Source organism: Oncorhynchus tshawytscha, linkage group LG16 (assembly GCF_018296145.1).
Source record: "Oncorhynchus tshawytscha isolate Ot180627B linkage group LG16, Otsh_v2.0, whole genome shotgun sequence".
Classification (NCBI taxonomy): domain Eukaryota; kingdom Metazoa; phylum Chordata; class Actinopteri; order Salmoniformes; family Salmonidae; genus Oncorhynchus; species Oncorhynchus tshawytscha.
In genome coordinates, this window is record NC_056444.1 from 64974354 (window position 1) to 65092188 (window position 117835).

At 42.2% G+C, this 117835-nt stretch overlaps 3 protein-coding genes and 1 pseudogene across 3 annotated transcripts; 3 read left to right on the forward strand and 1 right to left on the reverse strand.

Moving 5' to 3' along the window:
• The first annotated feature begins 17249 nt into the window (after window positions 1-17249).
• LOC112244986 (beta-catenin-like protein 1) lies at window positions 17250-58200 on the forward strand. Its single transcript, XM_024412908.2, has 16 exons — window positions 17250-17452; window positions 17997-18179; window positions 18320-18426; window positions 18608-18747; window positions 18880-18977; window positions 19384-19477; window positions 19962-20053; window positions 20232-20304; window positions 20826-20884; window positions 24905-25053; window positions 27017-27198; window positions 44598-44695; window positions 45087-45167; window positions 53000-53137; window positions 53320-53392; window positions 57838-58200. The coding sequence occupies exons 1-16, from the start codon at window positions 17423-17425 to the stop codon at window positions 57924-57926; spliced, it is 1686 nt and encodes a 561-aa protein (XP_024268676.1). The 5' UTR covers window positions 17250-17422; the 3' UTR covers window positions 57927-58200.
• A 2644-nt stretch (window positions 58201-60844) lies between these two features.
• Window positions 60845-93928, forward strand: LOC112244989 (V-set and transmembrane domain-containing protein 2-like protein). The gene is made up of 4 exons (XM_024412911.2): window positions 60845-61390; window positions 85722-85888; window positions 87439-87483; window positions 92142-93928. Exons 1-4 carry the CDS (start codon window positions 61273-61275, stop codon window positions 92535-92537), a joined length of 726 nt encoding a protein of 241 aa, XP_024268679.1. The 5' UTR covers window positions 60845-61272; the 3' UTR covers window positions 92538-93928.
• A 4399-nt stretch (window positions 93929-98327) lies between these two features.
• Window positions 98328-101870, reverse strand: LOC112244987 (annotated as a pseudogene).
• A 548-nt stretch (window positions 101871-102418) lies between these two features.
• Window positions 102419-108729, forward strand: LOC112244988 (regulation of nuclear pre-mRNA domain-containing protein 1B). Its single transcript, XM_024412910.2, has 8 exons — window positions 102419-102726; window positions 103055-103266; window positions 103401-103530; window positions 105046-105185; window positions 105356-105477; window positions 105769-105895; window positions 106085-106260; window positions 107057-108729. Exons 2-8 carry the CDS (start codon window positions 103116-103118, stop codon window positions 107204-107206), a joined length of 996 nt encoding a protein of 331 aa, XP_024268678.1. The 5' UTR covers window positions 102419-102726; window positions 103055-103115; the 3' UTR covers window positions 107207-108729.
• The last annotated feature ends 9106 nt before the right edge of the window (window positions 108730-117835 follow it).

The following is a 117835-nucleotide window of genomic DNA, read 5'->3' on the forward strand; positions in this document are numbered from 1 at the left end:
GACTTGAGGATTCTTCCTTTCTATTTTGCTTGCTTTATTTTGCTGCAGTGTCAGCTAAGCAATGTCAGTGACCTACACGCACTCTTGGTTTGTTCCTCATATTTACAGTTGGCAAATATATTGTATTGGGTTGTGCCATGCCTGCGTGGGAGCATCTACAGTAGAGGTCACTCCTGTGACCTTGGGGCCCTTACAACCTCTCTCCTGTTTGCTGGTTGGTGAGGAGGTTTTCAGCCATGTTTCTGCTTTATTCTCCTCCCATCTCTATTTTTCCCACATCAATCCCTAACTGTTCAGGGGCACAGCCTTTTCACAGGTCAATTAATTTTAATCATAGTGTGTCAATTTAATCTTGGTTCAAACCGCTAGACGGACACTTAGTGAAAATCTCATTAACCTTCCAATTTCCAATATCCTCACTTCATTAGTATTGCAAAGCAATGACTCAGTCATTTCAGGTGGTAAACAAACTCTGGAATTTTTAAATGTAGAAGCTTCGAAATGCAGTCAACAGTTTTACAATATTTCATATTTAAATTCTCTACCCACATAGGACATAACCATACCTGAATGCAGAGTCAGAGACGCTGACCGTGTTAACAAACCATGTAATATAATTAACATATTTGATACATGCTTTTGCTATATTGTGGAAAAGAAGAGGACATCAGCATATTGAGTTAAGATCACATCTAGGCTCCTTTTCTCCTCCCTGCCTGTTGGTTTGAGATGGCTTAGGCAGCCATAGATGGGGATCTCATCTCACCTTCTGCCCTTGCCCCTCTCCTTAGTCCCTTCCTGGGTTCAGAGCATGTTCACCTGTACAGTGTAAATATAAGGACATACGTGCTAGATAAGACAACCTAGGTTTTGTTTGTTGTAACATGTATTGTATGTCCTAAGAACACATGCTCTCCCTCCCTCCATATGCCTGTGGAGAGCTAATGAGATGCAGGCGCATTTGCATTCGGGCCATGCACTCTTCAATGCCCCATGGCGGCAGGCAGCAAACCACAGTGGTCTGGTTACCATGGTCCTTACCTCCTCAGCATTCTGATAGGGTCTGCAATTCTCAACATTTGATTTCATGCCGCCAGGATCATGCTCTCAGAGGAGGGGAGATCTCTCCGTGGCTCGCATCAACAAAGACGACACCTTGCAGGAATAATGTTGACTTTGTCAGAGAGAGAACAGGATGTGACTCTTTGTAGCTGTGTTTAGATTCACCAGAGACTAATTTAAAATAATATAAAATGTCACTAATGCCTTAAAAAGCCATTAAAAAACGAAGTGAAAATGTATTTAATACTTTTTGACGTTTTTGTCTTATCAGCCTCCATAAGAGTTTATTTTAATTACATTTTCATCCTGGCTCTTATTGCAGTTTACCACCTGACTTGCCCAGCTCTGCTCACATGTGAGTCCCATCATGTATCCAGACCTGGCCCTCCTCAAACCTGCTCCCTGGGCCCCTGCAGCTGATGGCTCTGTGTTCCTCCCTGATCCCTCACATCTGTTTCAATTAGCTTCCTTACTATATAGGTGAGGCCTTTCACAGCTTAATCATAAAAAAATAAAAGTTGTGTATTTTGTGTGGCGCCGTGGTCTAAAGCACTGCATTGTGCTAGAGGTGTTACTACAGACCCAGGTTCATTCCCGAGCTGTGCCACAACCGGCCGTGGCCAGGAATCACATAGGACAGCACACAATTGGCCCAGCGTTGTCCAGGTTAGGGGAGGGTTTGACCGAGGGGGCTTTACTTGGCTCCTCGTGCCCTAGCGACTCCTTGTGGCAGGCCAGGTGCCTGCAGGGTGACCCCGGTCGCCAGTTGAACAGTGTTTGCTCCGAGAAATTGGTGCGGCTGGCTTCTGGGTTAAGCTGGCGCGTGTTAAGGAGCGTGGTTAGACGGGTCATGTTTTTGAGGATGCATGACTCCACCTTCGCCTCTTTCGAGCCCGTTGGGGAGTTGCAGCAATGAGACAAGATCGAAATTGGGGGAAAAAAGGGCAGGTCATTTTTTGAAATGGTCATGTGAAATATGATAACTAGGCCTATAGTATCCTTAATTAGCATTCAAAGAGTGAATCCATTCTTCTCTAGCCAATCTTCTGAATCGTGCTTCTAACGTCAGTACAGTGGGGCAGTGGGGGAGGGGCAGGTACCTTAAACACATACACATGCTGGCAAGTTTTTTTGTTGGACTAGAAAGAAATAGCCTGGAATGTAAAATAACATTAATAACCAGTTCCCATGCTTTTAAAATAACGGTTCTGTATGGATCACTTTCTGTATGGAATATGGATCACTTTCTGTATGGAATATGGATCACTTTCTGTATGGAATATGGATCACTTTCTGTATGGAATATGGATCACTTTCTGTATGGAATATGGATCACTTTCTGTATGGAATATGGATCACTTTCTGAATGGAATATGGATCACTTTCTGTATGGAATATGGATCACTTTCTGTATGGAATATGGAACACTTTCTGTATGGAATATGGATCACTTTCTGTATGGAATATGGATCACTTTCATTACCGGTCCCGTTTCTGTTCCTTGAAAATGTTTATTATTTTCCGGTTTTATTCCCTGAACCGGATCCAACCCCTGATTTAGAAGTGAAGGTTCAGCTTTTTAACAGCATGTTACAGTACGTATATGTACAGTGGCAAGAAAAAGTATGTGAACCCTTTGGAATTACCTGAATTTATGCATAAATTGGTCATAAAATTTGATCTGATCTTCATCTAAGTCACAACAGTAGACCAACAGTCTGCTTAAACTAACAATACACAAAACATTATGCGTTTTCATGTCTTTATTGAACACAATGTGTAAACATTCACATTGCAGGGTGGGGAAAGTATGTGAACTCTTGGATTTAATAACTGGTTGACCCTCCTTTAGCAGCAATAACCTCAACCAAACATTTTCTGTAGTTTTCTGCGCAACGGCCGGGAGGAATTTTGGACCATTCGTCTTTACAAAACTATTTCAGTTCAGCAATATTCTTGGGATGTCTGGTGTGAACCGCTCTCTTGAGGCTATGTCACAGCATCTCAATCAGGTTGAGGTCAGGACTCTGACTGGGCCACTCCAGAAGGCATATTTTCTTCTGTTGAAGCCATTCCGTTGTTGATTTACTTCTGTGTTTTGGGTCGTTGTCATGTTGCATCACCCAACTTCTAATGAGTTTCAATTGACAGACAGCCTAATATTCTCCTGCAAAATGTCTTGATAAACTTGGGAATGCACTTTTCTGTCGACGATAGCAAGCTGTCCAGGCCCCGAGGCAGCAAAGCAGCTCCAAACCATGATGCTTCCTTCACCATACTTTACAGTGGGGATGAGGTTTTGATGTTGGTGGGCTGTGCATTTTTTTCTCCACACATAGTGTTGTGTGTTCCTTCCAAACACCTCAACTTTAGTTTCATCTGTCCACAGAATATTTTGGCAGTAGTGCTGTGGAACAATCAGGTACTCTTTAGTTAACTTCAAACGTGCAGCAAGGATTGTTTTGGACAGCAGTGGTGTCCTCCCATGAACACCATTCTTGTTTAGTGTTTTGCGTATCGTAGACTCGCCAACAGAGATGTTAGCATGTTCCAGAGATTTCTGCAAGTCTTTAGCTGACACTCTAGGATTCTTCTTAACCACATTGAGCATTCTGCGCTGTGCTCTTGAAGTCATCTTCACAGGACGGACATTCCTAGGGAGAGTAGCAACAGTGCTGAACTTTCACCATTTATAGACAATTTGTCTTACCGTGAACCGATGAACATCAAGGCTTTTAGAGATACTTTTGTAACCCTTTCCAGCTTTATGCAAGTCAACAATTCTTAATCTTAGGTCTTCTGAGATCTCTTTTGTTCGAGGCATGATTCACATCAGGCAATACTTCTTGTGAATGGCAAATTCACATTTTGTGAGTGTTTTTTTATAGGGCAAGGCAGCTCTAACCAACATCTTCAATCTGGTCTCATTGATTGGACTCCAGGTTAGCTGACTCCTGACTCCAATTAACTTTTTCCAACCTACACTGTGAATGTTTAAATGATGTATTCAATATAGATAAGAAAAATACAATAATTTGTGTGTTGTTAGTTTAAGCACACTATGTTTGTCTGTTGTTGTCACTTTTATGACCTATTTATGCAGAAATCCAGGTAATTCCAAAGGCTTCACATACTTTTTCTTGCCACTGTATCTGTCTATCAAATGCTATTGCGAGGTATGCATGTTCTTGTTTTTATGGGCAGTAATGGATTCAGAGACCACCTCTCATGTCTGGCCACATCTCATGTCTGGCACTGGTTTGGATTCTTCAAGTGTAAATTATTCATAGAAAATATAGAAGCTTATGGAAATTAGATTTATCAGCATCACTTGTGGCTGAAATTACCCCACAGCAAGAGTGGAGGTGATAGACACAGCAAGGATTTGCCAGAAACTGAAGTGTTTGTGTGTGTCTGTGCAAAACGATCTGAGATTGTTTTATCCTCTGGTTTTTCTAAACTGTAGGAAATGCATCTCAGTGCTATTGGCTTCACTACAGACCCTGGTTCGATTCCAGGCTGTGATTCACAACTGGCCGTGATTGGGGGTCCCATAGGGCGGCGCACAATTGGCCCAGCATCGTCCGGGTTAGGGTTTGGCCGGGGTAGGCTGTCATTTTAAATAAGAATTTGTTCTTAACTGACTTGACTAGTTAAATTAAGGATAAATAAAAACAAATAAAAGTCTGTGCATGTCTCTGTGTCTGTGACTTTGTGTGTGTGTGTGTGTGTGTGTGTGTGTGTGTGTGTGTATGCAGATTTGTTGCCCCAAGCACAGCACCTGGTCCTCTAGCCATCCTCCAAAGCACAGTCTCTCTCTCTCTCTTAACCTAAATCCAATGACATGGTGAAATATTTTGTTGATTTCACATTAGTTGACAACTCAACCAAATGTAAGTCAAAACTAAACATTGAACTGATGCCTGTGCCCAGTGGGTTCTTATTCATCCATGTTCTTGAAAAACAAATGGCCTGTATGTATGGAAAGTTTAACTTATTTAAATTAGCTGAGCTAATTTGTTTTCAAAATTGTCAACGATGTACAGTAAATGGGTTTAAAATGTAGGTTTATTTCAACCTTTCTGTAACAATCGAGTTAAGTGATTGCTACATTCATAGCCTCCAGAATACAATTGTTTATATTCAGACAAACCCTCTATCCCTAAACACCCCACTCAACCATTCCTCCTCCGTATGTTTACAGTCAGTGGTGGAAAGCACTCAGCTATCATACTTGAATAAAAGTAAAGATACATAATAGAAAAAGACTCAAGTAAAAGTGAAAGTATTGTTGCTCCAAGACGTTTCCACTCTACAATAACAGCACTTACAGTTGAAAGGGGCAGCTCTAGCAGGGCAGAAACTATAATAACTGACCTGTTAGAAAGGTGGTATCCTATGACGGTGCCATGTTGAAAGTCACTGAGCTCTTCAGTAAGGCCATTCTACTGCTAATGTTTGTCTATGGAGATTGCATGGCGGTGTGCTCGATGTGATACGAAGACAGGTGTGGCTGAAATAGCCAAATCCACTTTTTTGAAGGGGTTTCCACCTACTTTTGTATATATATTGTATATATCGGTCGTCAGTAGTTAACACAGCCATAAAGTCATAAACCCTGCTTATTTCTAAAATGTCTTGTTTTAAAATCTGATTTTAAACCTAACCTTAACCCTATCCTGAAACATACTGATAACCTTAGGCCTAATCGTATCCTTAAATTACAGGATTAAAAGGTACATTTTTTCCCCCCATATTTTTTTTAACGATTATTACCCATTTTGACTTTGTGTTTGTGTTATCTAGTGGGAACCATTTGACTCCTCAATTGACACACCCTGACTGCTGTCACACACTTACAGGTATAGGCCTGAAACAATTGAACGTAAATTGTTTTGGGGAGGGATAGCATGCAAGAGGAAGGTGGACATACATTGTATTTGGAAGGTATTCAGACCCTTTGACTTTTTTCCACATTTTGTTACGTTACAGCGTTATTCTAAAATTGACTAAAACGTTTTTTTCCCTCGTCAACCTACTCATAATAACCCATAATGGCATTTTTTTAAACATAAGTATTTAGACCCTTTAGTCAGTACTTTGTTGAAGCACCTTTGGAAGCGATTAAAAACCTGGACTATTCTTGGATATGACACTACAAGCTTGGCACACCTGTACTTGGGAAGTTTCTCCCATTCTTCTCTGCAGATCCTCTCAAGCTCTGTCAGGTTGGATGGGGAGCATCGCTGCAAAGTTATTTTCAAGTCTCTCAAAAGATGTTTGATTGGGTTCAAGTCCGGGCTCTGGCTGGGCCACTCAAGGACATTCAGAGACTTGTCCCGAAGCCACTCCTGCGTTGTCTTGGCTGTGTGTTTAGGGTCATTGTCCTGTTGGAAGGTGAACCTTTGCCCCAGTCGGAGGTCCTGAGTGCTCTGGAGCAAGTTTTCATCAAGAATCTCTCTGTACTTTGTTCCTTTCATCTTTGCCTCGATCTTGGCAAGACTCTCAGTCCCTGCCTCTGATAAACATTCCCATAGAATGATGCTGCCACCACCATGCTTCACTGTAGGGATGGTGCCAGATTTCCTCCAGACATGACGCTTGGCATTCAGGCCAAATAGTTAAATCTTGGTTTCATTAGACCAGAGAATTTTGTTTCTCATGGTCTGAGAGTTTTTAGGTGAAAATAATCATGGCCTCTAAACCTTCAAGCTGCATACTGGACCCTATTCCAACTAAACTACTGAAAGAGCTGCTTCCTGTGCTTGGCCCTCCTATGTTGAACATAATAAACGGCTCTCTATCCACCGGATGTGTACCAAACTCACTAAAAGTGGCAGTAATAAAGCCTCTCTTGAAAAAGCCGAACCTTGACCCAGAAAATATGAAAAACTATCGGCCTACATCGAATCTTCCATTCCTCTCAAAAATCTTTGAAAAGGCTGTTGCGCAGCAACTCACTGCCTTCCTGAAGACAAATAATGTATACAAAATGCTTCAGTCTGGTTTTAGACCCCATCATAGCACTGAGACTGCACTTGTGAAGGTGGTAAATTACCTTTTAATGGCATCAGACCGAGGCTCTGCTTCTGTCCTCGTGCTCCTAGACCTTAGTGCTGCTTTTGATACCATCGATCACCACATTCTTTTGGAGAGATTGGAAACCCAAATTGGTCTACACGGACAAGTTATGGCCTGGTTTAGATCTTATCTGTCGGAAAGATATCAGTTTGTCTCTGTGAATGGTTTGTCCTCTGACAAATCAACTGTAAATTTCGGTGTTCCTCAAGGTTCCGTTTTAGGACCACTATTGTTTTCACTATATATTTTACCTCTTGGGGATGTCATTCAAAAACATAATGTTAACTTTCACTGCTATGCGGATGCCACACAGCTGTACATTTCAATGAAACATGGTGAATCCCCAAAATTGCCCATGCTAGAAGCATGTGTTTCAGACATAAGGAAGTGGATGGCTGCAAACTTTCTACTTTTAAACTCGGACAAAACAGAGATGCTTGTTCTAGGTCCCAAGAAACAAATAGATCTTCTGTTGAATCTGACAATTAATCTTAATGGTTGTACAGTCGTCTCAAATAAAACTGTGAAGGACCTCGGCGTTACTCTGGACCCTGATCTCTCTTTTGAAGAACATATCAAGACCATTTCAAGGACAGCTTTTTTCCATCTACGTAACATTGCAAAAATCAGAAACTTTCTGTCCAAAAATGATGCAGAAAAATGAATCCATGCTTTTGACACTTCTAGGTTAGACTACTGCAATGCTCTACTTTCCGGCTACCCGGATAAAGCACTAAATAAATTTCAGTTAGTGCTAAATACGGCTGCTAGAATCCTGACTAGAACCAAAAAATGTGATCATATTACCCCAGTGCTAGCCTCCCTACACTGGCTTCCTGTCAAAGCAAGGGCTGATTTCAAGGTTTTACTGCTAACCTACAAAGCATTACATGGGCTTGCTCCTACCTATCTCTCTGATTTGATCCTGCCGTACATACCTACACGTACGCTACGGTCACAAGACGCAGGCCTCCTAATTGTCCCTAGAATTTCTAAGCAAACAGCTGGAGGCAGGGCTTTCTCCTATAGAGCTCCATTTTTATGGAACGGTCTGCCTACCCATGCCAGAGACGCAAACTCGGTCTCAACCTTTAAGTCTTTACTGAAGACTCATCTCTTCAATGGGTCATATGATTGAGTGTAGTCTGGCCCAGGAGTGGGAAGGTGAACGGAAAGGCTCTGGAGCAACGAACCGCCCTTGCTGTCTCTGCCTGGCCGGTTCCCCTCTTTCCACTGGGATTCTCTGCCTCTAACCCTATTACAGGGGCTGAGTCACTGGCTTACTGAGGCTCCCTCATACAGTCCCTGGGAGGGGTGCGTCACCTGAGTGGGTTGAGTCACTGATGTGATCATCCTGTCTGGGCTGGGTTGGCCCCCCCCCCATGGGTTGTGCCGTGGCGGAGATCTTTGTGGGCTATACTCAGCCTTGTCTCAGGATGGTAAGTTGGTGGTTGAAGATATCCCTCTAGTGGTGTGGGGCTGTGCTTTGGCAAGGTGGGTGGGGTTATATCCTTCCTGTTTGGCCCTGTCCGGGGGTGTCCTCGGATGGGGCCACAGTGTCTCCTGACCCCTCCTGTCTCAGCCTCCAGTATTTATGCTGCAGTAGTTTATGTGTCGGGGGGCTAGGGTCAGTTTGTTATATCTGGAGTACTTCTCCTGTCCTATTGGTGTCCTGTGTGAATTTAAGTGTGCTCTCTCTAATTCTCTCTTTCTCTCTTTCTTTCTCTCTCTCGGAGGACCTGAGCCATAGGACCATGCCCCAGGACTACCTGACATGATGACTCCTTGCTGTCCCCAGTCCACCTGGCCGTGCTGCTGCTCCAGTTTCAACTGTTCTGCCTTATTATTATTGGACCATGCTGGTCATTTATGAACATTTGAACATCTTGGCCATGTTCTGTTATAATCTCCACCTGGCACAGCCAGAAGAGGACTGGCCACCCCACATAGCCTGGTTCCTCTCTAGGTTTCTTCCTAGGTTTTGGCCTTTCTAGGGAGATTTTCCTAGCCACCGTGCTTCTACACATGCATTGCTTGCTGTTTGGGGTTTTAGGCTGGGTTTCTGTACAGCACTTTGAGATATCAGCTGATGTACGAAGGGCTATATAAAAATACATTTGATTTGATTTGATTTGATTTAGGGGCCTTTTGGCAAACTTCCAGCAGGCTGTGATGTGCCTTTTACTGAGGAGTGGCTTCCGTCTGGCCACTCTACCATAAAAGCCTGATTGGTGGAGTGCTGCAGAGATGGTTGTCCTTCTGGAAGGTGCTCCCATATCCACAGAGAAACTCTGGAGCTCTGTCAGAGTGACCAACAGGTTTTTGTTCACCTCCCTGACCAAGGCCCTTCTCCCCCAATTGCTCAGTTTGGCCAGGTGGCCAGCTCTAGGAAGATTCTTGGTGGTTCCAAACTTCTCCCATTTAAGAATGATGGATGCCACTGTGTTCTTGGGGGACCTTCAATGCTGCAGACATTTTTTGGTACCCTTCCCAAGATCTGTGCCTCAACACATTCCTGTCTAGGACCTCTACGGACAATTCCTTCAACCTCATGGCTTGGTTTTTGCTCTGACATGCACTTTCGACTGTGGGACCTTAGACAGGCGTGTGCATTTCCAAATAATGTCCAATCAATTGAATTTACCACATGTGAACTCCAATCAAGTTGTAGAAACATCACAAGGATAATCAATGGAAACGGGATGCACCTGAGCTCAATTTGAGTCTCGTGGCACAAGGTCTGAATACTTATTGAAATAAGGTATTTACTAAAAATATTTTTTCCTTTGTCATTATGGAGTATTGTGTGTAGATGAGGATTTTTTAAATTGACATTTAAGACATTTTAGAATAAGGCTGTAACGTAATAAAATGTGGAAAAAGTTAAGGGGTCTTAATACTTTCTGAATGCAATGTATCTCAGGGTGAAATGTGCAATTTGTGGTTGCACCATTTGACTGTGGAGTCAAACAATGCTTTGTAGTTGACTAATTCAGGCCACCAGATCACCCTGATGTTAAATAATGGAGTCACAGTGTGGATTCGGGTGCACTCAGTGTAGCTGCTCTGCTGTGATGCAATCACTGGTGACCTCCGCGGATTAGGTTAATCAGCTCTCACAGCTTGTGTGAAATTATATTGTTCCGTTTGGAAGGATGGATCATTCAGTGGAACTTATTCTATGGAAATGATCCAGCGGCACCACCAAAATACATTGGGGGGGAAGAGATGTTATTATCACAGCCAGAAGACTCCGCATAAAAAGGCCCAACATCTTCAGGGATCATGGTACAAGTTAATCATTCTGTTGAACAGGGGATATTAATGGTGGCTTTGTGGTTCCGCAGGAGGAAACAAGAGTGGATTGATTTCAAGGTTTTCTTTTTTATTTGTTTTTGTCAAATTGTCCTTGAAATTCATTGCTCACATGATGACTGTACTGCAGCTGTAGATACAGGAAAAAACAGTACCTGACTTTCACTGACTCTGTCTCCTCAGGCATGCATGCCTAATGGCACTGACAAGGTTCTACCGTTAGTATAATATCCCTACGTGTTTTTCACGTTTTGAGATCAATGTGTGTCATGTCTTTCTGCAGGACGATTTAGTGTGGGCACCTGAGGAGCTGAATATAAACTCATTTTGAAGCAAACTACATAAAGTTCTGGCTTTCTTTCTGTCAGGGGACCCCTTTACAGTTGGTTGTTGATTAACATTGTTGTCAGAGCCGAGCCACTTTTCGGAATATGCTCCTGCATGTTGATGTGAATGCCATAAGGACAGAATGGAGGAAACGGTAATCAGTAACCACATCACATGTTTATTAATATAATTAGAGTGCAGTTGTAGGCTTATACGGTTCCCTTGACCATCTTTAAGTTAAGGACCAGGTAAACTTCTTTAAAACAATAGTTGATGTTGTATCTGTGTATTAAAGATTAAACAAAGTTTTACCTTCAGTTAATCAAGTTAAACATCTGGAGGTCGCTAGAGAGGAAATAATAGCACTGTTTCAGGCCTTGTTTTATTGCTTTAGGGGGGTGGTAATAGAAAAGCATAACAGTTTTTTTTTTCAGAGAACCATAACAGTTTTTGCTAATTAGGTCTCTGGATAATGTATTTTAAGCCAAAGATTCATTTGACATATTTAATAGATGTCCCAATGGTTTCATTCAAAATATGTCTTGGGCCTGGTTTGTAATGCTGTACCATTCATCAACTGGGTTCTTTCTATAACTTCAAACCTTCACAGTAGATCTACAGTTCATCTCTCATGTCTTCGCAGGGAACTTTTACTCAAGCAAAGAATCCAGACAGACTAAAGTAATATAGACATGAAGCACGTTAAAATAACAATTGTGCACTCCATGAAATAGAAATAGCTACATTTAATTTAGAATTACCACACACACTGCTTACAGCAAAAAGGAGTAATTCTCAGTAGCCAATCATTTACAGTTGCCATGGTTATGAGAGATGTCACCTCCAGCAGTGTTTCTTAGAGACCTTATGGTATATTTTCCATGTGGAGTGTGAGTTAAGACAGATTTTAATTACATATATAGCAGGGAGACATTGCTGACCAGTTACGAGAGCCATTCACACTTTTCTCCTTTTCGACAAATGTTTATCAATACCCTGCTTTTATACATTAGGGTTATCTTCACTGGATTGGTAAGAACAAACATATTTTTCATCAATTACAGCACCATGAAGTGTGCACATTTCGCTTTGCCAAACTGCTTGTGCTTTCAATGTACAGTATATTAGGATTTTACTACCCCCCGTCTCCTTCTCTTTTTCCCCGTGTTGCTGCAGCCTGGCCTCAGAGCCATACGAAATACACTTTACATATTTCTGAGCACCTCAAAGACGTACGATACCTACAGTACTAATGGTCTATTTAAATGAGACAGAAACGAAAGTAGGGAGATTGGTCGAGGAGGATGGGTGGGCATAATCTGTGACAGTCTAGCAATCCAAATGTTGCATGTTCGAGTCGCGTCGGGGACAACTGTAGCATTGTAGTTAACCCTTCCCGTAACCCTTACTCTAAACTTAACCCAATTCACCTAACCTGCTACATAAATTCACATAACCAAGGTAAATTCTCCTCTAATTATCATTTGGTGTCTTAGATAAAGACGTGCAATACTATCCTCCAAGACGTATGATAAGTTACATTATCCAATTCGTATGCTATTGTACAACCGGGTAAGAGGTATGATACTATACGTCCTCTAATTCGTATGATATTGTACGACCGCTATTCCATTTATAATCTAACATATACTAAATGGAGTGTCACACATTTACTTACAAACAAATATAAATTGCCCTGAGATCACGTTGGCAGTTGATGGGATCTCAAGCTTGACTGGTTTACAATGGCCTCCTGTTTGGATGTTGTTGCTATTGCACTACTGTCACAGATCGCTGGTCACAGTGAAGGGCGACAAGATGGAGGCCCCTGCCAGACAACACTCATAAATCCTGAATGACGCAGATTGAAAAGGTGATTTTCTGCTTGTCTCACATGCGGCCCTGCTCTGAATCTTTATTTTGAATATGTTATAAACAGACACTGGTGGAGCATCTATAGAGGACTGTCAAGGCTGCACAGTGTGTATGTGTATTTGTGTAAGTGTGTGTGTGTCGCATCATGCCATAATTGCTCTGTAATTATTTTATAATTAATAACCGTATTATGATTATGTAATTACAATGCTGTAAATTGCAGATACGGGCAGGAAACAAATAATGAAAATCAAATGAATAAATCCTGTAAAAGTGATCACCTGTATAATTACCATATAACATCTAAATTCAATGTCACTCTATGGTATCTGTGCAAACTTGTTGCCTCAATTTATGGAGACCTACAGCTAAGGCCATTAGAATCGATGGAAGAACTGGGAACACGGACACAGAGTCATGTTAACGCAATCTCCCAGAGAGGGTGCAAGATGGCCGATGGCGAGATGACGTGAGGCAGAAAGAAGGGCTAGATGTTCAAACTCTCACTGACATCTGTGAAATACAAGCCGAGTTCACTAGATGAATGTGTACTGTGTCTTCCTGTCCTTCTTGGGTCCACACACATCGCAGCGCTTCTTCTTGTTGCTACCGGCTGCAATCCAGAATGATTAAAACACTTAGTTCAGGAATTTTACTAACATCTCACTCACATATATGGTTTACAGCAGGCCAAGGTAGGAGAGTCTGACACACATGCAACAACATCACTCACACTTACTTCTGGTATTGGAGTTGTTGGTTCTGTGGGTCGGGTGGATGGGGCACCAGTATCCTCCTCCTGAATCCTCCTCACGATGGCTGCAGAAGCTGGTGTCCTTGGGATATGTTGCCTCCCCTGGATTTGAGGTCTTACCAATGCCTTGCCCAGCTCCTCGAGAAAGAGACGTTTCCTCTGGAGCTTCCCTCTGTTCTAAACTGGGTTCAACGCCTTCCAGATGACAAATGCGTTGTACAGTGAGATGTCCAAGAAGTTGAAGAATATCACAAGTGGCCAGTGCAGGATTTTCCTTCTTTTGCAGCAGTAGACAGTCACCAGCTTGTCTAAATTGTCCACTGCTCCTATTGTGGCATTGTAATCTATTATGATTTCTGGTTTTTGATGTTCCTGGCCACAGATTCTCCCATCCCTATGCAGTGTACTCACGAGTACCACATTTTTTCCTTTCTTTGGCACGTAGGACACTAGGGACGTGTCGGCCGAGAACACAAACTTAGAGGAATTGATAAGCCTGTTCCGTGTAATTTAATAGCTGAGGTGGGAGCTCTGGCTTGTTTTTTCGTACTCTTCCTACCATCATCAGCTTCCTCTTGAGGAGCTCCTGTCCCAGCTTGTGCAAAGTAAAAAAGTTATTGGATGTGATGTTGTGGCCATGGAGTCCCTGTGTCACATCCAGGACAACCTGCATCCTTTCGCTCTTCTCAGGGGCTCCTCCATCTGGCTTTCCCATATACAATTGCAAGTTCCACGCATATGATGAAGCAGCATCACAGGCAGCCCAGATCTTGATTCCATATTTTGCTGGTTTAGACAGTACGTACTGCCTGAAGGGGCAGCGCACCCTAAATGGCATAAGCTGCTCCTTCAACAGTAACGTTGGGCCCAGGGTTGTAAAAAAGGGGAAGGCGGTCCGCCTACTTGTCCCACACTGACCTGATTGCAGCTAGCTGGTCTCTCTGCTGCCGAGCTGGTCTGGTGTCTCGGTTATCGAAGAGGATAATCCTGGAAATAATGTGGAGGTTTTCCAGAGACATTGTTGCACTGAAAAGTTATCTGCCAGCTTCTGCATCCCACAGGGATTCTGTAGATTCCCCATTGGATCTGAAAACATCTGCAAGGACAAGAACCCCAAAGTATGCATGTAAATGAGTTTGGCCCATCACTCTCCAAAAACACACCTTCCCACCAAATTAGTGCAGCGCAGAATGATTTTTGGGATGGTGTCTGGGATGAACAGTTCAAAAGAAGACATTATGTTCTGCACATGAGTAACCACCATCCACGTTGACCCTGGTTGCATCCTTATCACATCGCATGCCTGGTAGCTCATTCCTCTGCAAGAAGACCATTACATTTCTTTCTTTTTTTTCCCATCCATATTTCTCCTCCTGCAGGCTACTGATGAGCAAGCTGCTGACGGGCTGGTCTTGGGGCTGGCTGAGGGTCAATCTCATCCTCTTCTTCCATCTCACTGTCAAACTCCGAACTGACAGAGACATGATCCTCATATTTGGAAAATTCTTCATCTTCCAAAGTGAACTCCTTCCACACCAGCTTCTCTCTCTGCAGAAATGATTTCTAAGGCCCTCTGAGCAGTGATTATTTTTTCCATATTGATTGATTGTGGTAAGGAGCCACACACGCAAAGCTATTTATTTGTTGTCTCTCCCTCAATTTGCACCTAGCTGGAGTATGGGAAAATGTTACCTGTTTTCACCTACAGACACACTTTTCCACATTTTTATTACCCTCGGGTCCAGTGGACCTGAACACCACAGTTGTAATATAAATGTGTAGGGGAATGTACAGTGTGCACTCAGTGAAAATGTGTTATTTTACATGTTCTACATAGAACATTTGCAAGGCCAATGAGTCTCAGTTTGAAAACATTATTAATTGTCAAATTTTTATTTTAGTAAACATTGAAAATGGGTCCCACAGGCCCGAACACCACACAAGGGTTAACGCCCATGATTTTGGAATGAGATGTTCGACGAGCAGGTGTCCACATACTTTTGGTCATGTAGTGTAGTTTAGCAAGCTGGCTAGTTAGTTAGATGAGTTGATAATGTTAGCTAACAGTCGCTAACCACAAACAGGACTCTTGGTGATGATAACTACACTGAACAAAAATATAAACAATATATAATGTGTTGGTCCCATGTTTCATGAACTGACATAAAAGATCCCAGAAATGTTCCAAATGCACAAAAAGCTTATTTCTCTCAAATGTTGTGCACAATCCATCCAACTGACAGGTGTGGCAGATCAAGAAGTTGATTAAAAAGCATGATCATTACACAGGTGCACATTGTGCTGGGGATATTAAAAGGCCACTCTAAAATGTGCAGTTTTGTCACACAACACAATGCCACAGATGTCTCAAGTTGAGGGAGTGTGCAATTGGCATGCCGACTGCATGAATGTCCACCAGAGCTGTTGCCAGAGATTTGAATGTTCATTTCTCTACCATAAGCCACCTCCAACATCATCACAACCGTAGACCATGTGTAACCACACCACTCTAGGACCTCCACATCCAGCTTCTTCACCTGCGGGATCATCTGAGACCAGCCACCCGGACAGCTGATGAAATTGTGGGTTTGCACAACCGAAGAATTTCTGCACAAACTGTCTGAAACAGTCTCAGATCTGCGTGCACGTCGTCCTCACCAGGGTCTTGACCTGACTGCAGTTCTATATCGTAACCAACATCAGTGGGCATATACTCACCTTCTATGGCCAATGGCACGCTGGAGAAGTGTGATTTTCATGGATTAATTCCGGTTTCAACTGTACTGGCATATGGCAGACAGTGTGTAATGTGTCGTGAGGGCGAGCGGGTTTGCTGATGTCAACGTTGTGAACTGAGTGCCCCATGGTGGCAGTGGGGTTGTGGTATGGGCAGGCATAAGCTACGAACAACAAACACAAAGATACCGTGACGAGATCCTGCGGCCCAGTGTCGAGCACTTCATCCGCCGCCATCACCTCACGTTTCAGCATGATAGTGTACGGCCCCATGTCACAAGGATCTGTACACTATTCCTGGAAGCTGAACATGTCCCAGTTCATCCATGGCCTGCATACTCACCAGACATGTTACCCATTGAGCATGTTTGGGATGCACTGGATCGAAGTGTACGACAGCTTGTTCCAGTTCCCGCCAATATCCAGCAACTTCGCACAGCCATTGAAGAGGAACAATATTCCACAGGTTACAATCAACAGCCTGATCAACTCTATGAGAAGGAGATGTGTGGTGCTGTATGAGGCAAATGGTGGTCACACCAGATACTGACTGGTTTTCTGATCCACGCCCCTACTTTTTAGGTATCTGTGAACAGCTGATGCATAACTGTATTCCCAATCACCTGAAATACATACATTTGGGCCTAATGAATTTATTTCAATTGACTGATTTCCTTATATGAATTGTAACTCAGTAATATCTTTGAAATTGTTGCATGTTGCGTTCATATTTTTGTTCAGTGTACTTTAACAGGCTAGGTTGGTAGATTATAGTCACATTAATGTTATGCAGCAATAAAAAGCTAGCTTGTATACATCTACAAAGAACTTAGGCAGCTACACCAAAGACACAGCTCAAAGTGCATGGCAAAATATTAGCCTAACTGACATTTCTTACTATCATTTCTGTCCACCAAGACCACACTCCGAAAGCTTGAAAACACACAGCAGCCACTCAAAACGGTTTTGAGTGGCAACAAATCTGTCCAATTAGCTGATTCGCTTTCCATACACCAACTTCTGTTCAGCCTCCCACTTCTGTTCACACACCCACTTCCAGACACTCATGTTTGCAGTTTCCCATGACTCCTCAGAATATCACGACAACGAAGTTCTTTACGACAGATTTTTCTGTTTTGAGTTGATAGCGGAAAATTGCAAGACTAGCAAGTTAGCCTGTATTCATTGTGGATAGCTGGAGCTTGCTAACTGTTGCCGATATAACTTAACATTTAATGGTTTATTTGTCCACGTTTTGGATAACCTTTTATCATGGATGTAGGCGAGCTACTGAATTATCAGGTAACGTTCATTAGTGAGACATAGCCTTAGTGTTTGCTGCAATTGTTGACTAGCTAGCAAAATAAATGTTTAAGCCACCGCCATTGTCTTTGACCATAGCCACATTGGCTAGCGAACAGGCTAACATGATTGCTAGTTAGCTAATAAACCAAGTTCACTAGCTAAGTTAGTTAAGGATGTGACAGATGAAAGAGATGGCAAGTTAGTCTTGCTACTTTGCTAGTTAGTTAACTAACGTTAGCTAGCCAACTCTTCTGTTGTAACTAGTTTGATAAACTCTTGCCTAGTTCAGCTGTATTAGCTAGCTAGCTAGCTAGCTAGGTAAAGCAGTGTCCCTCTCATGGAATATAATTTGAGCATCAAATATAAAAACTAACATTATGTTATAGGAATCAAGTACTATTTACATTTGACGATGAATGCATTTTAATTTTCTCCATTCTTTACTTTTTGGTTGGCCAACTCTTCGCTTGGATACATTGCAAAGCCATATGACCTTCCTGTTTTGATGTACCTGCTTAACATGTGTTAATGTTCATTGTAGCCTGACAGGGGGGCAAAACGTCTACGGGCTGGTGATGATGATGATGATGACCCCAGAAACAAAAAGGCCGGCAGAGAACTGGCCAGACACCTGGAGGGAGATGACAGTGAAGACCCGAGTGGTGATAGGAAGAGAATACTGGAGAAACTCATGGATGATGATGAGGACGCAGATGACCAAGAAGTGGGAAAAGCTTAAGTGACATGATAACACATGCATACATAGCTTAATGTGCTGATCTTGTTCCTAAAATACTTGTTTTGTTGTCTTGGTAACACTTTTTACTAAAGGGCACTCTTTTTTTTTTTTTTGCAATTATACAGGGTGAACCAGTGGATGAGAGTTCAGTGAAGAAAATGATCTTGACCTTTGAAAAACGGTCCTACAAGAACCAAGAGCTGAGGATAAAGTTCCCAGACACCCCAGGAAGGTAAGTTAATGAGAGGGAAGCGTTCCTTCTGAGTTCAGCTATACATTAAATATTATTGCTTAAGAAGTTATCAATCTATAGTAAGGGTAAATTGACTTGCTGCTTCAATAACATGACATTGCATTCAACAAGACAGGACTTATTTTCCATGTACGACATATTTTATTATTCCGCTGTCCAGGTTCATGGAAACAGAGCTGGATTTGAATGACATCATCCAGGAGATGCATGTGATAGCCACCATGCCTGATCTCTACCACCTGTTGGTAGAGCTCAATGCTGTCCATTCCCTGCTGGGTTTACTCAGCCATGAGAACACAGATATCCTTTCCTTCAAAGATGGCTTACTAAGCATCCTTCACTCTTTAATTCAGTTAATGTACCTGTATTTATGTTATTCTATGCATTTGACTGAACCCAGGATAAACTGAAAAAATCCTTAGCCTTTCCTACATATAGCCATTGCAGTGGTTGATTTGTTACAAGAGCTGACAGACATCGACACACTTCATGAAAGTGAGGAGGGGGCTGAAGTACTCATAGACTCTTTGGTGAGTCCAGTTTGTTTGTATACAATCAATGCATGCATTTTGGTTCTGGCATGTTCTTATTTCTCATGCATCCACAACCATATTGATGCTGATTATAATGATCTCAATAGAAAAAGCACATTCAATCCCAGCTAATGGTCATAGTTAAAATGGTCTATTTTAGCCCTCCCTTTGCACTCACTTTAACAGCAGCAAAGTCATTGGCCATTTTCTGGGAAAGGTTGAGTGCCCCGTCATAAAGTCTGCTGACATTTAAAAAGTCCATGGAGGCAAAGGTGAAATCGCTCTGGTCTTACACGACTTATAAATTAGCAGCGGAAATGAGGCATGAGCCTTTAATGTTGTCACACACTACACAGTATCCCATAATCGTGTGATGACAACCTGTCTCTTTTTCTAACTGTAGCTGGAGGGACAGGTTGTGGCCCTTCTGGTGCAGAACATGGAGAGGCTGGATGAGCAGGTGAAGGAGGAAGCTGATGGAGTCTACAACACGTTAGGTAAGCCGCACTGCACAATATGTACATGATTGGACAAAATATGGGGATTATTTATCTTTGTAAAATGTCATTTGGGCTCAGTACTTCTTGTGTTTTTATGGCGTATATCAAGGCAGCTCTCCACGCTTGAATAAGTATTTTGTCTGCCTCTTGGTTGGGACCTACAGGCTCATGTCCTCAGGATGGTGTCTGTTCAGTTGGAATTAGTGATAAAGGCTTCCTTCTCCTCCAGCAGGTCTCTCTTTCTGTGTGTGTCTCACTCATTGACTCACTCTCTCTCTCCATCTCTCCCACTACTTGTCTCTCCCCTCTCTCTCGCTCTTTTTTCCATTGGGGTTTTGCTGCCTTTCTGCTGAATGAGTGAGGTGTCTCAGGTGGCTTTATAATGCAAATATTAGCAAAGGTATCTGAGACCTCTATACTTCTCAGGAGGTGCTGTCATAATTTGATAGTCCCATATTCACCTCTCTCTTCTCTCCATCAGCCATCATTGAGAACATGGCAGAGTTCAGGCCTGGCCTGTGCACAGAAGCAGCTCAGCAAGGACTCATGCAGTGGTTGCTAAAAAGAATCAAGGTCAGGCTATAACTGAAGATGACACATTCCATTGGTTATTGATGCCGTATGTAGTCTGCGTCAATATGTCTGGTTGAAATGTCTGTTATAGAACTATACCTACAGTATGGTGTATATTGCTCATGCTGTCACAGATTTCGTCATGTTATCACTGATTTTGCCCCTCTCTCTCTTTCAGGCAAAGATTCCTTTTGATGCTAACAAGCTGTACTGCAGTGAAGTCTTGGCTATCTTGCTTCAAAACAATGACAGTACGTTTCCAGCCCTTTTCTCTGTAGTTGCTGTACAATGTGATGAAAAGGGTTTTCAGCTAATGTAGTCAGCCGTAGAGGTGATTGTTGTGGCTGTGGACCAAAATAGTAGAGTATCATGACCGGTTAAAGTATACTATTTGTCTGAGTGGCTGGGTCTAGAAGACCTTGGAGTGCTGCAGGATGACAGACATGCACCATGTCCAGATCAGTAATGGACTGGGATACATTGACACTCTTTTTGAGTTCTATCTCATTTTCCTCTCTGTTCCCCTCTGAGTGAGTTAAGCTACCTGGGTTGGTTGTGCTGTGTTGCATATAGCAGCTCAAGAGCTGGATCGATTCATCTTCTCCCTTGGTTTTTATCACCATGTTTTTCAATGTTTATGCGCCATACTCCTTCAACAGTTCGTCTCTCTCTCTCCTTCCATTTCTCTCTCTCTCTCTCCTTTCTACTCCCTGCATCCTCCCCTTCAATTTTTTCCTCTCCTCCCACCTCTTCTCTCTCACTCTACTTCCAGGCACCAGGGAGCTCTTGGGGGAGCTGGATGGAATTGACGTGTTACTGCAGCAGCTCTCTGTAAGCCTGTCTTATCACATGTTCTACTGCTTCTCCTAGGCTTGTGCAATATACCCTATACTGGAGTATTTTGAAGTACTGACTGTATGATTTTCAATACCTTGTCCCCCCAAAAAAGTATTATTATTTATAAAAATGGTATTAACAAAAATTAATATGAGCATGTCACATGGTATGTTTGTTTTTCAAAGAGCACATGGAGCAAACGTAATGTGACAATCCAATGTTGAGCAGCACAAAAGAGATCAAAGTTCACTACTGTTTGCCAGCTAAACATATAACTCTATAAGTTAACGATCTAAGATGTGCCAAATACATTTTCTCCAGCTCAGTGTTCCAGCTATGCATTTGGTTTACTAACTTCAAATCAAAGTTAATTTGTCACGTGTGCCGAATACAACCGGTGTAGACGTTACTGTGAAATGCTTACTTACAGGCTCTAACCAATAGTGCTAGCTATAGGTGGCTTGCTTGCAAGATTAAGCTTCTTGGTTACAGCAGAGACAATCAAACTCCTCCTGGATTAAGTGTGAGTAGCCTTTTGAGATAGCTAGTTGTATAATTTCATGAGCTGTGTTGTCTGACTTTGCATTTAGTTTATGTTCGCTTGTTAGCATTTAGCTAGCATCCGCATTATCTTGATACCGCCCAACCCTAGATCCTCCTCTCTCTCTGATTCATCCATGTCTCAAACTCACCTCACACTGTTGAAGTTTCAGCAGATCATAAGAACTGTACAGTCGTGGCCAAAAGTTTTGAGAATGACACAAATATTAATTTCCACAAAGTTTGCTGCTTCAATGTCTTTTTAGATATTTTTGTCAGATGTTACTATGGAATGATGAAGTATAATTACAAGCATTTCATAAGTGTCAAAGGCTTTCAATGACAATTACATGAAGTTGATGCAGAGAGTCAATATTTGCAGTGTTGACCCTTCTTTTTCAAGACCTCTGCAATCTGCCCTGGCATGCTATTAAATAACTTCTGGGCCACATCCTGACTGATGGCAGCCCATACTTGCATAATCAATGCTTGGAATTTGTCAGAATTTGTGGGTTTTTGTTTGTCCACCCGCCTCTTGAGGATAGACTACAAGTTCTCAATGGGATTAAGGTCTGGGGAGTTTCCTGGCCATGGACTCAAAATATCAATGTTTTTTCCCCGAGCCACTTAGTTATCACTTTTCCCTTATGGCAAGGTGCGCCATCGTGCTGGAAAAGGCATTGTTCAGCACCAAACTGTTCCTGGATGGTTGAGAGAAGTTGTTCTCAGAGGATTTGTTGGTGCTGTTCTTTATTCATGGCTGTGTTCTTAGGCAAAAAATCCCTTGGCTGAGCAGCAACCCCAAACATTAATGGTCTCAGGATGCTTTACTGTTAGCATGACACAGGACTGATGGTAGCGCTCACCTTGTCTTCTCCGGACAAGCTTTTTTCTGGATGCCCCAAACAATTGGAAAGGGGATTCGTCAGAGAAAATGACTTTACCCCAGTCCTCAGCAGTCCAATCCCTGTACCCTTTGCACAATATCAGTCTGTCCCTGATGTTTTTCCTGGACAGAAGTGGCTTCTTTGCTGCCCTTCTTGATACCAGGCCATCCTCAAAGTCTTTGCCTCACTCTGTGTGCAGATGCACTCACACCTGCTTGCTGACATTCCTGAGCAAGCTCTGTACTGGTGGTGCCCCGATCCCGCAGCTGAATAAACTTTAGGAGACGGTCCTGGCACTTGCTGGACTTTCTTGGGCGTCCTGAAGCCTTCTTCACAACAATTAAACTGCTCTCCTTGAAGTTCTTGATGATCTGATAAATGGTTGATTTAGGTGAAATCTTACTGGCAACAATATCCTTGCCTGTGAATCCCTTTTTATGCAAAGCAATGATGACGGCATGTGTTTCCTTGCAGGTAACCATGGTTGACAGAGGAAGATCAATGATTCCAAGCACCACCCTCCTTTTGAAGCTTCCAGTCTGTTATTCAAACTCAATCAGCATGACAAAGTGATCTCCAGCCTTGTCCTCGTCAACACTCACACCTGTGTTAAAGAGAGAGTCACTGACATGATGTCAGCTGGTCCTTTTGTGGCAGGGCTGAAATGCAGCGGAAATGTTTTTGGGGGATTCAGTTCATTTGCATGGCAAAGAGGGACATTGCAATTAATTGCAATTCATCTGATCACTCTTCATAACATTCTGGAGTATATGCAAATTGCCATCATACAAACAGAGGCAGCAGATGTTGAAAATTAATATGTGTGTCATTCTCAACTTTGGGCCACGACTGTATGTCGTCCTCCTTCACATCGTGCTGAGCGATTAGTGTTTTTTGAGGTCGCTTCGGGATTGGTTTGATTATTTAAAATATAATTGCAGTAAATGTATTATGAAATAATGACAAAAAATATATATTTTAGAGCTTTTTAATGGAAAAATAGTGAACATCCAATTGCCAAAACATTGGGGGAAAAATCCACATTGAGAGGACATCAATAGAAATACAGGAAATTCTTATGAAATAATGCACTATTTCAGTTGTGTATATTACTTAGTTTTTAATTGATGAGTTCATTTTTCATTCCTTAAAGGCGTCATCTTATCTCTGCTCAGGCAGTAGCGGCCAGCCAGACAACGTTATCTCTGTTCTCCCCATACTGTACTGTCTTTAGTCATCCTATCTAGCTAAACTAGCCTGTCTAGAGGCGTCCGTTTGTGCACATATTATGGCTATTTTGTGACGTTTTGGACATCGGTAAGGGTGTTTTTGGCTGTTCGGGGACACATTTTTTCCCCCCTTGAGGCAAGCTGAAGTCGGTTGCCGAAGTCTACACCCCTTTTGTCGGTGATTGGTCAGTACGGATTCTTAATTATATTATAATTATTATCTAACTGCTTTGCTTTATTTTGGCCAGGTGGCAATTGTAAATGAGAACTTGTTCTCAACTTGCCTACCTGGTGAAATCAAATAAGTAAAAAATAGTCGAAATATTGAACTAAAATCTTTGTTAGACGTAAAATTGCGCAACTAAGATTTCCTCAGCAAACCACGTTAACATTTTTCTTGCGTTATTTGAGATTAATTCTGACTTTTGAGGAAGTGTATACTGGCTATGGCAACTCAAAATGGACAAACAGCACTATTGCCGCTTTTTCCATTTCAAAATCTTCAAGCGAAGAGGATTGTAAGGGAGGATGCGAGCACACTCGTTCTGTTCGCAACTCAGCAAGGCGCCAGCCGAACTAAAGCGGTCCTAAAGCATGCTGACCGCTTAAGTATTCTGCAGAGCTGTCTGGTAAAATCATTTGACTAGTTCATCAAAGTACATACTTTCATGAACAGTCTCTATCCGTCTCTTTCGTTGTGTACATTCCTCTCTCATGCAGTCTATGTGGTCTGTGTTTATCTAACCTAACGTAGAAGGTGTAAAAGTATATCCATCTCTGTCCTAGCCGGAAAGAACAGGCGCAATGGATTTTGGTCATAGTGGTTAATTGTAACATTTATGCCCTGAACTTCTAGGAATATTTGCTTGATGAAAACTACAACTCCCTTCAGCCCAGCATCCCACAGTTCTTGACTTAATTTCTCTCTAGAGACACGGTGTGTTGTGCTCACAAAAACCCCAACTAAATGTAGTTGAAAAGACGTCGGCCAATTAGCCTTTTGGCTAATTATTATACTATTTGATATATTCAAGGCCTGTAGTAATAATGATGTCTGACGCAAATGAATAAGACTTAGAAGTGTAACTTGATTTTAGACAGATTTTCTGCTGTGCTTTGTAAGTCTCTTCACTCTGTTGGCGATGCTGGTTGCAAGCTTTTAGTGTGTCCTTAGTTCTCAGGGCACTACACAGCATTGCACCTAAAATGCATTTGCTTGAATACTGGTCTATGTGAGGTGTTTCATACACACCCCAAAATGATTTCCAGTTACACTGTTGAAACTCTCATCATTTAAACTGAATTTACCAGCATCACAGTTGATAGACAGTAGAAGTGTTGGTGTCATTCTCCTTCAGGTGTTCAAACGCCACAACCCAGCCACAGCAGAGGAGCAGGAGATGATGGAGAACCTGTTTGATGCCATGTGCTCCTGTCTGATGCTGGCTGCCAACCGGGATCGCTTCCTCAGGGGAGAGGGTCTGCAGCTCATGAACCTCATGCTTAGGTAAAGACCCAGATGTTTAACACCTCCTGAAGAAATGAGTCTCCACACACAGCTGAGTTTTAATGTTTCAATAAGTTAATGTCCTAAGCTTTTCAGGTAAAACAAATCTTCATCCAAGTACCTCAATGGAGGCCTAATGTAGAGATGGACAGTTCCTCGGCTTGGCTGTAGTCCTTTTCTAATTTCAACCCTCCTTTCAATTCACACAGGTCACTGGTGATCTGATATCATTTCGCAGTAGGGATACATGTAAATTGACATCTTTGAACTCAACTTTTGTTTGCTAATAAGGCTGTCAGAGGGCGCACCATGAACCCCAGTGAGTAGCAGGGTTGAGTGATGTCTTTGTTTTTGCACAGCATGTCTCGGGCTCTGCTCAGCTGCCAGTCCAATCAATCAGCCGACAGAATGCTGCAGCACCACGACGGGACCTTAAAGAGCAATAAAGAGACATGACATGTATTTATGAAACCCTCCATGCCCAAGCTCTAATCATCACGACGACGATCGATATCTAATTCTAGTGATGCAAAACCCGCTTTTAAATCATCCACAGAAGGCTCTCAGAATAGGTTATCTAGAGAGCAACACGTAACTCTCTCTTTTTACTTCTCTTGAGATTCACGGAATCATAAGTTCTGCACCTCTGCTTCAATAGTTTTCTCTATTTTTGTAGAGGTTAGGATTTATCAAGGGGTTTGCAATATGAGCTTAGGAACACGGTTGAAGGCATCTTTTTAATTGCCTCTATCTAAATTCTTAACTTTAACTTTGTCGAAAAAATTACTTCCTCATACGCTTCTTAAAGGACTGCAAGTTGCAAGGGACTCCTTGTCGCTAGGTTACATACCTTTGGTAATGTAGTGTACTGTATGTGGACACCTGCTTGTCAAACATCTCATTTCAAAATCATGGGAATTAATATGGAGTTGGTCCCCCCCATTGCTGCTATAACAGCCTCCATTCTTCTGGGAAGGCTTTCCACTAAATGTTGGAACATTGTTGCGGGAACCTGCTTCCATTCAGCAATGAGTATTACTGAGGTTGGGCGATTAGGCCTGGCCCACAGTCGGCATTCCAATTCATCCTAAAGGTGTTCAATGTGGTTGAGGTCAGGGCTCTGTGCAACCATGAAAAACAGCCCTAGATCATTATTCCTCCTCCACCAAACTTTACAGTTTGCTCTATGCGTTAAGACAGTTAGCGTTCTCCTTGCATCCACCAAACCAAGATTAGTCTGTCTGACTGCCAGATGGTGAATCGTGATTCATCACTCCAGAGAATGCGTTTCCACTGCTCCAGAGTCCAATGGCGGCGAGCTTTACGCACTCCAGCCGACACTTGGCATTGCTCATGGTGATCTTAGGCTTGTGTGTGCCTGCTCCGCCATGGAAATCCATTTCATGAAGCCCCTGACGAACAGATCTTGTGCTGGCGTTACTTCCAGGAGCAGTTTGGAACTCTGTAGTGAGTGTTGCAACCGAGGACAGACGATTTATACGCGCTTCAGCATTCTGTGGTCCCATTCTGTGAGCTTGTGTGACCTACCACTTCGCGGCTGAGCCGATGTTGCTCCTCAACTTGTCTACTTCACAATAACAGTACTTACACTTGACCGGGGCAGCTCTAGCAGGGCAGAAGTTTGACGAACTGACTTTTTTGAAAGGTGGCATCCTATGGCAGAACCACGTTGAAAGTCACTGAGCTCTTCAGTAAGTCCATTCTACAACCAATGTTTGTCTGTGGAGATTGCATGGTGGTGTGCTTGATTTTCTACACGTCAGCAACGGATGTGGCTGAAGTAGCCGAATCCACTAATTTGAAGGGGTGTCCACATACTTTTGTGTATATAGTGGAGTCTGTGTGCCTGGCAAAAGACAATCATGACCGTGCTGCTGTTGTGCCTGAGATAATTGAGCCCTTATAGTTATTATAATTTTATTTTTGCACTGCCTCTTCCCAGGGAAAAGAAAATGTCTCGGACCAGCGCTCTGAGGGTCTTAGACCACGGCATGATTGGCCCAGAGGGTTCTGATAACTGCCACAAGTTTGTGGACATCCTGGGCTTGAGGACCATTTTCCCCCTGTTCATGAAGACCCCCAAGAAGATGAGGAAAGCTGGGGCCGCAGACAAAGAACATGAAGGTTTGCAAATGTTTACACTCTCCAAATTTCCTTTTATAAAAAATGAAATATTTTTGCTTGTCTGAGTTTAGGGCAATTGCTTACAGTTGTCCAATGTCTGTACCCAAAACACAATTTAACAAGGCAGGAGATCTAATCAGGTTTGTCTAATGGCTTTTTCGTCTGTCGATTTAAGTTACCAATCTAACCTTGATTGATTTTTCTCCTGTTCCTCTCAGAATCCACTCTTAAGTTGTGAAATAAGAAAATGAAAGCATTGGCGCTTATCAGCCACCCCTCCCTTCCCCCCTTTTGGTTTTTGCAGTGGCTGCCTCGATTTAGCAGCGGCGCCACTGCTAAATGAATATAGGGGAAACACTGCCTTCTCTGTCTTTTAATTATATCTCATACGTCCGGACGGCCCACCCTTGGTGAACAAATTGGCTTCCTTTGTCTGTCTCCTTCATCTGGGGGACAGAATGAATTAACCTGAGACCTGCCTGAACCTCCGAGTAGGAAGCCAGACATAACGGCCCGCTAAAGCTTATCCCCCTGGTGCTCCCACTGATGGACCTCCTACTAGTCACAGCCAAGCCAAACTGCCATTAAGTGTGGTTACGCTGCTGTGCTGTTTTGAATGCTCACTATAATTGTGGGCTGATGCTGGAGGGCATCTAGGCTATAGAGCAGTGGACTACAGCTCGTAACATACCTTTGGACTATAATATTCCTAGGCATGTCCCTAATGCATTGCATAATTTCTTGACTGAGATAGGCCTATTTACTAAATGACGATGATACTAAGCATTAGTTATGTTTGTCCTTACATCGTTTGTATTGTATTTATTATTGTGAGTGATGACCAATTATTTAGTGTAAGCTTTATTTGCCACTTTTTCAACTTTTTGAAAGTCACAGCTTTTTTCATAGCAGCAATGTTTTACAATTAATTTGATATTGTTTTGAGGATGCATGATTGATTTGTCATAGTTTTTGACAGTAATTAGTGTCTCCTCTGCTGTAGTGATTTTTTTTTAAACAGAAGAAAGTGGTTCTCAAAAATAACACAATGCAGTCATTATTAATTAATCTATCAGGGGCTACACAAATGAGAGTTTAAGTAATTAATAGGTAAAGCACTCCAAACCCCTCTCCATCATAAAAAGAGATTGATCTCCATTAAATTGCCTCTGAAAATATACTGAGGCCCAGTGGCTGTGAATTGTCGGAACACATTTGCATACAGTGGTTTTGAGAAAAAATATTGCAGAGGATCTTTGCAGAATGTGATGACTCACAATAGAGTACCTTTTTAAGGTCTGTATTCATTTCCATGTCCTAATGTTTTGCATAGATAGAATGAGATTCTGGCAGACTATATTTAGCAGGCTAATGATGCACACACAGTGTGATGGAACAGAAGTAAACACCCCATTTACATTAGTTCTGACTGCACTGCAACGCTTTGTAGTTTGTTTTGTTTTCCTTGGATGTCGATCTAACGCTGCTTGGTGCTTTAATATCTCTATCTTCTTGTTTTCACATGATACTAAAACTACATTAGAAGAATAGGAGCTGTAGTGGAATTTGATTTTTATAACTTTGTTTCAGATAATAGGCCTAATTAACAGATATTGTGATCAGTGCAAAATACTGCTCTAATTTGAGACTTTTTTACCACGAAAGTTGACTTGAGAACACATTCTCAGTTACAGCAATGACCTGAGGAATAGTTACAGGGGAGATGAATGAGCCAATTGGAAGCTGGGGATGATTAGGTGGCCAGATTGGGAATTTAGCATGGACACTGGGGTAAACACCTCTACTCTTACAATAAGTGCCTTGTGATCTTTAGTGCCCACAGAGAGTCAGGACATCTGTTTAATGTCCCATCCGAAAGAAGGCACCTTACGCTGGGATATTTTTTTTGACCAGAGGAGAGAGTGCCTCCTATTGTCCCTCCAACACCACTTCCAGCAGTATAGGGTCTCACATCTAGGGACAGACCAGGACCAACCCTGTTTAGCTTCAGAGGCAAGCCAGCTGCTGGCCAATCTACCAGTAGTCTCTTTCCTTTTAACTCAAACTGTTCATAGTCTCCGGTGTTGTCAATGAGGGAATTTGATAATGGGAACTCATCCATACCTGCATACATATATCTTTGAATTGGTTTGGAACTTGGTCAGTCCATTTTGATGTTGCTGATACCCATCAATGACAGGAGCCATAATGAAGCCATCACATGATTGTCAACCATCAAAAAAGTTTATGAAACGCAGCCCAGCCTTGTCAGTGATTTATTCCACTGGACTATTCTAGTCAGGTATGGTGGAAGTTTGCCTCAAACAGTGTAGACGAGAGCTCGTACCCTGCAGGGGTGCCTTTGGTCTGGCCGGGCTCGGTTGATTGCTTTCCTCAGGACACGGCTGGTTCAGGTTCAATCTGTCCCCAGCAGAGAACTGTCAGGACCTGCCACTGTCAACCTCCTCTACTGCTCCTCCTCCTCCAAGCTCAATTGCGTGCCTCGTGGCCCTCTTTGCATGTTAACCTGATGGCTGCTCCAGGTTATTACAAACAGAAATATTCCTCAGCACCCCCTCATATGATCCCGCAGATGAAGAAGCCGGATGTGGAGTTTCTGGGTTGGCGTGGTTTATACATGGTCTGCGGTTGTGAGGACATTTGGATGTACTGGTAAATTCTCTAAAATGACGGAGGCCGTTTATGGTAGAGAAATGAACATTCAATTATCTGTCAACAGCTTTGGTGGACATTCCTGCAGTCAGCATGTCAATTGCATGCTCCCTCAACTTGAGACATCTGTGTGTAACAAAACTGCACATTCTTTGTGGCTTTTTTATTGTCTCCAGCACAAGGTGCACCTGTGTAGTGAGCATGCCGTTTAATCAGTTTAATGATATGCCACACCTGTCGGGTGGATGGATTATCTTGGCAAAGGTGAAATAGGGGTGTAAAAAAATTAGGGCTGACCCTAATTAGTCAACTGGTCGATTGTTTGGTTGTTAGGCTGTTTGTCAACCGAGATTTGTTTTAGTCGAACAGTAATAAATACATTTCATTTATAGGTATGTATGTATATATATTTGTGTGTGTGCGTGCGTGCATGCATATATATACAGTTGAAGTCAGAAGTTTACATACACCTTAGAAAATACAATAAAACTCAGTTTTTCAGACTTTTAATCCTAGAAAAATCCCCTGTTTTAGTTCAGTTAGTATCACCACTTTATTTTAAGAATGTGAAATGTCAGAATAAAAGTTGAGAGAATTATTTATTTCAGCTTTTATTTCTTTCATCACATTCCCAGTGGGTCAGAAGTTTACATACACTCAATTAGTATTTGGTTGCATTACCTTTAATTTGTTTAACTTGGGTCAAACATTTTGGGTAGCCTTCCACAAGCTTCCCACAATAAGTTGGGTGAATTTTGGCCCATTCCTCCTGATAGAGCTGGTGTAACTGAGTCAGGTTTGTAGGCCTCTTTCCTCTCACACGCTTTTTTCAGTTCTGCCCACACATTTTCTATAGGATTGAGGTCAGGGATTTGTGATGGTCACTCCAATACCTTGACTTTGTTGTCCTTAAGCCATTTTGCCACAACTTTGGAAGTATGCTTGGGGTCATTGTCCATTTGGAAGACCCATTTGTGACCAAGCTTTAACTTCCTGACTGATGTCTTGAGATGTTGCTTCAATATATCCATATAATTCCCCCCCCTCATGATGCCATCTCTTTTGTGAAGTGCACCAGTTCCTCCTGCAGCAAAGCACCCCCACAACATGATGCTGCCACCCCCATGCTTCACGGTTGGGATGGTGTTCTTCGACATGTAAGCCTCCCCCTTTTTCCCTCCAAACATAACAGTGGTCATTATGGCCAAACAGTTCTATTTTTGTTTCATCAGACCAGAGGACATTTCTCCAAAAAGTACGATCTTTGTCCTTATGTGCAGTTGCAAACCCGGTTTTGGAGCAGTGGCTTCTTCCTTGCTGAGCGGCCTTTCAGGTTATGTTGATATAGGACTTGTTTTACTGTGGATATAGATACTTTTGTACCTGTTTCCTCCAGCATCTTCACAAGGTCCTTTGCTGTTGTTCTGGGATTCATTTGCACTTTTCGCAACAAAGTATGTTTGTCTCTAGGAGACAGAACGTGTCTCCTTCCTCAGCGGTATGACGGCTGTGTGGTCCCATGGTGTTTATGCTTGCGTACTACTGTTTGTACAGATGAATGCGGTATCTTCAGGCGTTTGGGAATTGCTCCCAAAGATGAACCAGACTTGTGGAGGTCTACAATTTTTTTTCTGAGGGTCTTGGCTGATTTCTTTGGATTTTCCCATGTTTTCAAGCACTGAGTTTGACGGTAGGCCTTGAAGTACATCTACAGGTACACCTCCAATTGACACAAATTATGTCAATTAGCCTATCAGAAGCTTCTAAAGCTATGACATCATTTTCTGGAATTTTCCAAGCTTTTTAAAGGCACTTACACTAAGTGTATTATATGTAAACTTCTGACCCACTGGAATTGTGATACAGTGAATTATAAGTGAAATAATCTGTCTGTAAACAATTGTTGGAAGAATGACTTGTGTCCCACACAAAGTAGATGTCCTAACTGACATGCCAAAACTATAGTTTGTTAACAAGACGTTTGTGGAGTGGTGGAAAAATTAGTTTTAATGACTCCAACCTAAGTGTATGTAAACTTCCGACTTCAACTGTACATACATACAGTTGAAGTCGGAAGTTATATTAAAACTTGTTTTTCAACCACTCCACAAATTTGTTTTTAATCCGGGGAGGTTAGAAAAAGTGTCTAGATCCTCTAAGGCTGTGGAGGGATTCTGATTGTGTTTTTTTTTTTACATGAATCATCAGCGTACAATTACATCTTTGTTTGTAAACCATGGATTTCTAATTCCTTAATATTATTGTTGGGGATCTAATTTTAACAGCTAACATTTCGATGGCAATAATAAATAGATATGCCGATAGTGGACAACCTTGTTTTACTCCTCGTGACAGTTTAAAACGTTCTCAGATGTAGCCATTATTTACTATTTTACACCTAGGGTTACTATACATAACTTTAACCCATTTTATAAGAGATTCTCCAAAATTGAAATATTCCAGGCAATTATATATAAACTCCAGTTGTACTTTATCAAAAGCCTTTTCAAAATCAGCTATGAAAACCAGGCCTGGTTTCCCCGATATGTCGTAGTATTCTATTGTTTCCAGTACTTGTCTTATATTATCTCCAATGTATCTTCCATTTTCAAATAAAGCCTGCCTGATTAGGATGAATAATATCTGACAAAACCTTTTTTAGCATCACAACTATACCGGTATTGGTTTTTACTTTACCTTCTATACCGGTATTTGAATGTTTGGTTTGTTAAATGTGATACGCCATGTGCAATGTCAATTGTTATAGTTTACTTCACTTCTTGAGTCATCTCTCTCCGCTCTTTCTCACCGTGCCACTTTCTACACAGATTTAGCCACACCCCCTGTCACTCAAGGAGCGCATTTTTTTAATGTATTTTTTTATTAACAAATATCATCAAACAAAAGAGGAATAGTCACATGCATACAAACAAACTATTTACATTGCCAGGAATCCTAAACAAATCATATTAATTAATAATACAACAAGTTCTAATTGCCTTTTTTGTTTATTATTTTAGGTAAAGTAGAGATTTGAGTTTGATTTTGAATTAGACCATTTGCTTTTGTGAATATGAAATTTACCTAGTATTATTAGCAGTTTAATTAAATATACTACATCTTTATGTCAGAATTTAAATAAAACATATCAAAACCATTATAGTAAAACTGGTCCTATTTTTTTGTAACAAAATTCTGTATGTCAAACCCAAAAATTAGTGAGAATCTCTTTTCGTAGATAGTGAGGCTTGTTCCTCCAAATAAAATTATGGATCTTATCTAAGTCCTTTACAATTTTAGGGGATAAGTCAAGTGATAACGAGACATAAACCGATCTGGATAACCCTTCAGCTTTGGAGAATAAAACCCAACTGTACAACGAAATATCTCTCATCAACCAGAGGTTCAATTTCTTCTTTGTTTTCTCAATAATGGGGTTAAAGTTCAATTCACTCCTTTGTTTTTCATCCTTGCATATAACAATTCCAAGATGAGTAACCTTATCTTTAATTGGGATACCATATACTTCCTGTAAAACACAATCCTTGAGTGGAAATAAGACTGACTTACTGATATTCATTTTCAAAACCGAAACTAAGGAAAGGTCTTCAATACAGAAAACTGCTTTAGAAACCTCATTCCTGTCTCTTAAAAATATGGTGGTATCATCAGCCTTCAAGGAGCGCATTTGATGTTCCTCAATCACGAGTAATTTGTGTTCAGTCTGCATGGTCAATGCAACAATGTTGATGACAACAATGCTATTTTCACTTTGCTTCTTAATATAAATCCATTAGCGTTCTATAATGACACTTCGTTTCTGCTTCTTACATCAGCAAACAGTTTGTCTTTCATTAGCAAGTTGCCCTAAATCTTGTGAGATGCTAATTGTTAGCCACTAATAGCTAGCTAGCAAATAAATGTAATGGGTAAGAGCAAACGTAGCTAGCTAATATAGCTTGATAATACCAGTGATGGTATAGACTTAAATCAGCATGTTTGTGCAACAGTATCATCAAAGAGGAATATGCAAAGCAAGAATATGTTTGCTACATGAAGTAGCTAAGAGAAAACAACATGCAATGTAGCCAAAGCTTATAGGGTCCCCTAGGAAACACATACCAACACTTTAGTTCCTAACCTGTCACAATAACTCCTCCCTGGCATTTTAATTTGTTGTCATCTCAAACAACACTCTATTCAAAGTGCCCACCATTATATTCTAACTATATAATAGTCATTATATATCCATGATTCCAACAGTTTTGCTCAGATTTGCGAGTCAAATCGCAATCGCAACATTTGGTCAAGAATAAGTCCATGTACTACTTGTTGTTTTTTTGGTATCTGTACTTTACTATTTATTTATTTTTTGACCACTTTTACTTCACTACATTTCCGAAAGAAAATACTGTACTTTTTATTATAATAATAATAATTTATTATTTATTGCCTCTGATCTGGAGGACTCACTAAACACAATTGCTTGGTTTGTAAATTATGTCTGAGTGTTGGAGTGTGCCCCTGGCTATCTGTAAATTAAAAAAAAACAAGAAAATGGTGCCATCTGGTTTGCTTAATATAAGGAATTTGAAATGATTTATACTTTTAATACTTTAGTATATTTAAAACCAAATACTTTTAGACTTTTACTCAAGTCCTATTTTACTGGGTGACTTTCATGTTTACTTGAGTAATTTTCTATTAACGTATCTTTACTTTTACTCAAGTATGACAATTGGATACTTTTTCCACCACTGCAATTGAGTGCAGGAAATGCAGAAATGATTTAAAGTGTTGAAATTTGAATTGAACAGTATAAAACCATCAGAATTGAGAAAGACTCATTAAAATCACTCAATGTATGTTTTGCCACCCTAGGATCACTCACTACTCATAAAGCAAATGTAGAACTTGTATTTTTCAAAAACTAAAAATACCGTCATACCGTCTAACTTTTTAAACCCCGTGATTTGGTGCATTGGCCATATCGCCCAGCCCTAATCACTAAACTGAAGTGTAAAAGGCCTCCAATTTTTTTTAAATGGACTGGATCTTTATATATACCACTTGGATCATGTTTCAGGAATAATGAAATCAGACCTTGTTGCGTGTCCAATAATCTACCGTTTATATAGGAGGGGTTAAAACATGCTAATAATGGTCCTCTTGAGTATATAAAAAAAAGTGTTGTATACGGGTATGCCATCCAGCCGTGGAGTTTTCCTGGACTTAAAGGCTTTAATTGCATCAAGAAGTTCCTCCTCTGTAATTTGCCCTTCACATGAGTCTTTTTGTATAGATGCTAATTTTACATTATTAATAGTAAAAAAATCCATACAATTAGCTTCGGTTAGTGGAGAAGGAGGCGACTGAAAAGAAAACATATTCTTAAAGTACTTCCTCTTTCGGTGAATCATGAGTGACTCCCTTAATTTGTAACAAGGTTCAATACATGTTTGGTAGCATTTCTATGTTGAAGATTGAAAAATAATTTGGTGCATTTTCCCCCATATTCCATCCACTTTGCTTTATTTTTATAATATATTACACTGGATCTTTCTTGATAAGTTCCACCATTTATTTTAGTTTTTCCTCCAACTTATTCTGTGCCTTTATGGTACAGTGTTTATTGCTATCTATCTGTACTGTTAGTCCTTCAATTTAATATGGACTATTTTGCCCTAAGTTGCTTTTGTTTTATAGATGAGTACTGAATTGCAAGACCCCTAAATTTTAACATTTTAAAAGTGTCCCATACAATAAGGGGATCTGCTGTACCTATGTTATGTCGGAAAAAGTCAGTTATAAATTATTCTGTCCTAGTTAAAAACAAGTTCATCCAGTATGCTTTGATTCAATTTCCAATTGTCGAATATATATATATATATATATATATATATATATATACTGCTCAAAAAAATAAAGGGAACACTAAAATAACACATCCTAGATCTGAATGAATGAAATATTCTTATTAAATACTTTTTTCTTTACATAGTTGAATGTGCTGACAACAAAATCACACAAATTATCAATGGAAATCAAACTTATCAACCCATGGAGGTCTTGATTTGGAGTCACACTCAAAATTAAGGTGGAAAACCACACTACAGGCTGATCCAACTTTGATGTAATGTCCTTAAAAGAAGTCAAAATGAGGCTCAGTAGTGTGTGTGGCCTCCACGTGCCTGTATGACCTCCCTACAACACCTGGGCATGCTCCTGATGAGGTGGCGGATGGTCTCCTGAGGGATCTCCTCCCAGGCCTGGACTAAAGCATCTGTCAAGCATGGACAGTCTGTGGTGCAACGTGGTGTTGGTGGATGGAGCGAGACATGATGTCCCAGATGTGCTCAATTGGATTCAGATCTGGGGAACGGGCGGGCCAGTCCATAGCATCAATGCCTTCCTCTTGCAGGAACTGCTGACACACTCCAGCCACATGAGGTCTAGCATTGTCTTGCATTAGGAGGAACCCAGGGCCAACCGCACCAGCATATGGTCTCACAGGGGTTCTGAGGATTTCATCTCGGTACCTAATGGCAGTCAGACAACCTCTGGCGAGCACATGGAGGGCTGTGCGGCCCCTCAAATGTCACCCCGCACCATGACTGACCCACCGCCAAACTGGTCATGCTGGAGGATGTTGCAGGCAGCAGAACGTTCTCCACGGCGTCTCCAGACTCTGTCACGTGCTCAGTGTGAACCTGCTTTCATCTGTGAAGAGCACAGGGCGCCAGTGGCGATTTGCCAATCTTGGTGTTCTCTGGCAAATGCCAAACGTCCTGCACGGTGTTGGGTGGTAAGCACAACCCCCACCTGTGGACGTCGGGCCCTCATACCACCCTCATGGAGTCTGTTTCTGACCATTTGAGCAGACACATGCACATTAGGTCATCTTGCAGGGCTCTGGCAGTGCTCCTCCTTGCACAAAGGCAGAGGTAGCGGTCCTGCTGCTGGGTTGTTGCCCTCCTACGGCCTCCTCCACGTCTCCTGATGTACTGGCCTGTCTCTAGGTAGCGCCTCCATGCTCTGGACGCTACACTGACAGACACAGCAAACCTTCTTGCCACAGCTCGCATTGATGTGCCATCCTGGATGAGCTGCACTACCTGAGCCACTTGTGTGGGTTGTAGACTCCGTCTCATGCTACCACTAGAGTGAAGCACCGCCAGCATTCAAAAGTGACCAAAACATCAGCCAGGAAGCATAGGAACTGAGAAGTGGTCTGTGGTTCCACCTGCAGAACCACTCCTTTATTGGGGGTGTCTTGCTAATTGCCTATATTTTCCACCTGTTGTCTATTTCATTTGCACAACAGCATGTTAAATTTATTGTCAATCAGTGTTGCTACCTAAGTGGACAGTTTGATTTCACAGAAGTGTGATTGACTTGGAGTTACATTGTGTTGTTTAAGTGTTCCATTTATTTTTATATATATATATATATATATATATATATATATATATGAGAGATAGAGAGAGAGATATATATATATATAGAGAGAGATATAGATAGATTCCAATTATGTGATGGTCTGACGGCATTCTGTCCCCTTTCAACACTTTTTAAACTTTTGGTGCCAGAGATAATGATATAAGGTAATCAAGACTACTGGCTTGATTAAGCCTCCACCATTTATATCTCACTAGGTCAGGGTATTTAAGCCTCCATATATCCACTAATTCCAATATATCCATGACATTCATGATTGGGGATGATCGTTTGTATTTTGATTTCTTTACGGTCCATAGAGGTATTTAAAACCGTATTAAAATCTCCCACCATAATAATAGTCTAGTGTTGCTTGTAGAGTTGATCAATACTTATATATATTTTCAAGGAAGCTTGAATCATCATTATTTGGACTATATAAGTTAATAAGCCATATCTGTTTATGGTCCAAAACATTTCAAATCATCCATTTTCCTTGAGGATCTGTTTGGACAATTTGCACATTTGGATCAAAATTACTGTTAATTAATATCATCACCCCTTTTGAATTTCTTTGCCCCCCACCCCCCAGACACCTGTCCACAACCTCAAACAGTCACACTCCAAACTCCACTATGGCCAAGACCAAAGAGCTGTCATAGGACACCAGAAACAAAATTGTAGACCTGCACCAGGCTGGGAAGACTGAATCTGCAATAGGTAAGCAGCTTGGTTTGAAGAAATCAACTGTGGGAGCAATTATTAGGAAATGGAAGACATACAAGACCACTGATAATCTCCCTCGATCTGGGGCTCCACGCAAGATCTCACCCCGTGGGGTTAAAATGATCACAAGAACGGTGAGCAAAAATCCCAGAACCACACGGGGGGACCTAGTGAATGACCTGCAGAGAGCTGGGACCAAAGTAACAAAGCCTACCATCAGTAACACACTACGCCGCCAGGGACTCAAATCCTGCAGTGCCAGACGTGTCCCCCTGCTTAAGCCAGTACATGTCCAGGCCCGTCTGAAGTTTGCTAGAGAGCATTTGTATGATCCAGAAGAAGATTGGGAGAATATCATATGGTCAGATGAAACCAAAATATAACTTTTTGGTAAAAACTCAAGTCGTTGCGTTTGGAGGACAAAGAATGCTGAGTTGCATCCAAAGAACACCATACCTACTGTGAAGTATGGGGGTGGAAACATCATGCTTTGGGGCTGTTTTTCTGCAAAGAGACCAGGACGACTGATCCGTGTAAAGGAAAGAATGAATGGGGCCATGTATCGTGAGATTTTGAGTGAAAACCTCCTTCCATCAGCAAGGGCATTGAAGATGAAACGTGGCTGGGTCTTTCAGCATGACAATGATCCCAAACACACCGCCCGGGCAACGAAGGAGTGGCTTCGTAAGAAGCATTTCAAGGTCCTGGAGTGGCCTAGCCAGTCTCCAGATCTCAACCCCATAGAAAGTCTTTGGAGGGGGTTGAAAGTCCGTGTTGCCCAGCAACAGACCCAAAACATCACTGCTCTAGAGGAGATCTGCATGGAGGAATGGGCCAAAATACCAGCAACAGTGTGTGAAAACCTTGTGAAGACTTACAGAAAACGTTTGACCTCTGTCATTGCCAACAAAGGGTATATAACAATGTATTGAGATCAACTTTTGTTATTGACCAAATACTATATTACTATATTTTCCACCATAATTTGCAAATAAATTAATTAAAAATCCTACAATGTGATTTTCTGGATTTTTTTTCTTCTCATTTTGTCTGTCATAGTTGAAGTGTACCTATGATGAAAATTACAGGCCTCTCTTATCTTTTTAAGTGGGACAACTTGCACAATTGGTGGCTGACTAAATACTTTTTTTGCCCCACTGTATATATATATTTTTAATCCTGTTTATCTTTTTATCCCCCCATAATTAGTTTTCACATTTGTAATAATGTAGGCAGTTTATGCAAAGGATATTTACCTCTCGCTATTAACAAAATTACATTATGGCAAGCAATTATTATGTTCGCAAAAGATTATTGTGATTCATCCTATATTGTCCCTAACATTTTTTACTCCCTCGCAACAGTTGTGGGATACACACTCCACCCCTTTCCCCCACAACAACCATATACTCAGATTCTCAGCAGTTGCACCATCCCAGAACCCAAGGTACAAGGTCGTCAAGGATCTCAATAGCAGCATTGAGAATTTCCTGGTATATTATGCTCTCCCATCAGGGGGCCATGGCTTTGCAGGACCACCCCTGCCAGACAGGCTCAGAACCTTGAGGGGGCGCTGCTGCTCTGGAAGTTCTCTGATAGTATTTCTGATTGGCTTAACGCACCACCACCTGTCGAGCTTCTCAAAGTAATGTTTTCTTCGTCTCAAACATCAAGCAAATTTAAGTCTTTTTTTACATCCATTGAAAATTACAATAGTTCCTCAATGTATTTAAAAAACCTTTCCAGCTCTCTCCCTTTTGATAATCACTCAGCGTGAAAGAGAAAAATGTCATACTCTGATCCAGTGAAAACACCATAAAATAGGCTTTTTAGCAGTGCTCGACTAGGATTTAAATAGAGTCCGGTACTCAATTTGGGGGCTCGTACTGTTTATATTTAGGTGCAGGAGTGCCACAATACTTTTGAGCTAATATTCTACACGAGGAACAAGGGGCTCAAGCTGTAGAACATTTGAGGTGCAGGTACTCAGTTCTGGTGAACTCCTGCCCAAGTCAAGCACTGCTTTTTATCCCTTTTGCAAATAGCCAACAGCTGTGTCTGTCCGGAGCTCACTGGTGCAGGAAACTCTGAGGGCCTAGAATATTTAATACAATATTGCAAGTTCGCTAGCTCTAGCTTCTGGCCTGACCCAAGTTAATAGTTGATACAATGTTTCAAGTTCGTTGCAGACAGGCCATGTGTAGACAATGTGATTCATAGGAAATACGCTGCAATGCTTTTATTTGTTGGCTTTGTGGGCTGTTTTTACGTAGTTTGCAATAAAAGTAACTTTAGGTTGGTATCATTTTCATTTAGATTTGGATAGAATTTTCATTAACCACATGACAATGAGTTTGCGATATGAAGATGTTATTGTAAATTAAATTAAACTTTCATGAAAATGTGCATATGAAAACCGTAACTGGTGCGCTGATCAGTAGAAATGGTAAGATAAATTGGCATTCCACATGAGAAAGGTTGTTGACTCCTCATGTAGCCTATTACTGGCAACTTCAGGAGAGTAATAGCAGAATCTGAGAACGGTTTGGTCAGGTTAAGTTTTTTTAAAAATTTTGGTTATCTAGATCTCTGAAACCATCTTGATGCATCAAACTGTAAGATTAAAGCATCAGACAAGCTCAATGCATATAGTTGATTTGATTAATGTCTCTATATATATGTATATGAGAGACATTTTAATCAAATCAACTATATGCATTGAGCTTGTATACATGCATATATATATATGACATTTAAACCAAATATTTATGCATATATATATATATATATATATATATATATATATAAACATGTAATTAAAAAAAAGGCAATCGATTGGTCGAAAGAACAGATGACTTTCGGTCTACCAACATTTTTTCTTAGACTGGGACAGCGCTAAAACAAAATTGTTTACACAATTTGAGAGAAATAAGCTTTTTGTGCATATGGAACATTTCTGGGATTTTTTATTTCAGCACATGAAACACTTTACATCTTGCGTTTATATTTTTGTTCAGTGTAGTATTTGTTCTGGTTTTCATGCAGATGAGATTTTCAACAGATGTTGATGATGGTAATACAGTAAGTAGTAGCATGTGTAACAGCATAGCTTCCTTCCCTCTCCTCGCCCCTACCTGGGTTCGAACCAGGGACCCTCTGCACACATCAACAACTGCCTCCCACGAAGCATCGTTACCCATCGCTCCACAAGAGTCGTGGCCCTTGCAGAGCAAGAGGAAGAACTACTTCAAGGTCTCAGAGCGAGTGACGTCACCAATCGAAACGCTATTAGTGCGCACTCCTCTAACTAGCTAGCCATTTCACATCGGTTACACATGGACCATTTTTTGTCAAATTGGGTCACCTGGTTGTGGTTCCATTAGACTGGAACAGAAAGTTTCTAGTGCTGATGACTATGATCACCACTATAGACTGAGAATGTTCACAGGCGCTACCCTAGCTCTCCCAGAGACGGGTATTATTTCTTCATGAATGTTTTTCACTTGTCCCCCACTCTGTGCTGCAGTGGCTGTGATTACGGGAAGCGTTGTTTTCTCACTCTCTGCTGCTGCTGACTTATGGAAGAGGGGGAACTAGGGATTGTGGTAGAGGGAGCAGGGTGGTGGCATAGCCTATGTGTTGTCTAAGCTCATGATGAGTTCTACCAGCAATGTGCAACATGCATATCCTCCCATCATTCACCAAGGAGGGGAGGATGCCGTTGAAGCTTGTAAAAGTACACTGCAGCATTGAGCTACTCTCTGAGAAACCGGCAGCATCAACCATGCTGGTCCTCTATCAGTTGGGAGACCTAAGACTAATTTTGCAGTCTATGCTATATCTTATTGTGATGTGCCTTTGATAAGGGTAATAGAGCTGCATCATTTTTCTAGGCCACATCTAATGAACAGTTGGTCAATGCAACCTTCCTGTATTGAGCGAATAGGGTTAAACCGTCGTTATTATGTGTGCCTTTGGTATGTACCGCTCCTGTATTTGATATACCATTCTGTTTTTGCTGATCTTTGTTCTTGGTGGTTTGCTTGTTGTTGGTTGTGTAAAAGCGAGGGTAATGGGGTAATATACTTACATTTTCCGCGCTGGTGCCATCAATCTTGTCAGCCATTTTCTTTACCAGTTGCATGATTCCATTAACACAAATTAATCTGTATTTAAGTGAACTGACAGCCATTTTGTTTGCCTAATGGTTTGTTAGTGAGCACAGGGAGCTGTATTTTACTCACTGATTGAAATGGCATTTATCTGCCTTATGTTTTATAGATTTGTGATAAGGAGAGAATTGGATAAATCATTGACGATACATTTAATCAACCATATTTCACTAATTTAGCACATTCACCTATTCCTACAATGACTACATTGGAGCTTTATCATCTTTGTGACCACATTTAACCAAACATAAAGTTGGACCAATCATGTTGAACCAACCAAGTTTGGGTATAGAAATGACTTTAACAGGAACATGTCTCAACCTCAACCCTTCAAACCAAACAGGTCACACATGGTATTAAATGTGGTATGTAGGCCAACAACCTGCAACAGGCAGCAATTCATAATATTGTGACTGAGATACATACATACATACATGTAATGGAGCCATGATTACTGCACTAAGGTGTTGAAGCTGAAGCCTTCTATCACACTTGGGATGTAATCATCAGGCTGTGGAAAGTCACACTGCAACCATGACCCTGTTGCTAATGGCTTTTCTCATTGAGGGGCTCTGGAGCGTGCCATGGTCTGGTGGCACTTTAATGAGCTAACTCATTCACACACCCTATCCTTTTACCCTCGTAACAGAGATGAGCAGGCCTGGCCTACAGTGAAGCCCAGGGCATAGTCTACTACAGTATGTAAGACAGAATCTATCTCAGAGATGAGCTGCCACTCTCCAGTCCAGTTCATCTCCCACAGCATGCTCCAGCCCAGGGAGAGTTTTAGCAGCGCTCCCAATCCTTCAGCAGAAACACTATTCAGCTTCTAATAATGTCCTAATTTATCCACCACACCCCCACTGTGCCCATGTGACACTGGTCCTCTGGAGGGCAGGTGAGCAAGAGCTGAGACGGCAATTCCTCTCTGTGGTGCTGTTTGATGAACATACTGTTGTTCTGTTTGTGTACTTCCTGAATTAGAAATCCCTCTGATTGTACAGGCTTATCACTGTGACTGTCAAAAGATGGGTTTATAATTAGTAAGAGGATGGCTGATTTTTTTCCTTTGAAATATATTTGTTTGGTCCTGTATACTTGTCTTGCTCAATTATTTGGCTGTTTGTTTTCATAGAAAAGCTATATGTTTCTTCTCATTTCTTGTCAGCATAGTTGAGCCCCTAAAGCTTGAGGTGACGGCAGCTCCTCTCATGCCATCGGTAGTCTAACTCCACCCTCACCAGATGACAAGTGTCTTAATCAGCATCAATCATCGATCTTGAGCAACAAACGCCAGACGCCCCCAAATTTTCTGGAAACCGTGTTCTGTATGTGGAGGGTGCCCTGTAGCGATCAGTAACTTCCCACTGTGGTGTCAAGGTGCTGACTGTAATTGCTACTCGGGTTATGTTGACAAATTAGTGTCCCCGGAAGTTGCATTCCTCTCATTATGTGCACACAGTAGAGGGGCTGTCCACTTGGTGACATTACAATGGTAGTTAACTCTCATAATGAACACAAACAGTAAATGATAACACTAATGAATAGAGGTGTGAGCTTGCTTTGTGTGGCACTTATCTCTCTTCAAAATGTGTTTAATGAATGGCACATGGAAGAGCAGTATTGGGCACCTTGCTGAAGACAAGTTTTAACATCAAGAATCAAGTCTTTTGCTTGTTGCTTAGCAACTTCCAAGATGAGTTGAACTTAAAAATTGACCTCTAATTAATACCAACATGTGACTGTTATTACTCCATATTTTCTTTATTTATTATTTAGTCAGATTTAGCCCTAAATGTCAGATGCAAGTTTAAGCTATAACAACATGGATGTGTCTCTGGGGTAAATGTTCTGTGATGCGTGTATTAGGTTAACAAGAGTAGTTCTAGGACCAACTGCCTCTTTGTTAGTCATTTTGTCTGTTAACCAGATGTTTTGGAGCCCAAGCTCATTAAATGGCCACACACCCTCTACAGAAGGCTTTTTTATCACCACCAGAAATTCAATTCGATGACAAGAATAACAGTTGTGGAGCATTACAGCCTTTTAATGGAAATATATTTTTACTTGTCATAACTTTTTAAAATGTTTTCCCTGTTACTATTCTCCATGCTTTGCTCTGCAGAGAATTAGCAAATTATCAGTTGTAATCATATTTTTCCATTCCTGCCACTGTTAGGCGATAACCTGATCTTGGAATATACGTTTTTACAATAGTCTATTACTCCTATGAATTCTGAAAATGCATAATATGTTCACATACAGTATAATATTGGCTCCCAGCACTGTGGGTTCAGTAACACTAGGCTACTTCTAACCCCCCATGAAGATGAAGCTGAGCTACCTTGATGAAGCCTCAGTGGCACTGATATTGTTCTCCTCCCTTTGCAGAACACGTGTGTTCCATCATATCTTCCTGCCTGCGGAACCTGAAAGCCCAGCAGAGGACGAGGCTCCTTAGCAAGTTCACTGAGAACGACTGTGAGAAGGTGAGCTCTTCACTGATCCACCACTGTTGGCAGATCATTTTCACAGCAATATTTCTTAAAAAGCAAATCAGGAAAAATCAGGTTTTACCTATTCACTTCCCTGATAGAGATCCCCTTGTACAGGTGTGAGTATGTATTGATCAGCCTGTGACTGGTCACTGTTAATGACTAAAATATTGATTCTGTGGTGGAAAGAGTTATTAACTTCACCACCAGTGATAGAGACAACAGTCTCTCTGCTACTTGAGTGGTGCTACAGACACACATACACGGTTATAGACATACTACATGCTAGCCTCTGGCTGTCTGAATCCTATTTTCTCCCTCCATGGGGTTTTGTATGCATAGCGCCTTGCATTGGTGTCTGATGTCTTCTCCCTCTGTCCTACAGGTTGATAGACTGATGGAGCTGCATTTTAAGTACCTGGAAGCTGTTCAGTTGGCAGACAAGAGGATAGAAGGAGAGAAACACGTAGGAGTCCTACACCTCCCCCTGCTATCAACAGCTTGCATTCTAACCTTGACTGGCAATATCTCTGAAACAAGAGCAGCTCCAAGTGTCTAGATAAGAAGTCCTTTTAGAGAGGCTTGTAATTGTCACAACTTCAGGACTAGAGGCTAGATTGGAGAGGGGCTGGAATCCTTGATTCAAATCTAGTGCCTTAAGTCATTGTCTACATTAAGAAGCTCTCCACCTCCTACTGCATGGACCCACTCAGAATATGCTGCGGTGTGAGTGGGTGATGTCTCTTTGTTGTTGCTAGAATCCCTCTCCATTGTTACGGACAGAGATTGCCAATAAGATCCGATCAGCCTCAGCTAAACAAGGCAGTGTTTCAGTTTGATGCCCCGTGGTCCTAGAGAATGTGTGAGGTCCAGATTAGTCTGTAGGCTGTGCTCACTCAGACAGGTGGAAGGAGCGAGATAAGAGATGAGGAGTCTCTTCTCCAGCAGGAGAGAGAGAGAGGGCAGGAGAAGGTAGTAGAGTTTTAAGAGAGAGATGGCTTTCAGATTCATATCTGATGAGAGATTAATTCTTTGCAAAAAAAGCGGGACAGCTTGACACGGCTTGACATTCATTTGAGGCCAAGTATAACCAAGTAATAACCAAAGAGCCGATTTTCTGTCTTCACTATCTTGATGCACATGGATACCCCTATTTCATTGTTCAAATGTTTAGTTATAGGTTGAAGAAACTGGTAACAATTTCTTTGAGTATCTTGTTTCAGTCCTGGCTAGGATGTTGTCTTGTACGCTACATGACTACAAGTATGTGGACACCTGCTTGTCAAACATCCTCTCATTCCAAAATCATTGGCATTAATGGAGTTGGTCACGGAGTGGAGTTGGTCTTGCCTTTGCTGCTATAACAGCCTCCACTCCTCTAGAAAGGCTTTCCAATAGAGATTGGAACATTTCTGTGGGGACTTGCTTCCATTCAGCCATGAGCATTAGTGAGGTCGGGCACTGATGTTGGCTGATTAGGCCTGGCTCGCAGTCAGCATTCTAATTCATCCCCAAGGTGTTCAATGGGGTTGAGGTCAGGGCTCTGTGCAGGCCAGTCAAGTTCTCCCACACTGATCTCGACAAACCAATTCTGTATGGACCTCGCTTTGTGCATGGGGGCATTGTCATGCTGAAACAGGAAAGGGCCTTCCCCAAACTGTTGCCAGAAAGTTGGAAGCACACCATTATTCCTCCTCCAAACTTTACAGTTTGCACTATTCATTGGGACAGGTGCGTTCTCCTGGCATCCGCCAAACCCAGATTCGTCCATCGGACTGCCAGATGGTGAAGCGTGATTCATCACTCCAGAGAACGCCTTTCCACTCTTCCAGAGTCCAATGGTGGCGAGCTTTACACCACTCCAGCCGACGCTTGGCATTGCGCATGGTGATCTTAGGCTTGTGTGCGGCTGCTCATCCATGGAAACCCATTTCATGAAGCTCCCGACAGTTACTGTTCTAACGCTGCTTTCAGGTACAGTTTGGAACTCGTAGTGAGCTGTTGCTTCAGTACTCGGCTGTCCCGTTCGGCCTACCAAATTGCGGCTGAGCCGTTGTTGCTCCTAGACGTTTCCACTCCACAATAACAGCACTTACAGTTGACCGGGGCAGCTTGAGCAGGGCCGAAATTTGATGAACTGATTTGTTGGAAAAGTGGCATCCTATGACAGTGCCACGTTGAAAGTCTCTGAGATCTTCAGTATGGCCATTCTACTGCCAATATTTGTCTATGGAGATTGCATGACTGTGTGCTCGATTTATACACCTGTCAGCTACGGGTATGGCTGCAATAGCCCAATCCACTAATTTGAAGGGGTGTCCACATACATTTGTATATTTGGTGTATCTGTAAAGATGACATTTCCTGCTGTATCCTGATCTCCCTCCTCCACTTTGTTTGTTTTGTACAACTTGCTGCCATCAGCAGTTCTGTTTTTATCACTCCACTTTCGTTAGGATGTTATTTTGGGGTGGTAAGCTAAATCTTTTCCTCTCTGCAACATATTATGAGCAGATATTCCACAGGAGTATACTTCTCAGCATCTGAGGACTGGATTTAATAAGCTCCTTGTTCCGCCGGGCTCGCTTTTTCTTGGTGGTGGGAATAGTAAGGATGCTATTTGAGAGCGATTTAAAACTAGAGTCCCTAATTCAAACAATAACAAAGTTGACACCCCGCCTCTGTTTTGGCAAAAACCTGAAGGATGGAATCTGGAGAAATGTGACCACTCTTAAATTTATAGACCGAGCTATGGATGCAATGGCTGACCGTCCATGCTATCAAAATTATAGTTTTAACCATGTTTTACAGCTATACAGCGTTTGTTTACATTAACATTGTTTTTAATATTTTGGGTTCTGATGGGGTATTGCAGTTGAATGAGGCACTTTAAGTTCTATTCTTCAAGAATCAATTGGTTAACTTTGAGTGTACAAAACATTGGGAACACCTTCCTACTATTGAGTTGCTACCCCCCCCCTCCTTTGGGTGGTGGACCAGTCTTAATACACACGGGAAACTGTTGAGCGTGAAAAACCCAGCAGCATTGCAGTTCTTGACACTCAAACTGGTGTGCCTGGCACCTATTACCATACCCTGTTCATAGGCACTTTAAATCTTTTGTCCATTCATCCTCTGAATGGCACACATTCACAATCCGTGTCTCAAGGCTTAAAAATCCTTCTTTAACCTGTCTCCTTGTCTTCATCTACACTGATTTGAAGTGGATTTAACAAGTGATGTCAAAAAGGGATCATAGTTTTCACCAGGATTTACCTGGTCAATCTGTCATGCATAGAGCAAAATTCCTTAGTGCGGTATTGAGAACCCAGAAAGGTCTGTCTGTTTGCAACAAATGAAACTCATCTCATCTTCTATTTAATGGTTGTGTTAAGAAAGGCACTGTGAATTGGAATTAGTCCCCACGTTGTCGTCCGCCCCCCTCTCTCTCATGTCTTATTGCAAGGCAGGTAGGCAGAGGGAGGCAGATAGAAAGTGCTAAGTTGCTGTGCAATTGATTGGCTCTGACAAGTAATTACTGCTGCAGCCCAGGGTTTCTGTTAGCCAGTAATAGCTAGCTTTTGGCTGTTTTTTTATTTATTAGAAAAGCCAATAAATAAAATAGGCGCAGGCCAATTGTCCTGGAGTTGAAGAAAAAAATCCTCTTTCGAAATAATGCTTTTTATCCTCTTCATTGATGGAAATACCAGTGGATGGAAATACATTTGACTGGTCATGCTAATCGGTCCATAGGTTAATTTAGTGTAATTTAATTGGCGTGTGTGTACAGTATATTTTGTTCAGTATCTCAATCACACGCGTACAACATACAGATACGGAACCTTTTGAGCGGAAAATCTGTCAGACAGCGCGAGAGCTGCTGCTACAGCATCTCAAACAGTAAATGCATAGACGACAGAAGGCAGGCTTCATCAGCATCTCAAACAGCAAATGCGTAGGCAACAGAAGGCAGGCTTCATCAGCATCTCACACAGCAAATGCGTAGGCAACAGAAGGCAGGCTTCATCAGCATCTCAAACAGCAAATGCGTAGGCAACAGAAGGCAGGCTTCATCAGCATCTCAAACAGCAAATGCGTAGGCAACAGACAGGCAGGCTTCATCAGGCAGGCTTCATCAGCATCTCAAACAGCAAATGCGTAGGCAACAGAAGGCAGGCTTCATCAGCATCTCACACAGCAAATGCGTAGGCAACAGAAGGCAGGCTTCATCAGCATCTCAAACAGCAAATGCGTAGGCAACAGAAGGCAGGCTTCATCAGCATCTCAAACAGCAAATGCGTTCATCAGCATCTCAAACAGCAAATGCTTAGGCAACAGAAGGCAGGCTTCATCAGCATCTCAAACAGCAAATGCGTAGGCAACAGAAGGCAGGCTTCATCAGCATCTCAAACAGCAAATACGTAGGCAACAGAAGGCAGGCTTCATCAGCATCTCAAACAGCAAATGCGTAGTCAACAGAAGGCAGGCTTCATCAGCGTGTTACACACCACTTTGCAATGAGCTGGAGACAGTATGCATTTTGAAAACATATATTTGTTTGAAACCTGAACGCTTTACTAGATATGATGTGTATCTTACCTTGCTTCAAAGTAGCCTAGCCAAAATCATACCATACAAAATCATATCCGTGGAATTATTTTATATAAACGTTCTTTCATTGTCCAGTAGCCAAAGGCACAATCCTAGTGATATTAGCAGCTCAGGTTAGTTGTTGCATATTAGAACTCCACTCTTTCTAAATATCTAATGGATATTTTCATCCCTGTCACATGAAACCGCTCCTGTGTGCGGTGTGCTTTTGACAATGTGGTTTTCCAGCTAATTGCATTATGGAACAAGCTTTCATGCGTAGCCTACTGCGTTAGGACACTTGCTGTTTCCATGAGACTGACCAGGTGAAAGCTATGATCCCTTATTGGTGTCAATTGTTAAATCCACTTCAGTCCATGTATATGAAGGGGAGGAGGCAGGTTAAAGAAGGATTTTTAAGCCTTGAGACAATTGAGACATGGATTGTGTATGTGTGCCGTTCAGAGGGTGAATATGCAAGGCAAAAGATTGAAGTGCCTATGAATGGGGTATGGTCGTAGGTGCCCGGTGTATCGGTTTGAGTGTGTCAAGAAATGCAACACTTCAGGGTTTTTCACACTCAACATTTTCCTGTGTGTATCTTCAAGAATGGTCTCCCATCCAAAGGACATCCATCCAACTTGACAAAACTGTGGGAAGCATTGGCGTCAACATGGGCCAGCATCCCTGTGGAACGCTTTCGACACCTTGTAGAGTCCATGCCTCGACGAATTCAGGCTGTTCTGTGGGGGTGGAACTCAATATTAGGAACGTGTCCCTAATGTTTTATATACTTAGTGTATAATCTGTCCAAGTGTCTGTTTGGAATAGGCTATTTATTTCTTGAAAAACTGACCAATAGAATAGGTCAAATGTTCAACTATGGGGGATAGTAGATTGAAATAGGATAGTGATGTTGCTGTTCGTCTTGTTGGCTGAGGAAAAGTAAATGTGATCAGTTGTTCTAACATCTTTAAAGTGCACAAGAAGGACCACATTGTTGCATCCTCGACTTGCATATTAATATGAATTAAAATAACCCAAATGTGGTTTCTGTCATTCTGAGCACCGTGGGTGAACGGCATAATTAGGTTACACACGCAATGCTTATAGATCCGGTAAATTTCTCTAATGTCCAATAAATTAGAACGCTGCCGGTCAAATGTCTGGCGACACATTTTCCTAACAGAAACCCTGCTGCAGCCACTGTCAGGTTAGTCAGGTCTCTACTGACTGCAGGCAGGGACCTAGGAGGAGTCGTAACTACCACTAACTCTAGTAGTCAGCCACACTATCCTAATGATCATGCTATGGATGTAGACATGCACACCCTGCACATTCGGCTTGCAAACTACATTCATAACTGGGCGTTTCAATGCTGAAAGGATTTCAAAGGAGAAAGGATTTCAAAGGATCCAGAAATGCAACTTGCTTTCGCCTTCCCCCACCTTGCCTGTAGCCTACCATACCTTTCTTCCAATGTAAGTGTACGTGGTTGGTTTTCAATGCATTGGCTATTTTTGCTCTTCTCTCTCCCTGCTTCCTGTCTTCCTCCCCTGACCTGCTCCTGCCTCATTAAGGGAATGGAGCTGTAGCTCAGACATCCATTACCTCAGCCTCTGTGTGCAGGAGGGCTCTGGCTGTGTGCTGAGGGATTGATGGGAGCTGGGTAGGGATCAGGCCTGGAAAGGTCCTATAGCTCTGACTCATCTCCCAGCCAACTGCTGGTCTTATTGAGCCTTGTGATTGCTTAAAGTGTGTTTGTGTGTGTGTGCGCGTGTGTGTAGACAGCTATGTTTGTGTGTGGGTGGTTGCCTGTATTTCTGGGACTCTATTACCTAGGTTAGATCAAATTAGAGGAAAATGCCATTTGATTTCTGAAAAGCCTAAACCGGGGTTCCCCAACTGGCGATGCAGGCCCGTGACTTTATTTTACAAATCTAAGCAAGATTTAAAATAATTGTTTTAGTCAAATATGATATCTGTTTGGGCTTCTTGCGGTCAATTTGCAGTCTACAAATGTATTTGTAATTATGTTCCGGCCTCCTGACCATCCTCTCCAGAAAGAAATCTAGTTGATGATCCCTGACCTACATGGTCACCTGTGCGATTATCAAAAGGGAAAATCAGCATCTCTCTCCTTCTTAGCATGTTTTTCTCCCTTTACCTCAGCTACTCTTACACAACACAAGTGAAAGGATTCAGTAAGCCCTACAGATGGCTACAGTAAGCTCAAAGGAGGTGCTGACAAGGAAGTCACATTAATTCAGTCTTTGCATCCCACCAGAGGAAAAGCATGGAGCTAGCGTTCGTTCCATTTTGCTGTTGTCATATTAACACCTGCGCCGGAATAGGATGTGGAGAGGGAAAAGAATAAGAATCTGTCCTTATTACTTTCTCCTTGGCAGTCGGTTGTCAGACCTTTATGCCTTTTAATTGAGTCATCCAGGCTTCCTTTGAAAATGTTTTTCTTCACTCCAATAATTTACTGTGTAATGAGGACGGACTAACTGGTATGTGTGCTAGTCCCCTTGTCCCTAGGGTTTGCTATACATTAGCATATACAGCCATTTTTATCCACTGGATCTGATGCAGTAGCAAGCCTGTGTGAGAGGACCGCCTTGGAACAAGCAGCCGTTTTGTTCTGAAAGCTGCACCAGCCTTCTCCCCAGAGGAAAAGTTTTCCTCCATTTTAATGTTTTTTTTAAAGATAGGCCTGCCCATGATTTAAAAAACTATTGTTTTACATCTAAACAGGCTAGAGTTGCTAATTCTTGCAAGTTCCCAAAATAGTTATCTGAATTTATACTGTGAAACAGACTTAAGATATTTTAAGATTAACGTCGTACATTTTTCTAGCGTGAATGTGTCTTGATATGATTTATTTGAATTGATGAAGCCCTTAAATGTTGTAATGCTTTCAAATTCAAACCAACAGACAGACCAGCTTCAGTATTTGAATCTAAATGTCAAGCACACAGTATTACCCTTTGGCTCCTCATTTTGAAGAGCAATTTGTTTTCATCACAAACCCCTTTAAAGGATCCTCTATTTGTTTGCGCATATATAGAGTGTCGATTTCATTTTCCTGTTAGATGCCCTTTGTTCGTCTACTAAAGCACACTTTTGCTGCTGTGTGCATGCCAGAAATATGACTCCCTCTCCAAGGGGTTCTGATGCCAGAATATCCCTTGAAAGGAGATTTAGTCCTGAGGGAGGAGGCCAATGTCCAGCAGTGTGATTATATCCATTAAAGAATGCCGACTGTCATGTTCCCCACCTGGGCTGGAAGCAGGGTAATGGCTAACATGCACATCAGAGTTCTGTTGAAGTTCTTCACTGTCAAGTCGTCATTGTTAGGAGTTAGGCACCACATACTAGAAGCCCCTTCTCAGTCTGTTTCAATGGCTCAGAATGATGATTAATGTGGCCGTCGTGCATTGACAGCCATACATTATTGGCATACGGACCGATTTGTTAAGATTGATAACTATGTAGGTGTGTATGCCAACAGAGCAGATCCTCTAGCCACTTAACTCTTTAATCAATTGATTTGCGGGTTGACATGATCAATAAAGAAATTGAATGTGCAAAGGTTGAGAAACAACACTTGAATGAATGATTCCTTCAATTTTTATCCCTCCCTTTTTGTGTGTGTTTTGTGTGTGTGTGTGTGTGTGTGTGTGTGTGTGTGTGTGTGTGTGACAGGACATGGTTAAACGTGGTGAGATTCTGGATGATGTGATGGAGGATGAGTTCTACCTACGGAGGCTGGATGCTGGACTGTTTGTCCTCCAGCTCCTCTGTTATATCATGGTGGAGATCAGCAACTCTGGGATATCCCAGGTAGGATGTCTGTATGCACAATGTATATGGAGATTCAGCTCCTGCTTCTGGTACCTTCTAGTTATCTTCTTAGCGAAACCTCTGAGTGAAATAGTGTAACTGTATGTCACAGTGTACAGTCTGCTACCGTTATCAGGGATTCGGTGAAAGTCATGACCCTGTCTTTCCTTTTTTCCTCTCAGCTGCAGCAGAGGGTGCATCAGATCCTCAACCTGAGGGGAGGCTCTGTCAAGGTGGTGCGGCACATCATGAGAGGTGAGAGTCCACTTCCCACCCTGCTAGAGGCAGAGAGACTAGCACTGACATGGATTTACTCCGAAGCCATACAACACTAGTATATTTAACAGCCTCACTCTTTCCTTCTTCACCTAAAGGTCATAAATACATCTGTCCTCTCTGGTTTTAGTTGATATATTCATGTTATTGTATTTTCAGTTATTTATTGACTTGTATGTCATTGTCAACTAATACTGGGAAGCTGTGGACTGCATGGCTCTTTCAGCCCTGGTGACATGTAGTGGTGTAAATGGAGCCATCCGTCATGTGTCACAGCCTGGACAGGGTAGCGAATGTCATGTTGATCTGCAGCACGAGCCCCTCATCCCCGGTCTCCTGTCCCTCGAGTCACTTTATATTCATGCTCAGATGTGTGTGTGTGTGTGTGCGCCCACAGAGTGGGACGCTCACCCCTGACCTCTCCAATTAAAAGGCTGACTCCTGCATTGGAAATGGCAGTATGAAAAGGTTAAATAGATGCAGCGAGGATGTCAATGGCTCTTTAATTAATACTTATGTAATCACTTTTATTCCATTATACACTAGGCCAGCGTTTGCCAAACTCGGTCCTCAGGATCCCAAGAGGTGCACGTTTTGGTTTTTTCTAACACTGCACAGATGATTCAAATGTTCAAAGCTTTAGGATCAATTGATTGTTTGAATCTGCTGTGTAGTGCTTGGGGGAAGAAAAAAAACATGCACCCATTGGGGTCCCCGGGACCAAGTTTGGGAAACCCTAGGCATATTACATTCTGTCTGCTCCAGATGGTGCAGGATATACAGTGCCTTCGGATTGTATTCAGACCCCTTGACTTTTCCACGTTTTGTTAGGTTATTATTATTCTAAAATTATTAAAATGGAATAAATAGTTTTTTTCCCTCATAAATCTACACACAATACCCCATAATGACAAAGCAAAAACAGTATATATATTTTTTGGTGCCAATGTATTCAAAAAATAAGTGAAATATCACATTTACAATATTACATTTAGTCCGGGCTCTGGCTTGGCCACTCAAGGACATTGAGACTCCTGCGTTGTCTTGGCTGTGTGTTTCGGGTCGTTGTCCTGTTGGAAGGTGAAGCTTCGCCCCAGTCTGAGGTCCTGAGCACTCTGGAGCAGGTTTTCATCAAAGTTCTCTCTACTTTACTCCGTTCATCTTTGCCTCGATCCTGACTAGTCTCCCAGTCCCTGCCGCTGAAAACATCCCCACAGCATGATGCTGCCACCACCATGCTTCACTGTAGGGATGGTGCCAAGTTTCCTCCAGGTGTGATGCTTGGCATTCAGGCCAAATAGTTAAATCTTGGTTTCATCAGACCAGATAATCTTGTTTCTCATGGTCTGAGAGTCTTTAGGGGCCTTTTGGTAAACTCCAAGTGGCCACTCTACCATAAATGCCTGATTAGTGGAGTGCTGCAGAGAAGGTTGTCCTTCTGGAATGTTCTCCACAGATGAACTCCACAGAGGAACTCTAGAGCTCTGTCAGTGACCATCGGGTTCTTGGTCACATCCCTGACCAAGGCCCTTCTCCCCCGATTGCTCAATTTGGCCGGGCGGCCAGCTCTAGGAAGGGTCTTGGTGGTTCCAAACTTCTTCCATTTAAGAATGATGGAGGCCACTGTGTTTTTGAGGACCTTCAATGCTGCAGACATTTTTTGGTAACCTTCCCCAAATTTGTGTCTCAACACAATTCTGTCTCAGAGCTCTAAAGACAATTCCTTCAACTCCATGGCTTGGTTTTTGCTGTGACATGCACTGTCAACTAAGGGACCTTTTATATAGGCAGGTGTGTACCTTTTCAAATCATGTCCAACCAGTTGAATTTGCCATAGGTGGACTCCAATTTGTGGAAACATCTCAAGGGTGATCAATGGAAACAGGATGCACCTGTTGTTGAGTCTCAAAAGCAAAGGGTCTGAATACTTAAGGTATTCCTGTTTGCTTTCTCATTGTGGAGTATTGTGTATAGATTTCTGAAGATAACATTTTTTTAATCAATTTTAGATTAAGGCTGTAACGTAATTTTGAGGGGGGAATAGTCTATGAATACTTTCCGAAGGCACTGTATGTCCAGGCCTCTATTGTCCAGCAGCCCCAGTGTCCATGCCGGGTCAAATGACCTTATTGTCTGACTCGCTCCCACCGGATGGGGCTTTTTGGCCCTCAGCTCAGTCTGGGAGGTTCTGTGAAAGCAAGGTATCAATGAAACTGTGTTGGGGAATTAAGAATGTAGCTTTCTCAAATTACCCAGCACCAGCTGTGGCCTAATAGACTAACTCAGATCGACAGCAAGCTCAGTAAAAGGGCCCAACCTGTGAAGTCTGTGTGGTGGACGGTGCCATCCAGAATCATAATGATCCCATGGTCATGTTGTGTGTGACTGTCATGTCCTCTGTCTTCCAGACTACTAACTACAGATTTAAACGTGTTGTTCTTGGTGGAAATGTAGCATTGCAGTTCTTCAGTGTCTTGACAAGCACTGCAGCAGTCTGCACTCCCTGTTATCTTCAGTTTGTAAGCTCATCAGTGACACATCAGAGGTGACAGTTGAAAGTGTCAGGAGTCAGATGAAATTGTCAGGAGTCATTCATTTTCAAAGGTTTCTCCATTCTGCAAGATATCCTTGGATGATTAACCTACTTGTCAACAGTGAGACTTGTACGAAAATTAAGTTTGACATTTGTGACCGAGCAGGAAGCCCTAGTTGGTGACCCGGCAAATGGTGGCAGCGTTTGTCACGCCATATTCCCCTCAGCCTGGTTGCCGCGGTGACAGGAGGAGTGCCTCAGAATGCCAGCCAGTGGTTCTGGATAGTGAGTCTGTCTGTCTTGAAGCTAATTCCAGGGGATGTTGGGATTGTGTGGGTTACTTAGGGAACCCTGCTAGCTCACACACACACATTTGGGCTGAATGAGCAAGGTACGATGTAGACTGTTGGACTTCAAGAAACAATTTGGAATCCTTTTTTTTGTTACTGCTTGATACCACTGTGTCTAGTGTTGAATTTCTGCTCATGGTCGTGGCTGTGGACAGTGAAATTCATGAGGAGATTAGTCTTCTCTGTGCAGGCTTTTTGTGATTCACCCTAGAATTTTATTGGAGGCATGTTTTTCCTCTTGCCCCAGGCCATTGTCAGAAAAACGAATGTATTATTTATTTTCTGGCATTTTAAAATAACGTTTTTTTGGGGCAATCCTCTCTCAAGGTCCCAGGGCTTAACTGGTAATCCTGCAAGTGTGCAAGTGGGAGCTACCTACTCTTGGCCTCTGCAAACTCTCCTTCACATTACTCACAAATAGACTGCTGCTTTGAGGCTACGCCTGTGTGACAGGATTTCCACAGTGAGTTTGCCTCAATCAGAGAAGTGTCTAGTGTAGTGTGAGTTGGCAGGGAACATAGGCTGAAGTTAATTACCCCTGAGCGACGAGGTGTAAGTCAGGGGATATAGGCTGAAGTTATGTACCCCTGAGAGACGAGGTGTAAGTCAGGGGATATAGGCTGAAGTTATTTACCCCTGAGAGATCAGGTGTAAGTCAGGGGATATAGGCTGAAGTTATGTACCCCTGAGAGATGAGGTGTAAGTCAGGGGATATAGGCTGAAGTTATGTACCCCTGAGAGACGAGGTGTAAGGCAGGGGATATAGGCTGAAGTTATGTACCCCTGAAAGATGAGGTGTAAGTCAGGGGATATAGGCTGAAGTTATGTACCCCTGAGAGACGAGGTTTAAGTCAGGGGATATAGGCTGAAGTTATGTACCTCTGAGAGACAAGGTGTAAGTCAGGGGATAAAAGCTGAAGTTATGTACCCCTGAGAGATGAGGTGTAAGTCAGGGGATATAGGCTGAAGTTATGTACCCCTGAGAGACGAGGTTTAAGTCAGGGGATATAGGCTGAAGTTATGTACCCCTGAGAGACAAGGTGTAAGTCAGGGGATAAAAGCTGAAGTTATGTTACCCTGAGAGATGAGGTGTAAGTCAGGGGATGTAGCAATAAACATTCAGTATACTGCACTGATACCACTGGATTGACAGGCTAGAACATCGGGTTGGAGATACAGTTTCAGTTTTTTTTTTAAACAAGGTATACCACCAATTATTTTTCTAGGTTTCTAGACTGCAGCCTTTTCCAAATCTCTCCTTTTTGTAGTCTGGTCTTGGTACAAAACCCTGGGTTATTTTACTCACGTATGGAGAACTGGGTGTGTGCTCTGTGTTCACACACGAATGCTGGGGTTGGATGTGAGAGATAGGAAAAGAGTGGGAGTTGTGTCATTGTAATTCAGGAACATCCTCCTAGGGTTGAGTTCCCTTGATGTGTGTGGATTACAGGATCCATGCCCATGGAGAGGTTTGATTAAAAGAAGACTGCATGAAGAGCTCATAGTCAGCCAAACTCAACTTGGGGGTGTGTCTTTTTCAGAGTATGCTGAAAACATTGGTGATGGGAAGAGTGAGGAGTTCAAAGAGAGCGAGCAGAAGAGGATCATGGACCTGCTGGAGAACTTCTAACCCTAACCAACCACTGGGGGGAGTGACCTGACCAGCGGTCAGAGCTTCGACATGGACGGGGGGTCTCCACACACTCAGACAGAAGATACCAGGGTCCAGCAAGTGCAGAGAAGGTGTATTGATTGTTCTCTCTGGGCTGGAACATGTAATGGACCATAGTGACTCAAAATATATTAACAAAGATACGCAGTCTTGAGCTGCAACTATTTCAGATGCACATGTTTGGTGTTTTGAGTTGTGTGTTTTATAATAAACATTTGGTAATAAAATCCTATCTGGATAAGATGTTTTTTTGTGTGAAAACAAAACCCTCATTTACACCTCATTTCAGTTATTATTTTGAGAAAAAGACTTATAAGGTAGAAAGATTTCTGTTACATAGTTTTTTGTGCAGATTAATTACATGGCATTCCAACTTTTGTTACTGTTGGCAGGGTTGTATATGCAGTAAGCGAGGTTGAGGAAAGACCAGTGTAGGCCAGGGGCATGATGACATACAACCTTAAAGGATGCCTAGCCATCCACTCTCAGGCCTTTTGCCATCAACTGGTAAGACTAGGATGGTATTATTATTTCAAGTATACACATGTAATGTTTTTAAACATGGCATTTTCTGTATCTCCACTTCAAGGGAGAATGATGTCTGAATATATGCCTCTTCTATACAGAAGGTCTGCCGCAGTTGGATTGTGAAGTCACAGGGGGACATATCCTGCACATAGAGTGGTAATGTGGTCTGATGCCTGGGATTCCCATGATGGCATAAATGCCCCGGTATCATACTGCACCATGGATTTTCATATTATTTCCCAGTGAATCCCAGTGGAATAGGCCGGGTTGGCTTTGTTCGCACATCTTATTAAAAGAAAACAAAACAAAAGTAACATTTTTGCTTTAAAATATAAATAATATGTGCTTGGAAAACATTCCTATATGTGGGCTCTGTGGTTTGATCATGTGTAAATGTGTGAAAATCCTTGTCAACCCACACTACCTTGTCTGCACTGTCCTTGGGAGAGTAACGAGGGATTTCATGCAATTCTGCCGTTATTGAAGGAAGCAGAATAGCACACACAGCTACATTGGGCACAGACCATTCTCTCTCCTCCCTCAAATTCAAGGCCTGCAAGAGCCTTTTCATACAAAACATCTCCCTCCTGGCTAATGTGATGCAGACTATTATTATGCTTATTCTTCAATAGTACAGCTTTCTGTCCCATGTCTTTGTTTACTCTTCAGTGCTTATGCCCCATGCTCACCTAATGCCACTTTCCTCAGCATAGATGTTTACATAAAAAATTCAGTTTTAGAAATGGAATGCTTCATATTGCTCACAGCTGTTCAGTCTAATGCTCTGCTGGTGCAGTAGGTCATGGATTTACAAGATATCCCAACACTTTTCACGCTCAATTACTGCCATCTCCCTGGTAACTAGAATCTTAAAGTAGTTTTAATAAATCCTGTTTGTGTGCGTGTGTGTGATGCGTTAGAGGCCATATGTGATCGGGGGTGTCATATGAGGGAGTGCATTTTTATTGATGCTCTCTTTGCCACAGCATCGAACTTAACATGCAAATGAGAGCGAGCCACCGGCCCAGGCTCATGCAGAGACTCAAGGACATCACCATAGTGATGCTTGTCAAGAGCATGTGGGAGCAATCTTGCCATGCCAATCACTCATGTCTCGGGTTGCTGTGGCGGCGTCACGACGGGGAGGAGACATAGGAGGCCATTCTCCAACAGCGTAACAGCTGCTCTGCAACCTACGCTCTAATATTGCTTATAACTAGAGAATGGTCATTTGCATATTGTATTCTAAGGAACACACCCTATGTATCTCTTATCAGTGATTATGATGCCTCCGTGTTAACAGTTGCTGTACAGAATTTTCACAGCTGAGAGGAGGTAGAATAATTGTGTTTTACAAGTGATTGAATAGAACTGTGCTGTGATTTTTGTCCCTGCTTCCTTAGTGTACAGGGTGGGAAGACAAACTGTATCTTGAATGTTATTTAATATATTGGGTTCTGGTGGAAGATTCAATGTAAGACCCTTAAATCATTACACTTTTCATGGTAAAGGAGCTATCTCATGGAATGGACACTGAATTACCATTATTAACCACATGATCTTTAGTTAAATTCTGTAGCAGTGTTCTTCAATCCTGGTTTACAGATTCTTGTTCTAGACCGTTTGCCTTGAATGGCTATTAAAACAAAATAAATAACACTATCTCTAAACATGATAAGACAAAGTTAATGAGAAGAAATACATGCTCAATGTTCCTGGCTGCAACAGAATATTTACATAGTGTGTTACTTATTATATTTCTATGGAGAAGATCATTTAAGCAATTCCATTCCCAATGGTGCTATGCTATCCCATAGTCTGTTCACTATGTGTGCAGCTGCATTCGGGGTGCAGAGCGCATCCTGTTCATTTGGTGCTGTCCATGGTGCTGAAATGGCATTGATGCCTTTGTGTGCTTTTACGACCAAACCGGAGACAATAGCCTATGTTAGGCTTGACGATCAGGAAAATATTTCCTCCCAAAACTATAAATTGCCCTCAGTATACCTCTTTCTCAAATTCCATATTAACGGTCATGCGGAGCTGCCTACATTAACATTGACATTAACATTGCTTGAGTTTTGCGGCGCATGGAATGTTTGATGATAGCAAAGCAGTGATAGGATGTTTCTGTCACTCGCTTTAGGGGGATCATATGAGCGCAATACCACACAGCATGCAGTCAGACCTCCAAAACCTAAATACACCAGTCATAACATTATTGATTTTTGAATCGCATTAAAACTTGCCTTCGAATTGAGATTAGCAACATGTCGCTGATGAAGGCAAAGACATTAATTAATCGTCCACCTGTTGATATCCAACAGGCTTAATTGACCAAGTACTTTTGTTACGTCAATTGTCTTTTTTTTTCTTCCGCTTTGCATCGTGTGTCTTTATGCTAATGCAGTTCAGACGGATAGTTTGTCAATGACGGATGGTTCTACAGCTCTAAGAATTACAGTCTTGTAAAAGTTTATTCAATAAATCACTCGCTCAGATCATTCCGTCTAATTGATATTCCCCATTGCAAGCCAAGGCACTCCCCTTTTTGTGTGAAGGAAAATCTCCCTCAGTCGCATCCAAAGCCGATCAAGCTGAGGAGACATATCAGCGACTTGAACTAGCGGGCGGCTGCACCATCACACCGCTTCTAATCAGCGACCGGTGCTTTAGTCTCAAACTGTTACAACACGTTAACTGGATTTTATTTTGTAAACTTACTACACCTAATGTGAGAGAGTGGCAAAGAATACTGGAATCTCAGACAAAAGAGATGGGTGCCTTTGGGGTGATAGTAGGGACTTTACATTACATGGGACTCTACATCCAACTTACTGCCTCCACAAGGCAAGGTGGACACGCAGAGTTAGTGAACCACATCTCCGGGAACGGTATGTTTCTGCGCTCTAATGTTTCATTTGGTTCAATTGTAATGATATGAGTGAGCAAAATTCAGAAAGGAAACCGTAAACACTAGGAAGATGCTGCTGGTATAGAGGGAGAGAGTGTGTTCAGAGTGGAGGCAAGTGATGCGAAGGTGTTTTTCTTTATAAGGGAACACCTGAGGTAGGAGGATGAGCTATGTATTTTGTACATTAATATCAGTTAAGCGCCTTGGGTTAATTCATGTTCTAATAATGCAGTTATTGAACCACATTTTGTTATGGTCAAATCTATATAGCCTACCGTTTTCTGTCAAATAATAGTTCATATTTAGTACACTGACAATGCTCATGGCAGTACAAGAGTGGAAGCAGAAATACACTGTATCTACAAAAGTATGTGGACACGCTCAATTAGTGGATTCGGTTATTTCAGCCACACCCATTGCTGACGTGCATAAAATCGAGCACACAGCCATGCAATCTCCACTGACAAACAGACGCACCCAAGCCTAAGGTCACCATGCGAAATGCCAAGTGTCGGCTGGAGTGGTGTAAAGCTTGCCGCCTTTGGACTCTGGCGCAGTGGAAACACTTTCTCTGGAGTGATGAATCACGCTTTGCCATCTGGCAGTCTGACAGAATCTGGGTTTGGCGGATGCCAGGAGAACGCTACCAGCCTGAATGCATAGTGCCAACTTTAGTTTGGTGAAGGAGGCCCCTTCGTTCGTTCCCCCGCAACAATGCAAATAAGTCAAAAGACTTACTTAGCTGGAGGGCCAAAATATCTGTGCTGGAGACTCATACTCTGATGTTGCACCAACACTGTATCTGGCTTCCTCTTGTCTATTTTACAATTGCATCATTCAGCTAAATGTGTATTGTCTGGCTTTATCATCTTGTGTTTGGGATCCCAACTGCTTGGCTGTCAGCTCAGCAGATGTGTGGGCAGACGTTTGGCATGGGTAGAAAAATGGACTGTCGAGAAGAAAAGATTGCGTGTGGGGCTAAGTGCCTCCATGCCCTTGAGCAAGATACCCTATAGATGATCCCCTATAACAAAGTGAATATCAGAGGCTTACTTCTGCCAAATCTTCTTCTACCATCACCATTGTGCCCACTGGTATTACTAGCAGATACTAGTATGATAACATGCATGGTATCATTTCTCTGATTGAGTTGTGTGATCAGTGACAGAAGTGAGATCCCTCTGACTCATTAACTTTTAATCCAAGGAAAAGCAGAGGGAGGAAAACTGCCTGATATTCCACCATGGAATATGTTGCCCTGGTAAAACATCATTGGGTAAACCAGTTTAAAAACGGGAAGCATCTTGGTGTCCAAAAATGAATGTGCAGAAAAAAAGTTGAGCCCCTCATCAGGGTGTGAGCAGCTCATTACCTGCTCCTCCAGGGTGTGTGGGTCAACCTCTGGCCAGTGGGCTGGACCCAGACAAACCAGGCTGACAAACACCTCTACAGGTGCATGACTCTCCCACTGCCTCTTACCTAAATGTGACAGGGACTTAGCACAAAGCAGGGGTGGGGCACACTAGACCTGGAGGACTCCAAGGTGGGTTAAGTATTATAGTGCCCCTGCTGTTGACAGAGAGTCGGTTAGCATTTCCCGAAGCTGAAAATCACATAGTGAAAGTAAAAATATTTGTAATTCACTACAGATTTTCTGAATTATGCAGTCTGCATCAACAACTGTTTTGGTTGTTACTTTTCAATTAAATCCTCATTTAGGCCAGGAATATCCAGAGGGGGTTTTATCTAGTCAATCAATGACATTAATCAATGAAGTGCTAAAGAGGAAAGAAAACAACCACGTAGAGACTGAGATACTGAGAGCCAACAGTGTATACAGATCATGAATAAACAGTGGGGCAAAAAAGTATTTAGTCAGCCACCAATTGTGCAAGTTCTCCAACTTAAAAAGATGAGATAGGCCTGTAATTTTCATCATAGGTATACTTCAACTATGACAGACAAAATGAGGGAAAACAATCCAGAAAATCACATTGTAGGATTTTTAATTAATTAATTTGCAAATTATGGTGGAAAATAAGTATTTGGTCAATAACAAAAGTTTCTCAATACTTTGTTATATACCCTTTGTTGGCAATGACAGAGGTCAAACGTTTTCTGTAAGTCTTCACAAGGTTTTCACACACTGTTGTTGGTATTTTGGCCCATTCCTCCATGCAGATCTCCTCTAGAGCAGTGATGTTTTGGGGCTGTTGCTGGGCAACACGGACTTTCAACCCCCTCCAAAGATTTTCTATGGGGTTGAGATCTGGAGACTGGCTAGGCCACTCCAGGACCTTGACATGCTTCTTACGAAGCCACTCCTTCGTTGCCCGGCGGTGTGTTTGGGATCATTGTCATGCTGAAAGACCCAGCCACGTTTCATCTTCAATGCCCTTGCTGATGGAAGGTTTTCACTCAAAATCTCACGATACATGGCCCCATTCATTCTTTCCTTTACACGGATCAGTCGTCCTGGTCCCTTTGCAGAAAAACAGCCCCAAAGCATGATGTTTCCACCCCCATACTTCACAGTAGGTATGGTGTTCTTTGGATGCAACTCAGGATTCTTTGTCCTCCAAACACGACGAGTTGAGTTTTGACCAAAAAGTTATATTTTGGTTTCATCTGACCATATGACATTCTCCCAATCTTCTTCTGGATCATCCAAATGCTCTCTAGCAAACTTCAGACGGGCCTGGACATGTACTGGCTTAAGCAGGGGGACACGTCTGGCACTGCAGGATTTGAGTCCCTGGCGGCGTAGTGTGTTACTGATGGTAGGCTTTGTTACTTTGGTCCCAGCTCTCTGCAGGTCATTCACTAGGTCCCCCGTGTGGTTCTGGGATTTTTGTTCACCGTTCTTGTGATCATTTTGACCCCACGGGGTGAGATCTTGCGTGGAGCCCCAGATCGAGGGAGATTATCAGTGGTCTTGTATGTCTTCCATTTCCTAATAATTGCTCCCACAGTTGATTTCTTCAAACCAAGCTGCTTACCTATTGCAGATTCAGTCTTCCCAGCCTGGTGCAGGTCTACAATTTTGTTTCTGGTGTCCTTTGACAGCTCTTTGGTCCTGGCCATAGTGGAGTTTGGAGTGTGACTGTTTGAGGTTGTGGACAGGTGTCTTTTATACTGATAACAAGTTCAAACAGGTGCCATTAATACAGGTAACAAGTGGAGGACAGAGGAGCCTCTTAAAGAAGAAGTTACAGGTCTGTGAGAGCCAGAAATCTTGCTTGTTTGTAGGTGACCAAATACTTATTTTCCACCATAATTTGAAAATAAATTCATTAAAAAATCCTACAATGTGATTTTCTGGATTTTTTTTTCTCCATTTTGTCTGTCATAGTTGAAGTGTACCTATGATGAAAATTACAGGCCTCTCTCATCTTATTAAGTGGGAGAACTTGCACAATTGACTAAATACTTTTTTTGCCCCACTGTAACAGTAACATTATTTCAACCCAATAGGCCATTGAATAAATGGAATTTCCTCTTCAACAATAGTTAGGGCTGCTATAAAACAAACAAACAGCCACCAAACGTCTATGTCCTCTCTCTGCTCTTTGCTCGAGCCCTCAACTAACTTCTGCTTTAGCCTCAGCAGTTTGTGTTGACTATTCATTAGCCAGGCTCATGCTGAGAAGGATAGGCTGACAGGCTGGTCTCTGACCTGCTCTCAGCGGTGGGGCCCTGGCAGGGCTGGGCTGGTATCAACACTTCTCCTCTCCCTGCCAGGCCCAGCCAGGAGGAATCCTCCTGGGACAGATGTCCCTCTGCTGGGAAGGGGACTGAGGCCAAAGCCTGACCAGGTTACCCTGAGACCAGGCTGTATAAGCTGCTCCAAATGACACACTTCCTATTCACTCTGTTATTTGAGTGGGAGGATATATATTAGACGTTTAGATGTAAAGTAATTACACAACAAATAAACAACAACTGTTGTGTGTGTATTTTGAGGGAGTTATATGAAGCGAACCATTTAACTATTTTTGGTTCTATATAGCCTACCACCATTTATCCTACAGTAGCAGTGGGTTGACCATAATGTCCAGCAGCATAAGGAGCACAAAGTACTTGAATGAGCAGGGCCCCTATTACAGTCTTCCTGATACAACCATTTCTCTCTTTTGCTCTCTTTCTCTTTCACTTTCCTCTCTCTCCAGATTGCCCACTTCAAACACAGCCCAGTACAAACTGTAGGGTCAGCAAACAGTCATTCAATGTGTTTTCTCTCTGAGTACTCAGTTCTGATGGTTATTGTGGAGTGTAAGCGCCTCAAAGTGAACAGATATTTTCCTCGTCATTTCCCTTTCATGTCCTATGTCTCTGGTCAAACATATCCCCAGAGCACCTTGGAGAAGAAACTATTTCCCTTTCATGTCCTATGTCTCTGGTCAAACATATCCCCAGAGCACCTTGGAGAAGAAACTATTTCCCTTTCATGTCCTATGTCTCTGGTCAAACATATTCCCAGAGCACCTTGGAGAAGAAACTATTTCCCTTTCATGTCCTATGTCTCTGGTCAAACATATCCCCAGAGCACCTTGGAGAAGAAACTATTTCCCTTTCATGTCCTATGTCTCTGGTCAAACATATCCCCAGAGCACCTTGGAGAAGAAACTATTTCCCTTTCATGTCCTATGTCTCTGGTCAAACATATCCCCAGAGCACCTTGGAGAAGAAACTATTTCCCTTTCATGTCCTATGTCTCTGGTCAAACATATTCCCAGAGCACCTTGGAGAAGAAACTATTTCCCTTTCATGTCCTATGTCTCTGGTCAAACATATCCCCAGAGCACCTTGGAGAAGAAACTATTTCCCTTTCATGTCCTATGTCTCTGGTCAAACATATCCCCAGAGCACCTTGGAGAAGAAACTATTTCCCTTTCATGTCCTATGTCTCTGGTCAAACATATTCCCAGAGCACCTTGGAGAAGAAACTATTTCCCTTTCATGTCCTATGTCTCTGGTCAAACATATCCCCAGAGCACCTTGGAGAAGAAACTATTTCCCTTTCATGTCCTATGTCTCTGGTCAAACATATTCCCAGAGCACCTTGGAGAAGAAACTATTTCCCTTTCATGTCCTATGTCTCTGGTCAAACATATCCCCAGAGCACCTTGGAGAAGAAACTATTTCCCTTTCATGTCCTATGTCTCTGGTCAAACATATCCCCAGAGCACCTTGGAGAAGAAACTATTTCCCTTTCATGTCCTATGTCTCTGGTCAAACATATCCCCAGAGCACTTTGGAGAAGAAACTATTTGCCTTTCAATTGGCGATACGGAGTCAGAGAGTCTCTCTTATGTCCCTTTCATGCCAGTATCTCTGGGAGTCACTGATTTTCTGGCTTTCCCTGAACCATATTTCCTCCAATCTTGATATTAAGATGAGTGGATGGAGGGAAATTTCTGGGCTCTGGTTGGAAGAGTGAGCAATCTTGTCTCACATTAAACACATGACTGCTGTGGTGGCCATTGCAGACCTCCTGGGGAGGGCTTGGCTGGGCTCATCTGTTGGCCGTCAGCATGAGGAGTGGAGTCGTGTTGATTTGCTTTAGTGGAGTCCAGCTGATATTTGCTTCTCCAAATAGCTTGCTTACCCCTATGGGTGTCCCAAAACAAACCGACGAAGACAGCAGCTTGAGTTAATTTCTGAAGTATAATACCTCTTTGTTTATAAGGACAAGCCACATGTTAAAAAAAAAAAAATGTGTGTGTGTATGTATATATATATATGTGTGTGTATGTATGTATATATATATATATATATATATATATATATATATATATATATATATATATATATATATATATATATATATATATATATATATATATATATATATACTATATACACACACACACACACACACACACACAGTTGAAGTCGGAAGTTTACATACATTAGGTTGGAGTCATTAACTTGTTTTTCAACCACTCCACAAATTTCTTCTTAACAAACTATACTTTTGGCAAGTTGGTTAGGACATCTACTTTGTGCATGACACAAGTCATTTTTCCAACAATCGTTTACAGACAGATTATTTCACTTATAATTCACTGTATCACAATTCCAGTGGGTCAGAAGTTTATATACACTAAGTTGACTGTGCCTTTAAGTAGTTTGGAAAATTCCAGAAAATGATGTCATGGCTTTAGAAGCTTCTGATAGGCTAATTGACATCATTTGAGTCAATTGGAGATGTACCTGTGGATGTATTTCAAGGCCTACCTTCAAAATCAGTGCCCCTTTGCTTGACATCATGGGAAAATCAAAACAAATCAGCCAAGACCTCAGAAGAAAATGGTATACCTCCACAAGTCTGCTTCATCCTTGGGAACAATTTACAAATGCCTGAAGGTACCGCGTTCATCTGTACAAACAATAGTACGCAAGTATAAACACCATGGGACCATGCAGCCGTCATACCGCTCTGGAAGGAGACACGTTCTGTCTCCTAGAGATTAATGTACTTTGGTGCGAAAGGTGCAAATCAATCCCAGAACAACAGCAAAGGACCTTGTGGAGATGCTGGAGGAAACAGGTACAAAAGTGTCTATATCCACAGGTAAACAAGTACTTTTATCGACATAACCTGAAAGGCTGCTCAGCAAGGAAGAAGCCACCTCTAAAACTGCCATAAAAAATTGCACATGGGGACAAAATCTTACATTTGGGAGAAATGTCCTCTGGCTGATGAAACAAAAATAGAACTGTTTGGCCATAATGACCATCCTTATGTTTGGAGGAAAAGGGGGACGCTTGCAAGCCGAAGAACACCATCCCAACCGTGAAGCACGGGGGTGGCAGCATCATGTTGTGGGGGTGCTTTGCTGCAGGAGTGACTGGTGCACTTCACAAAAGAGATGGCATCATGAGGAGGAAAATTATGTGGATATATTGAAGCAACATCTCAAGACATCAGTCAGGAAGTTAAAGCTTGGTCGCAAATGGGTCTTCCAAATGGACAATGACCACAAGCATACTTCCAAAGTTGTGACAAAATGGCTTAAGGACAACAAAGTCAAGGTAATGGAGTGGCCATCACAAAGACCTGAGGCCACTCCAATACCTTGACTTTGTTGAGAGACGAAGGTCCTCCAAAACACAACCCACAACAAGAAACACCGTGCAACCTTGGTTAGCGTGCACTGCGCCCGGCCTGCCACAGGAGTCGCTGGTGCGCGATGAGACAAGGATATCCTTACCGGTCAAACACTAGGCCAATTGTGCATCGCCCCACGGACCTCCCGGTTGCGGCCGGCTGCGACAGAGCCTGGGTGCGAACCCAGAGTCTCTGGTGGCACAGCTTGCACTGTGATGCTGTGCCCTAGACCACTGCGCCACCCGGGAGGCTTCAAGCTCAACAATTTAAAGGCACACTTTTTAAAGGCATACTATTTGAGAGTATGTAAACTTCTGACCCACTGGGAGTGTGATGAAAGAAATATCAGCTGAAATAAATCATTCTCTCTACTATTATTCTGACATTTCACATCCTTAAAATAAATTGGTGATCCTAACTGACCTAAGACAGGGAATTGTGAAAAACTGAGTTTAAATGTATGTATTTGGCTAAGGTGTATGTATGTAAACTTCTGACTTCAACTGTATATATGTGTATGTATGTATGTATGTATGTATGTATGTATGTATGTATGTATGTATGTATGTATGTATGTATGTATGTATGTATGTATGTATGTATGTATGTATGTATGTTTTTTGAGTGTGATAAATAGCTTTTGTAAGGTCTGAAGCTCCTCCTTTTTCAGTATAATATCTCTTTTGTTTATAAGGACAAGCCACACACAACATTATTTTGAGTGTGATAAATAGCTTTTATAAGGTCTGAAGCTCCTCCTTTTTTGTCAGTATTAGGTCTGAAGTCATCATTAAACAACAGTCATATGCACTGAGTTGGACACTTCACCATCATGGAAACTACTTTGCCCACTCTTGATGATTCATAGGTTTTGACATCAGTATCACATGGCTGATGGGCACCAACAAATTATTACTCCCATTATCAGCATTAGACAACATTCAAGGGTTTGAAGAAAAACACATTGAGATGGATTTGGGTCACATCAGTACAAACAATAGAGATCCATATTCATGTAACTGCTTTGCTTACAGTATGTAGCTATTGAAAGTATGTAGGCTGGCTTCCAGTATTATTCAGTTTGGTAGCCTACACAGTGTTAAAAAAAAAACAATGTTATCATGGTGGAAATACAACGTTAACCATTCACCATGTTCCCATACATCATATCAGAGGCCTGGCTCAATTAGAAGGCCAGCCTGGGGCCATGTTGAGACAGGGACATCCATTATAATGTCTCTATTTCTGTGAAGTGACCAGCCCTAATTATGCTGCTGTGGAGCGGCTAGTTCACGCACAGTGGGTGAATGGAGACCCAGCAATGCTGTTCAATCATCTCATTCTAGGAGTGGACTGACTAACCCAGAGGGGGAGATGGGAATACACAGGAGACTCACTCTGTTTCTCTGTGTATTTACAATGTGTCTCATGGTGTTATGATATTTTCATAGTTTTAATGATATACAAGGCTGCATTTTACACAACAAGAGCAGATAAACATGTAGAAACGTTGGAATAACTGTGAGCAGTTTAGTAGGACAGGCTATTTGACGACCAAGCATTACTACAGGGAATTGATATCTGCACGCATGTCGCATGTTATTCACAGCATCATTTGAATACCAACCAGTAGTGTTATTTTTGCTGTCTGCCAGTGATGCAGAGCTCCTGTCTTTCATATTCAGTGTGTCTGTCTTTCACCAGTCCCTCTAATTGCTGTCAGAAACCTTTGAGGGGCTACTTGGTATTTCAAAAGGCTGCTGGGCTGGATGGCTTGCACCTATCAGTAATGTAGAATAGTAAATTACATTTTTTTGGTGGTTTTGTATTGCTTGACTGCACACACCTCCTGGAGCTCAGAGCTAATGCCAGCATCTCCCTTTGGGTGCTGTCTCTACCCAGTTACTTTGTTATTAGATGGGTGCTTTATCCAAGGACAGACCGTTCAATAATGATATGTTCATTACACCAAATAGGGCTTTTGCTACATGTAATTAGATCGCCATCTGGCTATCATATCATACACAATTATACAATACCATAACATTAAGGCATATTTTATGCTTGTGGGGTATTTGTCATTCTAAACCAGGAAAACAGGTGAGCATCTATCATCTGAAACAAATCAACATTTCCCTATGCATCTCAAATCTGTCAGATCCATAAACCCCTGTCTGACTAGCTGTGGGGTCTTGGGGAGGTGCTAAGAGGTTTTATAGGGTTTTTAAAGTAGACTCCATAGACATCTCTGTGTCTGCCATAACCAGCAGAGGCACCTGCTCCCCCTCAGCAAGACAAGCTGTGACAGGTGCAAAGCTGTCCTGTGTCAGTGGTGAAGTTCACGCTTGTCTTGAACTGTCAGACTGGAAAACAACCTGGCAGCTCCTCAAATGAATAAGATGAAGAGGGGGGAGGGGAGAGTGAGTGTGAGATGTTGGTGTGATATTAAAAGATAATGACCATAGGGTTACTCGGTGCAGTGACACACAAGTTTAGATTCATGTCTGCATTTTTGGAGTGTAGTGCACTGCTGTGATGAACAGTTAATAGCTAGCTTATCCCCACCAGTTGTTAGACGTGATTAAACTTGTCATCACTTTAGCTGGCCAGGCTTTTTCATCAATGGAGGACAATGTTTAGAAGGGAAATACATTTAGCTACAAGATATTATACATCCTGCTGCAGATAAATTATTATCAGGACGTCATATTCACCCTCTCAGATTGTCTGGGGACTTTTCTGCAGATGGTTGATGTGTTTCGGCTAATCAAATGTGACACTTTTCATGGCTGTTATTCTTTTTAATATGGCACGTCAAACTCATCGCTGCGCTGTCTCTACAGCCACACTGTCAAAGGCGCCACTGGTGTGGCATCCAGAGAGACTCTTGAAAAGCCGGATGGTGTTCTGTGCTTTTCAAGGACAGAGAGAAAGTCTCTGTCTCAGAGTTCGCAGAAGTGTTATATTTTAAATGGATGGAATGAAAAAGTAGGACGGGTGTCTTTTATTTATCTGGCGTTCTGTTCTTGTGAAGGATATTGGCTGGTATTCTGCAGTCATTAAATAGGATGGCTCATCAAGGATGGAGCTCATGGTATGCTAGGACTGAGTATAAGAATAACAGGGAAATGTAAAAAGAAAATCCAGCTATTAACTGTACTTTTAAGTCATGGTTGTAATTATGTTGAAAATGTGTAATAAAACAACAAAATCTCTCCCTATCTTGTTTTTACCTTTTGGAAACAGCAAATCACTGTTTGCTATTGTATTCGATAACCTGGAATGTTCCAACAAGACTTTCCTGTCTATATAGGACTTCTGACTCGGTATCTGCAGTGCGCCTGCTTGCTCCTGTCTGGTTCCATTCATTTCAGATGAGCTCTAAACATAAGCAGTGAGCTACATCATTCATCAAAGTCACCACAAATGGATGGAGAAGAAAAGGAGAGCTGTTTTGTTGAATCCCCTTGACTACATGTTATCGAAGAAGGCCGTTTATTTCTTATTTTTGGTGTCAGGCCGCCCAATGAGAATCCCTTTGGGAACGGAGGAGAAGCAGATTTAGGTGGAGGTGAATTTCAGCATCACTGTCGGGTACACATTCAGCTCCTCTCCTCCTCTCCTGGCCCTGGCTGGCTCTCTGAACTGTCAGCTCCCCTCTCTGTCTCAGCTGCTGGAGAGAGAGACTCCTGGGTGCATTAGGAGGGCGAGGAGATTAGATACCAAACGCTGATATCTCTCGTAGCGCTGCATCACACCATTTGTATCTGGCCCCAGAGACCTGGCTTGGCTGGCTGCTGGCTCGCTAGCTGGCTGGGGAGACTTAAAGAGCATGCTCATTTTGGTTTTCATATTCCCTTTTAGTTTTCAAAAGATGTCAGTGGATTTCACAACTTTAACTAGCTTTGTAGGCTGTTGTGTGTGGATGTATTGCTATATATGCTTTTTGAATCCATGTTTACTGAGTCCTGATAGAGCTTCTGGATGCCTTTACTAGGCACTACTGTTGTGATTATTGATTGTCCTATCTCTGAGGTGAGGTATTTGCCTCTGAATTCATTGATTGTTGTGGGGAGGCTATTTAATTGCTCTCCTCCGTGACGGCCGAAACACAGTTGGAACTGTACGATGGGGGAGACACGACTTGCATATGTCAATGGACTCAAAAGCCCCCAGAGCCCTACATGTCTCAAAGCATACTGCTTATTGTTATGCAGGCAGCACAGCATGGGGCTCAGTGTGTGTCTGTCATGTGATGAAAAAAATGATACCACCTATATTCATCCCACTCATTTGTGTTTAGCCAAGTTGAACATGCTTTGTATTTTTCTGTCCTTTTAGCTCAGACATTCCATGAAACGGTGACAAAGTATTTAACATATTCTCCCATTGGATAATTTTAGCAGTGTTGGTTTTTAATCCATTTAGGTATGATGGTATTTTAACCAATTTCTCCCAAGTGCTGTAATAAGAAAAGTACTTCGTATGCACAACAATAACCAATGAACACCTCACAGTAAATTACTGAAGTGAATAGTCTCGTGGAATTATCATGTGATCATTCTGAATATCACTATTTTGACTGTTAGATATGTTGTAAGTAGCTATTTTTACTATCAATGACTGGATTATAAAGCATTGGCATTTTTACTAGATCATTTTAACCATCCCAGGCCATTAATCACTGTTTTATAACCATTAAGATGTTGCTTGTTATAGTAACTGGTTGTGACCCAAATCCATGCTTTAAAAAAGGTCTATAAAATCTCTCATTGTGGTGTAATATAGGCCTACACTACCGGTCAAAAATTTTAGAACACCTACTCATTCAAAAGGTTTTTCTTTATTTTTACTATTTTCAGTGAAGACATCAAACCTATGAAATAACACATGGAATCATGTAGTAATCAAAAAAGTGTTAAACAAATCTAAATCTATATTATATTTGAGATTCTTCAAAGTAGCCACCCTTTGCCTTGAAGACAGCTTTGCACACTCTTGGCATTCTCTCAATCAGCTTCACCTGGAATGCTTTTCCAACTGTCTTGATGGAGTTCCCACATATGCTGAACACTTGCTGGCTGCTTTTCCTTCACTCTGCGGTCCGACTCATCCCAAACCATCTCAATTTGGTTGAGGTCGGGGGATTGTGGAGGCCAGGTCATCTGATGCAGATCTCCATCACTCTCTTTCTTGGTAAAATAGCCCTTATACAGCCTGTAGGTGTGTTGGATCATTGTCCTGTTGGAAAACAAATGATAGTCCCACTAAGCCCAAACCAGATGGGATGGTGTATCGCTGCAGGATGTGGTGGTAGCCATGCTGGTTAAGTGTGCATTGAATTCAAAATAAGTCACAGACAGTGTCACCAACAAAGCACCCCCACACCATAACACCTCCTCCTTCATGCTTTACGGTGGGAAATACACATGTGGAGATCATCCGTTTTACCCACACCGCATCTCACAAAGGCACGGCGGTTGGAACCAAAAATATCCAATTTGGACTCCAGACCATAGGACAGATTTCCACCGGTGTAATGTGTTTCTTGGCACAAGCAAGTCTCTTATTCTTCTTATTGGTGTCCTTTAGTAGTGGTTTCTTTGCAGCAAATTGACCACGAAGGCCTTATTCTCTTCTGAACAGTTGATGTTGAGATGGACCTGTTACTTGAACTCTGTGAGGCATTTATTTGGGCTGCAGTTTCTGAGGCTGGTAACTCTGATATCTTCCGTATTGACTGACCTTCATGTCTTAAAGTAATGATGGACTGTCATTTCTCTTTGCTTATTTGAGCTGTTCTTGCCATAATATGGACTTTTACCAAATGGGGATATCTTCTGTATACTACCTTGTCACAACACAACTGATTGGCTCAAACACATTGAGGAAACAAATTCCAGAAATGAACTTTTAACAAGGCAAGCTTGTTAATTGAAATGCATTCCAGGTGACAAACCAGCTTCATGAGGTTATGTACGATAACTGTTGACTTTTTGTAATCAGCTGCGTAAATCCAAACTCTGTCTTGTGTCAAAATTGTTAATTGGAAATGTAATCATATTTTGATTTGACTTACCCCGGTTTTCCACTGTTCTCCAAAAGATGTACAATACCTTTTCCCTGGAAAGTGACTAGGCCTAAACATGTAGGCTATTTATTACAAACAGAAATATCTACATAGCATTTCAGCTGAAAAGAATGAAAGCAAAAGACATTCATTTCAGAATGGGGAATATACATTAAATTACCTTTTGGATAGTCAGTCGCTGTCTGTTTACTGTGTCTTCAAGAAGCTTACAGGTGTCTTTGAAACATGGACACTGCTATTTACATTATTTTAAGAGAGCATCGTTAGAAGAGGCAATTATTTCAGTGGAGTGGATGGAGCTGGCTAACTGGCCTGCCAGTGGTAAGTGAGAAATCAAAGGCAGAGGCTGAGCTTGGAGACATGCCTCTCTCTGCCTGGGTCTGTGGGGGCAACTCCAGAGGTTAATGAATCTGCTAGGCCAGCTATCATCTAGGGAGGGAGAGAGTATCAAAGCACATCACTCTCATAACACGTTTTTCCTGCTCTTTTATTTATCCAGGGTTGAAAGCTGAATTTACTGCCTAGTTATTTTTGTGTGTAGATACTGTCATTTGGATGAGTGTTGTTTAGTTAAAAGTATCAAGATTATAAATGCAATGCACTAGTTTGTGTGTACAGAGTTCTGCATTCTTTGTAAGTTCATTTATATTCCCAGGGCCCTGAATGTGGCACCTGAGTGCAATGCCATCTTTTTAAATGTCACTGTTCTCCACCATCTCCAGATCCTCTTTAAATGTCACTGTTCTCCACCATCTCCAGATCCTCTTTTTAAATGTCACTGTTCTCCACCATCTCCAGATCCTCTTTTTAAATGTCACTGTTCTCCACCATCTCCAGATTCTCTTTTTAAATGTCACTGTTCTCCACCATCTCCAGATCCTCTTTAAATGTCACTGTTCTCCACCATCTCCAGATCCTCTTTAAATGTCACTGTTCTCCACCATCTCCAGATCCTCTTTAAATGTCACTGTTCTCCACCATCTCCAGATCCTCTTTAAATGTCACTGTTCTCCACCATCTCCAGATCCTCTTTTTAAATGTCACTGTTCTCCACCATCTCCAGATCCTCTTTAAATGTCACTGTTCTCCACCATCTCCAGATCCTATTTTTTCATTTAACTGTCCCTTTTTCTTTTCACTTTTCTCTCCTGACACCATCTTCACCCCTGGTGTGTTTCTCTCTGTCTCTCGCTCCCTTTGTGATCTCTCTGTCATCCCACACACCTTCTCTCTATTCATCCTCGCTTCCAGTTCCCCACACCTACATTCTATTTTCCAAAGTGTCATCTACAATCCCTGAGTTTCTGGCTCCAGATCAGTAGAAATGTGTAGTTCATTAGAGCTCCCCCCGTGTAATGTAGAACACTGACCATCTTATGTAGAGGCCTGATGATGGCATGACTCACATCACTCGATTGCTTTATAGATACCAGACAGGCTGTGCTGTAAGGAACAATATCATCATACTTCATCTTACAGTAGCAGAAGCTCTAAGTGTTAGAGGCAGACCCCCAGCATGGATCATCACGGCTCTGAGAGCTGGGGTTTTACATGTACCTGTCACTGTTAGTGATACAACATTCAACAATCCTCAGCCCTGTGGATGATGGCTGAAACAACAGATATTTTAAGGCCCTATAAAATCTACAATACAAAGAACGCGGACGAAATCAAGATATTAAATTGGAAGTTAACAAAATAAAAAAATACATTGAATAGTAGGGAATCAACTAAATATATTGAACAGAATGTATCAGTGATTCATATTTCCTGCAACTTTCTGAAGAGGCAACGAGAACTCCCCTTGTCTGTGTATGTGCATCTACCACTTTGTGTAGCCGTTAGCGATGATACTAATGAAAAGTCTTCTGGTAGATGGAAACAATTTCCCAAAAACCTTCTCAATTAAATGTTAATTACAGAGTAGCCTATGCTTACCTGGCAGAATGATATCATGATTGTTTACATCAATCCAGTGTGTATTTATCATCACATGTTAGCTACAAAAATACTGCAAAAAAACTGCCTCTTGCTGATGCACACTGGAAAGAGTTACTACACGCAAAATCCATTGCCCAATGTTATAGAATGGTGTTGGAATGTATTGCAGCCGGTTTGCAGGCTCCTGCTATTTTGTGTTTTCTTTCGCTAATCCGAATTTTTTTTGGACATAATGTTTCCGCCATCGTTTCCTATGACCGAAAAAAAGCTTCTGGACATCAGAACAGCGATCATTAACCTCGATTTGGATGAAGATTTCTACTTCAACTAGTGGGATGCAAACAGCACTGTTCACCCCGGACAAGACCCTAATCCCCGAGACTCGGGAAGAGAAAGAGACGGCGATATAGAGGCGGGCGTGCAGGCACCTTAATGAAGCTACGCCGGTGACGAAATTAAGAACGGTAATATCCTATGTTTCTCGGAAACTTGGCTGAATAAGGACATGGATAATACACATATACTGGAACTGGTTTCTATATGCATCGGCAGGACAGAACAGCAGCGTCGGTTATGCTCAAGGTGGATGGGTGTGTCTTTGTTAACAGCAGCTTTTAAGGAAGTCTCGAGGTTCTGCTCCGATGAGTTAGAATACTTCATGATAAGCAGTAGAACATACTACGTACCAAGAGAGTTTTCATCTAGATTATTCATAGCTGTCTTTTTACCACCACAAACCGATGCTGGTACTTTTAGATCGCACTCAATGAGCTGTATAAGGCCAAAAGCAAACATGAAAAGCTCATCCAGAGGCAGCACTCTTAGTGGCCTGTGATTTTAATGCAGGAGAACTGAAATCCGTTTCACCTCATTTCTACCAGCACGTCCTCTGTGCAAATAGAGCCGAAAAAAACTCTAAATTACCTTTACTCCACGTACAAGCTCTTCCTGACAGGACGCCCCCAAGTGGTGAGGGTAGGCAACAATACATCCACCACTCTGAACCTCAACACGGGGACCCCTCAGGGGTGTGTGCTTAGTCCCATCCTGTACTCCCTGTTCACCCACAACTGTGTGGCCTCTCACAACTCCAACACCATCATTAAGTTTGCCGACAACATGATGGTGGTAGGCCTGATCACAGACGACAATGAGACAGCCTATAGGGAGGAGGTCAGAGACCTGGCAGTGTGGTGCCAGGACAACAACCTCTCCCTCTACGTCAGCAAGACAAAGGAGCTGATTGTGGACTACAGGAAACGGAGGGCCGAGCACGCCCCCATTCACATTGACATGGCTGTAGTGGAGTGGGTCGAGAGCTTCAAGTTCCTCGATGTCCACACACTAAGGCTCTCATGGTCCAAAGACACCAACACAGTCCTGAATAGGGCAAGACAAGTCCTTTTCCCCCGAGAAGGCTGAAAAGATTTGGCATAGGCCCTCAGATTCTCAAAAAGTTATACAGCTGTACCATTGATGCTCCCTGCCATCCAGGACCTCTATACCAGGCGGTGTCAGAAGAAGGCCCTAAAAATTGTCAAAGAATCCAGCCACCGTAGTCATAGACTGTTCTCTCTGCTACCTCACAGCAAGAGGTGCTGATGCACCAAGTCTGGAACCAACAAGACCCTGAACAGCTTCTACCCCCAAGCCATAAGACTCCTGAATAGTTAAATAGTTAACCAAATAGCTACCCGGACTACCTGCATTGACCCTTTTTTGCACTAACATGTTTACTATCTGTTACTTTTATTCCTAGTTATATGTACATACAGGGCATTCAGAAAGTATTCAGACCCCTTGAATATTTCCACATTTTGTTACGTTACAGCATTATTCTAAAATGGATAACTCCCCCTGTCTGTGTATGTGCGGTACGCGAAGAATGGGAGAAACTCAAATACAGGTGTGCCAAGCTTGTAGCAACATACCCAAGAAGACTCAAGGCTGTAGTCGCTGCCAAAGGTGCTTCAACAAAGTACTGAGTAAAGGGTCTGAATACTTATATTAATGTGATATTTCCATTTTGTATTTGTAATAAATTTGCAAAAATGTATAAAAAACATGTTTTTCTTTGTCATTATGCGGTACTGTGTGTAGATTGATGGGGGGGACAATTTAATCAATTTTAGAATAAGGCTGTAACGTAACAAAATGTGAAAAAAGTAAAGGGCTCTGAATACTTTCTGAATGCACTGTATCTAGGAGAAGCCCAAGTCAAGGATGTGGATGGTACTGCTGGGTGTAATGAGAGACAGCGCTGAAGTTTTGGCATCCGAATTATTGCTCCATAATCGGTTGTTCAAAGCCAGTGGGACTTCTTTCGCTCTCGCTCTCTGCTACCGGGGAGAACCAGCAACGAACACACAGTCCTCATCTGGCCACCATCCCAGCAAATGTTGTTTACCAACTGTTGTCTAACCACCAAAACAAGGGAAGGATCATTTCAAAACTTTCAAACTCATAACCATGTCACAGAATAGAAGCATTTATATTCAGAGGTGGACCTAGTGACTGTGGTTGCAGTGTTATGAGATATTTAAAAAGCAAGAGAGTGAAAGGGGAAGACTGTTGTGATGCAATTTCATGGGGGCGAGAGTGGAATTTGGATGAGTTGTTGTGGTACAGCAACTTCCAGCCCAGAATATGGATCAGAATAGGAAAATGCAAATGATGGTTGTGTAATGGCGTGATTGTAACGGCTCTCTTCTATCTCCTCCTCTGACGAAGAGGTAGAACAAGGATCGGACCAAAATGCAGCGTGATGATGATTCATGATATATTTTAATGAAGGAAAACCTATACATACAGAAACTACAAAACTAACGAAATGAAATAATGAAAACCGAAACAGCCCTATCTGGTGCAAACACAAAGACAGCAACAAGCACCCACAAACACACAGTGAAACCCAGGCTACCTAAATATGGTTCCCAATCAGAGACAACGAGAATCACCTGACTCTGATTGAGAACCTCAGGCAGCCATAGACTATGCTAGACACCCCTACTCAGCCACAATCCCAATACCTACTAAAACCCCCAATACCACAACACAACACAAAATAACCCCATGTCACACCCTGGCCTGACCAAATAATATATAAACACAAAATACTAAGACCAGGGCGTGACAGTGATGTTGTCTGTGCTGTGCAGGGTGACTATCAGACTGCAACTTGGAATTATTACTTATTTGGAGCCTTGAGCGGAATTCCTCCACCTGAGTTCAAATAAGCTGCTGCTGTAGATTCTAATAAGCAAGTTACCACACAGCTCGCCTCGCTCATTAGATCTCACGGGAATAGATGATATAAATGGTTTATTTCCCATCCCAGCCATGCTCAGTCATTTTTCATACTGTCCAATCAAATAGATATCCATCTCTCCACTTACAGTATAGTGTGGGCTGCAATCCCCCTTCCTTTCGGCCATTTTCTCAAGATAACCACAAAGAAAATACAAAGATTTAAGAAAAGGTTACGTGCAGTGAGAAAGTGGTGAATCTCTATTTGTCTGTTATTAGTGATATCTTACAAAAAAAGTTCAAGTGTTGAGGTATTCTGCATTAAGACAATACCACGATGAGCCAGCTCTAGCTAGCTTTGATCAACGCACAATAATAACTCCACATTTCAACGGAAGATGAAGACAGCAGTCCTCCCAGGATTTCTCAAGCCTAAAAGATTCCTCTCCATCTTATCCTGCTCCCCTTCGTCTGTCTTTCTGTTGCAGTTTTTCCAGCAATTATTGAAGTGATTTGTTTATTCTATTACTCCAGACATTTCAGATCTAATTTCTAAAGTCCATTGAGGCCTCTAATTAAAATGTGCAGATAGGGTGTTAATTATTAGACACGCCATCTTTGAATTAGCATTGTATCCAAATCAATGGAGTCATTCATGTAGGCTTTGATCAAATAAATATACACAGACTGTTGTATTGTCAATCATTCACACATTTTCCCTATAAACTCATATTTGGCATCATGTCATACAAATGTGTCATCCCGATTCATACAGAAACGTGATCAACAACCACTACAGAGAGCCTATCCATTTAATGACCGTTTACATCAATGCTTTGAATACAAGAAAGCTTTAGGCCTAGATTGAATCAGATCTAACGTTAACCGTCCATAGCCGACATCCACATAGCTTAATGTTTTTGAGGTGTAACTGTGTTGGAGCTGTCAAATCGGTGAACAGCTGCTCTTGATCATTGTCACAAAGCCACACCTGTCACACTCCTGTTACAAGTTCACAATGACAAAGTGTAGGCTATATAGAAATAATGACACTCAAATTGAAAATCATCAAACTAAATAATGAGGATTTCTATCAGCCTAATTGAAGTGTAGATTACATCTCACATTCCAGTGTTCAAACTTGTAAGCAAGGCTACATGGAATTTCTCTTAATGTGACTCTTAATGCATGGGATTTCTCTTAATGGCAATGTCCGCTTTAGGTATAATACCAGTAGCCGCTTGTAGACTCTAACACAGTTCCACCGCCAAAACAACCGCTATGCAGATGTTGGCTAAAGTGAATCTGATTGAATAGAGCCCTTAGGCTGCTGCTCCTCCACTTCCCACCATGTAATGCTGAATCAATGCAAAGTGTGTTTTGTGTCTGGCAAATGAAAAATACAAAGGGGTTTGATCAATTTACAAGTGAGATATGACTGAGGGCTTGTAGCTTTCCGGAGTGGGAGACATTGTGTTCTCGGTGTGCACATTTAGTCCAGATATTTAGAGAGGCTATTAAACTAAGACTTGGGAGCGGTGGATTACAAAGAATGTTAGATAGAAATTTGAAGAAGAAATGGAATTTCTTTATTGCCTCTATGCAATGTCCTCCGGTATCCTAGTGGAGATTGAATAGGCCTACCACCTGGGAGCTAACGATAAGCTAGCAGGAGCACCGGACTTTCAGCACCATGGCCAGCTCCTGCTCTCTGTGTCTCACATTGAATGCAGTTCTCTCTCTCATTCTCTCAGTTCTGTCTCTCATGAATACTCAAGGTTGATGTGATTTTTGAGGGTAGTGTTTTCTAAGAAGCACCAATTATGTTCCAGCACTTCCCTGTGGAAAGTGTACTATTGGAGGCATTGCTAGAGTTTGATATTGTGCTACCCATCTGAGTTTTTTGTGACTTTTTGGAGGTTACTCCTAGAACACAATGGTTTGCCATGCTGACTCCGTTGTCTGCCGAGGAAAGACACTTTCACCAGTGTTAGACAGATTTCAAACAGTGTGAGCAGCAGTACACCAGTGGGGTTGTGTGGTTGCTTCCTCTGAGCCCCCGTCACCATGAAGGGGATTAGCTACAAATTAAAAATGTGTTTTAAGAGAGTGTTTAAGAGGATTTGGGCCCAGTTAATAGGCAGATGTGCTGCGATCAGAAAAACTGATGTCTTCATTCTGCTAAAGCTAGTTTACCCATGTGGGGGATTTTAGCCCGTGTTATACATGGAGAGGAGCCAGCTCAGCCCAGGCAGCTTCCCCGCTCTCCTCCCACCCAGGCAGATGTCTGGAAGGAGGCCCATATCTAGCTCCACTTCCATGTGAATTACAGTGGGAAACAGAAGATGTTCTTACTTCAGAATGTGCTACGCTCTTTTGACATTCAGTAGGTTAGCTGATATCCACGTGGGCAAGAGTAAACATTTAATGCAGGCTTATATCCCCGGGGCCACAAATGTGTAAAATGTATGCGCGCGTGACTGTAGGTCGCTTTGGATAAAAGTGTGTGTTAAATGGCATATATTTAGAGGTTCACAACAAAGCTGTGAAAACACTGTTATTGTCTGAATTCTTATTCACTTTTTTTCTTAACATGGTCAAATGACTCAAGCATAGACTGGTAACTTGTTTTCTAATTTGGCACACAGAAAAGAGTAAGACCTAGAGGCCATGAGTAACTTGGTCAAAAATAATGGCACCAATTGGCCTATAAGGGGCACTGTTATAAGGGGTCTCACATATACAGTACGTCGCCCTGTTGAAACTTTGTGTGCATGATGAACATGAAATTTGCCCATAAGGATTTCCCTCCTAGGACATTTTTGAAAACCTTTGAAAAACATGTTCTAATGAAACCTATGTCCAAATACATCTGTTAACTTAGTTTGAGAAACGCTAAGGGATTGGTTAAAGCTAGAATTCTTCATTGAAACAATAACAAAGGGTCACCCCAACTTTTATTTTGGTTTTAACAAAGCTGTGGGAGGGGCCTGGGGAAATGTAACCACTCTCAAATTCATAGACAGAGCTAGCGATGATGACCCTCCATGATTATAGTTTTAACCATCTGTTGAGGCTATACAGTGTTCGTTTACATTTACTTATTTTACTAACATTGGAGTTAAACGTTTATATTTTTGATTCTGATGGGGTACGACAGTTGAACTAAGCTCATGTGGCAAGTTATAAGAATCAATGGTTATATATAATTCATTAAGTCCAAAAATGTATCTAAGGGTTCTAGTTTTAAGAGATGGCTGAGTTATTGACGAATCAGGAAATCTGATTTTGCGTGTCTATTTACGTCTTTTGTACATCCACTCCACAATGAACTATGAACTTAAAACGTTTGGGGGTCATCATATACATTACCATGATGAACCATGTTAAGTTTGGCATATCTTAAAAAATAAGGAAACTATTAACAATTCACTTTTTTGACTATGTACACTACCGTTCAAAAGTTTGGGGTCACTTAGAAATGTCCTTGTTTTTGAAAGAAAAGCACATCTTCTGTCCATTTAAAATAACATCAAATTGATCAGAAATACAGTGTAGACATTGTTAATGTTGTAAATGACTATTGTAGCTGGAAACGGCAGATTTTTTATGGAATATCTACATAGGCGTACAGAGGCCCATTATCAGCAACCATCACTCCTGTGTTCCAATGGCACGTTGTGTTAGCTAATCCAAGTTTATCATTTTAAAAGGCTAATTGATCATCAGAAAACCCTTTTGCAATGTTAGCAGAGCTGAAAACTGTTGTCTTGATTAAAGAAGCAATACAACTGGCCTTCTTAGACTAGTTGAGTATCTGGAGCATCAGCATTTGTGGGTTCGATTACAGGCTCAAAATGGCCAGAAACAAAGAACTTTCAACTGAAACTCATGTCTATTCTTGTTCTGAGAAATGAAGGCTATTCCATGTGAGAAATTCCCAAGAAATTGAAGATCTCGTTCAATGCTGTGTACTACTCCCTTCACAGAACAGCGCAAACTGGCACTAACCAGAATAGAAAGAGGAGTGGGAGGCCCCGGTGCACAACCGAGCACATTAGAATATGAAATATCATGAAAATAACACTAATCCATTAATCAAATTGAACCCAGAATTGATATATACTGAACAACAATTTCAAAGATTTCACTGAGTTACAGTTCATATGAGGAAATCAGTCAACTGAAATAAAATCATTAGGCCCTAATCTATGGATTCCACATGACTGGAAATACAGATATGCATCTGTTGGTCACAGATACCTTAAAAACAATGGGCTCACAATGGGTCTCAGGATCTCATCATAGTATTTTTGTGCATTCAATTTGCCATGGATAAAATTGTGCAATTGTATTTGTTGTCCGTAGCTAATGGCTGCCCATACCATAATCCCACCATGGGACACTCTGTTCACAACTTTGACATCAGCAAACCCCTCGCCGACACAAAGCCATACATATGGTCTGCGGTTGTGAGGCCGGTTGGATATAGTGCCAAATTCTCTAAAACGACATTGGTAGAGAAATTAACATTCAATTCTCTGGCAACAGCTCTGGTGGACATTCCTACAGTAAGCATGCCAATTGCACACTCCCTCAAAACTTGAGACATCTGCGGCATTGTGGTGTTTGACAAAAATACACATTTTAGAGTGGCGTTCAGCACAAGGTGCACCTGTGTAATTATCACGCTGTTTAATCAGCTTCTTGATATGCCACACCCATCTGAGTTTTTTGTGACTTTGGATTATCTTGGCGATGGAGAAATGCTCACTAACAGGGATGTAACCAAATTTGTGCACAAAATTTTAAAGAATATTTTTGTGCATATGGAACATTTCTGGGATCTTTTATTTCAGCTCATGGAACATGGGACCAACACTTTACATGTTGCGTTTATATTTTTGTTCAGTATATAAACTCAATACATTAAGTGATGACTTTAAGAATGATTACCTGCTGCATTCAAACCAACCTAGAGCACTAGACTAAACTTCACTTGTGTCATGCTTGTGGTATTGAGATAAACATTGTAAAGCTTTCACTGATTGCACATAAATTAAGATAGTTCATACATGATAGTCCTTGCTTTGTTATCCAACTGATCTTGTGTTCTTTCTGTTGTCCTGTGAACCCCGTCCATTGCTGCTTGCAGCTGTATTATTACATTATATTATTATGACAGGCTATGTAAACTGCATTATTATTGCACTGCATATTTACACTGTGTGTTTGAACACATTCACAACTATCTCAGCGTTTGTTTAGTAAGCACTCCATCACAGATTGAGTGTGGTTTTATGCTGGAGAGAGATACACCCAAGTCCTCTTTAGTTTGCCAGTCCTTCCGCAAGGCTGAACTAATCAGTTATGACATTGCTTATCAGAACTACTTTTGAGAATATACCAAAGCTGTCTGTTATAGTTCAAAGCTATATCTTAACTGAAAAACCAAAACAATAGTATTGCTTCTTTAACAGCAACAAGGGAGAACTGTTTTGACAGTAATGCCTTCTTTAGATTACATGCAGAGTGGTAATATTAATACCAACACTTTTTATTACAAACATTGAATAATTACGCTAACTAAATAGCAAGCCAGGTGAGCACAATGAGATTCATCAAAATAGAATGGTTTTATCTAGTAAATGAGGATTTATGATTTAAATTCCTCATAGTTGCTTAGAAACACAAGTCTTTATGGATTGTGTTCCTTAAAGAGTTGTATTTGCAGAATGCCTATAGCACGGAAATACAATTTCTTTATGCACACTATTACTAGGGTTTACTCAACATTCTATTTGAGACTTTTACAATCACAGTGTATTATCACTGTAAATCAAAGAGCAAAACAGCGATATTGTCTTCAGAGAGGACTGGGTCATCTTTTTCATAGCCAACTGCTTTTTCTCCATACAGCTGTGTTCACAGAGGTTCCCCATGACATCACAGCACAGAGTGGCCAGGACGTGGAGATGGCGTGCTCCTTCCGGGGGGCAGGCCCCTCCTACTCCCTGGAGATCCAGTGGTGGTACATCAGAAACCACAGAGACTGGACAGAGAAACAGCCCTGGACCACCAATCAGGTAGCTAGACTGGTATTTGGTATTTTATTAGGATCCCCATTAGCTGTTGCAAAAGCAGCAGCTACTCTTCCTGGGGTCCACTAGAAACATGAAACATGACATAATATAGAACATTAATAGACAAGAACAGCTCAAGGACGGAAATACATCAACTTCTTTTTAAAGGCACACGTAGCCTACATATCAATACATACACACAAACTATCTGGGTCAAATAGGGGAGAGGCGTTGTGAGGTATTGCTTTTCTTTTTTTTTAACCAGATTTGCTGTTTGTTTTTTTAGCAAAATGAGATGGAATGGAGTTCCATGCAATAATGTCTCTATATAATACTGTACGCTTTCTTGATTTTGTTCTGGATTTGGGGGCTGTGAAATGACCCCTGGTGGCATGTCTGGTGGGGTAAGTGTGTGTGTCGGAGCTGTGTGGAAGTTGACAATGCAAACAATTTGGGATTTTCAACACATTAAGAGACTGCTCGCTCTCTGTCACTGCTTAGAGAATGTTGCTGAGGAGGTGTTCTGTGATCAGTGATCACAGGGATGCGGCAGAGCATGGATAGTTGTGGAACAGTCTTCCTATTCTCCTTCATTGCGAATCACAATGTAAATAGCAAATAGCAGTAAGTAGTGTAGGATATGCACACAAACTCCTTTACTCAGTCTCAATCTTTAGTTTGCCATCGTGCACAGCTATACAGGTCAAAATCAGGACCAACTAATAAAGTACACAGATCTAAACTGAGTGAGGTGAGCAGCACGTAACAAACCACACATGAATCACTGCAGTAGGCAGAAATAGCAGCAGGTTCCCCAGAGGCACAAGAACAGAAGAGGAGGCTGAGGAAATATTTCATCAGGAGGACTACCTGAGCTGGGCAAAGCAGAGCAGGTTTTCCATAAGGACGTGACGTTTTCCAGGCCTCCTGCTGTCTTTCGACACTTTTTAATTGGAAAAGGGAGAAATGTAAAGAAACTTCCTCTCACCTCACTCAGATTCATTATTCATGACGTGCCCCTGGAGGACTGGCTGTTACACCATGCCTCCCTTGCTGGAGCGTGGGCCAGGTGGTGCTACTGGCCTAGAATACTGTACAGTCTGTGTTGTAATGTAGTCAGGCCTACACTCTTTTCCTGGATGAACCATGTCTACAGGATAATATATTGGTTCCTCTCAGGTTGAAATGTATTGCATACTTTTTTTGGTTTTGAATTCATATTATAAATGTGAGTTATGCTACGAATGTGGAGATGAGTACCTTGGAGGGAAACACAGGTTTCACTTCTAGATCTATTGCTCTGAATAGAGTGGTGATTCTCCGCATACAGTATGCAGACTATGCACAGAGGAACACTGGGTTTATGTCATTTTGAGCCCAGCTGTACCTTTTTGATGCAATTACCTGTAAAGTGAGCATTATTAGGCCCATTGTTCTGCTCTGATCAAATGACCTGGAAGTGGACTCATTGATGTAAGGCATTTTTACCCAATGAAGAAAATGTTATAAAAGTATGTCTAATGTTTCTCATTCTTTGAAATATTTTCCTACAGGTTGTACCCCAGGATGAGATGTCAAAGGATGCTACCAAAATAAGTGTGAGTCTTTACTGCATTATATGTTATATCTCCTACCTGTCTGGTGTCTCTTTTACACCTTTGTTCGTCTTGTTGGTCATTTAGTGTCCAATAGAGGCCTCATTACCAAAATTATACAATAAGTGGTAGGGTTAGGGGGAAAACAAATTCCCTGTCTTATGTCAGTTAGGACCACCACTTTATTTTAAGAATGTGAATTGTCAGAATAATAATAGAGCTAATTATTTATTTCAGATGTAATTTCTTTCATCACATTCCCAGTGGGTCAGAAGTTTACATACACTCAATTAGTATTTGGTTGAATTGCTTTTAAATTGTTTAACTTGAGTCAAAATTTTTGGGTAGCCTTCCACAAGCTTCCCACAATAAGTTGGATGAATTTGGGCCCATTCCTCCTAGAAGAAGCTGGTGTAACTGAGTCAGGTTTGTAGGCCTCCTTGCTCGCACACACTTTTTCAGTTCTGCCCACACATTTTTCTATAGGATTGAGGTATGGGCTTTGTGATGGCCACTCCAATACCTTGACTTTGTTGTCCTTAAGCCATTTTGCCACAACTTTGGAAGTATGCTTGGGGTCATTGTCTATTTGGAAGACCATTTGCGACCAAGCTTAAACTTCCTGACTGATGTCTTGAGATGTTGCTTCAATATATCGACATCCTTTTCCATGCTCATGATGCCATCTCTTTTGTGAAGTGCACAGTCCCTCCTGCAGCAAAGCACCCCCACAACATGATGCTGCCACCCCCGTGCTTCACGATTGGGATGGTGTTCTTCGGCTTGCAAGTTTTCCCCCTTTTCCTCCAAACATAACGATGGTCATTATGGCCAAAAAGTTATATTTTTGTTTCATCAGACCAGAGGACATTTCTCCAAGAACTATGATCTTTGTCCCCATGTGCAGTTGCAAACTGTAGTCTGACTTTTTTATGGAGGTTTTGGAGCAGTGGCTTCTTCCTTGCTGAGCGGCCTTTCAGGTTATGTCGATATAGGACTCGTTTTACTGTGGATATAGATACTTTTGTACCTGTTTCCTCCAGCATCTTCACAAGGTCCTTTGCTGTTGTTCTGGGATTGATTTGCACTTTTCGCACCAAAGTACATTCATCTCCAGGAGACAGTATGATGGCTGCGTGGTCCCATGGTGTTTATACTTGCGTACTATTGTTTGTACAGATAAACGTAATACCTTCAGGCATTTGGAAATTGCTCGCAAGATGAACCAGACTTGTGGAGGTATACCATTTTCTTCTGAGGTCTTGGGGGATTGGAAAATATGCAGACAATTACATTGATGAAGCCACAATCTATCTGCAATATTAAAGCTGATCTACTCCCTAAATAAAATAAACAAAATTTTAAAAAGTAATCAATAAATATTGCAATTTCTTGGAAGCTGATTGTCAGTACACTTGCTTCTGCTACAGTTGTGTGTTTCAGATCTATAGGAAAGTGCAGTAAGGTCTTCTTTTCTTCTCTCAGTAAAGCATGAATAGGCCAAACTTTACAAGTGCTGTCTTTACAAGTGCTGTCTTTACAAGTGCGATCTGCTGTCTTAATTTAAAAAAAGAGAGACTGCGTGCTCCCTGCTGAAGAATGATTAGAGAGTCAACGGATCTTTTGATAGCTCATCTGGCGTGGCGTAGTTCCTTGTTGCCACCAGGCTGACTGAGGGTAATGATTTGTTAACAGCTAGTTCTGTGCTCGAACAGCAGCTATTTATCTTGCTGTGTGTGGAGGAGTATAAACCAGGTTCTCCCTCTACTCCATTGTCTCCAGGAAAAGATTAAGCCTATCTCTGATCTGATGTTTCCTCCCTGGTTCAATTCCCTATTGGCTGGCTAGCTGCTGCTGACTAACTATAATGAAACCACCAGCTGTGGTGTGGAAGAGGATGCCACTGGGCCATCGCTCAGCTGGTAAAACGGTGTCATGAGTTCCAGCCCAGAGTCATCAGTTCCAGCAGACATGGATGCATGTTTCATGTTTCCCCACAAGTATAGCTAATGGCATCAACCAGACTGAAAACACCAATCAGCTTTTCGGCACCTTGTATATGGTCTTAAGAGTTTAAATATTTTCATGTTCTATTGACGCTATGAGATTATACTAAACCATGCAGGCCTACAGTGGTTTGCGAATGTTTTCACCCCCTTGGCATTTTTCCTATTTTGTTGCCTTACAACTTGGAATTAAAATCGATTTTATTGGGGGGTGGGGGTTGTATCAATTGATTTACACAACATGCCTACCACTTTGAAGATGCTAAATATTTTTTATTTGAAACAAACAAGAAATAAGACAGAAAAAACTAAAAACTTGAGCGTGCATAACTATTCACCCCCCAAAGTCAATACTTTGTAGAGACACCTTTTGCAGCAATTACCCCAAGAGACTTGCAGCTGTATGTCTCTATAAGCTTGGCACATCTAGCCACTGGGATTTTTGCCCATTCTTCAAGGCAAAACTGCTCCAGCTCCTTCAAGTTTGATGGGTTCCGCTGGTGTACAGAAATCTTTAAGTCATCCCACAGATTCTCAATTGGATCGAGGTCTGGGCTTTGACTAGGCCATTCCAAGATATTTAAACCACTCGAGTGTTGCTTTAGCAGTATGCTTAGGGTCATTGTCCTGCTGGAAGGTGAATCTCTGTCCCAGTCTCAAATCTCTGGAAGACTGAAACAGGTTTCCCTCAAGAATTTCCATAATTTCCCCAACATCCCCACAGCATGATGCTGCCACCACCATAATGATGTTCTCGTGGTGATGAGAGGTGTTAGGTTTGCGCCAGACATAGCGTTTTTCTTGATGCCCAAAAAGCAAAATGTTTGTCTAATCTGACCAGAGTACCTTCTTTCATATGTTTGGGGAGTCTCCCACATGCCTTTTGGCGAACACCAAACATGTTTGCTGTTTTTGCTGTTTTTGCTGTTTTTCTTTAAGCAATGGCTTTTTTCTGGCCATTCTTCCGTAAAGTCCAGCTCTGTGGAGTGTGCAGCTTAAAGTGGTCCCATAGACAGATCTCCATTGTGGATCTTTGCAGCTCCTTCGGGGTTATCTTTGGTCTCTGTTGCCTCTCTGATTAATGCCCTCCTTGCCTGGTCCATGAGTTTTGGTTGGCGGCCCTCTCTTGGCAGGTTTGTTGTGGTGCCATATTCTTTCAATTTTTTAATAATGGATTTTTTGGTGCTCCGTGGGATGTTCAAAGTTTTGGATATTTTTTTATAACCCAACCCTGATCTGTATTTCTCCATAACTTTGTCCCTGACCTGTTTGGAGAGCTCCTTGGTCTTCATGGTGCCCCTTGCTTAGTGGTGTTGCAGATTCTGGGGCCTTTCGAACAGGTGTATGTATGTATATATATATATATATATGAGATCATGTGACACTTAGATTGAGATCATACAGGACTTTATTTAACTAATTATGTGACTTCTGAAGGTAATTGGTTGCACCAGAATTTATTTATGGGCTTCACAGCAAAAGGAGTTTTTAGAATGATTTTTTTAGAATTTTTAAAACAAGTTATGTTTTAAATTTCATTTTACCAATTTGGACTATTTTGTGTCTGTCCATTACATGAAATCCAAATAAAAATACAGTTAAATTACAGGTTTTAATGCAAAATAGGAAAAACGCCAAGGGGGATGAATACTTTTGCAAGGCACTGTACTAACTATAGTCCTAAAATAGTATTTTGGTCTGTTTTATTTGTCTTAAGGTTGAATGTGATTGAGTGATTTTCTCTGTAAGCCTAGAGGACTCTGGACTGATAATAGAGATAGACAGCCACAGACAAATCATCAGCCTTTGGTACACTACCTGAATGGGAGGAAGCTAATAAAGACAACTGGATTTATATCCTGGTGCATCACAACCAATGACATTCCCACAGCATGTGATCACTTTGTGTTATCTAAGATCTGACACCATAAAATATATTTTCCACAGCCTTTTATAAGCCACTGAACTATTACATCCTTACCCAGTAAAGGCATGTTCTGTATGTACAGCATGCAGGGCACAGCATCTCCTCATTTGTTCAAGGAAGCAAATGGAACAGCTGTTGGCAACATGGAAACAAAGGGACTGGCGCCTATAATAGGACATTGTTCTGAGTGTGTGTGTGTGTGTGTGTACATGCCTCCTCACATGCCCACTCAATCTGTTTGGTTGCCAGACAGCTTTATTGAGCGCAGGGGCCGGGTGGCTGGACTCTACTGGGCTCGGTGGGGCTGCCAGCAGTACAGGGCTTGGGGAGGCGGGGGCAGCTGCTCTGTAAGTGTTGCACTGTGGCGCATCTGTGGTAACGCAGCCAGCATTTCATTACAGAGCTGTCTGCCAGCCTCATCCGGACCAGTCAGCCTGGCTCATCCACACACACAGAGGATGCAGGGACAGAGAAGGGGGTGATGGTGGTGATGCACAAGGAAGTTTATTGTTTTTTGGAGCAAATTGAATAACAACAGATACAGACAGTATTTTCAGATCTGAATGAGAAATTCAGCTGGAGGACAAATTAGGGTTGAGTTATCGTGATGTGAGGATTTCTAGTTTTTGTTTGTAATAGATAGGGTATACAGTGTCATGGAACAAAATGTATAATTTAACTCTTGGATGTCGACCAATGAAATATCATTTTGTTGGTCTGTTTTGCAGGTGGTGAAGGTTGCCGGGAGCAACATCTCCCACAAGCTTTGTCTGTCCAGCGTGAAGCCGTCTGACGAGGGCACATACGAGTGCCGCGTGATCGACTTCAGCGACACCGACAGCAACGCCCGCCACCACAAGGTGAGGGCCTACCTGCAGGTGGAGTCAGAGAGAAACCAGAACCCGAAGCTGCGCCACCATGGAGAAAACTTCCAACCCCAGGACACCAAGGGACTGGCGAGCAGCAGGCACCAGCCGGAGCATGGCAAGCACTCGCCAGCAGCCCACCACAGCCACCACAAACCAACAGGCACTGGCAAGGAGCTGAGGAAGAGGTCTGCGGAGACTGGCAGCGCTACTGACTGTACTGACAGCTGTCCTCTACACCTCACAGCTCACCCATAGCCTCCTCTGCCTGTTTGGTCTGGCCTCAGCCCCACACCCCGGGTGGGTAGTTCCAGTCCCGGAGGGCCGCAGCGCAATGTACCCAGACCTCTGATTCATCCCAGCTGATTGCTCACCCACCCCTACCACTGCTCCAGACACCAAAGGGACTATATTTCAGTGCCACCTCAGTCCTATATCTCTGACCTCTGCCCTCACACTGTCCCATCAAAAACATCCCAAGTCCTCTTCCAGGCCAAACTCTCTCCCACCCCTTCTCTTTATCACAACCCTCTAGATCAGGGGTGGGCAACTTTGATGGGGATGGGGACCACAAAAAATCTGAACTCATCCTGAGCGGCCACAGTGTGTGCACCCACATCCATACCCACACATGCAGTCAGAGCCGGCCCTAGTGTTTTTCACCCTAAGCTACATTTTGTTGGGGGGGCCCCCACCCTGCGAGCAAAACATTTTAGCATCCCCCACTTTTAACAATTGAGAGAATTTTTGGTTTGTTTTAGAGTTACTTTCCTGCAATTCTACACATTTAGCCATGGGGTGTAGAAAAGATTTTACCATTTTAAAACACATTTTATGCAATTTTACTCATTTAGCCATGGGGTGGAGACATATTAGCCGTGTTTAAGCTAATTTCCTGCAATTCTACACATTGTGTTCTGACTTATGCCATGTTAATATGTCTGAGTGAGAGTGACGACAAAACAAAAAAAAATTGATGGGGGGCCATGATTACTATGTTTAGATTGCTGGCTAGACTAATTTACTAATCTAAAAATGTGTAGCTAATTGAGTGAGTTTCAGTGACTGACATAAGATAAAGACGGCTGATGCACAACTTAACTCTCAACAGTCAATTCCCCCTAATTAGTTCCTATTTATTTCAATAAATTGTTTTGGGTTTGATCTGCCAGTTGCCCATCCCTGCTCTAGATTGTCTACACTGTACATGTTACTGTATATAATGATAAAAAGTGCATGTTTAACATGTTTTCTTACAAACTTTTTCAATCGCCTAAGAGGATGTATAAGCTGGAAGGGTTACTTGTTGCTTTATTCATTTGGGTTTGTTTTCTGAGCAGTTCATTCGCCGTTTCTCCATGTGAAATCCAGAGTTCAGATAAGTCCAGATTTCCATCCAACCAGAGCTGGATGGAAACCAATGTTTATAAAGTAAAACCTGTTCATTGTGTTTTGTGCTTTCCCAACAGATAATGTGGCTGTGAGAAAGACCTGATGGATAATGGAATTGTTTCTTGCTCTAACCTTTGCTTTGATGTTTTGTAAGAAATTATTGTAAAAATGTTGTACATTTTAGAATGTCTTCTAGGATGTTGGTCTCGCACTAAATGTATGCCTTTATCAAATTAAATAAAGTGTACATGAACCTATCTATTGTGACTTGAATGTGATCTGCCTTCAGAATATTTAATAATTCAGTACCTGTAATATGTAAGCCCTTGAGACGATGATAGATCGAAAATGTTTGTACTACATTCCTGAAAAGTCGACGTCTGACCTTGCTATCATTTATATGCGACCACACACTGATTTGTATGCTGCAAAGACATAATTATCAAAATTCAGAATACTCCATCACAGTTACCTCATAAGGCAGTCGCACATTCTCTCGCCAGTCTCCTTCCTCACGCCCATGTATCCTGAGCAGCAATCAACACATTCGGTCTTACAGTATGTCATTTCCTCAGAACTGTATTATCTATCCATTGGTGTGCCAAGCAGTGCCTGCCTAATCAGTCAAGCCATGCTTGTGTCAGATGATTAACAGAATATAACCTGGTTTTAGGGGATAGCGCATTATCCTATCCCTGGCTGTGTTTTTATGGGCTGCCAGACAGGCCCTCCATGGTTGATGAGTAATGACGCTATTGTCAGCATTGTCAGCTGGATAAATAGCAAAGTACAGAGGAGATAAAGCGCTCCCTCGCCAACGCAAAACACGTGGCAACCCTGTTCCCATTTCCCCGGCCCACACATTCATTATGATGTCAGAGATTCTTCCAGACCCCTCAGTCTAAACAAGACTTGACAAACAAGCCCGGGCTGTAACCTACACTTGAACCCTCAGGGGAGTTAAAGTTGTAGCATGATTTTGAATACAACTTGCAATCAGGCATTTGTGCAGCAAGTAGCAGATCTATTCTGTGTGAATCATTGGGAGGTTTGTGTGGAATGACCATGACGTCTGGTTATTAAAGGTGGAATGGAACCAAGATGTGAATTTGAAGCTGGAATGGAAGGCAAAATGAAAGCTCTGCCATTCTACTTGTGGTGGAAAAGGTCAAATATGACATCGATTGCTATATCTACTTGTATGAAAGGCTAAGCAGTTACAATGGTCAGGCATTTCAAAAATATATTATAATAAAGACTTAATTACTACTTTAACATTCAAAATTACTGGCCTTTAGTCCACATTGGAATATGTACACCTTTACCCAACACTTGCACAGAATCAGCACAACATTTGCCACACAGAATCATATAGAATATCATTGTATGCTGTAGCGTTAGGATTTCCCATGAAAAATAGCCCCAGACCATTATTCCTCCTCCACCAAACTTTACCGTTGGCACTACGCATTGGGGCAGGTAGCGTTCTCCTGGCATCCGCCATAAGATTTGTCCTTCGGCCTGCCAGATGGTGAAGTGTGATTCATCACTCCAGAGAACGCTATTCCACTGCTCCAGAGTCCAATGGCAGTGAGCTTTACACCACTCAGGCCAATGCTTGGCATTGCACATGGTGATCTTAGACTTGTGTGAGGCTGCTAGGTCATGGAAACCCATTTCATGAAGCTTCCGATGAACAGTTCTTGTGCTGACATTGCTTCAAGAGGCAGTTTGGAACTCTGTAGTGAGTGTTGCAACCGAGGACAGATGACTTTTACACGCTACGCGCTTCAGCACTCCTGTTCTGTGACCTTGTGTGGCCGCCCACTTCGTGGCTGAGCCGTTGTTGCTCCAATATGTTTCTACTTCACAATAACAGCACTTACAGTTGACTGGGGAAGCTCTAGCGGGGCATACATTTGACAAACTGACTTGTTGGAAAGATGGCATTCTATGAAAGTCACTGTGCCCTTCAATAAGGCCATTCTACTGCCAATGTTTGTCTATGGAGATTGCATGGCTGTGTGCTCAACTTTATACACCTGTCAGCATTTGACTTGAAATAGTCAAATCCACACATTTGAGGGTGTGTCCACATATTTTTGTATATATAGTGTAAGACAAGGCCTTGTAATATATTCTACTTCTAGATGTATTATTGCTTTACACGTATACCTGAGACATGCCTCTTGCAGTTTGGGTGGCTGTCTGCAACCGGCATCCAGCATCCAGGTCTGAGTCCCCTGCAAATACAACACATATACCAGAAGGAAAACCAAGGAAAAAAAATGGGGAAAAAATTGGAGTGTGTTGAGTAGAAACTGCTGAAATCCCCTGGGAATTTCACAGCAGCCTGTCTCCATCCCTAGATTTCACACATCCACTCCCCACTCTCAGTACCTTTCATAGTCATGGCAACTTCATCACTTTGTAGTAGTAGCCCCCACCCCACAGACACATATTCCCTAAGCTCCTAACTGGGCCACCATTCAAACATCATTTCAAAATAAGTCTTATCGCATCTTCCTCAAGGTCTTTAGCGACGCTTTGCTTATTTGGCAATTCAACCCACACGGTTGAAAAACAAGCCTGAATACATTGGTGCATATTTCAAAAGGTAAAGGGGATTATTTCAGAATTAATTTTATCCTGTATCCCTATCCCTTCTGTCTCATGTGGAAACAGGAGGGAAACACAGCAAAATACTGAGGGAGAGTCCAGCCCAGGAGTTTCTCTATGGGGTAAATAAAGCTAAAAGCATATCACATTAGGAGAATATGTTTCTCTGTGGCCTGGCTAGTAATTGCCTTTCTGGAGACGTTTCAGCGGTGAGGTGGAGCCGATGTTTACCAGTGTGTTCTTGTACTGCTTCTGCAGCCTCTGTCTCTCGATGTCTCAACTTCAGCCTACCCAGCTGTATTCCTCTGGGGCTGATGAGGAAATAGGCAGCATCTTCAAGCACCAAGGAAGACCATGTATCGACTCAGCTAGTTGAAGTGTATCCAAACTGATCTACTGTTGAAAACCAGTGGGTATCATGGTGGCTCTGCCTTGTGTGTGTCTCCATTTCCCTTGACTAAGGCAGCATCGATGTCTTTTTCACTTAGGAGCTCTGTTGGGGACATTTACATGCACATACACCATTCAATGCAGTCTATCAGACACACACTTTGTAATTCAAAAACAGTTCAAGATTGACACCTAGTGGCCAAAAAGCTAAACACAGCAGAAAAAGTGTTCCTGAAAAAGGGACATTTCTCTCTTTCAAAGATTATTTGGATTTTTACGAATTACGTCACAGCTCTTCATTGTAAAGGGTTTAAACACTGTCTCCCATGCTTGTTCAATGAACCATAAACAATTAATGAACATGCACCTGTGGAACGGTGGGTAAGACACTAACAGCTTACAGACTGTAGGAAATTAAGGTCACAGTTATGAAAACTTAGGACACTAAAGAGGCCTTTCTACTGACTGAAAAACACCAAAAGAAAGATACCCAGGGTCTCCGCTCATCTGTGTGAACGTGCCTTAGGCATGCTGCAAGGTGGCATGAGGACTGCAGATGTGGCCTGGGCAATAAATTGCAATGTCTGTACTGTGAGACGCCCAAGACAGCGCTACAGGGAGACAGGACGGACAGCTGATCGTCCTCACATTGGCAGACCACGTGTAACAACACCTGCATAGGATCGGTACATCCGAACATCACACCTGCGGGACAGGTACAGGATGGCAACAAGAACTGCCTGAGTTACACCAGGAACACACAACCCCTCCATCAGTGCTCAGACTGTCCCCAATAGGCTGAGAGAGGCTGGACAAAGGGCTTGTAGGCCAATTGTAAGGCAGGTCCTCACCAGACACCAACGGCAACAAGGTCATCTATGGGCACAAACCCACCGTCGCTGGACCAGACAGGACTGGAAAAAGGTGCTCTTCACTGACGAGTTGCGGTTTTGTCTCACCAGGGGTGATGGTCGGATTCGCGTTTATCGTCGAAGGAATGAGCGTTACACCGAGGCCTGTACTCTGGAGCAGGATTGATTTGGAGGTGGAGGGTCCGTCATGGTCTGGGGCGGTATGTCACAGCATCGTCGGACTGAGCTTGGTGTCATTGCAGGCAATCTCACCGCTGTGCGTTACAAGGAAGACATCCTCCTCCCTCATGTGGTACCCTTCCTGCAGGCTCATCCTGACATGACCCTCCAGCATGACAATGCCACCAGCCATACTGCTCGTTCTGTGCGTGATTTTATTAGTGTTCTGCCATGGTCAGCAAAGAGCCCGGATCTCAAACCCATTGAGCACGTCTGGGACCTGTTGGATCGGAAGGTGAGGGCTAGGGCCATTCCCCACAGAAATGTCCAGGAACTTGCAGGTGCCTTGGTGGAAGAGTGGGGTAACATCTCACAGCAAGAACTGGCAAATCTGGTGCAGTCCACGAGGAGATGCACTGCAGTACTTAAAGCAGCTGGTGGCCACACCAGATACTCTGTTAGTTTTGATTTTGACCCCCCTTTGTTCAGGGACACATTATTCAATTTCTGTTAGTCACATGTCTGTGGAACTTGTTCAGTTTATGTCTCAGTTGTTAAATCTTGTTATGTTCATAAAAATATTTACACATGTTAAGTTTGCTGAAAATAAACGCAGTTGACAGTGAGATGTTTATTTTTTTGCTGAGTTAAAATAGTTAACATTCCCAATACAATTATGAAAAAAAGAGCTGAGTGTGACCCAGAATAAAGAAATGAGAGTGTGTTGGTGACCTCTGGACACACAGGTGTCATCAATTATTAAACTATATAAACAATCATGAAATTATAATTATTCCACTGAGTTAAATAGTAGTGTACTAATAGCCAGAGTGGTGGAAGTAGTGAGATACCCTGAAGACTTGGAGGGCAACTAACGGATCATCAGCAGTGAGTCAGGCCAGCAGCAGTGAGCTATGGGGAGCAGCTCATTCTCCTTCTCAATCAGCACACAGACACACAGCTCCAGCACATCCAGCACAGCACAAACTAGTTGCATTTACAGTTTTCAAGCTCCTTATGTTTGAGTGCTAAACATTCTACGACTGTATGTTGAGGCTGAGTCGGTGGTCGGTGGACAGGTGGGCAGGTGGTCGGTGGGCAGGTGAATGCAGCGTTCCATGGCTTCTTTGGCGATGTGAGCTGGGAGTTCAGCTTTCACATCAGGACCATCAATGTCTTCTTCAAAATCCACCAGAGGTGGGATCTCTGAAATAATAACCACAGAACACTTCAATACACGGCAAGGAACGTAGCGAGTCATAACACTGATGGATTCTGATTTCTATAGAACAGCTTTCAATAGACATTTGTGAAACACGACTTGAACTGGGAGAAGTACACCACACAAAATCTGCCGATCCCTAAAAAGCAGTGCATTGACTTGGGACCCAGCTGTGAGGAAAACAGCATGAGTGAAACTTATTCAGGTCTGACATGGCACAGTAGTACGAAGAAGCTTCACCAAGCATAGCATTAATGCTGTGCATCAGTGTGAGAAATGATCTCCCAGGGGAATAGTGTGGCAGCCAGAAAGAGAGAGCCCCAACTAACCTGGGTGCTCTGTGCACTGCTCTACCAGATCTTTCTGTTTGTGGTAGTCCAGGAGAAACCGGTGCACATTCAGCTGGTCCTGCTCACGCCACGCCTTCTTGGTTCCTTTATTCTCACTGGTTCCCCCAACACTAGAGAGGAACCATCTCGCTGTGGTTGAAAAGAAACATGATTAAGATTGTGTTACTTAGGCTGTGTTATAGCTAAAGGCTGTCATTTTCTGTCCTGTATTTCAATTTCCTCTGAGTTCTCCTATTAAAGAGTATTGCATAACATGGTGATAACAATGTTATAAACTAGGGAAAACATTTAAGTGGATATGGAAACTTCACCTAGAGCCTTCATAAGTGAGTGCAGCACAGTGCAGAACAGAGGGGACATCTCGTCGTAACTCATGTCCAGAGCCAGAAACACATCCGGGACGAGGTCCCCCACCAGAGGCAGCAGGCTGGGGTTGGAGTGGCTAAACATGACGGTGAGGACCCTGGGGGCGGACACCCAGCCTCTGGAGGTTCAGAGACACATTGTTCAGCAGGTAGCCAGAGTTCTCATTGATCAGATCCTTCAGGGAGGAGTATCCACAGGCCTGGTTAATGTCCCACATGGCATTCAGTGCTGCCTGGCTGATCAACAGCGTCTCATCCCCGGCCTTCTCCAGAACCGGGTATAGTGATGTCATCAGAATTAGATGGAAGTCCATCTCCAAGGCCTGGGTGAAGCAGCCTATCCCTTCCAACTGGATGCATATCTGCCAGATGCTGCTGTTCAGCTCGTGGATTGTGGACTACTAGGACCAACTGGAGGGGATTCCCTTTCCCTTCAACCCCATTAGAAATGGAGAGGAGACTAGACTGACTTAGCTGCTCCTGTGCCCCTCACTAATAAGGGTTGACAGGTGCCAGTGGCTCAGGCTGGTTTAATCCTCTATGATGGAATCCAATGCTGCTTTCAAGTCCTCCTGACTGGGCACACCCTGCTTGTCCGTGTCCCCTGCCACCCCAATTCTCGCTGTCCCTGTGACCATCTCATTCATCACCATGGCAGCCTGCTTCCTGTAGACCGACGACTCCTTGTACAGATCCATAAAGTGATCCCCTAGGAGATACACATTTCCATAGTAACCTAACATCCTACATTTTTCCTTGAGAATGGAGAAGATCCTTTGGTCTCTGAAGTAGAGGAAATGTTTCTTCTGAGCATGTGCCCCGTGGGGCCCTGTCTCCATGGTAACCAAAGAGTTCCTCTCCTCCACGATGCGGACATCCATCACGTTCAACTCCAACACCTGTATCAGGACCTTGGACACCCGCTGGTGGTCTGAGAATTTGACCATGTCACGCCTCACTCTCCAGTGATGATGAGCTGAGGTGCAGGATATTATAATTTTTTTAACAGTAAGGCTAGCCTCCCAGGGGTGTTTCTCACCCAGTCCCGAGTCCTCTGCACTACTAGCTCCCCTACTCTCCCCAGCTCCCAGGGCTGTATCTTCCCAGCCCTGTTGTTCTGTAGCTGGTCGTCACCAGTCCCACTGTCATGAACCACACCTTTATTGCCCTAACAATAACAACTTGTCCATGCCTAATATTCCCAGTGATCACATGGCTCACAGCAATCCAAGGTAAGAAAGAAGCCACGGTGTTGCCTTGGATACACCTCTCTTACTGACCCACTGACACATGGTCCAGAGAACAGTCACACTGGAGGGTCAGGGCCTGCAGGCATTTCAGTGCAGCGAGGGACTTCTCCTGCTCTCCCAGGGCAAGCAGCAGAGAGATAGCGGCCACAAGGCCAGGCAGCATGGCGGGTTCAAACAGCTTGAAGACCACATCACGGTAGGCTGCATGCAGCAGAGCATCCATGTACCTCAGTACTGCAGCTTTCAGCACCTCTGAGACAGGTGCTGGCTTCCTTGGGTCCATGGGGGAGCAGAGGCAGAAGCTCAGAAAGGAGATCCCTCAGCGTCTCCCAGCTCCATACACAGGTGTTCTCCAGGACGTAGCCCATGGCCTCGGCCACAGCGTGGACCAAGCCATCCCGCTTGGGGCCAAGGTTTTTGAGGGCGAAGCAGAGAGTGAAAAGGACATGGAACCCTGCAGCAGCTGCAGGACTATCATTTACATGCCTCAGCTGTGTGCTCCACATTGCCCACCGTGGGCTCACGAGCCAGAAGCACACAGGCTGGATGGAGGTAAGCAAAAGCAAGCTTTGGGTCGTCAATCAGATGGTCCATTCTTTGAAGACAGATGTTACTCACTGAAACAGAAAAGTAAGATATTAGAATCATAGCTACCATTTACTCTTTAGGAAAGTAGTAGGATGCTGTTCAGCAGTATGCCTGCTCAATGCACTCTAGCAAATTCATTTTATCAGGATAATAGCTTAGAGGTATATCTTTGTTCCCTAAACGTTCATTTTATAAGTCAAATTTGGTCTGTTGCTAATCACCCAAAGCAGAACTTTGCCTGACCACCCTTGCTAAAGCTAGTTACCATCATTTTTAAAGCTAGTTAGCTAGCTAGCCAGATATACAGTATCGAGCTATCTTAGTTAGCTAATGGAATGCTTAAATGACAAAGCTAGAACAACCTAACAAAGTAATATTCAAATAAGCTTAACTTTGCTGGTATATATTTAGTGACGGACATCTGAGACGAACTCATTTCGAGATACAGCACTGAAACTAAATGAAAACAGGCTAGCTGTTCTAGCCACTGATGGTCCCTGCTGTCCGTCACACAAGCATCACTATTCCTGTAGTACGTCACTATTCTGCGACGCATACAGTTGTGTATGCTTCCCATGCTTGTTAGCGAGCTTTGGTGCACTTCATACTTTAAAAGAAAGATATTGCAACGGTGTTCAGATCAAAGTTCACTTCTCCCAGGTAGCTAAGCGAGTAGCCTGAGATACTCTTTGGCTACGCTAACTTACTAACAGTAAGCTAGCTAGCGCAACATTTTTGCTGGTGATACTGTACTTGTCTTTAAAACAAAGATATATATATTTCACATTTATTTAACCAGGTAGGCCAGTTGAGAGCAAGTTCACATTTACAACTGCGACCTGGTCAAGATAAAGCAAAGCAGTACGACAAAATCAACAACAGAGAGTTACACATAAACAAACGTACAGTCAATAACATAATAGCATAGTCTTGACCGACGTCGGTTGATCTAGCTAGCAACTTTGCATGTAATTTTAAGTCGTTTGAATAATGTTTATAGTCATGATCTAATTTCACAAGATTCACAAAGGGTTTTGAACAGACTTTGAACCCTGTGAGTCGGGTGAAAGGTCAAGCGGCCATCTTTGAAGCGATCCAGAGAGCTGTGGTGGTTTCTAGAATGCTAGTTAACTAGCTACTATACTAGTACTGTAGCTAACGAAGAAACGTACGTTTCAAAGTAACGTTACAGCTACATGTATTCAAACGGCACATTGCTAAATTATAAATAGATGTATTGGTAAGTAACTTACATCTAGTATCGTAATAGCTAGCTAGTAAACAAAGCAAGTGGATAGATTAGCTAGCTTGCTAGGCTACCTATCTAGGACTTTCTAGTTGGCCATTTGTAAACAGCTATTATAGTTGTCTCGCTAGGTAAACAAGCTTACACACTCATCAATGTAAATGCGCATGTATATTTTACACGGGTTCGTAGCTATCCTGTTAGCGAAGAGAAGCATAGAGAGACGATTAGCTACTAACGAGTAGCTAGACCGTTTTATGCAGTAGGTTGCGTGTTTAACTGGCGGGAACTTTGTTTTTGTGGACATTGTTGGTTTCCTCAGTTAACCTCAAAAAGTTGTGGGGTGTGTAACGGTACATCAAATAGTACTTTCTGGGCACATCATGTCTTCTTTTTCTGAGTCTGCGTTGGAGAAGAAGCTTTCGGAGCTCAGCAACTCTCAGCAAAGTGTACAGACGCTGTCTCTGTGGATCATTCATCATCGTAAACACTCGCCGCTCATCGTCAAAGTATGGCACAGAGAACTGAAGAAAGGTGAGAGAACTTATGAACGTCGCCACCTCGACAGCATTCTTTAACTGCTATTTACAGACTGAAACGTTGATGTCACACGAAGTATGCCAAACCATATTTACCCGGTCTACGTTCTGTATTTGTCTTTGTCTCAGCAAAAAGCAGCAGGAAGTTGACTTTCCTTTATCTTGCCAATGACGTGATTCAAAACAGCAAGAAGAAAGGTCCAGAGTTCGCCAAAGACTTTGAGACAGTCCTTGTTGACGCTTGCTCTCATGTTGCAAGGTATGTGGTCTGGTATGATACAGTTTCAGGGCTAGACTTGTCTAGCACTGAAAAGTGCAGGTTTGTGATGCAGGCCTGTGTTTTATTGTAAACTGGGTAGTTTTGTTACTTGTAGCCCATGATCAGGACTCTCAGTTCCATTACATTACACATAAGTCATTAGACGAAGGCATCTTCTGTACAGGGGAGTTTTGGTAAGAGCCCCTATGCTCAATCTGAACATTAACACCCATCGCGTGCGGTACGGTTTTGGAAGCATAAGGACTTTCATATCAGCTAGAATGTTTCAAAAATCAAAAGGTTAAATTGATACAAACCTTGATAGGATTAGTGTTCTCACATGGCCATATCTCCATGTTACAGGGCTTGTTTATGGAAGATGAGGCAAGCACCTGTGCTAATTAGGGGCTCCCGAGTGGCGCAGCGGTCTAAGACACTGCATCTCAGTGCTTGAGGCATCACTATAGACACTCTGGTTCGAATTCAGGCTGTATCACAACCGGCTGTGATTGGGAGTCCCATAGGGCAGCGCACAATTGCCCCAGCGTCGTCTGGGTTTGGCCGGTGTAGGCCGTCATTGTAAATAAGGATTTGTTCTTAACTGACTTGCCTCGTTAAATAAAGTTTACATACAATTAGGTACATGGTATGCTCCGAACACCTGTTTGTGAGAGTAATTCGGAAGTGTAGTGTCATCGGATGAAGGAACCCATAGCTGTATGGATCTGTGAAAAACTGCTACAGTAAGTGTACCTTTTTTTAAATATATTTTTTTAAGAATTCTTTCTCGCTGATGAAAGATAAGGACCATATGTTTCGAAAGCCGTATCGCAAGCAATGATTATTGACGTTACGAAACATTAAAGCATAGCGTCGGGATTGTAGTTCACATGAGTTAGTCGTGGGCAAAGATAATGGCTGAAAACTGTAGGGAGAAAGCAGAATGTCGCCTAGAGTTTTTGAGAGCTAGGGTACCGGATGCTGATTAGCTTCAACAGCATTTCAGCCATGTGTGTATCTGACACTATACCACGGGTATGATGCAAAAATACATGTTTACTGTTCTATTTATGTTGGTAAGCAGTTTATAATAGCATCAAGTCACCTCACGGGTTTATAGTATTTGGCTAATTAATGTTGTCACGATACCAATATCGTGATACTAGGAAGTAAAGAAGCAAAGGAAACAAAACATCAAGCAGACTTAATGTCTTAAGGAAAACAGTCCTTGTGTTGGAAAAAAACAGCCCTACGTTGTCACCTAGAGTCACATTTGTTTGCAAGCTATAGAACACAATATTTTACAATGCCAAAATGTACCTGGGGGTGTTAATTTTAGGCCCTGGTTTGACATTAACCTGCTTCAAAACATTGGTAAATGGATTACACTGCTACTGTCTTCTACAGCAGCATAACAAGACAAGAACAAAGAGGATCAAATAAGTTATTGAGTTGCTCGGTGAGGAAGAGTTGAATTTCATGATGAATCTCTGTCTCTTTCTCTCCCTCCTTCAGAGAGGCAGATGATGGCTGTAGAAGGCCCATCGACAGGCTGCTCACTATCTGGCAGGAGCGCAGCCTCTACAAGGCAGAGTTCATCCAGCAGCTGAAGCTCGCTATCGAAGACTCAAACAGCCCCCAACACCAACCCACAGGTACAGTCAGAGTCCCCTGGGTCTCCACTGACGGAGCAGTTCAGCATTACATAGGCTTGTTTCCTATGTAGGCATTTTGGATGTCAGAATTTCCAAGAAACATGCACATTCAATTTGTTGTTTTTGTGAATATGGGTGTTTTCTTTCTAAATCTGTGGTATCTTTTGCAGAGGAGAAGAAGGCCCCTAAACGGACCTATCAGAAGATGATCCAAGAGCCGGAGGAAGAGGAAGAAGATGACTACAGGGGCAACATGTCCCCACAGAATTCAGACTTCTCAGGGCCACAGCTGGTAGGCTGAACAAACACAACTCTATAAGCCTTTAGCTCATTCACCAGTACTTTGTCTATTACACTGCAATTTGTGACAGCTTTTCACACCAGCTGAAGTTATCTCCCAACTCTCCTCTAGGTGTCAGTGATACAAAGGTTGTCCCATGGACTCTTGATTTGGAAGATTCTAGCTTGTAGTTTGTGCTCTGGTAGTGAATTGTTGTTTAGAAAAATGGTCAAGCTTGAAAATTGGATATTGTTGGCCAGAGCTTTCACATACCCTTCTCTCCTTCCCTCCCTCTCCCCTCAGACGGAGGAGCTGGTCAAAGCCCTGCAGGACCTGGAGAATGCAGCCTCGGGTGATGCTGCGGTGCGCCAGAAGATTGCCTCTCTGCCACAGGAGGTGCAGGATGTGTCCCTGCTGGAGAAGATCACAGGTAAGGAAGCCTTCATGGTACCTGAAGCACAAGGAAACTTGACCCCCACCTTTCTCCAACCTCAATGTGTATTGTAGGCCTAAGGGATTGTGTTTTCTCAAACTTAATGCTGTTTCTATTCAATTGTTTCAATATTATGCCTAAGTAAAAACTCCACCTTATTTGACTTGACTCACCCTGTCCCTATAGATAAAGAGGCAGCTGATAAACTGTCCAAGACAGTGGATGAGGCCTGTCTACTGCTGGCTGAGTATAACGGACGTCTGGCTGCTGAGCTGGAGGACAGGAGGCAGCTGGCGCGCATGCTGACCGAGTACATCGGTAGCCAGAAGGAAGCCCTCACAGAGAGGGAGAAGAAACTAGAAGCAAGTCTAAACCATCAAAATCATTGTTTTGCTTGTCTGTTACAAAAAAAGCAATTAGAATGTGAAAAATGTACACTACCATTCAAAAGTTTGGGGTCACTTAGAAATGTCCTTGTTTTTGAAAGAAAAGCACATTTTGTCCATAAAAATAACATCAAATTGACCAGAAATACAGTGTAGACATTGTTAATGTTGTAAATGACTATTGTAGCTGGAAACGGCAGATTTTTATTTAAATGGAATATTTACATAGGCGTACAGAGGCCCATTATCAGCAACCATCGCTCCTTTGTTCCAATGACACGTGTTAGCTAATCTAGTCTAAAGAAGGCCAGTTTTATTGCTTCTTTAATCAGAACAACAGTTTTCAGCTATGCTAACATAATTGCAAAAAGGTTTTCTAATGATCAACTAGCCTTTTTAAAATGATAAACTTGGATTAGCTAACACAACGTGCCGTTGGAACACAGGAGTGATGGTTGCTGATAATGAGCCTATGTAAAAAAAAATAAAAAAAAAAAAAATCAGTTTCCAGCTACAATAGTCATTTACAACATTAACAATGTCTACACTGTATTTCTGATCAATTAAATGTTATTTTTTATGGACAAAATGTGCTTTTCTTTCAAAAACAAGGATATTTCTAAGTGACCCCAAACTTTTGAATGGTAGTGTATATTTTCCCATTATCCAACTAGAGCAGCTTTGTGAGTCACTTGGGATTGTTTAAAAGAAGTAGAAAGTGGACCCACCGGAACTGTATCGTCTGACATGGCTACTGTTCTTTGTATTGCAGGAGTACAAACAGAAGCTGGCACGAGTCACGCAGGTGCGCAAGGAGCTCAAGTCTCACATCCAGAGCCTGCCTGACCTCTCTCTGCTGCCCAATGTGACGGGAGGCCTGGCCCCTCTACCCTCTGCTGGAGACCTGTTCTCCACCGACTGAGTTTCCTGCTCCCTGTCACAACCTGCCTCTCGCCAGGGCACACACTCCCTGTCGAACCCGCTCACTAGCTACTGAACCCAAGGGAGAGACTGAGAGAGACATTGGAAGCTTGGGGACATCCCTGGTGGGAGAGACAATGGTTGTTGAAGATTCCGTTCCACCAGCTTGGACAAATCTCCTTTACATTTTTATTCTGAACGCCAGTCAAACGCTAGCTAACTGATTCTGTGTTGAAGAGGAATGTTTTGTCATTAGCCAATCCCCATTTTTGTGTTCATATGGTGAGATGGTGGCTCGCACACGCACTAGATCATGTGTCAAACTCATTCCACGGAGGGTCAACTGTCTGTGGGTTTTCACTCTTCCCTTGTACTTGATTGATGAAATAAGGTCACTAATTAGTAAAGAAATCCCCTCACCTTGTTTCTGTGTCTTAGGGAAAAGCAAAAACCCTCCATGGAATGAGTTTGACACCCCTGCACTAGATCGTCGAGACAGCTTTGTGAAGAGACACATCACATTTATTTTAACGGCTTTAAGTTGGTTGCTTTTTAATGTTGATGAAATTTCAGGTGATTTTTTGTTAAGGTGTATGTAGGGAGGGGGCCTGTTTTTCCATGTAGGTTGTCATTATTTACCATTATCTGTAATTCCAGTTCAACACACAACAATATCCTTACCTTCAGGTTTGTCATACATAGCACTGAGTGGCCAATCATTGGTCAATAACATTTCATCCATGTAGTGGTGTTTCTCAATCCATTGTGAAATAGTTTAGCCCTCAGACAAGTGATTGATTGAAGTTATTTGAGCAAACTTGGGGCAGATTGAGATGCTCACTGTCTTTGCTGAGCTCTGCTGATGTCATCCTTTGTCACAGATGATTGTATCACTTGGTACAAATGTCAAACTAAGAGGCTTTTCAGGACTGGGCCCGGCCACTACTTATTCAGCATTATTCAGACTTTTTTGAAGAGTAGCAGAAAGTTAACATGGTTCGTTCTGTCACTAGTTTGGATTATGGGCACAGACCTGAGAGATAAGTGTTTCCCCATGTTGAAGAATAGTAATACGACATCTGCCCATGGAAATGTTGCTTTACTACAGATGGTAGACCTGTGTGGCATGTATTTCTCTCTGCCAATGCTTTACTACAGATGGTAGACCTGTGTGGCATGTATTTCTCTCTGCCGATGATTTACTACAGATGGTAGACCTGTGTGGCATGTATTTCTCTCTGCCGATGCTTTACTACAGCAGTAATTTCACTTATAAAATAATTCCATGGATAGAAATAAAATGGAACCATTTGGAAAGAGCTGTGCTAACTGGTTTATACTCTGAGTAATGTGACATTGATACGCTGGACCTGTTAATTTTTTTGGGGTGGACGTTTGGAATCTATCGACTTTCACCAGCGTCTTCCGACTGGTGGCGTCACTCATCCATGAAGACAATGGACTTTCACAGCGTTCACGAAAATAATATATATATATATATATATATATATATATATATATATACTGAACAACAATAGAAATACAACATGTAAAGTGTTGGTCCCATGTTTCATGAGCTGAAATAAAAGATCCCAGAAATTTTCCATATGCACAAAAAGCACATTTCTCTTAAAATTTTGTCCACTAATTTGTTTACATCCCTGCTAGTAAATATTTCTCCTTTACCAAGATAATCCATCCACCTGACAGGTGTGGCATATCAAAAAGCTGATTAAACAGCATGGTCATTAGCCAGGGGCACCTTCTGCTGAGGATAATAAAAGGCCACACTAAAATGTGCAGTTTTGTCACAACACAATACCACATATGTCTCAAATTTTGAGTGCATTTGGCATGCTGACTGCAGGATTGTCCACCAGAACTGTTGCCAGAGAATATGTTTATTTCTCTACCATAAGCTGCCTTCAAAGTCATTTTAGAGAATTTGGCAGTGCGTACAGGAAAACATTGATAAATGTCACCTTGTCCGAGAAGATTTACAAGGGTATCAAAATCCCACGCCAGGGTAAACCTACACAAAACACGGCCCTTTTTAAAAAATTTCTGAAATCCCCTATGGGAAAAATGCATGGTGGAAAAAAGATTGGAACCATTTCCCTGTTTGGCCGTTAGGTTGTATAGGTGTGTCTCAATGACTCATAATGTGGCACTCTATTAACGATGTGTTATATAGGTTTTGTATATTTCCACCAGTAGTTTTGAAAGTAGCGCTCACAAATGCATAAGTATTCACACCCCTGAGTCAATACATGTTATAATAACCTTTGACAACAATTGCAGCTGTGAGTCTTTCTGGGTGAGTCTAAGAGCTTTGCGCACCTGGATTGTACAACATTATTCTTTTCAAATTTCTTAAAGCTCTGTCAAATTGGTTGTTGATCAATTCTAGACAGCCATTTTTAAGTCTTGCCATAGGTTTATAAGTCGATTTTAAGTCGAAACTGTAACACATTCAATGTAATCTTGGTAAGCAACTCCAGTGTATATTTGGCCTTGTGTTTTAGCTTATTGTACTCCTGAAAGGTGAATTCGTCTCCCAGTGTCTGTTGGAAAGCAGACTGAACCAGGTTTTTCTATAGGATTTTGCCTGTGCTTTAGCTCTATTTCTAGTCCTTACCGATGACAAGCATACCCATAACATGATGCAGCTACCACCATGTTTGGAAATATGAAGAGTGGTACTCAGTGATGTGTTGTGTTAGATTTGCCCCAAATATAATTATAGGACATAAAGTTAATTTCTTTGCCAACATTTTTTCAATTTGACTCTAGTGCCTTATTGTAAAAAAGGATACATGTTTTGGAATAATTGTATCCTGTACTCTGTCATTCAGGTTAGTATTATGGAGTAACTACAATGTTGTTGATCTATCCTCAGTTTTCCCCTATCACAAACATTAAACTCTGAAACTGTTTTTTAGCCACCATTGGCCTCATGGTGAAATCCCTGAGCGGTTTCCTTCGTCCCCGGCAATTGAATTAGAAAGGATGTCTGTATCTTTGTAGTGACTGGGTGTATTGATACACCCTCCAAAGTGTAATGAATAACTTCACCATGCTCAAAGAGATATTAAATGTGTGCTTTTTATTTTATTTATACCAATCTACAAATTGTATTCCTTCTTTGCAAGGCATTGGAAATCCTCCATGGTCTTTGTGATTGAATCTGTGTTTTAAATTCTGAGGGACCTTACAGATAATTGTATGTGTGGGGTACAGAGATGAGGTAGTCATTCAAAAATCATGTTAAACACTATTATTGCACACAGAGTGAGCCCATGCGACTTATTGTGACTCGTTAAGCAAATGTTTACTCCTGAACTTATTTAGGCTTGCCATATCAAAGTGTTCAATACTTACTGATTCAAGACATTTCAGCTTTTAATTTTGTATTAACTTGTAAAAATAGCTAAAAACATAATTCCACTTTGACATTATGGGGTTTTGTGTGTAGGCCAGTGACACAACATCTAAATTGAATCGATTTTAAATTCAGGCTGTAACACAACAAAATGTGTAAAATGTCAAGGTGTGTGAATACTTTCTGAAGGCACTAAGTCACACATCAACACCTTCATATCGCTTGACCCATAAAGGCAGTGAATATATTACAAGTAGGTGCAGATTACAGTCTAGACGGTGATGCAACTGGTCAGAGTGCTCTCGATGATGCAGCTGTAGAACTTTTTGAGGAGCTGAGGACCCATGCCAAATCTTTCCAGTCTCCTGAGGGGGAAAACGTTTTGTCGTGCCCTCTTCACAACTGTCTTGGTATGTTTGGACCATGATAGTTGGTTGGTTATGAAGACACCAAGAAACTTGAGACTCTCAAACTGCTCCGCTACAGCCCCGTCAATGTGAATGGGGGCGTGCTCGACCTTCCTTTCCCTGTAGTCCACGATCATCTCCTTTGTCTTGCTCACATTGAGGGAGAGGTTGTTATCATGGCACCACGCTGCCAAGTCTCTGAGTTATGGTCAGGTTTGCCAAATGGAGGGCGAGGAGAGCTTTGTACGTGACTCTGTGTGTGGACTAAAGGTGGTCTACAGTTTTTCTTCCTCTGGTTGCACATGTAACATTCTGGTAGAAATGAGGTAAAACGGATTTAAGTTTCCCTGCATTAAAGTCCCCGCCCACTAGGAGCGCAGCCTCCGAATGAGCATTTTCTTATTGGCTTATGGCCTTATACAGCTCGTTGAGAATGGTCTTAGTGCCAGGTTTGGTTTGTGGTGGTAAATAGACAGCTATGAAAAATATACTCTCTTGGTAAATAGTGTGGTCTACAGCTTATCATGAGACACTCTACATCAGGCAGGCAAAACCTTGATATTAGATTTTGTGCACCAGCTGTTATTGACATATAGACACAGACCGCCACCCCAGTCTTACCGGAGGCAGCTGTATGTTATCCATGTCATCGTTCAGCCACGACTCTGTGAAACATAAGGCACCACGGCCTGTGTCCCCTATATCTTTGTCTCTTCTTCATATGAACGACAGGGATTTTGGTCGGTGTATGAAAATCCTTTGTGTCCGACTCGTTAAAGAAAAATCTTTGTCCAGTACAAGGTGAGCAATCTCTGTTCTGATATCCAGAAGCTATTTTTGGCCATAAGAGACAGTGACAGAAATATTATGCAGAAAATAAGTTACAAATAACATGAAAAAAAACACACAATAGCACAATTTGTTAGGAGCCCGTAAAAGGGCAGCCATCACCTCCGGCAACAAAATGTTATACATACAACATATTCATGTACAGCATATACTGTACACACAACATATTCGGGTACAGTATATACTGTACACACAACATATTCATGTACAGTACAGCATATACTGTACACACAACATATTCATGTACAGTACAGCATATACTGTACACACAACATATTCAGGTACAGCATATACTGTACACACAACATATTCATGTACAGTACAGCATATACTGTACACACAACATATTCAGGTACAGCATATACTGTACACACAACATATTCAGGTACAGTATATACCGTACACACAACATATTCAGGTACAGCATATACTGTACACACAACATATTCAGGTACAGCATATACTGTACACACAACATATTCATGTACAGCATATACTGTACACACAACATATTCAGGTACAGTATATACTGTACACACAACATATTCAGGTACAGTATATACTGTACACACAACATATTCATGTACAGTACAGCATATACTGTACACACAACATATTCGGGTGCAGTATATACTGTACACACAACATATTCATGTACAGTACAGCATATACTGTACACACAACATATTAATGTACAGTACAGCATATACTGTACACACAACATATTCATGTACAGTACAGCATATACTGTACACACAACATATTCAGGTACAGCATATACTGTACACACAACATATTCAGGTACAGTATATACTGTACACACAATATATTCAGGTACAGCATATACTGTACACACAACATATTCAGGTACAGCATATACTGTACACACAACATATTCATGTACAGCATATACTGTACACACAACATATTCAGGTACAGCATATACTGTACACACAACATATTCATGTACAGTACAGCATATACTGTACACACAACATATTCAGGTACAGTATATACTGTACACACAACATATTCAGGTACAGCATATACTGTACACACAACATATTCATGTACAGTACAGCATATACTGTACACACAACATATTCAGGTACAGTATATACTGTACACACAACATATTAATGTACAGCAGATACTGTACACACAACTGTTTAGGTCGTACAAGGTCAGAGTCATTGTGCCGTGAGGTGTTGCCTCACTTTGTTTTGCTGCTTGCCTGAGTGACCCGAGTTGGAAGTGTTCCATGTGACCATCGCTCGGTACAATACTGTGAGTTGCCTTGAGTGCATTCTGGATTTGGGGACTGAAGAGACCCCTGGTGCCATGTCTGGTGGGGTAAGTATGTGTGTCAGAGCTGTATGTAAGTTGATTATTCAAACTATTTGGAATTTTCAAAACATTTATGTTTCTTACAAGAGATGATGCAGTCAATTCTCTACTACTTTGAGCCAGGAAAGACTGACATGGATGCTGTTGATATTAGCCCTCTGTGTACAGTGAAGGGCAAGACATGCTGCTCTGTTCTGAGCCAACCGGAGCTTTCCTCGGTCTGTTTGCGCAGCTCCTGACCATCAAGATGCGATAAAAACCACAGCCTGCGGGACTTGTTTGGTTGAATGTGATGTTTAAAATGTTCTTTATCACAGACAGACTTCTCTCCATCTTTCCAACAACATAATCAATATGCATTGACCATGATGGTTTACAATCTAAGGCAACACCAAGAAGTTTAGTCTCCTCTACATTCTCAAGAGCTACATTATTCATTACCAGATTCATCTGGGTATGGGGCAGTCGGACAGCGGAGGAAGCTAAGCTGTTATCAGCACTCTGACAACTGCTACACAGTCATTGATGCCTATGACTAGGTATCCTCCTTTCCCTTTTCCTAATATACGGATTTTATACAAATCCTTGTACTTTAGTGCTCACACCTACCATGGTACTGACTCACATAAACTCACATTCTCCTTCCAGAACAGTCTGCATCGGCATCTGACATTATCCAGGAGAGCACATCCAGCATCCCATGCTCAAACTGCAGAGGGAGAACCAGGACACAGGGATGACAGGAAGATTGCTATGGCTTGTCTTCTAATGTACGTCATTCTGATTCCCCATGATGTGTGCAGCATTTATTGTATCTATCACATAACGATCTTTGATGGAAGCACCATGTGTGCCACAGGAGGCTGTTGAGGGGAGGGACGGCTCATAATAATGCCTGGAACGGAGCAAATTGAATGGCATCAAACACATGGAACCATGTATTTGATACCATTCAAGTGATTCCGCTCCAGTCATTGCCACGAGCCAGTCCTCCCCAATTACAGGTTGGTGCCACCAACCTCCTGTACCTAGCAAAACATCCACGGGGAGGCTTTGATTTGTTTCGTTGTAAATTTGTAGATGAAACGAGCCTGGGATAACACATACTCCTACCTGTCTCTCTCTTCCTCCATGTAAACTGCATCCTCTGTAGCCAAGAAAAAATAGACATCTGGGTTACAGATCATATTCATTACACAGCTCCTTGGTCTAATGATGGCGACAGATGGTGCAAAGTAAACACTTTTACTTTGTACCATCTTATAGCTCCACAATGAGATAGGGTGCAGGCCAGGCAGCAGGCTGTTAGCCAGCCTGCCAGCTTAGTGGAGTCTGCCACTAGCACAGTCAGTGTAGTCAGCTCAGCAGTGATAAATTCATGAACTTCTTTGATGAAAAGATCATGAGCATTAGAAAGCAAGTTACGAGCTCCTCTCTAAATCTGCGTATTTCTCCGGCGTGTGGGACTGTGGGTCAATTAACTTTGTCAGAGTGGTTGCCCTGATTCTAGTTTGTGAGCTAGGCAGGCTACTACCTGGGAAGATCTCCCACTCAGAAGTACGAGATGGGGAGGAGGCGGGGGTAGGTGGACCTCAGGTCTCCCTACTGGAAGCCCGAGGTAGTGGGAGCGGGGGAATCTATCAAATAGCGCACCTCTAACTTTGTACAGACAAATGCAATTAGTTGTGCAATTTAGTTTGTGTGTTTCTTGTTTGAAGTGTAATAGTGTAATAATCAGGTTCTCTCCTTTACAAGTGTGCTATTCTATTTGTGTATTTGTGTGATATAGGATTTGTGTAATTTAGTTTTATTTGTGTGTTTTTTGTTAACAATAGGGTAATAGTGCAATAATTTGATTCTCCTTTTTATTTGTATTTATGTACTACAATTTGTTTCTATTTGTCTTTGTTACTTCTTTTTATATTTATGAGTCTTATTTTTAAATGTATATAGATTTATTATTTAGTTTTCTGAAATCAAAATTACAGTTAGCGCATAATGTTTTTTTTTATGTGTGTGTGTGTGTGTGGGGGGGGGGGACAGTCTGATGGCCAGAGCATGCACAGACCAGCTGGCTGGTGTATTTACGGACATATTCAATCGCTCCCTATTCCAGTTTATTGTCCTCACATGCTTCAAGATGGCTACCATTGTTCCTGTACCCAAGAAGGGACTACAGTCCTGTAGCATTTACTTCTGTCATCATGAAGTGCTTTGAGAGGTTAGTCAAGTATCATATCGGCGCCACTTTACCGGCAATCGCCGGTCAGTTACCGCACACTGCACACTGCCCTATCCCATCTGGACAAAAATAATAACTATGTAGGAATGCTGTTCATTGACTACAGCTCAGCATTCAATACCATAGTGCCCTCCAAGCTCATCATCAAGCTGGAGGCCCTGGGTCTTAACCCCGCCCTGTGCAACTGGGTCCTGGACTTTGTGACGGGTTGTCCTCAGCTGGTGAAGGTAGGAAACAAATCAAATCAAATCAAGTGTATTTGTCACATACACATGGTTAGCAGATGTTAATGTGAGTGTAGCGAAATGCTTGTGCTTCTAGATCCGACAATGCAGTAATAACCAACGAGTAATCTAACCTAACAATTCCAAAACTACTACCTTATACACACAAGTGTAAAGGGATAAAGAATATGTACATAAAGATATATGAATGAGTGATGGTACAGAACAGCATAGGCAAGATGCAGTAGATGGTATCGAGTACAGTATATACATATGAGATGAGTAATGTAGGGTATGTAAACAAAGTGGCATAGTTTAAAGTGGCTAGTGATACATGTATTACATAAAGATGCAGTAGATGATATAGAGTACAGTATATACATATACATATGAGATGAGTAATGTAGGGTATGTAAACATTATATTAAGTAGCATTGTTTAAAGTGGCTAGTGATATATTTTACATCAATTTCCATCAATTCCCATTATTAAAGTGGCTGGAGTTGAGTCAGTGTGTTGGCAGCAGTCACTCAATGTTAGTGGTGGCTGTTTAACAGTCTGATGGCCTTGAGATAGAAGCTGTTTTTCAGTCTCTCGGTCCCAGCTTTGATGCACCTGTACTGACCTCACCTTCTGGATGATAGCGGGGTGAACAGGCAGTGGCTCGGGTGGTTGTTGTCCTTGATGATCTTTATGGCCTTCCTGTGACATCGGGTGGTGTAGGTGTCCTGGAAGGCAGGCAGTTTGCCCCCGGTGATGCGTTGTGCAGACCTCACTACCCTCTGGAGAGCCTTACGGTTGTGGGCGGAGCAGTTGCCGTACCAGGCGGTGATACAGCCCGACAGGATGCTCTCGATTGTTTATGTGTAGAAGTTTGTGAGTGCTTTTGGTGACAAGCCAAATTTCTTCAGCCTCCTGAGGTTGAAGAGGCGCTGCTGCGCCTTCTTCACGACGCTGTCTGTGTGGGTGGACCAATTCAGTTTGTCCGTGATGTGTACGCCGAGGAACTTAAAACTTTACTACCCTCTCCACTACTGTCCCATCGATGTGGATAGGGGGGTGGTCCCTCTGCTGTTTCCTGAAGTCCACAATCATCTCCTTTGTTTTGTTGATGTTGAGTGTGAGGTTATTTTCCTGACACCACATTCCGAGGGCCCTCACCTCCTCCCTGTAGGCCGTCTCGTCGTTGTTGGTAATCAAGCCTACCACTGTAGTGTCGTCCACAAACTTGATCATTGAGTTAGAGGCGTGCATGGCCACGCAGTCGTGGGGGAACAGGGAGTACAGGAGAGGGCTCAGAACGCACCCTTGTGGGGCCCCAGTGCTGAGGATCAGCGGGATGGAGATGTTGTTACCTACCCTCACCACCTGGGGGCGGCCCGTCAGGAAGTCCAGTACCCAGTTGCACAGGGGGGGGGGAGACCCAGGGTCTCGAGCTTGATGACGAGTTTGGAGGGTACTATGGTGTTAAATGCTGAGCTGTAGTCGATGAACAGCATTCTCACATAGGTATTCCTCTTGTCCAGATGGGTTAGGGCAGTGTGCAGTGTGGTTGAGATTGCATCGTCTGTGGACCTATTTGGGCGGTAAGAAAATTGGAGTGGGTCTATGGTGTCAGGTAGGGTGGAGGTGATATGGTCCTTGACTAGTCTCTCAAAGCACTTCATGATGACAGAAGTGAGTGCTACGGGGTGGTAGTCGTTTAGCTCAGTTACCTTAGCTTTCTTGGGAACAAGGACAATGGTGGCCCTCTTGAAGCATGTGGGATCAGCAGACTGGGATAAGGAATGATTGAATATGTCCGTAAACACACCAGCCAGCTGGTCTGCGCATGCTCTGAGGACGCGGCTGGGGATGCCGTCTGGGCCTGCAGCCTTGCGAGGGTTAACACGTTTAAATGTTATACTCACGTCAGCTGCAGTGAAGGAGAGTCCGCAGGTTTTGGTTGTGGGCCGTGTCAGTGGCACTGTATTGTCCTCAAATCAGGCAAAAAAGTTATTTAGTCTGCCTGGGAGCAAGACATCCTGGTCCGAGACGGGGATGGTTTTCTTTTTGTAAACCGTGATTGACTGTAGACCCTGCCACATACCTCTTGTGTCTGAGCCGTTGAATTGTGACTCTACTTTGTCTCTATACTGACCCTTAGCTTGTTTGATTGCCTTGCGGTTGGAATAGCTAT

Coding starts and splice junctions, on each gene's coding strand:
- LOC112244986 (XM_024412908.2), top strand. CDS start 17,423: ATGGATGTAGGCGAGCTACTGAATTATCAG. Junction 20,885..24,904: donor TGTTACTGCAGCAGCTCTCT/GTAAGCCTGTCT, acceptor ATTCTCCTTCAG/GTGTTCAAACGCCACAACCC. Junction 25,054..27,016: donor CTCATGAACCTCATGCTTAG/GTAAAGACCCAG, acceptor GCCTCTTCCCAG/GGAAAAGAAAATGTCTCGGA.
- LOC112244989 (XM_024412911.2), top strand. CDS start 61,273: ATGGGTGCCTTTGGGGTGATAGTAGGGACTTTACATTACATGGGACTC. Junction 85,889..87,438: donor AGCCCTGGACCACCAATCAG/GTAGCTAGACTG, acceptor ATTTTCCTACAG/GTTGTACCCCAGGATGAGAT. Junction 87,484..92,141: donor AGGATGCTACCAAAATAAGT/GTGAGTCTTTAC, acceptor TCTGTTTTGCAG/GTGGTGAAGGTTGCCGGGAG.
- LOC112244988 (XM_024412910.2), top strand. CDS start 103,116: ATGTCTTCTTTTTCTGAGTCTGCGTTGGAGAAGAAGCTTTCGGAGCTC. Junction 103,267..103,400: donor GCACAGAGAACTGAAGAAAG/GTGAGAGAACTT, acceptor TCTTTGTCTCAG/CAAAAAGCAGCAGGAAGTTG. Junction 103,531..105,045: donor GCTTGCTCTCATGTTGCAAG/GTATGTGGTCTG, acceptor TCCCTCCTTCAG/AGAGGCAGATGATGGCTGTA.